Source organism: Lepisosteus platostomus (assembly GCF_059453375.1).
Source record: "Lepisosteus platostomus isolate fLepPlt1 chromosome 5 unlocalized genomic scaffold, fLepPlt1.hap1 SUPER_5_unloc_4, whole genome shotgun sequence".
NCBI lineage: Eukaryota > Metazoa > Chordata > Actinopteri > Semionotiformes > Lepisosteidae > Lepisosteus > Lepisosteus platostomus.
Window position 1 is genome coordinate 101,295 of NW_028291474.1, and position 119,065 is coordinate 220,359.

At 44.7% G+C, this 119,065-nt stretch overlaps 1 protein-coding gene, 1 long non-coding RNA gene, 16 other non-coding genes and 1 pseudogene across 19 annotated transcripts; 4 read left to right on the plus strand and 15 right to left on the minus strand.

Moving 5' to 3' along the window:
* Positions 1-1,686: 1,686 nt before the first annotated feature.
* trnav-cac (transfer RNA valine (anticodon CAC)) lies at positions 1,687-1,759 on the minus strand. The gene has a single exon. It is a non-coding gene; the product is annotated as a tRNA-Val (tRNA).
* A 1,526-nt stretch (positions 1,760-3,285) lies between these two features.
* trnaf-gaa (transfer RNA phenylalanine (anticodon GAA)) lies at positions 3,286-3,358 on the minus strand. Its single transcript has one exon. It is a non-coding gene; the product is annotated as a tRNA-Phe (tRNA).
* A 3,210-nt stretch (positions 3,359-6,568) lies between these two features.
* On the minus strand, positions 6,569-7,647 carry LOC148638033 (uncharacterized). Its single transcript, XR_015931115.1, has 3 exons — positions 7,568-7,647; positions 6,903-6,961; positions 6,569-6,731 (listed from the first exon to the last, which is right to left on the minus strand). It is a non-coding gene; the product is annotated as an uncharacterized LOC148638033 (long non-coding RNA).
* A 1,738-nt stretch (positions 7,648-9,385) lies between these two features.
* Positions 9,386-9,550, plus strand: LOC148638034 (U1 spliceosomal RNA). Its single transcript, XR_015931121.1, has one exon. It is a non-coding gene; the product is annotated as a U1 spliceosomal RNA (small nuclear RNA).
* An 8,007-nt stretch (positions 9,551-17,557) lies between these two features.
* LOC148638035 (5S ribosomal RNA) lies at positions 17,558-17,676 on the plus strand (annotated as a pseudogene).
* A 10,809-nt stretch (positions 17,677-28,485) lies between these two features.
* Positions 28,486-28,557, minus strand: trnap-agg (transfer RNA proline (anticodon AGG)). Its single transcript has one exon. It is a non-coding gene; the product is annotated as a tRNA-Pro (tRNA).
* A 1,770-nt stretch (positions 28,558-30,327) lies between these two features.
* trnap-agg (transfer RNA proline (anticodon AGG)) lies at positions 30,328-30,399 on the minus strand. Its single transcript has one exon. It is a non-coding gene; the product is annotated as a tRNA-Pro (tRNA).
* Positions 30,400-32,169: 1,770 nt separating this feature from the next.
* Positions 32,170-32,241, minus strand: trnap-agg (transfer RNA proline (anticodon AGG)). The gene has a single exon. It is a non-coding gene; the product is annotated as a tRNA-Pro (tRNA).
* Positions 32,242-34,011: 1,770 nt separating this feature from the next.
* On the minus strand, positions 34,012-34,083 carry trnap-agg (transfer RNA proline (anticodon AGG)). The gene has a single exon. It is a non-coding gene; the product is annotated as a tRNA-Pro (tRNA).
* Positions 34,084-37,557: 3,474 nt separating this feature from the next.
* trnaa-agc (transfer RNA alanine (anticodon AGC)) lies at positions 37,558-37,630 on the plus strand. Its single transcript has one exon. It is a non-coding gene; the product is annotated as a tRNA-Ala (tRNA).
* A 2,129-nt stretch (positions 37,631-39,759) lies between these two features.
* trnav-cac (transfer RNA valine (anticodon CAC)) lies at positions 39,760-39,832 on the minus strand. The gene has a single exon. It is a non-coding gene; the product is annotated as a tRNA-Val (tRNA).
* Positions 39,833-53,467: 13,635 nt separating this feature from the next.
* On the minus strand, positions 53,468-53,540 carry trnav-cac (transfer RNA valine (anticodon CAC)). The gene has a single exon. It is a non-coding gene; the product is annotated as a tRNA-Val (tRNA).
* A 445-nt stretch (positions 53,541-53,985) lies between these two features.
* Positions 53,986-54,057, minus strand: trnae-uuc (transfer RNA glutamic acid (anticodon UUC)). The gene has a single exon. It is a non-coding gene; the product is annotated as a tRNA-Glu (tRNA).
* A 6,370-nt stretch (positions 54,058-60,427) lies between these two features.
* Positions 60,428-60,509, minus strand: trnal-aag (transfer RNA leucine (anticodon AAG)). The gene has a single exon. It is a non-coding gene; the product is annotated as a tRNA-Leu (tRNA).
* A 14,032-nt stretch (positions 60,510-74,541) lies between these two features.
* Positions 74,542-74,614, plus strand: trnak-uuu (transfer RNA lysine (anticodon UUU)). Its single transcript has one exon. It is a non-coding gene; the product is annotated as a tRNA-Lys (tRNA).
* Positions 74,615-78,490: 3,876 nt separating this feature from the next.
* On the minus strand, positions 78,491-78,572 carry trnas-gcu (transfer RNA serine (anticodon GCU)). Its single transcript has one exon. It is a non-coding gene; the product is annotated as a tRNA-Ser (tRNA).
* A 2,583-nt stretch (positions 78,573-81,155) lies between these two features.
* Positions 81,156-81,266, minus strand: trnal-caa (transfer RNA leucine (anticodon CAA)). The gene is made up of 2 exons: positions 81,229-81,266; positions 81,156-81,201 (listed from the first exon to the last, which is right to left on the minus strand). It is a non-coding gene; the product is annotated as a tRNA-Leu (tRNA).
* A 3,578-nt stretch (positions 81,267-84,844) lies between these two features.
* Positions 84,845-84,955, minus strand: trnal-caa (transfer RNA leucine (anticodon CAA)). Its single transcript has 2 exons — positions 84,918-84,955; positions 84,845-84,890 (listed from the first exon to the last, which is right to left on the minus strand). It is a non-coding gene; the product is annotated as a tRNA-Leu (tRNA).
* An 8,592-nt stretch (positions 84,956-93,547) lies between these two features.
* Positions 93,548-103,117, minus strand: LOC148638049 (uncharacterized). Of its 2 annotated transcripts, XM_088623398.1 has the most exons (4): positions 102,491-103,115; positions 99,095-99,919; positions 96,428-96,483; positions 93,548-93,832 (listed from the first exon to the last, which is right to left on the minus strand). In XM_088623398.1, exons 1-4 carry the CDS (start codon positions 102,861-102,863, stop codon positions 93,812-93,814), a joined length of 1,275 nt encoding a protein of 424 aa, XP_088479524.1. In that variant the 5' UTR covers positions 102,864-103,115; the 3' UTR covers positions 93,548-93,811. The 2 variants fall into 2 exon arrangements, with proteins under 2 accessions (XP_088479524.1, XP_088479523.1); XM_088623397.1 differs by lacking the exons at positions 93,548-93,832; positions 96,428-96,483 and having other exon boundaries at positions 97,277-99,919; positions 102,491-103,117.
* Between the last annotated feature and the right edge of the window lie 15,948 nt (positions 103,118-119,065).

Sequence of the window (119,065 nt, forward strand, 5' to 3'; positions counted from 1 at the left end):
ACCATATACGTATAATAGACGTCTAAAGTTATCCGTATAATAGACCACTAACCATATACGTATAATAGACGTCTAAAGTTATACGTATAATAGACCTCTAACCATATACGTATAATAGACGTCTAAAGTTATCCGTATAATAGACCTCTAACCATATACGTATAATAGTCCTCTAAAGTTATCCGTATAATAGACCTCTAAAGTTATCCGGAACTCTAACCATATATGTATAATAGTCCTCTAAATTTATCTGTATAATAGAACTCCAACCATTTATGTATAATGAACGTCTAAACATAGACGTATAACTTTAGACGTATATTAGAATTTCATTCTAGACGAATTGTAGACCACATTTAGACGTCTAAGGTATACGTTTGATAGACGTATATTATACGTCTTTTGCCCACTGGGTTCCTCCCAGGAGCTCTTGGACACGACGCACAGACAGGGCGCGGGGAGCCGCCGCCTGCAAACACGGCTCCAGGCGGGACTCCACTCCGCAGGAGCCGCAGAGCAGAGGAGATGAGGGCAGCTTAGCTCCTGTGCAGAGACCTGAGCTGTTGTTGCTGTGGATGCTGTCTTTTCTGCACTCGGGGTAGGAGTGAATGTTGAGTTGCCCTTAGAAATGAAGCAGAGCACTTCAACGGCACGGGTGTGTGTGTGTGTGCGCGCCCTGGTGATTCTGGGAGACAGATCGAACCTGGGCTAAAAGAGAGGGGGCTTAGCCCTCTTCCATTTGCTAGTTCAAAGTTGTACAACCCATTTGTATCTGCTAGGCAGCGCAGTCGTCGTGCACAAAACGCTTTGAAAAGCGTCAAAGGCAAGTCATTCCGAGTTGGTCGTTTGTGTTTTCCGTTCAGACGCGAAATGCGGAAATGATCTCTCGGCTCCTCGGTTGTCATTTCTGCTCCGTAAAGGGATCACAGCACGCGTCGGCTTCCAGCATGCTGGGTCGGGACACGATGCCGGGGGTTAGAGAGAGCGATATCTTCCTCGTTAGTATAGTGGCAAGTGTCCCCGCCTGTCACGCGGGAGACCGGAGTTCGATTCCCCGACGGGGAGTAGCTTTTCTTTCACCTCCTTAGAGAAATGACTGCCTTTCACTTCTCTGTTTTCTTTCACAGCGTCGTGCACCTTTTCATTGCTCTCGCTTTCAGAGCCTCCGCACGGCACACGACTCGACATCAGGAAGCACATTGAAGTGAAAGCAGGAAGCGCTGCGACATGCACTGTGCAGATCCCGCCACACTAAGAGGTGAGTGGGTCTGTTCGATGCACAAAGAACGCTTTGAGAAGCGTCAAAGGCAAGTCATTCCGAGTTGGTCGTTTGTGTTTTCCGATCAGACGCGAAATGCTGAAATGATCTCTCGGCTCCTCGGTTGTCATTTCTGCTCCGTAAAGGAATCACAGCACGCGTCGGCTTCCAGCACGGTGGGTCGGGACACGATGCCGGGGGTCGGAGAGAGCGATGTCTTCCTCGTTAGTATAGGACCTGTCACCTGTCCCCACCTGTCACGCGGGAGACTGGGGTACATCAGGACGCGCCTTGAAGTGAAAGCAGGATGCGCTGTGACATGCACTGTGCAGATCCCGCCACACTAAGAGGTGGGTCCAGTGGGTCTGTTCGATCACAGCGCTAGGCGAATCCCCAATCCCCTTTTGTGCCTGGCGACAAAAGATGTCTGTTTCCGCCCGGTTTCGAACCGGGGACCTTTCGCGTGTGAGGCGAACGTGATAACCACTACACTACAGAAACGGTGGTAAGACGTGCCCAGCGGCCCAGTGCTGAGCTTCGCCAATGCGATTCAGCTGCTTCCAGTGCCTTTATTGGAGTGCGCTGATGGACCGTGCTCTCTCTCCAGAGACCAGCACGCCTGTCATGGACGGAGCAGGAAAGGCGGCGCCACATTCTACAGCCCTCTCCACGCAATCGATGAAATCGGGCTACTGAAGTGGAGAAAATCGCCTCTCCAGAAAGTGCAAATATCATCTTGGAGACTATAAATCCTATTGCCGAAGGTCAGCCCTGTCTACCAAAGTAACCCTCCCACCTGCAGCGATGATCAGCTTGTCTCACACGCGAGAAGTTTCGGCTGGAAACAAGCGCCCCCTCTTCTCGCACGTTTTGCACGTTCGAGTAGTTTTAATGCGGCTCTTTCGTACACGGTGCTGATCTTTTGGAAAGCAGGAGGCAAAACCGAGTCGAACCGCCTGGGTGAAAACCAGGAACCCTAACCGCTAGACTATATGGCAGCGAACAACCATGCTGTTCCCGGCATCATGCAAGCAAACTACATAACTATGAGAAAACACGCAAGAGAGTTGTCACTCAGAGTGTCGAAGGGTCGATGTATACTGGGGCTCAGTTGAAATGCAACGTCAGGACTTTTCCGAATTATGTCACACGAAGAGAGCACAGCCCTTTCCGCCCTGCCGCGTGTGTCTCGGTAACTCGCTGTGATCGTATAGTGGTCAGTACTTTGCGTTGTGGCCGCAACAACCCCGGTTTGAATCCGGGTCACGGCAGAATAGGGGCGTCTGCTTTTACTACTCGCACGAATGAAGGCAAAAAAAAGCCAATCGATGTGAACGAACGGCGCTTTACAGAGGAGTACTGCCTGACTGGATCGTTCATGAACGACAGAGGCCACTCCGACCTCTTCTCGGTTTTCTTCAATGACTTACTAAGGATCTTCTTCACATTCGCCCATGCAGGGGAAGCCAGTTACACCAAACCAAACGCAGGAAAGTGCATTTCAAGCAGAGACCAGGAGGAACTTGTTTACACCGAGAGTGGGCGGAGAATGGAACAATGCGCCCAGCCCTGTTGCTGGAGCCGATTCTTGATGAGCTCTTGGGCTCACTAAGAGGCCCCCGCTGGATGCTAATCTTTCTGTTGTTCTTGCAGGTCCTGCGCTGCTTTTGAGCCGACAGAGCTCGTCCTGGTCTGTCGGCACAGCCCAATTGCAAACGATCGGCTCCGCGTACAGAAGGAACGTGCGTTTGGTACAAGAGTGCACGAAGGCACCGGAAATACATTGGGAACAAATGACCGGTCGCTCAAGACCTCTGTGAAGTACAGGAGCGTGCAAAACAAGGCTGTTTCTGCCCGGTCTCGAACCGGGGACCTTTCGCGTGTTAGGCGAACGTGATAGCCGCTACACTACGGAAACCTGCGGGAACCGCTGCTGGTGTCTCGCTTGCGTTTCGGGCTGAGAAAGGGACGCGTCACTTTAGGAAGGGGGCGCTGGAGAGAGGAACAAAGGGCGCGATGAAACAAAATGCCGAAACCCGGGATCGAACCAGGGACCTTTAGATCTTCAGTCTAACGCTCTCCCAACTGAGCTATTTCGGCGGTGCGCAAAGCCCACAACCACCTGCTCCAGCCTTCCTGTGTTGTGGCATGAGCGCACCAAGAGTAGCGGGAGAGTGTTGCAGGAACGTCACTCAGAAGGAAAGCCACCCAGCTGCGCCCTCTGAGCTCTGTCCAGCGCATCTTCCTCGCATGGACTCCTGCCTGCGGCGGGCAGGAAACAATTAGCAAGAACAGAACGACACCCCATGGGTGTCTCATGACCGCACCTTAGGTTGTGACACGTGCAGGTGTGAGGGGTTGCCGGGCTACTTTGGAGCAGAGCTTGGGCGGAGGGGGGGCGGGAAAGCAGACAAAGAGGTGACACCTCAAGGTCTGCACGATCACAGCAAACTTAATTCTAATCACGACTAATTTCACTAAAAATAATGTAATATAAAACGGATGTTTTTAACTTTATTGTAGTGTTTTAGAAACGAATATGTCTTCAAAAATTGTTATTTTTCACTCCTAGGAATGAAAGCTGTTGTTATATGATGTTTATTTTCAAATTTTGAAAAAAGGATTCTAGCTTTCTCCCCTTGCAGGCATCGGACACAGAGAACCTCATGGTTTTCCTAAAAATCTTTTTTTTATGTTCCCTGGTGTTCCAAACTTAGTTTTAATCAATTTTAATTTGTTATTATGTTAAAAACAAGGTAATAACTTCTTAATTGGACTATAAATAATGTCATATTGTCTGCTATAAAACTGATGTTTTCAACTCTATAGTAGAGATTCAAGAATCAACTAATAGAGAATTGAAATATAAAAAGGGCATAAGAAGACAACAACGACCACAAGATAGAGATATTGTCCAAAGAGGCAAGAAGGGCAAAGCCGCAATAAGGTAAAATCCTTTTTTGAAAGAGATTGCTGTCAGAATGCACATCCGTATCCCAAACAGAATCTCTAGTAAAATATGATCATTTGTGAAACAGACAAATGAGTGTCTGCTACAATATGATTGCAACATATCTGCATTTGTTGGTTTTTAAGGAGTAAGAGTGCAGGGGGTTTAAACCTGCGATCCAGTGTGTTGAAGAATTTCACAACACTAGCTCTAGCACATCTGGAAATAAATCCTCAGGCTGCTTACTGCCCTGGGCATATACCAGGAAATTACAGGAGCACATCTATATATCACTGCGTTGAAGCAGGAGACACACAGTCACTGCAAACACATCCTAAATACAGTGTTTCAGCACTTTTGACCTCATCCAGAACGTATCATTTCTTGAAAGGGATTGCTGTCCGAATGCACATCTGAATCCCAAACAGAATCTCTAGTAAAATACGATCATTTGTGAAACAGACAAATGACTGTCTCAGGGGCCCATTCCTCATTCTCAAGACACATGTATGCAGTACGTACACCATGCATTGAGCAATAGGGACTGAAGACACCACAGGCAAGGTTAGATGTCATGTTCTATGATCATTTCATTCAGCATTAGGGACTAAATATAGTAAACGTATGATGCTAAAATGTTATTTTCACATATATTAATGTAATAACTGATTGCTTATGCTTTATAAACAAATCTAATTAAAATAAAAGCTTATGTTTTGTATTTATCTTGTACCATAGAACATGATTTTCATTGTATTTCAAGCCCACAAAGTGTCCAAATGTTCTATGATTATTTCTTTCAGCATTAGGGACTAAATTTACTAAACGTATGATGCTAAAATCCTGAAAAAAGGATGTGCTCCATCTCGTCAGTAGATTGGATTCCAAAACTGATTTGGGTCAATATACATTACCTTTGAAGATAAGGTACAGTCTACTGTAGGGAACCATCAACTTAGAAAGCATTGGCCTTCCCTGGGGGGCAGGTAGGTGCAAAAGATAAACCTTTATCCTATCTTTATCTTAAGATAAGTGGCCAAGCAGTATTTTTCCAAGTTTCACCAAGCTCATCATGTTGCCATAGTAGACAAAGTTCTATAAAATGTTAAATAACTTTTAAAAAAAGCATCTTGGTCTTTCAGTACTGTACAAGGTGAATTAAACTGTCCCTGGTAATGCAAAGTAATTAGAAGCATCCCAGAAACTTTATCTCTAGAAACATTAGCTGTTTTATATCATGTAATTTAGTGTGATGTTGTCAGAATTCAAGGACATTATCACACACAGAAATTGGTTCAGTTAAATCTAAAAAACACAGCTAAACATGGGTTTAAATGTAAAATAGAAGTCTTACCTATTGTCAAAAGATTTAATTCAAGAAGTGATGTAATAAATGATTGCTTATGCTTTATAAACAAATCTAATTAAAATAAAAGCTTATGTTTTGTATTTATCTTGTAGCATAGAACATGTTTATCTTTGTATTTCAAGCCCACAAAGTGTCCAAATGACGCACTACATGATATAAGGAAGATTATCACATGCATATCGGTATTATCTTTCTTATGAAAATGCATTCCTTTCATTACCGTTTACTTTTTAAAATGAACTCAAATTGTGTATAATGTAATAATTTAAGTAGAATAGATTCAGGTAGAAAATATAGAGTCATGATGTTTATGGCTAACATCATTTCACATGGGTGAATTTTAAGCTAAGAAATAAAAACATTTACAATGAAGATACCATTGCTTAATTTTAAATGCCTTTAAAAAATAAATACCTCCTGAGAATAATTTGCCACTACCAGATCCGTGGTAAGGTACTGTTTGAATCCAATCAGGAGAGGAGCATCCATCTATAGAGTCCAGCTTGGGCCGCTCTCTTCTGGAGAGCCTGCTGATACTTTTTAACTACTCGGGGCCTGTAAGGATATAAAACACCGGTTTAAACATTTTATACCTATAAGACAAATTAGAATTTTAGTAAAAAATAGATCTGAAAATTAAAAAGTCTTACTGCTGATAGAGTTCTTCAGATCTCACATCTTCCCCTTCCTTATCCGCTTCTGCTTCAGTTTCTAGAGCAGCCTCTGGCATCTCTTCCTCCTGGACAGTGGCCTCTTGCTCTGGGCCGCTGGAATGCAGGTAGATTCTTTTCAACATGCTTTTACATAATATGTTGTAACAATGATTTCAAAAAGAAACTACAGAAGCCTTACAGATTAATAATATCTCACCTTGCCAATGTGTCTTCAGGCTTCCCATGTACAAAAAGGCCCAAGGACTCTAGCAGTCTTACAACCGCTATCCTGTTTGCCTCACCAGACACGATCTCTATTCTGTTGTAATCCACGATGACCCGTTCTTCAGGTGATTTATCATGTCCTTCCTCGCCTGTTGAGAGGCCATCCTGATCTCTTCTGCCGTGGCGTGCTTCATACACGCCCTCTTCAAGTGAGCAGGAAGCTGATCAAAAGTATTCAGGCACATCTTGCACACCAGGGGAATCCTCGCGGGTTTCCTTTGAAAATAAATAATACCATCTGTGTATAGAAACAAGCTAAGACTGATTTCTTAAATTATCCTTAATTTTCTCTCTCATAGTTTGAGCATAATGATTTTATTGCATTTATATAAGAAATGCTCATTGCTCCAAAATAAATAATGGTTTCATAAAAAAGTGAACACTTACTTGGTCTCAGTCACAGACTTTCTAATAGGAGCCATTGTGGAGTTCAGCAACTGCAGGTCCTAGAAGTGGGGAAGGAATTTTAAAAGAGAAATTGACTTACAATACAGAAAGAATGGCTGAGGGATCACTAAAATATATATATATACAAATTCCAAAGACTGAGTCCATATAGAAACAACTACCTTTCATATTCAGTATAAGATGGAGAGATGAATTGGCCCTGAAAATCCACTGCAATGAGAAACTGCTCCTGCCATTGTGTAAGAACAAACATACATTCTCATCTATATTAATTTGCAGTTACACTATTGCAATTAATCTGTATCCATTCTGCATTCATATCTACTAGAAAGAGCTCTCAATTAATTAAATGCCCCATTGAACTGGCCCTGATTATACAATGCAAGGAGAAGTCTTCTAAGCCAATACTTGTAACCAGATAGAGGCTGTATTTCAATTATACAATATATAAAACAATACCATTTAACACAAAGATATATTCCACACCTCAGCATGCACATGATGAGATTCTTGATATTAGATTAGTAAAAACAATATCAATGCACTGAGAGATGCTTAAGAATAAAGATGCATCTGCCTGACTGCATATTAGTTTTAAAAGGTTATCAGCAAATGCATTTAAAAGTAAAAATGTCAAGTCTTACCTCTTGATCGTAGTGGTGATTCAATATCCAGGACCTTAGTCAAGTCTCAGAGTTACTGTACCTCCTGTCTCGATTGCAGGTGAAAAGTGAAAGGTATATTGCACTCAGCAGAAAGTTACCCCGAGCAAAGACTCCACCCCTCCCAGAAAACAGCACTTCCCTTTGACAAAGCAGTGGGTGGATGAAGCCTTTGCTACCATTATCAAACACAGAAATCGTTATAATATAATTTTAAAAACATGGCTAAGCATGGCTTTAAAGTATATTCAACAGTGCAGGTGCATTCAAAGAAACAGAGTTTCCCAAGCCCTCGGAAAGAATGACCATTTCTAAAGATGTCTACTTTCAAGCATTAACATCTGAAGTACCTGTCTTAGCTGGGGCAGGACGTTTGCCAAGCCACCTGAAAGAATTACCATTAAGAGTGAGATTTTTTATCAGAACTGGAGGGAGCCAAAAGAAGGACATGATCTAAGGCTGCAAGAGAAGAGAATTAAGGTCCTGGGGGTGTATTTTGGAGAAGAGGTGGGAACAGTAAATTGGCAGAACAAATTGCCAATCTTAAACAAAAAACTGATGCAATGGAAGGACCGAGACCTCACCATGACAGGGAAGGTGCTGGTCATCAAAGCCGAGCTCTTGCCTGTCTTGAATTTTCTGGCTTCTACCTTCCCAATCCCACACCGTGTTGCGGCGGTGCCAAGGAGATTGATGTTTCAATTTCTATGGGGTGGGAAGCAGGAAAGACTCAGAAGGGAAATAATGTACAGGCCGCTACCCTGAGGGGGGAAGTCTGTCCCAGATATTCTTACGAAGCTGCTGTGCATTTTCCTGGCCTCTGTGCTGAGAGGCATTGCAACAGCACTTGCAGCACGTACCTGGACTTATTTTTCCAGGCTCTGGGTAGGTAGGGAGGTGTTCAGAGTGTGGGGTGTCAGACCCAAGCTGGATGTCCCACTCTCTGACACATGCCCTGCAATTTATGGGACAGTTAAAAGTTTTCTAAGATCTCACCCAATTGGCCATATTCCCCTCCGAGATGTCAGCATCCAAAAACTGGAAGATTTCGTTGCAACCCAGAACAATGGGCAGACCCCTGTGGGCATTTTAACATCAGCCCAAACAAGGAAGGTGTGGAAACACACATCCTCTAAGTTTCTGTGCAACATTCACAGAGATTTAGCCTGGAGTGTCGTCCACCAGTGCTTACCGGTACGAACTTTCTTGTACCGTAGGGGCCTCACCCCCAGCCCTCGCTGCGTTAGGGTGGGCTGCGGCGAGGAGGAGACTGTGACCCATCTCCTGTGGTCCTGCTTTTTTGCTAAGGCCTTCTGGGCACAGTTTGAAGATTGGTTGCAAGCTCTCTCGCCCCAATTTACCCTGACCGCTGCTTTTGTCATATACGGCATCTCTCCTGTCAAACTTCCTCCTGACGTGTTTGACATCTGGGCCGTGGTGAACAGTGGGAAAGTTGCCCTGTGGAGAGTGAGGAACATGGGGCTGTTCAAAGGCATCGAGGTCCCAGTCAAGGCAGCAGGTAGCCTGGCCCTGTTCATCACCCGAGAGAACTATTACCTCAGAGAAGGGAGAGAAGGGAGGGAGGAAGCAGAAAATCTGTGGGAAATAGAGAGCATAAGTCAATATCTCAAGAAACTGTGAAAAACATTATCATGTTTAAGTAAAGAATGTGATTTGCACCAGAAAAAAAGAAAATTGTTGCTATGTAACTGGTACCGTGTCAAAATGTAATGAGATGTGATCATATATACTGTTTTAAGTATGTATATTAATGTAAAGCTTTCTAATTTGTGATGTCCTGTATTTTTTGGTGAAAAGAAAATAAAGTTCTTAAAAAATCGGTTCACCCAGGGTGAGGCTCGGCCATTGCACTCCAGCTATGCTGACCCCTGCGAATTCCCCAAATGTGGGAATCTCGACTGCATAATTTCTGGTAGTGGGGGACTGCGTTCGCGCTCTCCCCTGATGTGCTTGGTCCAATATCAGATACAGAAGAGTTACGACACCACGATCTGCGATAGGATCCCAGTTCGAAAGGAGTCGATGCCACTGCTGGTTCCCAGTTTCTTTTAGTTAGAGGTCCGGAGAAGCATTTCAAGCTGGTTACACTACTCCTTCCAGACATTCATTCCCTTTTCAAAGTCAGTCGTTTTGCTGTAGTCTGCATTATTTAGGCTGATTATCGAGGTTAGCCTTTATTTGGTCATGGGGGCCTCAGTACTGTATGCTAATTCTCCAGACAGTTTCACCCGTTTTCTGATTGCTAGGTTCTGTACCAGTGCAGACATGTCAAATAGTGAATGGCTGTACCTCTATTGTATCCGTGCTCAATGAATGAAACCAGTAATAAATGAATATATTTTAGCATTTATAGGTTCTTTTCAGAACAAAAGACCAGTAGAGACGCGATTAACAAACCAAGCGCTAGCTTTATTTGTTAACAACCACACAAAAACACAGAATATACACGCACATGAGGAGACGGAACACGTACACATCTTTATGGTGGTAATTACTTAACAACACGCTATACTCTTATAAGACTACACAGGGCGCTAGAAATACTAGGACATTATTTACACAGGTAGGGTCAGCCGCTTTTCATCGTGCTGACCCTCAGACTCTTCCCGGCTACCACTCCCAGCATGCCCAGCGGTACTACGAGGGCCTAGGGGCCCTTCCTCCTCACCACCAGGCGAGGGTGTTACACTGCCCCCACCTGAAGCGTCTGGCGTCTCGCCGACGTCGAACACCCCCCTCAGGCTGTACTCGTACTCGGCTAACTGCTGCGGAACCCTGCGTGAGCGGCCGCTGCGCCGCGGTGATGGCTGGCGACCCATGGACGCCCCACTATCGGCCGGCTCAAGCCCCGGCTGCTCCTCTAGAGGCTCCCCACACGGCTCCTCCTCCCGGGCCCGGTAGGGGGCCAGGCGGTCTCAGTGCAGGACCACCACTCTACCCCGTGTTCGCAACCGGACACGGTAGCAGACCTCGCCCACCACCCCGAGTACCTCAGCGGGCCCCTCCCACGACGGCGCCATCTTAGGGCTGAGGCCTTTGCGGCGGCGCGGGTTGTACACTCAAACCGAGTCCCCGGGCTGGAAGGCAGGCCCCCTGCAGCGCAGGTCGTAGTACCGCTTCTACCGGACCCCCGCCTGTGTCAGGTGGGTCCGTGCAAAGCTGTGCACCCGCTGCATCCGCTGCCGCAGGTCCCACTCGTAGTCCGGTCCAGCCGGTGGTGCCGACCCGTCTCCGGGCGGCGGGCCGAAGACCAGGTCCACCGGGGTTCGCATTTCCCGGCCCAGCATGAGCGAGGCCGGGTGCACCCGGTGGATTCCTGGACCGCGGTCCTATACGCCCAGAGCGCAAGGGGGAGGTGGCAGTCCCAGTCCCGTTGGTGTAGGGACACCAGGGTGGCCAGCTGGGTGGCGAGCGTCCGATTAAACCGCTCCACCAACCCGTCGCTCTGGGGATGCAGCGGTGTGATCTCCAGGCGCTGGCACACTCTGGCGAAGACCTGGGACTCGAAGTTACGCCCCTGGTCACTGTGTAACTCCTCCGACACCCCCAGCCTGGCAAACATCCCCTCCAGCAGTGCATCGGCAACCGTGGGAGCACTCTGGTCCGGGAGGGCGTAGGCCTCCGGCCACTTCGTAAAATAATCCATGGCCACCAAGACGTAGCGGTTCCCGGCCTCGGTGCGCCGAAACGGGCCCACCCGCTCCATAGGAGCCCCCACCTGGTGTTGTTGGAGGGGGGCCCGAGAGCGCTCGGGGGGACCCTTCTGCGCCACGCACACCGCACACGTTCGGCAGTACCGCTGCACGTCTCTGTGGCAATGGCCTCGGAGACGCTGCAGGGTTTTTTTACCGCCGAAGTGCCCCACGCCCGGCTGGCCGTGCACCGCGGCCTCGCAGGGGCGCCGCGAGAGAGCGAGACCCCGCACGGTGCACGACAGTGAAGTCGTACTCCTGCAGGATATCTATCCATCGCGCCATCTGCCCCTTCGGCTCCTTAAAATGGAGCAGCCAGGTGAGGCAAACATGGTCGGACCTCAGCCGGAACCGGGTCCCGAACAGGTACGGCCTGAAGTGGTGGACCGCCGCCATCACCGCCAGCAGCTCGCGACGGGTCACGCAGTAGTTCCGTTCAGCCCTAGTCAAAGCCCGACTATAGTAGGCCACTACGCGCTCCCCATCCGGTTCCTCCTGCGCCAACACCGCACCCACCCCCGAGTCACTCGCGTCGGTGTCGAGAACATACGGCAACCGCGGGTCGGGTAGGCCAGCACGGGGGCCCCCACCAGAGCTTCACGCAACCGGCCTAAGGCAGTCTCACAGCCCGAGTCCCAGTCGAAACGGCGGCCCTTGTCGGTTAGGCGGTGCAGCGGGGCAGCGATGCTGGCAAAGTCCCGGACGAACCCCAGTACGAGTACGAGGCCAACCCCAGAAAGCTGCGGAGCTCCGTGACGGTGCGTGGAGTCGGCCAGTCCCTCACTGCGGCGACCTTACCTGGGTCCGTAGCCACCCCTCGCGGTCCAACAACATGTCCCAGGAAGCTCACCTCCCACCGCAGGAGCTCGAATTTGCGGGGGTTGAGCCTCAGGCCAGCGCGGCGGATGCAGGCCAGCACCGCCTGGAGGTTCGTCAAGGCCTGGTCTAAGCCCCGGGCATGAAGTATCGGATCGTCCAGATACAGCACACACTGTTTCCGCGGGACAGATGCCAGCACCCTCTCCATCAGCCTCTCGCTGATGGAGAGGGTCGCCGGGGCATTGCACAGGCCAAAAGGCATGACAGTAAACTGCCAGAGGCCCTGGCCGATAGAAAAGGCCGTCTTCGGGCGAGCATCGGGAGCAAGCGGTACCTGCCAGTAGCCGCAGCGGAGGTCCAGGGAGCTGAACCAGGTCGACCCAGTGATGTAGTCTAGGGCATCATCTACCTCGGCAGGGGGTAGGAATCTTTCCGGGTGACCTCATTCAGCTTGCGGTAGTTGACGCAGAACCTCCACGAGCCGTCTTTTTTTTTTACCAGTACAGCTGGCGCCGACCACGGGCTCGCAGAGGGCTCAATCACCCCCGCTGCGGCCATCTCCCGGATCGGGACCGCCGCCGCCACTGCCTCTTTTTCTCCCGGCTCCGGCAAGCCCGCGTCCCTCGGCCTTCGCCGGGCCTGCCCTCCACCAGGTGCAGTCGCTCCCCCTGCCACACCAACTCCTGCCGGCTCAAGTCCAAACTGGCCCCCACTCGCTGCAGTACGTCCAGCCCCAGAATGCAGTCTTCCTGGATGGGTGCGAGGTAGCAGGGGTGGCGCACCGTCGCTCCACCTAGACGGAAGGCAAGCACCTGTTTCCCCCGGACTGCAGCGAGCTGTCCCGTCACAGTCCTTAGGCGCAGGCTGGAGGCCTGCCATCCTGGGGGGTTGGTGCCCTCGGTGTCGGGGAGGACGCCCGGACGGAGTAGGGTTACCGATGAACCGGTGTCGAGTAGGGCCAGGCAGGGTTGGTGCTCGATTTTGCAGTGGAGGTACAGGCCCCGGCTACAGTCGACTCGCCCCACGGTGGCGTGAGGGGCACCGGTCTTAACATCGCTCTCCGGAGCAGGGGTTGAGGTGTTCGAGGGGCGGCTGAGCCGCTGAGCCGCCCCGTTCCCGTTTCCCGACGCCGATCGAGGAGTGCGAGGTTTGGGTGCCCGGCAGAACCGGGCTCGGTGTCCCCTCTTCCCGCAGCGGTTGCAAATCAGCGTGCGGGGCTGTTCCGCGGGGGTCGCTGCCCGGGCTGGCTCCTCTTCCCCCTCGCTGGATCCCTCCGTCGCCGTCTCGGTCAGCCGGCCGGGCGCACTGCGTCTGCTGGCACTTCCAGTCACCTCGAACACGGCCTCAGCCCGTGTAGCAAGGGCCAAGGCCTGCTCCAGCGATGTTGGCGCGGCCAGCTGCACGTGGCGCCGCAGCTCCTCGGGTGAGAGGGCCTTGAGAAAAGCCTGGAGAGCCATCTCCCATGTTGGGGAAATCCCTATTCCTTCACTGCCATCCAAAATTGTGGCATACACCAAATGTATATATATAGTCTATATAAATTGCTACAATTTTCCATTTAGCATATTTACAAGTTTCAATTAAATATTTTAATTCGGTCTGCTAGTTCTACACCAGATTATTCACAGTTTATACAGCCAGGCAGGTAGCCTGCAAAACACATAAACACGGCCCCTTGGCCACCTCATCAAGGGGTCCTGAATAATAATAACCCACCAGACGATGCCTATCTCCATGCTCCTGCACCAGCACAACGGCTCACAACCCATTTCTTTCACTTACAGACAGATTACATACAGATGATCCGTCTGAGGGAATCCAGTCCAGGGCCAGTGTCTGCAAGAAAGCTTGTCTCAAAACATCAAAAACGGTTTCTGCTGCAGGGGTCAAGGCAATTTTGTCTTTAGACTGCACTACCCCCCTTAAACCAATACGTCACTAGACAAGCTCGTTCTGAGAAGGCATTCACCCTGGCTTTATCATGTAGTTGGTTTTATACTCCTTTTTTTCCTCTTTAGATCCAATACTTGGAGTAGCCCGGCCTTATGGATTCCCTCATTAGGTAAAACAATCACAATATCAGATAACTCTATTGAGTTAGTTTACATAAATGCTATTTCATGCAGTAATTCCTTATAAAATGCTGCAGTCTGGGCCTAAAATAGGTCTGGGGTGTCCCCCACCCACATCAGTAGTTGAAACTGTACATATTTTCCCAAGCAGACTGTGACAGCTTATATTTGCTTTAAACACAACCCTTGCACCCCTTCTCCTGTAGCCTCCTGTTACCCGTTAGAAAACTTTATATCACATCTTTATGCTGTTTTAGTCTAAAAACAGGACAGCTGTGCTCCTGTGTGCCCCAGTTACTGCACACTGTAAGATTATTTCACTTTTATTTAAATCCTGAGATAAATTCAGGAAGGCTACAGAGGGGTTTACTAGATTAAAACTGTTAGTTCACGCACGGCTCTTGTTTCAGCTTCTGACATTTCTTTAATTGTGAAATCAAGCCTCTTTCTTTCAATTTCTCCCAAAAACACCTTTTTTTTAGTAACTGCACACCAGCTTATTAGTAGTTTTGTCTTTGGGGTTTTATATCTCGGTATAACATTAAAGTCGCACAATAATTTGGACAAACTGGCGGCACCCTTTTCTCCTCTTTGGGAGTCTTTTTACCTCCCATTTGCAGCGCTCGCACTTCTGCATGCATGCTTCGCGAGTTATTAAATCAAATCTGTCTCCGCTGTCCGTAATATCAGGAAAGCATAGTTGTACATTCTTGGCAACATCATCACTAATTCCCACCCTTCTCCTAGATTCTCTCTTAAGGCGTTTTTTTTCTTCTTTTGCTGTTTCTTTTTCTGCATATATAACTTCGTTTCGTTCAGCCATTGCTTTTAGCTTTTCCATCAGAGATTTTTGCGTCTCATCTATGATATTCTGTTGAATTCTCAAATATTCCTCTAAATATTGTTTTTTTATCCAAATGTTCATACACTTTTCTACATTCCTGTTCAGCCTATATTCCGTCTGACATATTTCTTTTAAGTTTCACTTTGGATTAATCAAACTTTTTTTTTTCTTCACACCAAACCATTTACATGTCTCCCACGCGCCCCGCGGAACCCCCCAGTCGAGACAAACTGACGAACTATCACAATTCGGGAACAGGGACCAGGTTCCAAATCCTGGCTTTAAACACACAGTTGAATCGAGTTACCATTTTCGGCTCTTCTGCGAGTACAGTTCTAGTTACTACCTTCAGCCGTACTGCAGTCGTGTACCAGGATGCAACACCTGGATTGTTTCGCACGGGCAGGGCGAGACGCTATTCCTTTTTTTCTACCCCACCTTCACAATACAGGCATCTAAAATCACATACACCATTAACTCATTTTTCTGTTGTACTTGCTTCAGCACCACAGCAACATGGAGAGGACAAGGGACTTTTTAGAAAAGAGGAGTCCTTACCTCTTTTTAGAAGCGGCCGCCTAACTTTTCCTCTCCATGTCCGTGTGGTTTAATTTAGATGGATACTTCTTCATCATTTGGGTCACGTATCCGCCAATCTGCCTCCTCCTTTTTAGAGGACGTTGTAAACCTTTAGGAACAATATAATCTAGCAACAAGGTTATGTCACTGTAATTAGGCTTAAGACAATCAAGAACAAGGCTTGCCTTTCTTCGAAATTCTTTACGGTCATCAGGCAATTTAGGAAAAGACTTAACTAATGCAAATAATTCACTAGGAGACCAATGTCAATGTACATATGCTGGAGTTCCTTTTGGACCTGTAAAAGTGCACATTAGCATTTCACGAACAAGTGAAAAGGCTTTGGCTCCGGACCGCTTTCTAGTTTCTGTGGAGACTTTTTCTTTTTAGAAGGCATGGCCATGACTTTAGCTGCAGCTTGCTGTTCTTTAGTTTCAAGACTAGTCTTTTTTGAAGCTTCCCATTATTTCTGTGATTCCTCTTTCCATTACATAAGTTTTCCAATTCACTTTCTTTCCTTTCTTCTCCTTCTCTTCTAAGTTTCCCCTTCTTCAGGAAACTTCTTTTTCCTAATTCAACTTTCCTCTGTCCATTCTGATTCACTTACAAAGATCCTTCATAGTTATGGGCCCCTAATTATCATATATAAATGATGTGCAAGTTCCCTTACACCTATTACCCTAGCTTTACAGTTCATGAACATAAAACATTTTTTTTACTCTAACCCAGGCTATAATTGTTTCTCTGCATTTGTCGTACATGTACTTTTGCTGGACTGCTCGGTCCCATTTTCATCTTTGAATTTTAATTTCCCATTTTTACCGATCGGTGCCTTACTTAGAACCTTATCACATCAACTACTCCGCAGAGCAAAAACCACACGTCTGTGTTAAGATAAGTTCTTTATATGAGTCCCAGACTCATCAAACCCGCGTGAGAACACCCCTGTGGCTCGCTTCTCAAACTATTAATTTTTATGGATCACTTACTGGCGTCAGACAGCTGCCAATTCTCCAGACGCGTCTCTGGAAGGATAAACAATTTATCCTCTGAGGTTCGTCCAATTTTGCTAAAATTGTCAGGGTCCGGATGGAGTTTCAGCAGCCGTTCGCGTTCAGGTTTCTGATCCCGGACGAGCCCCCAAATTGTCATGGAACTATCAAGGAAGCCACAAGAGAGAGTTCTCACCTGAGTAAGGTCTTTATTTCAATATTGCAAGCCCTGCTGCCACTTCGCAAAGTGCAACCAGAGACTCAATTTGTTACAAGCAATACAGGGTTTTTAAAAGACGTTGCGCTGTAAAAAAGCTCAGCGCTTTGTCCCTTCTAAAAGTTCCCCTTTCCCTAAGAGAAAACAGATTACATCAAAAAGCGAGAGAAGAAGCACTAGATTTGTTATTCAAAGGTAATCAGTTACTTTCAGCTAATTCTAACGACCCAGACAGCATATATTGTTTTGGTACATTGTCTTCTAAAGTAACCTAAACAGTGTACTTTGTTGATGCACTGTTTTCTAAAATTCTGCACGTACTGTAGCACAGCATTTACATCCTTGAAATATATTATATTAAAGCACCAATATATTTCTTGCAAAGCTCTCTACATTTTAAGAAACAATTTACTTATTAGATTTCCACTTCAAGACTTGTTCGGCTGGCGTTCGGGGAGTCGCGTTTTTCAGAATTGTATTGAAATCGTTTTCCACCGAGCTCAGATGTCAAAGCAGCTCTCCACAGCGATCCTCTATAGCGCCCTTTCTCCCGCAGCTCCGTCCTCATTGGAAGGAAGCAAGAGTGAAAGGCTGAAGTGAAATAGAGCGGGGACGAAGGCAGTGAAGAGAGAGAATGTGGGAAGAAGAGAAAAACGCAAGGGAAAAAAAGCAGCGTCATAAAAGAGGTGACGGAGCTGTCCTCTCAATAAGAAGGGTGCAGGCGAGCCTTGCTCTCGCTTACGGCCACAACCCCTTGAGCACACCTGATCTTGTCTGATCTCGGAAGCTAAACAGGGATGGGCCTGGTTAGTACTTGGATGAGAGACGTCCTTGGAATACCAGGTGCTGTAAGCTTTTAAGCGTAGGAGGCGCCCTATCCCCGCTCGCTCGCTCATTCCCTTGTTCACACGTGCAGTGCGGCTTGTCCGTCTGTTTATTTGTCAGCTTTGGCGAGACACGGGTGCTTGTGTATTAGCGTGAGCATTTTTTATTCTATTCTCAGTGAAGAGAGAGAACGTGGAAGAAGAGAAAAACGCAAGGGAAAAAAAGCAGCGTCGTAAAAGAGGTGACGGAGTTGTCCTCTCTATAAGAAGGAGAAGAAGAAGAGGAACAGAGGATTTGTTTGTCTTAAGTAAGACTTTGATTTTTGTGGTTTTTGGTTGATTTTTGAAGCCCTCCCCTTCAGCCTAGCTCTGTTTGGGGAGGGGAGAGACTTTTGGGGTTTTTTTGTTGCTTTTTTGTTGCTTTCTGAGTCCTGTTTGTGTTTTAATGGAAGGAAAAAACATGGAGGCAGAGAATGTTATTGTAGTGGAGGAGGAGAGTGGTGTAGGAAAGAGAAGGATGAGGAATTCGGACCGACTCCCCCGGCGGGTTTTTGCAAGGGTGCATACTTTTGTGGTGGATGTGAGCAGTGTGGAGAAACCGTGGCGTGGAGATAATAACGGGTGCTATTATCGCAGCGGTGCACGGCGTCTGTGGGGAGGGCTCTCTTTTTGCCTGCCGCCCCCAGACGCCAAAAGAGTTTGAACTGACTCTGGACTCAAAGGAACATGCAGACACGGTGACTGTGGGGCTGGATGTGCAGGCCACACCCTGCTACTGCCGCTGGCTGGAGCGGAAGGAGGTAGTGGTGTCCTTCTTCCACCTCCCGGCATATATCTCAGATTAGACTATCAAGGAGAAGCTGAGTAGCTGAGGGGCGAGAGTGATTTCGGACATCAGGATGCGCCACTACCCCGGGACCACCATTGCTGATGGCACGAGGTTTGTTCGGATTCGCTTTCCCGAGCATGTAGCCTCGTTGCCATACAGCACCCACTTCGCCACGGCAGAGGGGGGGCAGTACTTCAGGGTCCTCCACGACCAGCAACAAAGGGTGTGTCATGTCTGCCTGGACTCGGGGCACATGGCCAAGGACTGCCCTGAGTTCCTCTGCTATGACTGCAGACAGCCCGGCCACCGCGCCAGGAACTGCACCGCTGCCAAGTGCCCGGACTGCCTCCATGAGCTCATGAGCTGCAACTGCGAGCCGGAGCCGGAAGATCCAGCCGGAGCAGGAGCAGCTGCCCGCAACGCTGAAGGGGTTGAAGATGGACTACGGGTGGCCGCTGCAGCTGAGCATGGAGAGTTGCCAGCAGCGGTGCCCCAGGACCCCAGTGAGCCTGCAACGCCCCAGCCGGTGATGGGGGAGAGGCAGAGGGAGGCCCCTCCAATCCTGGGTACAGCGCAGCAGAAAGGAGCCGGGGACCAGCCAGCATCTCCACCAGCAGGGGCGCCCCGTTGCCCTAACAGACCTGCTGCGTCCCACACTGTGCCGCAAGAGAAGCGGAGGAAGGTTTCTCCACAACAGGCGGCAGTGCAGCGTGGTGCAGCTGAGATCCTACGGACACCACCACCACCAGAGGAGCCTGAGGGGAAGCGCCCGGTTGCCCTGCAGCGGCCACAAGACACTGCCCTGCCTGGTGAGGGAGCCTCTTCAATACTCGGTCAGGCACCGTTGGCAGAGACTGTGGAAGGGGAGTTGGATATGGTCGTGGGAGGAGAGGTAGGGGAAGTGGTGGAAGAAGGAATGGAGGATGGGTGTCTGGAGATGGATGGGGCAGGGACAGAGGAGGGGGAATTACAGGGCATGAAGATGGGGGAAGGAGAGGTGGTGGAGATGGATGGGGTGGAGAGGGAGGACAGGGAGGAGGGGGAGAGGAGTGGGCGAGCCGGGGTACAACCGCCTGGGCCCTCGAAGGCCGGGATCCAGTGGCACCACGTCAGGCCTCAGCCCAACCTCAATCCCAGTTCAAGAGTTGTCCGCAGACCCATCCTTGATGTCTCTGCGGTGGCGGAGACAGGAGGTGGGGAGGAAGCAGCAAGTGTTGGCAATGAGAATGTGGCAGAAAGGGCGGGGAAACTGTTGTGCGGGCCGGAGAATTAACTTCACTCTTTCCTGGCCATATACGTGATGGCATCTTTCGCCTCTTTAAATGCCAACGGGCTGAGGGACAGAGCGAAGCTCGGGGCAGTGTTAGCTCTGCTGGGGCGGACGGATGTTGTCTGCCTCCAGGAGACCTTCTGGGACGAGGAGTGTGTCCAAGAGGTGCGAGCACAGTGGGACTGGGAGCTGTTTTACAGCAACGCCTCCAGCCTGTGCAGGAGGGGGGTGGCCGTGCTGGTGAGGAGGGGAGTGTACGAGAGCGTAAGGCTCCTGCACCGCGACACGGACGGCCGGCTCCTGCAGGTCTGTCTCGGGTTTCTGGGACAGTCCGTGCTGCTGAGCAACATCTACGCCCCCAATGGGGAAGCTGAGCGGCTCGCCTTCTTCAAGCAGCCAGGGCTGGTCGTCGGAGATTTTAACTGTGCACTGAGTGCGCTCAATGTCGCGGTTGGGATGACCTTTAAGAGCAGCGCTGCTCGCAGCTTCCTGGAGCACAGTGCGGAGGCTCACGGGTTCGTGGATGCGTGGTGTCAGGCTTATGGTGCGCGGAGGGACTTTTTTCGGCGGCAGGTCGTTGAAGGTGTCTTGAGACAGAGCCGGATCGACCTGTTGCTGGGGCACATGAGTCTCTTCCCGTGCCTGAGCCGTATGCGCTATGTGTTCACGACCCTGAGCGACCATGCTGTGCTTCACTTCTCTGTAGCAGGGGCACAGGAGGACCGGGGCCCCTGCCCCTGGTGCTTTAATAACGCGCTCCTGGGGGAGGCTTCATTCTGTCAGGGCATAGAAGACCTAATCCGGCAGCAGCTGCAGTGTCCCCTGTATAGGTCAGAAAAGCTGGTCAGGTGGGATAATCTCAAGTACGGGATCAAAGAGTTCAGTATCTCGTATGGCCTGTCCCAGGGGCGGGAGAAGGCCAGGCGGGAGAGAGAGCTTCGGGCTCGGATCACCTCAGAGCTCGGGCTCCTGGCAGATCACGGCGGGGGCTGCGAGCTCTTGCTGGAGCTGAGGGGTGAGCTGCAAGCCCTGGAGGAGGAGAAGTGGAGAGGAGCCAGGGTGCGCAGCAGAGCCCAGTATCTGGCTGAGGGCGAGAAGAGCACGAGGTTCTTTTTCGGCCTGGAGCAGGAGAGGCAGCGCAGCTCCTTCATTGAGGAGCTGGTGGGAGAGGACGGTGTGCGGCTCCCTGCCCCCGAGGCCGTTAGGAATGAGGTGTTTTCTTTTTATAGTGCCTTGTTCTGGTCCGAAGGGGTGGATGAGCAGCAGACCCGGGCCATGCTGGCTGAGGTGAGTACCCGCCTGTCACAGAGCGATCGTGAGCTCTGTGACAGTGCACTGAGCTTGGAGGAAGTGCTTGAAGCACTTCGGGGCTCGTCTCCTAACAAGAGCCCTGGGTGGGACGGGCTCTCCTCCAAGCTCTACAGACACTTCCAGCAGTCCCTGGGGCCCCTCCTTCTGGAGTTGTTCCAGGAGATTGCCAGGACCGGCGCTCTGACCCCATCTATGAGAAGGGGGGTGATCTCTCTTGTCTACAAAAAGCAGGGGGATCCCTCCCTTTTGAAAAACTTTCGCCCGATCAGCCTGTTGAACACGGACTATAAGATCCTAACTCGTGTTCTCTCCCTCAGGCTCGGGAAGGTTCTGCCCAGGATCCTGTCGCCTTCGCAGACCTACTGCCTCAAGTGGAGAGACATTGCGGACACGGTGTGCTCCATCAGAGATGTTGTGGACCTTATGCGGGAGCAGCCGAGGGGTGGATACGTCCTGAAACTGGACCAGGAGAAGGCCTTCGACAGGGTGGAGCATTCCTTCCTGTTTGAGGTCTTGAAGAGCTTTGGCTTTGGCGAGGCCTTCATCTCCAGGGTGAGGCTCGTGTACAAGGGGATCGTGAGCTGTGTCAAGGTGAATGGTTCCCTCACGAGCTTCTTTCCAGTGACCTTGCCTGGGGGCACCGGCACCTCGTTGATATACCAATATGCTGACGACACCACACTGACGTTGGCAGAGGTGGCGGAGATCTCAGCCATTTTGGAGGTGGTGCAGGCCTACTGCGCTGCCTCGGGCGCCAAGGTAAACTTGGAGAAGTCTGAGGTCATGCCGGTGGGGAGGGCAGACCTTGCCCCGCTCTTCGGCTACCCTTTCAGGGTTGAGACGGATCACCTGAAGGTCCTTGGCATCTACATTAACGCTGATGAGCAGGCCACTGGGCTTCTCCTGTGGAAGGAGAAGCTCATTAAGATGAGGGCCAATTAAATTGGCAGCTCTACGAGGCTGGCATATCCAAGGTCAAGGATCTTTTTATGAAGTAAAGGACGGATTTCTGTCCCACCCAGGCTATTGTCGACGCTGTGCGAGAGGTCGACGACGAGCTGCCTGTCAGTAAGATCCGTCAGGATTATGAGCAGCTCAAACTCGGTCTCCCGGACAGTTGGCTGGAGAAGCTCCATCTACAAGACGGGGCAGCAGGCCCGGCCTGGCCAGAGCTGAGGGTGAAGTGGGGGGACCATGGGGTGGACCTCCTGGGGTGCACCACCAGCATGTTCTACAGGCTGATGGTGGCGAAACGCTTCAGAGTGCCGGTCTCAGAGGTGTTCTGGGGTAAGATCTTCCCCCAGCTCGAGCCAGGGCGTACTTGACGTATCTGCTGGATGGCCTGTTTCGCTCTGTTCGAGGAGCTGTTCTTGACGGGGTGCCCTGGAAAGAGCTGTTCCTCTTTGGGTACCGCGGGTCTGAGGGTTGGGGTTAACGCCATTTTAGTGAACCTCCTCCTCAGCCTAGCGAGGACAGCTGTCTGGGAGAGGAGGAACCTCATGATGTACAATGGCCTGAAGCCAGACCTTGTCAGGCTGTACATTGCCAGGGTGAAGGACTGCTTTTCTCTCAGCCTGGCCTACTGCAGGGCTGAGAGGCAGATGGCCGACTTTCGCAGGATCTTCTTAAAAAATAACATCTTTGTGGACCTGCGGGAGGAAGGCCTGTACTTCCAGCTCTGAGATGGGGGTGTCTTTGAACAAAAGACACACACGGCTCCACCCTTTTCCACCCCTGAATAGCATTGGCGAGTTGAATAGCATTCAATTCACATCGAATAGCATTGGCCCCTGAATAGCCCCTGAATAGCATTGGCGAAGCTCAGCACTGGGCCACTGGGCACAATTTCCCACCGTTTCCATAGTGTAGTGGTTATCACGTTAGCTTCACACGTGGAATGTCCCCAGTTCAAAACAAAGCAGCTTTTTTTGTTACCACGCACACTGTTTGGGGATTCGCCTAGCGCTGTGATCGAACAGACCCACTCACCTCTTAGTGTGGCGGGATCTGCACAGTGCATGTCGCAGTGCTTTCTGCTTTCACTTCAATGTGCTTCCTGATGTCGAGTCGTGTGCTGTGCAGAGGCTCTGAAAGTGAGAGCAATGAAAAAGTGCACAGCGCTGTGAAAGAAAACACAGAGAAGTGAAAGGCAGTCCTTTCTCTAAGACCGGGGTAAAATTAGCTTGAAGTTCGAAAACGATTTTGGCACGCCTGTAGTGCTTCCGCGAAATTCCGCGAGTTACAAAAACACTTGATTTGTGTATAAAATGCATTGTGAATGCTTTCTCAGCATTCACTTTGTCATTTTTATGACTTTTTTTTACAACGCTCAAATATTGTTTTGTCCATATCTTCACAATGGAAGCACAGAACGTCTTCAAACCAAATGCATTTTAAAGACCACAACTTGTGGAAATTTCCAAATTCTCTACATCAAACTTTCAGTGAGCTAATTTCGTTTTTCATCGATGCGTAATTACGCACTAACTGGAACCCGGGGGACCGCTGTGTGCACATGTTCAAAATGCGACAAATACTGTAAGACATGATGCCAAGAAGCATGAAGCGAGAGGGATTAGCTCAAATGGTAGAGCGCTCGCTTAGCATGCAAGAGGTAGCGGGATCGATGCCCGCATCCTCCAGGTCTGAGTTTGGATCTCCGGAAGCCCGGTGCTCTTGTTTAGCTTCTGCGACTTCTGACAGGTGCTCCTCCGTTGCGGAGAGAATGTCCTTCAGTTGTCAAGCGTTGAAGGGCCACACCTCCTTCCCAACCTCAGTCTGCACTGAGTGCGTCTCCGGCATTTTCTCGTCCAATTTGTCAGCTTAGCAAGTGAAAAGTATATCCGAGTGAAAACAGTGCTGATAATACTCTCACGAATTGTTAGAAGACGTGCTTTTGATCATCGATTGCTTAACAATCACATTCGTTCGACTTGAGCCATCAAGCTCGTAGTTTTCCTTCAAATCTTGAAAGCTCTCAGTGAGAACATCATAGGCTGCAGGACGCCCCGTAACTTGATTACTTCAACAGAAAGAAGAGCAGACAGCTCGACAAATATGTGAGGCGCAGAGAGCGCAAGGCGAGCCGCACACGTTTCGGTGGCTGAGAGAGGGCAGTTTTTGCTTCTGCATTTCCCAAGTAAGGACGCATGACAACAAGCGATCGCGGTGCTCATCTACGACACAGTGGTGATGAGTTTTCAGTACGTGTTCTTTTGAACGAGCAATGAGGTTGCCGCCTTGGACAGCTGACTGCACGCTCTCATTGTGCCACGTGATGAGAATTCACCAGGCTCGTTCAGTCATTAGTCACATTCCATCGTTTGCCATAAGCAGACGCTGCGAAGTGATGTGGATATCAGTTCCCAGTCTTGTGGAAGAGGAGGAAGAGAGCACACGAGGGCTCATCCAGGAGTTGAACCCGGGACCTCTCACACCCTAAGCAAGAATCATACCACTAGACCAACGAGCCACAGCAGCACTTTCCATTTCAATCTGTCAGCGAGCTTGAGGATGGGGAAAGGCGCCATTCGCTCGTCCAGTCAGACCTTCATCAATAAGTCAAGAAAGCTGCAATTACACGACTGCCTTGCAGACGAAGGGCAGTGAACTGTGCCCTGTAAGAGGGGAACAAGCGGCACTAGGTGACGCCGAGGCATAAGTCCCAGCGAGGGGGGTTGGCTTGTATGGTACAGCGCTTGCTTTGCATGTGGGAGATAGCAAGATCAATTCCCGCATCCTCCAGGTGTGTGCTTAGAGCTTGATGTGCCGAAAGGTGTCCTTTAGCCTGTGGTCCCGCCTTACATGGAGAGCATCGTGCAGCTGTCAAGCGTTTCGCAGCCACGCCCCCTTTTCATCTTCTCTCTGGCTTAAGCGTCACTCCGCCCCTCTCTCTTGACATTTCATGTCAGCATGTCAGAAGTCCGAGTGACATTTTTAATGGCTGAGTGAGGGCACGATGCTGAAGCAGAGAGGCCACTTCAGCCACAGAGACTTGTGCTAGGTGAGATCTGAAAGACGGACTCGCAACAGAAACAGACCAAAAATGTATCGGTGAGATCAAAAGGCAAATGCAACATTCAGCAGAGGGCGTCTAAAGATTAGGGAACGGGCGACTGAAATCCATGTGAGGCAAACTTTCCGGTGTGTGTACTGCAGCTGGGCTTGTTGGCGTAATTGGTAGTGCGTCAGTCTCGTCATCTGAAGGGCCTGAGTTTGATCCTCACACGGGGCAGGGCTGCTTCCTCTCTTGCTCTTTTCAAACACTTGCGGCAACTGTTCGCTCATAACCACGTCTGGAATGCGTGACCTTTACACGGGCGAGAAGCAACGCCGCATCCCTTTTCTAAAGAACATTCACATTCAGAAATAAGTCAAGAAATTTGCCATTACTTTCGCTCGCACTGCTGTCAGCCTGCCCATGTTGCCAAAGAAAGATTCACTCGGCGTCAACATGACAGAACAGCGATCACTTGAAAACAATGTTCCACACTCCGTAAGCAAGAACTTCAGTGTTTGCAGTCACCCGATATGCCGATAGTCAAAGGAGCGCAAAACACGAAGCGTCAAAAGACAAGATGAGTTGATGGAAAGAGCGTTGAATTGATGAGCACAAAAGTTCAGCTCGTACAATAGGCAACGAAGGTCTCAGCGTCGTCATCGCACTTGAAAGGGTGCCTTGCAGACCAAGGGCAGTGGGCGGTGCCCGGTAAGAGGGGCAGAGGCGGTAAGACATGATGCCGAGAAGCATGAAGCGAGGGGGATTAGCTCAAATGGTAGAGCGCTCGCTTAGCATGCAAGAGGTAGCGGGATCGATGCCCGCATCCTCCAGGTCTGAGTTTGGATCTCCGGAAGCCCGGTGCTCTTGTTTAGCTTCTGCGACTTCTGACAGGTGCTCCTCCGTTGCGGAGAGAATGTCCTTCAGTTGTCAAGCGTTGAAGGGCCACACCTCCTTCCCAACCTCAGTCTGCACTGAGTGCGTCTCCGGCATTTTCTCGTCCAATTTGTCAGCTTAGCAAGTGAAAAGTATATCCGAGTGAAAACAGTGCTGATAATACTCTCACGAATTGTTAGAAGACGTGCTTTTGATCATCGATTGCTTAACAATCACATTCGTTCGACTTGAGCCATCAAGCTCGTAGTTTTCCTTCAAATCTTGAAAGCTCTCAGTGAGAACATCATAGCCTGCAGGACGCCCCGTAACTTAATTACTTCAACAGAAAGAAGAGCAGACAGCTCGACAAATATGTGAGGCGCAGAGAGCGCAAGGCAAGCCGCACACGTTTCGGTGGCTGAGAGAGGGCAGTTTTTGCTTCTGCATTTCCCAAGTAAGGACGCATGACAACAAGCGATCGCGGTGCTCATCTACGACACAGTGGTGATGAGTTTTCAGTACGTGTTCTTTTGAACGAGCAATGAGGTTGCCGCCTTGGACAGCTGACTGCACGCTCTCATTGTGCCACGTGATGAGAATTCACCAGGCTCGTTCAGTCATTAGTCACATTCCATCGTTTGCCATAAGCAGACGCTGCGAAGTGATGTGGATATCAGTTCCCAGTCTTGTGGAAGAGGAGGAAAAGAGCACACGAGGGCTCGTCCGGGAGTTGAACCCGGGACCTCTCGTACCCTAAGCGAGAATCATACCACTAGACCAACGAGCCACAGCAGCACTTTCCATTTCAATCTGTCAGCGAGCTTGAGGATGGGGAGAGGCGCCATTCGCTCGTCCAGTCAGACCTTCATCAATAAGTCAAGAAAGCTGCAATTACACGACTGCCTTGCAGACGAAGGGCAGTGAACTGTGCCCGGTAAGAGGGGAACAAGCGGCACTAGGTGACGCCGAGGCATAAGTCCCAGCGAGGGGGGTTGGCTTGTATGGTACAGCGCTTGCTTTGCATGTGGGAGATAGCAGGATCAATTCCCGCATCCTCCAGGTGTGTGCTTAGAGCTTGATGTGCCGAAAGGTGTCCTTTAGCCTGTGGTCCCGCCTTACATGGAGAGCATCGTGCAGCTGTCAAGCGTTTCGCAGCCACGCCCCCTTTTCATCTTCTCTCTGGCTTAAGCGTCACTCCGCCCCTCTCTCTTGACATTTCATGTCAGCATGTCAGAAGTCCGAGTGACATTTTTAATGGCTGAGTGAGGGCACGATGCTGAAGCAGAGAGGCCACTTCAGCCACAGAGACTTGTGCTAGGTGAGATCTGAAAGACGGACTCGCAACAGAAACAGACCAAAAATGTATCGGTGAGATCAAAAGGCAAATGCAACATTCAGCAGAGGGCGTCTAAAGATTAGGGAACGGGCGACTGAAATCCATGTGAGGCAAACTTTCCGGTGTGTGTACTGCAGCTGGGCTTGTTGGCGTAATTGGTAGTGCGTCAGTCTCGTCATCTGAAGGGCCTGAGTTTGATCCTCACACGGGGCAGGGCTGCTTCCTCTCTTGCTCTTTTCAAACACTTGCGGCAACTGTTCGCTCATAACCACGTCTGGAATGCGTGACCTTTACACGGGCGAGAAGCAACTCCGCATCCCTTTTCTAAAGAACATTCACATTCAGAAATAAGTCAAGAAATTTGCCATTACTTTCGCTCGCACTGCTGTCAGCCTGCCCATGTTGCCAAAGAAAGATTCACTCGGCATGCAAGAGGTAGCGGGATCGATGCCCGCATCCTCCAGGTCTGAGTTTGGATCTCCGGAAGCCCGGTGCTCTTGTTTAGCTTCTGCGACTTCTGACAGGTGCTCCTCCGTTGCGGAGAGAATGTCCTTCAGTTGTCAAGCGTTGAAGGGCCACACCTCCTTCCCAACCTCAGTCTGCACTGAGTGCGTCTCCGGCATTTTCTCGTCCAATTTGTCAGCTTAGCAAGTGAAAAGTATATCCGAGTGAAAACAGTGCTGATAATACTCTCACGAATTGTTAGAAGACGTGCTTCTGATCATCGATTGCTTAACAATCACATTCGTTCGACTTGAGCCATCAAGCTCGTAGTTTTCCTTCAAATCTTGAAAGCTCTCAGTGAGAACATCATAGCCTGCAGGACGCCCCGTAACTTAATTACTTCAACAGAAAGAAGAGCAGACAGCTCGACAAATATGTGAGGCGCAGAGAGAGCAAGGCGAGCCGCACACGTTTCGGTGGCTGAGAGAGGGCAGTTTTTGCTTCTGCATTTCCCAAGTAAGGACGCATGACAACAAGCGATCGCGGTGCTCATCTACGACACAGTGGTGATGAGTTTTCAGTACGTGTTCTTTTGAACGAGCAATGAGGTTGCCGCCTTGGACAGCTGACTGCACGCTCTCATTGTGCCACGTGATGAGAATTCACCAGGCTCGTTCAGTCATTAGTCACATTCCATCGTTTGCCATAAGCAGACGCTGCGAAGTGATGTGGATATCAGTTCCCAGTCTTGTGGAAGAGGAGGAAAAGAGCACACGAGGGCTCATCCGGGAGTTGAACCCGGGACCTCTCGCACCCTAAGCGAGAATCATACCACTAGACCAACGAGCCACAGCAGCACTTTCCATTTCAATCTGTCAGCGAGCTTGAGGATGGGGAGAGGCGCCATTCGCTCGTCCAGTCAGACCTTCATCAATAAGTCAAGAAAGCTGCAATTACACGACTGCCTTGCAGACGAAGGGCAGTGAACTGTGCCCGGTAAGAGGGGAACAAGCGGCACTAGGTGACGCCGAGGCATAAGTCCCAGCGAGGGGGGTTGGCTTGTATGGTACAGCGCTTGCTTTGCATGTGGGAGATAGCAGGATCAATTCCCGCATCCTCCAGGTGTGTGCTTAGAGCTTGATGTGCCGAAAGGTGTCCTTTAGCCTGTGGTCCCGCCTTACATGGAGAGCATCGTGCAGCTGTCAAGCGTTTCGCAGCCACGCCCCCTTTTCATCTTCTCTCTGGCTTAAGCGTCACTCCGCCCCTCTCTCTTGACATTTCATGTCAGCATGTCAGAAGTCCGAGTGACATTTTTAATGGCTGAGTGAGGGCACGATGCTGAAGCAGAGAGGCCACTTCAGCCACAGAGACTTGTGCTAGGTGAGATCTGAAAGACGGACTCGCAACAGAAACAGACCAAAAATGTATCGGTGAGATCAAAAGGCAAATGCAACATTCAGCAGAGGGCGTCTAAAGATTAGGGAACGGGCGACTGAAATCCATGTGAGGCAAACTTTCCGGTGTGTGTACTGCAGCTGGGCTTGTTGGCGTAATTGGTAGTGCGTCAGTCTCGTCATCTGAAGGGCCTGAGTTTGATCCTCACACGGGGCAGGGCTGCTTCCTCTCTTGCTCTTTTCAAACACTTGCGGCAACTGTTCGCTCATAACCACGTCTGGAATGCGTGACCTTTACACGGGCGAGAAGCAACTCCGCATCCCTTTTCTAAAGAACATTCACATTCAGAAATAAGTCAAGAAATTTGCCATTACTTTCGCTCGCACTGCTGTCAGCCTGCCCATGTTGCCAAAGAAAGATTCACTCGGCATGCAAGAGGTAGCGGGATCGATGCCCGCATCCTCCAGGTCTGAGTTTGGATCTCCGGAAGCCCGGTGCTCTTGTTTAGCTTCTGCGACTTCTGACAGGTGCTCCTCCGTTGCGGAGAGAATGTCCTTCAGTTGTCAAGCGTTGAAGGGCCACACCTCCTTCCCAACCTCAGTCTGCACTGAGTGCGTCTCCGGCATTTTCTCGTCCAATTTGTCAGCTTAGCAAGTGAAAAGTATATCCGAGTGAAAACAGTGCTGATAATACTCTCACGAATTGTTAGAAGACGTGCTTTTGATCATCGATTGCTTAACAATCACATTCGTTCGACTTGAGCCATCAAGCTTGTAGTTTTCCTTCAAATCTTGAAAGCTCTCAGTGAGAACATCATAGCCTGCAGGACGCCCCGTAACTTAATTACTTCAACAGAAAGAAGAGCAGACAGCTCGACAAATATGTGAGGCGCAGAGAGAGCAAGGCGAGCTGCACACGTTTCGGTGGCTGAGAGAGGGCAGTTTTTGCTTCTGCATTTCCCAAGTAAGGACGCATGACAACAAGCGATCGCGGTGCTCATCTACGACACAGTGGTGATGAGTTTTCAGTACGTGTTCTTTTGAACGAGCAATGAGGTTGCCGCCTTGGACAGCTGACTGCACGCTCTCATTGTGCCACGTGATGAGAATTCACCAGGCTCGTTCAGTCATTAGTCACATTCCATCGTTTGCCATAAGCAGACGCTGCGAAGTGATGTGGATATCAGTTCCCAGTCTTGTGGAAGAGGAGGAAAAGAGCACACGAGGGCTCATCCGGGAGTTGAACCCGGGACCTCTCGCACCCTAAGCGAGAATCATACCACTAGACCAACGAGCCACAGCAGCACTTTCCATTTCAATCTGTCAGCGAGCTTGAGGATGGGGAGAGGCGCCATTCGCTCGTCCAGTCAGACCTTCATCAATAAGTCAAGAAAGCTGCAATTACACGACTGCCTTGCAGACGAAGGGCAGTGAACTGTGCCCGGTAAGAGGGGAACAAGCGGCACTAGGTGACGCCGAGGCATAAGTCCCAGCGAGGGGGGTTGGCTTGTATGGTACAGCGCTTGCTTTGCATGTGGGAGATAGCAGGATCAATTCCCGCATCCTCCAGGTGTGTGCTTAGAGCTTGATGTGCCGAAAGGTGTCCTTTAGCCTGTGGTCCCGCCTTACATGGAGAACATCGTGCAGCTGTCAAGCGTTTCGCAGCCACGCCCCCTTTTCATCTTCTCTCTGGCTTAAGCGTCACTCCGCCCCTCTCTCTTGACATTTCATGTCAGCATGTCAGAAGTCCGAGTGACATTTTTAATGGCTGAGTGAGGGCACGATGCTGAAGCAGAGAGGCCACTTCAGCCACAGAGACTTGTGCTAGGTGAGATCTGAAAGACGGACTCGCAACAGAAACAGACCAAAAATGTATCGGTGAGATCAAAAGGCAAATGCAACATTCAGCAGAGGGCGTCTAAAGATTAGGGAACGGGCGACTGAAATCCATGTGAGGCAAACTTTCCGGTGTGTGTACTGCAGCTGGGCTTGTTGGCGTAATTGGTAGTGCGTCAGTCTCGTCATCTGAAGGGCCTGAGTTTGATCCTCACACGGGGCAGGGCTGCTTCCTCTCTTGCTCTTTTCAAACACTTGCGGCAACTGTTCGCTCATAACCACGTCTGGAATGCGTGACCTTTACACGGGCGAGAAGCAACTCCGCATCCCTTTTCTAAAGAACATTCACATTCAGAAATAAGTCAAGAAATTTGCCATTACTTTCGCTCGCACTGCTGTCAGCCTGCCCATGTTGCCAAAGAAAGATTCACTCGGCATGCAAGAGGTAGCGGGATCGATGCCCGCATCCTCCAGGTCTGAGTTTGGATCTCCGGAAGCCCGGTGCTCTTGTTTAGCTTCTGCGACTTCTGACAGGTGCTCCTCCGTTGCGGAGAGAATGTCCTTCAGTTGTCAAGCGTTGAAGGGCCACACCTCCTTCCCAACCTCAGTCTGCACTGAGTGCGTCTCCGGCATTTTCTCGTCCAATTTGTCAGCTTAGCAAGTGAAAAGTATATCCGAGTGAAAACAGTGCTGATAATACTCTCACGAATTGTTAGAAGACGTGCTTTTGATCATCGATTGCTTAACAATCACATTCGTTCGACTTGAGCCATCAAGCTCGTAGTTTTCCTTCAAATCTTGAAAGCTCTCAGTGAGAACATCATAGCCTGCAGGACGCCCCGTAACTTAATTACTTCAACAGAAAGAAGAGCAGACAGCTCGACAAATATGTGAGGCGCAGAGAGAGCAAGGCGAGCCGCACACGTTTCGGTGGCTGAGAGAGGGCAGTTTTTGCTTCTGCATTTCCCAAGTAAGGACGCATGACAACAAGCGATCGCGGTGCTCATCTACGACACAGTGGTGATGAGTTTTCAGTACGTGTTCTTTTGAACGAGCAATGAGGTTGCCGCCTTGGACAGCTGACTGCACGCTCTCATTGTGCCACGTGATGAGAATTCACCAGGCTCGTTCAGTCATTAGTCACATTCCATCGTTTGCCATAAGCAGACGCTGCGAAGTGATGTGGATATCAGTTCCCAGTCTTGTGGAAGAGGAGGAAAAGAGCACACGAGGGCTCATCCGGGAGTTGAACCCGGGACCTCTCGCACCCTAAGCGAGAATCATACCACTAGACCAACGAGCCACAGCAGCACTTTCCATTTCAATCTGTCAGCGAGCTTGAGGATGGGGAGAGGCGCCATTCGCTCGTCCAGTCAGACCTTCATCAATAAGTCAAGAAAGCTGCAATTACACGACTGCCTTGCAGACGAAGGGCAGTGAACTGTGCCCGGTAAGAGGGGAACAAGCGGCACTAGGTGACGCCGAGGCATAAGTCCCAGCGAGGGGGGTTGGCTTGTATGGTACAGCGCTTGCTTTGCATGTGGGAGATAGCAGGATCAATTCCCGCATCCTCCAGGTGTGTGCTTAGAGCTTGATGTGCCGAAAGGTGTCCTTTAGCCTGTGGTCCCGCCTTACATGGAGAGCATCGTGCAGCTGTCAAGCGTTTCGCAGCCACGCCCCCTTTTCATCTTCTCTCTGGCTTAAGCGTCACTCCGCCCCTCTCTCTTGACATTTCATGTCAGCATGTCAGAAGTCCGAGTGACATTTTTAATGGCTGAGTGAGGGCACGATGCTGAAGCAGAGAGGCCACTTCAGCCACAGAGACTTGTGCTAGGTGAGATCTGAAAGACGGACTCGCAACAGAAACAGACCAAAAATGTATCGGTGAGATCAAAAGGCAAATGCAACATTCAGCAGAGGGCGTCTAAAGATTAGGGAACGGGCGACTGAAATCCATGTGAGGCAAACTTTCCGGTGTGTGTACTGCAGCTGGGCTTGTTGGCGTAATTGGTAGTGCGTCAGTCTCGTCATCTGAAGGGCCTGAGTTTGATCCTCACACGGGGCAGGGCTGCTTCCTCTCTTGCTCTTTTCAAACACTTGCGGCAACTGTTCGCTCATAACCACGTCTGGAATGCGTGACCTTTACACGGGCGAGAAGCAACTCCGCATCCCTTTTCTAAAGAACATTCACATTCAGAAATAAGTCAAGAAATTTGCCATTACTTTCGCTCGCACTGCTGTCAGCCTGCCCATGTTGCCAAAGAAAGATTCACTCGGCATGCAAGAGGTAGCGGGATCGATGCCCGCATCCTCCAGGTCTGAGTTTGGATCTCCGGAAGCCCGGTGCTCTTGTTTAGCTTCTGCGACTTCTGACAGGTGCTCCTCCGTTGCGGAGAGAATGTCCTTCAGTTGTCAAGCGTTGAAGGGCCACACCTCCTTCCCAACCTCAGTCTGCACTGAGTGCGTCTCCGGCATTTTCTCGTCCAATTTGTCAGCTTAGCAAGTGAAAAGTATATCCGAGTGAAAACAGTGCTGATAATACTCTCACGAATTGTTAGAAGACGTGCTTTTGATCATCGATTGCTTAACAATCACATTCGTTCGACTTGAGCCATCAAGCTCGTAGTTTTCCTTCAAATCTTGAAAGCTCTCAGTGAGAACATCATAGCCTGCAGGACGCCCCGTAACTTAATTACTTCAACAGAAAGAAGAGCAGACAGCTCGACAAATATGTGAGGCGCAGAGAGAGCAAGGCGAGCCGCACACGTTTCGGTGGCTGAGAGAGGGCAGTTTTTGCTTCTGCATTTCCCAAGTAAGGACGCATGACAACAAGCGATCGCGGTGCTCATCTACGACACAGTGGTGATGAGTTTTCAGTACGTGTTCTTTTGAACGAGCAATGAGGTTGCCGCCTTGGACAGCTGACTGCACGCTCTCATTGTGCCACGTGATGAGAATTCACCAGGCTCGTTCAGTCATTAGTCACATTCCATCGTTTGCCATAAGCAGACGCTGCGAAGTGATGTGGATATCAGTTCCCAGTCTTGTGGAAGAGGAGGAAAAGAGCACACGAGGGCTCATCCGGGAGTTGAACCCGGGACCTCTCGCACCCTAAGCGAGAATCATACCACTAGACCAACGAGCCACAGCAGCACTTTCTATTTCAATCTGTCAGCGAGCTTGAGGATGGGGAGAGGCGCCATTCGCTCGTCCAGTCAGACCTTCATCAATAAGTCAAGAAAGCTGCAATTACACGACTGCCTTGCAGACGAAGGGCAGTGAACTGTGCCCGGTAAGAGGGGAACAAGCGGCACTAGGTGACGCCGAGGCATAAGTCCCAGCGAGGGGGGTTGGCTTGTATGGTACAGCGCTTGCTTTGCATGTGGGAGATAGCAGGATCAATTTCCGCATCCTCCAGGTGTGTGCTTAGAGCTTGATGTGCCGAAAGGTGTCCTTTAGCCTGTGGTCCCGCCTTACATGGAGAGCATCGTGCAGCTGTCAAGCGTTTCGCAGCCACGCCCCCTTTTCATCTTCTCTCTGGCTTAAGCGTCACTCCGCCCCTCTCTCTTGACATTTCATGTCAGCATGTCAGAAGTCCGAGTGACATTTTTAATGGCTGAGTGAGGGCACGATGCTGAAGCAGAGAGGCCACTTCAGCCACAGAGACTTGTGCTAGGTGAGATCTGAAAGACGGACTCGCAACAGAAACAGACCAAAAATGTATCGGTGAGATCAAAAGGCAAATGCAACATTCAGCAGAGGGCGTCTAAAGATTAGGGAACGGGCGACTGAAATCCATGTGAGGCAAACTTTCCGGTGTGTGTACTGCAGCTGGGCTTGTTGGCGTAATTGGTAGTGCGTCAGTCTCGTCATCTGAAGGGTCTGAGTTTGATCCTCACACGGGGCAGGGCCGCTTCCTCTCTTGCTCTTTTCAAACACTTGCGGCAACTGTTCGCTCATAACCACGTCTGGAATGCGTGACCTTTACACGGGCGAGAAGCAACGCCGCATCCCTTTTCTAAAGAACATTCACATTCAGAAATAAGTCAAGAAATTTGCCATTACTTTCGCTCGCACTGCTGTCAGCCTGCCCATGTTGCCAAAGAAAGATTCACTCGGCGTCAACATGACAGAACAGCGATCACTTGAAAACAATGTTCCACACTCCGTAAGCAAGAACTTCAGTGTTTGCAGTCACCCGATATGCCGATAGTCAAAGGAGCGCAAAACACGAAGCGTCAAAAGACAAGATGAGTTGATGGAAAGAGCGTTGAATTGATGAGCACAAAAGTTCAGCTCGTACAATAGGCAACGAAGGTCTCAGCGTCGTCATCGCACTTGAAAGGGTGCCTTGCAGACCAAGGGCAGTGGGCGGTGCCCGGTAAGAGGGGCAGAGGCGGTAAGACATGATGCCGAGAAGCATGAAGCGAGGGGGATTAGCTCAAATGGTAGAGCGCTCGCTTAGCATGCAAGAGGTAGCGGGATCGATGCCCGCATCCTCCAGGTCTGAGTTTGGATCTCCGGAAGCCCGGTGCTCTTGTTTAGCTTCTGCGACTTCTGACAGGTGCTCCTCCGTTGCGGAGAGAATGTCCTTCAGTTGTCAAGCGTTGAAGGGCCACACCTCCTTCCCAACCTCAGTCTGCACTGAGTGCGTCTCCGGCATTTTCTCGTCCAATTTGTCAGCTTAGCAAGTGAAAAGTATATCCGAGTGAAAACAGTGCTGATAATACTCTCACGAATTGTTAGAAGACGTGCTTTTGATCATCGATTGCTTAACAATCACATTCGTTCGACTTGAGCCATCAAGCTCGTAGTTTTCCTTCAAATCTTGAAAGCTCTCAGTGAGAACATCATAGGCTGCAGGACGCCCTGTAACTTGATTACTTCAACAGAAAGAAGAGCAGACAGCTCGACAAATATGTGAGGCGCAGAGAGCGCAAGGCGAGCCGCACACGTTTCGGTGGCTGAGAGAGGGCAGTTTTTGCTTCTGCATTTCCCAAGTAAGGACGCATGACAACAAGCGATCGCGGTGCTCATCTCTGACACAGTGGTGATGAGTTTTCAGTACGTGTTCTTTTGAACGAGCAATGAGGTTGCCGCCTTGGACAGCTGACTGCACGCTCTCATTGTGCCACGTGATGAGAATTCACCAGGCTCGTTCAGTCATTAGTCACATTCCATCGTTTGCCATAAGCAGACGCTGCGAAGTGATGTGGATATCAGTTCCCAGTCTTGTGGAAGAGGAGGAAAAGAGCACACGAGGGCTCATCCGGGAGTTGAACCTGGGACCTCTCACACCCTAAGCGAGAATCATACCACTAGACCAACGAGCCACAGCAGCACTTTTCATTTCAATCTGTCAGCGAGCTTGAGGATGGGGAGAGGCGCCATTCGCTCGTCCAGTCAGACCTTCATCAATAAGTCAAGAAAGCTGCAATTACACGACTGCCTTGCAGACGAAGGGCAGTGAACTGTGCCCGGTAAGAGGGGAACAAGCGGCACTAGGTGACGCCGAGGCATAAGTCCCAGCGAGGGGGGTTGGCTTGTATGGTACAGCGCTTGCTTTGCATGTGGGAGAAAGCAGGATCAATTCCCGCATCCTCCAGGTGTGTGCTTAGAGCTTGATGTGCCGAAAGGTGTCCTTTAGCCTGTGGTCCCGCCTTACATGGAGAGCATCGTGCAGCTGTCAAGCGTTTCGCAGCCACGCCCCCTTTTCATCTTCTCTCTGGCTTAAGCGTCACTCCGCCCCTCTCTCTTGACATTTCATGTCAGCATGTCAGAAGTCCGAGTGACATTTTTAATGGCTGAGTGAGGGCACGATGCTGAAGCAGAGAGGCCACTTCAGCCACAGAGACTTGTGCTAGGTGAGATCTGAAAGACGGACTCGCAACAGAAACAGACCAAAAATGTATCGGTGAGATCAAAAGGCAAATGCAACATTCAGCAGAGGGCGTCTAAAGATTAGGGAACGAGCGACTGACATCCATGTGAGGCAATCTTTCCGGTGTGTGTTCTGCAGCTGGGCTTGTTGGCGTAATTGGTAGTGCGTCAGTCTCGTCATCTGAAGGGCCTGAGTTTGATCCTCACACGGGGCAGGGCTGCTTCCTCTCTTGCTCTTTTCAAACACTTGCGGCAACTGTTCGCTCATAACCACGTCTGGAATGCGTGACCTTTACACGGGCGAGAAGCAACGCCGCATCCCTTTTCTAAAGAACATTCACATTCAGAAATAAGTCAAGAAATTTGCCATTACTTTCGCTCGCACTGCTGTCAGCCTGCCCATGTTGCCAAAGAAAGATTCACTCGGCGTCAACATGACAGAACAGCGATCACTTGAAAACAATGTTCCACACTCCGTAAGCAAGAACTTCAGTGTTTGCAGTCACCCGATATGCCGATAGTCAAAGGAGCGCAAAACACGAAGCGTCAAAAGACAAGATGAGTTGATGGAAAGAGCGTTGAATTGATGAGCACAAAAGTTCAGCTCGTACAATAGGCAACGAAGGTCTCAGCGTCGTCATCGCACTTGAAAGGACTGCCTTGCAGACCAAGGGCAGTGGGCGGTGCCCGGTAAGAGGGGCAGAGGCGGTAAGACATGATGCCGAAAAGCATGAAGCGAGGGGGATTAGCTCAAATGGTAGAGCGCTTGCTTAGCATGCAAGAGGTAGCGGGATCGATGCCCGCATCCTCCAGGTCTGAGTTTGGATCTCCGGAAGCCCGGTGCTCTTGTTTAGCTTCTGCGACTTCTGACAGGTGCTCCTCCGTTGCGGAGAGAATGTCCTTCAGTTGTCAAGCGTTGAAGGGCCACACCTTCTTCCCAACCTCAGTCTGCACTGAGTGCGTCTCCGGCATTTTCTGTTCGCTCATAACCACGTCTGGAATGCGTGACCTTTACACGGGCGAGAAGCAACGCCGCATCCCTTTTCTAAAGAACATTCACATTCAGAAATAAGTCAAGAAATTTGCCATTACTTTCGCTCGCACTGCTGTCAGCCTGCCCATGTTGCCAAAGAAAGATTCACTCGGCGTCAACATGACAGAACAGCGATCACTTGAAAACAATGTTCCACACTCCGTAAGCAAGAACTTCAGTGTTTGCAGTCACCCGATATGCCGATAGTCAAAGGAGCGCAAAACACGAAGCGTCAAAAGACAAGATGAGTTGATGGAAAGAGCGTTGAATTGATGAGCACAAAAGTTCAGCTCGTACAATAGGCAACGAAGGTCTCAGCGTCGTCATCGCACTTGAATGGACTGCCTTGCAGACCAAGGGCAGTGGGCGGTGCCCGGTAAGAGGGGCAGAGGCGGTAAGACATGATGCCGAAAAGCATGAAGCGAGGGGGATTAGCTCAAATGGTAGAGCGCTTGCTTAGCATGCAAGAGGTAGCGGCATCGATGCCCGCATTCTCCAGGTCTGAGTTTGGATCTCCGGAAGCCCGGTGCTCTTGTTTAGCTTCTGCGACTTCTGACAGGTGCTCCTCCGTTGCGGAGAGAATGTCCTTCAGTTGTCAAGCGTTGAAGGGCCACACCTCCTTCCCAACCTCAGTCTGCACTGAGTGCGTCTCTGGCATTTTCTCGTCCAATTTGTCAGCTTAGCAAGTGAAAAGTATATCCGAGTGAAAACAGTGCTGATAATACTCTCACGAATTGTTAGAAGACGTGCTTTTGATCATCGATTGCTTAACAATCACATTCGTTCGACTTGAGCCATCAAGCTCGTAGTTTTCCTTCAAGTCTTGAAAGCTCTCAGTGAGAACATCATAGGCTGCAGGACGCCCCGTAACTTGATTACTTCAACAGAAAGAAGAGCAGACAGCTCGACAAATATGTGAGGCGCAGAGAGAGCAAGGCGAGCCGCACACGTTTCGGTGGCTGAGAGAGGGCAGTTTTTGCTTCTGCATTTCCCAAGTAAGGACGCATGACAACAAGCGATCGCGGTGCTCATCTACGACACAGTGGTGATGAGTTTTCAGTACGTGTTCTTTTGAACGAGCAATGAGGTTGCCGCCTTGGACAGCTGACTGCACGCTCTCATTGTGCCACGTGATGAGAATTCACCAGGCTCGTTCAGTCATTAGTCACATTCCATCGTTTGCCATAAGCAGACGCTGCGAAGTGATGTGGATATCAGTTCCCAGTCTTGTGGAAGAGGAGGAAAAGAGCACACAAGGGCTCATCCGGGAGTTGAACCTGGGACCTCTCACACCCTAAGCGAGAATCATACCACTAGACCAACGAGCCACAGCAGCACTTTTCATTTCAATCTGTCAGCGAGCTTGAGGATGGGGAGAGGCGCCATTCGCTCGTCCAGTCAGACCTTCATCAATAAGTCAAGAAAGCTGCAATTACACGACTGCCTTGCAGACGAAGGGCAGTGAACTGTGCCCGGTAAGAGGGGAACAAGCGGCACTAGGTGACGCCGAGGCATAAGTCCCAGCGAGGGGCGTCAAAGGCAAGTCATTCCAAGTTGGTCGTTTGTGTTTTCAGTTCTGACGCGAAATGCTGAAATGATCTCTCGGCTCCTCGGTTGTCATTTCTGCTCCGTAAAGGAATCACAGCACGCGTCGGCTTCCAGCACGGTGGGTCGGGACACGATGCTGGGGGTCGGAGAGAGCGATGTCTTCCTCGTTAGGACCTGTCACCTGTCCCCACCTGTCACGCGGGAGACTGGGGTACATCAGGACGCGCATTGAAGTGAAAGCAGGATGCGCTGTGACATGCACTGTGCAGATCTCGCCACACTAAGAGGTGAGTGGGTCTGTTCGATCACAGCGCTAGACGAATCCCCAATCCCCTTTTGTGCCTGGCGACAAAAGATGTCTGTTTCCGCCCGGTTTCGAACCGGGGACCTTTCGCGTGTGAGGCAAACGTGATAACCACTACACTACGGAAACAGTGGTAAGACATGACCAGAGGCCCAGCGCTGAGCTTCGCCAATGCGATTCAGCTGCTTCCAGTGCCTTTATTGGAGTGCGCTGATGGACCGTGCTCTCTCTCCAGAGACCAGCACGCCTGTCATGGACGGAGCAGGAAAGGCGGCGCCACATTCTACAGCCCTCTCCACGCAATCGACGAAATCGGGCTACTGAAGTGGAGAAAATCGCCTCTCCAGAAAGTGCAAATATCATCTTGGAGACTATAAATCCTATTGCCGAAGGTCAGCCCTGTCTACCAGAGTAACCCTCCCACAGCGATGATCAGCTCGTCTCACACGCGAGACGTTTCGGTTGGAAACAAGCGCCCCCTCTTCTCGCACGTTTTGCACGTTCGAGTAGTTTTAATGCGGCTCTTTTGTACACGGTGCTGATCTTTTGGAAAGCAGGAGGCAAAACCGAGTCGAACCCGGGCCGCCTGGGTAAAAACCAGGAACCCTAACCGCTAGACCATATGGCAGCGAACAGCCATGCTGTTCCCGGCATCATCCGAGCAAACTACGTAAATATGAGTAAACACGCAAGAGAGTTGTCACTCAGAGTGTCGAAGGGTCGATGTATACTGGGGCTCAGTTGAAATGCAACGTCAGGACTTTTCCAAATTATGTCACACGAAGAGAGCACAGCCTTTTCCACCCTGCCATGCGTGTATCGGTAACTCCCCGTGATCGTATAGTGGTCAGTACTTTGCGTTGTGGCCGCAACAACCCCGGTTCGAATCCAGGTCACGGCAGAATAGGGGCGTCTGCTTTTACTACTTGCACGAATGAAGGCAAAAAAAAGCCAATCGATGTGAACGAACGGCGCTTTACAGAGGAGTACTGCCTGACTGGATCGTTGATGAGCGACAGAGGCCACTCCGACCCCTTCTTGGTTTTCTTCAATGACTTACTAAGGATCTTCTTCACATTCGCCCATGCAGGGGAAGCCAGTTACACCAAAGCAAACGCAAGTGCATTTCAAGCAGAGACCAGGAGGGACTTGTTTACACTGAGAGTGGGTGGAGAATGGAACAATGCGCCCAGCCCTGTTGCTGGAGCCGATTCTTGATGAGATCTTGGGCTCACTAAGAGGCCCCCTTTGAATGCTATTCTTTCTGTTGTTCTTGCAGGTCCTGCGCTGCTTTTGAGCCGACAGAGCTCGTCCTGGTCTGTCGGCACAGCCCAATTGCAAATGATCAGCTCCGCATACAGAAGGAACGTGCATTTGGTACAAGAGTGCATGAAGGCACCGGAAATACATTGGGAACAAATGACCGGTCGCTCAAGACCTCTGTGAAGTACAGGAGCTTGCAAGAAGCAGCTGTTTCCGCCAGGTCTCGAACTGGGGACCATTCGCATGTGAGGCGAACGTGATAACCACTACACTACGGAAACGGTTGTAAACCGTGCCCAGCGGCCCAGTGCTGAGCTTCGCCAATGCGATTCAGCTGCTTCCATTGCCTTTATTGGAGTGCGCTGATGGACCGTGCTCTCTCTCCAGAGACCAGTACGCCTGTACCGGGGTAAAGTTAGCTTGAAGTTCGAAAACGATTTTGGCATGCCTGTAGCGCTTTCGCGAAATCTCTTAGAGTTACAAAAACACATGCTTTGTGTATAAAATACATTGTGAATGCTTTCTCAGCCTTCACTTTGTCATTTTTATGACATTTTTTTGACCATGCTCACATTTTCTCTTGTCCATATCTTTGCAATAGAAGCACAGAACGGCTTCAAACCAAATGCATTTTAAAGACCACAACTTGTGGATATTTCAACAGCCTCTACACCAAACTATCAGTGAGCTAATCATCTTTTTTAAAACCTCCAGTTTTTCATCGATGCGTAATTACACACTAACTGGAACCCGGGGACTGCTGTGTGCACACGTTCACAACGCGAGAAATACTGTTCAATACGGCTTCGTGCGAAAAACCCATATATGACCATAGGAAGCAGAACAGCGCAGTCTCCAATTAGCCAGACTGTAAGCACGGGAATAAAGCTTTGTTTGATTTCTGAAACCCTTCCTTTACGTTCTATTTTCATTCAGGTGTGGTTCAACTATATTGACAATACTACTGACAGCAGGAAGTTTAAAATATTCTTTTCTCAGCAGCTTATTAAAAACAGCTCCCATGATGTTCAAACCGACTTTTTACACAGAACACTGACACAGCTTTGTGTTCTGAATCTTTTTTTCTCGTGCTTTTATTTAATGTGGCACAATGAACTGGTATAGGGGTATTTTGTTAACAAACAAACAAACTACTGCAATGCTCTGCTCCCTGGGGTATCTAAATCTACTCTGAACAAGCTGCAGTATGTCCAAAATTCAGCAGCCAGAATCCTGACCAGATCTAGTGCAAGTGTTCACATTACTCCTATCCTGGAGTCCTTGCACTGGCTTCCGGTCAAATTCCGCGTAGACTTTAAAATCCTCATGCTCACCTACAAGGCTTTACATGGCTTGGCACCTCAATACCTGTCTGAACGTTTATCGCCCTACTCCCCACCTCGCAACCTCCGCTCTTCAAATTCTGCCCTCCTTACTGTCCCCCAAGCCCGTCTACATTGTATGGGCGACAGGGCCTTCTCCTGCTATGCCCCCAAGCTCTGGAACTCCTTGCCCAAGGATATTAGAGAGTCACCTTCTCTAAACTCCTTCAAATCCAGACTCAAAACCCTCCTTTTCAGAAAAGCCTTTACTTAACTGGTTCCATTCTTCACCCCTCTGCTCTTCTTAATACCATCTTCCACGGTCTCCTCTATTGTTATTGTTGTATTGTTGTAATTATAATTGTGTCCTGTCTTGTGAAATTTTCTTATTTATTGTTGTAGTCTTCTTATTTATTGTTATTGTCATCCTGTAAAGCGCTTTGAGAAGCCACCTTTAAAGGCGCTATATAAAATAAAGTTTATTATTATTATTATTATAAACCAATAGCATTTAAACCACAGCACCCACAATGCTGCAAGTAAGTGTTTTGCACACTAAGCAGGTCCTCTGACTTTTCCCAGCTTTGTTTTGTTTTTTTTAAGATAACAGTACAGGTAAGACACTGGGATAGGGGGGTCGTCTTCATGGCTCAATAGCATTTCAAATACAACAGCCACACTGCTGAAACCAAGTGTTTTACACACCAGTCTAGCCCCCTAACCTTATACAACCTTGCTGTGGCTGTGGCACCTTTCTTTATTTTTTTATGATTTTTTGAAGATAACACTACAGGTAATACACTGGGACAGGTGGGTCGTCTTCATGGCTCAATAGAATTTGAAATACAACAGCCACACTGCTGAAACTAAGTGTTTTACACACCACACAGGCCCCCTAACCTTATGCAACCTTGCTGTGGCTGTGGCCCCTTTCTTTATTTTTTTATGAAGTTTTCAATATGGCACCATTAGACAAGCGGTACATGGGGATAGGGGGGTGCTATTCACGAGTCAATAGCTCTTCAAGCACAACAGCCACAGTGCTGCAACCAGGTGTTTTACACCAGACATTTCACCTAACCTTATACAACCTCGCTTTGAGTTGTAGAACATTTCTTTATTTTTTTTTACTGTAATCAAGTGTTGTGCTCACTAGTCAGGCCTCCTGACCTTTCACAGTCATGCTTTGTTGTGTGCAACTTTAATTATCTTTTTAGGATTTTTTGAACATGGCAACTTCCACCGAGATGGGTGGGGGGTGTTGGGGTGCTCTTCAATAGCTTTTTCATCTATACACACAAATGGATGTAACCAAGACACTCAGAACCTGTCACGCAGGGGCTGACTGCTGAGGATAGGGATCCAATGCGGTGCCCTTGGTAGGGTTGGCGTGAGACACAGGCATAATCGGAGTAAACAGGCAGGGGTCCGAGTCCGGGAAGGCGTAGTACAGGCATAGGCACAGAATCGACAGGCGAAGGCGTAGTCGAGGTACTGGCAGGGGTCGGAGTCCGGGAAGGCGTAGAAGTTGCGTCGGTAGACAGAGGTGTAAACGAAGAGACAGGCTTGGGTCAGGATCCGAGAAAGCTAAAACAGGCGAAGGTACAAAATCGAGTGGCTAAATCGGTAGTCGGAAAAGCGGGGTCGAGGTCCAGGGGAGAAGTCGTAGTAAGTCAAAGGTGTAGTTAGTACATAAGCTCCGGGAGAGAATCTCAATCGTGAGCAATGACCGGGGGACAGATGAGGGTTTAAGTAGAGGACTGATTGACGCATGGACGTTTGGTACGGAGAGAGCTCGAGGGAATGCGGGAGCGCTTGCCTGCGTGAGGGAGATTCGTGGCAAAACCAACAGAATCAACCTGAACTCACAGAAAAACAAGAATGCCCCCGAGACACCTGCACCCCCCCCGGACCACTCTGGTATCAACACTCCAAAACCCATCCATACCAGCTAACAAGACTCAGAATCGGTGCAACCCTCCAACCTGGACCAAGAGCAGGATGGGACAAGTACCTGCACCACACTACGCACCCCTCATCCAGACCAGCAGGACAGCCATACCACAGACAGCACCATCATGTAACCCCCCTGTTCATTCCAACAGAAAAGCCGAACTGACCCCCACCAGCATGGCGACGCTGCAGCTCTGGTTACACCAGCAGGCCCAATGGGCTCAGAGCTGGGGGACATACAGATGCAGCCATTCAAAATGCGTGGGCGATACCGCATTATTTTCCGGTACGCTGTACGCAGTCTACCGCAAGTTACCATTAAATACCGCGAGTTACTGGTAAATACCTCTAGTTACCGTAAATTCTCCTATAATATGACAAGCAAAATAATAGTATCCGGAATTTCGGCAAGGTGGAGCTAATAAACTCAACCTCTCATGTTTGAGCTGTGGCCATCAAAGTCTTTAACGAAGGTATTACTAAAAGTATTAATAATGAATGACCTTGGACAAGCTGTAAGTGTAAACTCAAAGTATTGCCCTGGTCAACATTCTTTTTTTCATTGACCGTCTTTGTAAAAGTAACACCACAGCATTTCGCAATCACGCATTTGTTTCCAATCATGCAAAGTACAGTAATTTTTGAGAATCGATTCACCATGCCTTTCACATGCTCATAAAAGAGATTGATTTAGGAACATAAACATATTACTGTATGAAAACTGTACTGTATACAGTATGTATATGTATATTTAATGTCTTAACTGTGCCCGTTTAAGTATTGAATATTCATATCTAATTTTACCACTGAAGGGAAATCTTAGTAGCTGAGCATAAAAAGAATAGGAGCATACTGCAACGCGTGTGAAGGCCATAAACGATATTAATTTTGGAACATAAACATACAGTATATGGCTGGTCTCGGTACTTTAAAGAAAACATACACGAAAGATGGTTTCATTATGACCAGAATCGGTCTTGAGATATTTTTAACTTGATTTACAGTATTTGAGAGGTATGTCTTAACACCGATTCTACAGTACGTAAATACTGCTCACGTATGTTTCTAGGTTTATATTATGCATTTCATACGGTCAAATTACTTTTGAGAAACTAATAAGAAGCGCGAAACGGTATGCCCAGGGCGTTTTAGTTTATTTTTACTGGAACTCTGCTTTAACAATGTCGCCGTGGATTGATTAGAGATATCAAGTACATACAAGTAATTTTTTAAATGTTGTAGTTCGTCTTGAAAAAATGTTACGAGTACATCATCTATCAACAATTACACAGGTTCTGTTTCCATATTGCGGATTTTGGTTACGTAATATGATTTTCTAAATTTCACGTTGTGAATATATGATTTGGGCAAACAGAGCCGCAAAGAAGTACATTATGGGTTGTTGTTTTTTTTTTGCAGTTTTATCTAGAACAAGCTATGCTTAAACCTTTGTCTGATTCTTGTGAAACTATCCACACGACAGTAACAGTACCTAGGAGTTGACTTCAGTGATGTCACTGATGGGATGTTTCTAAAAATCCTTCCTCTGTAAAACGTCTTCTCTAGTTGTCCTGCATATGTATTCAGTAATGAAGCTGTGTGTTCTGTCATGGAAATATAACTATCAAGGAAGACACAAAAGAGAGTTCTCACCTGAGTAAGGTCTTTATTTCAATATTGCAATATTGGGAGCCCTGTGGAGACATCACTCCTGCTCTTTGCTCAGTTCGTTTGTGACCTTTTTACAGTGGGAAGCATGAATTCAGGACACCTGGCACCCCCTCCACCTGAGCGAACACCACCTCTTTTTCCTGTCTTTCACCAGAATCCAGTCTCCTTATTCATGCATTAGTTCCTACAGCACAGGTAAATCCCTGTGGGCTGGAGCCCAGCATTTTTCTTAGGGTTTTTTTACAAGATTGGTCAACAGCTGGGTCACCTAAACAGCTGTCTATCACCCTAATAGAGAATGGCCTAAAACTGTGATTATAGCGAGGAGCATACAGTTATTTCCATTCTAATACATCTGAGTTACACTCAGACTGAAAGCAGGGCTATTTACCCATGCCAATAAACCTAAATAATCACCTCTATCAAAGGGGATTACTCCCATGAGCATCTTTTATAGCATTACAATCCCAACATGAGCTCTGGTTATTATTTGTGGCTGACTGATAAAGTATTGATTCCATATCCCCATTTTATGTAAAGTAAAGCTCCTTACACTTAACAGGTACACTGTCGCCCCCCCTCAGGAAGCTCAACAAACACAGAAACAGTGACAATATAATAATTAATGTTCACTCAGTCTCTGGTGCAGTGGTTCAGTGTCGGCGCAATGCGTAGATCCAGCGATCTCATCCTGTCACTCAGATGGCAGAGTCGGTAGTCAGTTGCACTTGATATGGTCCTTCCCAGCAGGGTTGCAACATCTGGCAGGGTATATCTCCCTCACCACACCCACTCGCCAGGTATCAGGTCGTGTCTTCCCTCTACTGGAGGTCTCCAAGTGTCCAGCACCTGTTCACCAGCCCCGTGCACCACTTCAATTAACAACCTACAATACTACAATAGAGAATTAGCAAATTCAACAATCCATTAGCCAAATTCATCCCTCCAGGAAGTTTCGTTGATTGGCCTGTGATGATATCAAACAGGCTCTATTACACAGTTCTGTTTGATCCAGCCCGCATCCCATGGCGCTCCTTCAGTCTGATGTCTAGTCGATCTTTTAGAGTTCTGTTCCTTCATTCCACTGTTCCAGCAGACTGAGGGTGATCTCAGTCCATCTCACCCCGAATAATCCAGCCACAGCCTGTCCCTTGATCATAATACAAGCGGTAGGTCAGTGCCCACCGAGGGCTTATCTCCATCATCAAGTGTTTGGTAGACACAGAGGCAGTGACAGCAACCCACTGGGAAAACAGATTATAAGAGCCAAGGTTTCCCTTTACAAATGTAAATTGTAAACATTTGCTACTGCATGAAAGGTTTCTCAGGAGCAGGCCGTTTGAGCTGTAGCACCTGCACCTGAACTGTAATTGAGTTCCTTTGATAAGCATCACATTGAGATACCACATAAGTGGCTACTGCTTCAAACACGGTCCCCACCCAGGTTTGGGTAACCAGCACACCATTTGACTCGCACCCAGGTGTCCAACTGAGTGCATTTGTCGAGCTACAAAGGGCATTAGGCTGTGAGGGCATGCAGGGCGTCCAGTGTGCTGGCAGCACCACACACTTTTCTAACCATGTCCTTTTCTCTGCTTTAGAGGCCTCAGCCTGAATATCCTGTAGCTGTCCCCTTTTCACCAACAGAGGTCTCACAGGGGTCTCAGACTCCTGTTCTACCAGGACTGCGCACCTGACAGCTACATCTGCAAAGTTGTTCCCTCGAGTTACTGGAAACATTTCTTTATTATGTGATTTACACTTTACCACAGCTACTTCAGTCAGCAGCTGCAAAGCTTCTAACAGTTCAGAGACAAACCCAGCATTCTTAACTGGAGTCCCTGCCATGTTGGGGAAATCCCTATTCCTTCACTGCCATCCAAAATTGTGGCATACACCAAATGTATATATACAGTCTATATAAATTGCTACAGTTTTCCATTTAGCATATTTACAAGTTTCAATTAAATCTTTTCATTCGGTCTGCTAGTTCTACACCAGATTATTCACAGTTTATACAGCCAGGCAGGTAGCCTGCACAACACATAAACACGGCCCCTTGGCCACCGCATCAAGGGGTCCTGAATAATAATAACCCACTAGACGATGCCTATCTCCATGCTCCTGCACCAGCACAACGGCTCACAACCCATTTCTTTCACTTACATACAGATTACATACAGATGATCAGTCTGAGGGAATCCAGTCCAGGGCCAGTGCCTGCAAGAAAGCTTGTTTCAAAACATCAAAAACGGTTTCTGCTGCAGGGGTCAAGGCAATTTTGTCTTTAGACTGCACTACCCCCCTTAAACCAATACGTCACTAGACAAGCTTGTTCTGAGAAGGCAATCACCCTGGCTTTATCATGTAGTTGGTTTTATACTCCTTTTTCTTCCTCTCAAGATCCAATACTTGGAGTAGCCCGGCCTTATGGATTCCCTCATTAGGTAAAACAATCACAATATCACATAACTCTATTGAGTTAGTTTACATAAATGCTATTTCATGCAGTAATTCCTTATAAAATGCTGCAGTCTGGGCCTAAAATAGGTCTGGGGTGTCCCCCACCCACATCAGTAGTTGAAACTGTACATATTTTCCCAAGCAGACTGTGACAGCTTATATTTGCTTTAAACACAACCCTTGCACCCCTTCTCCTGTAGCCTCCTGTTACCCGTTAGAAAACTTTATATCACATCTTTATGCTGTTTTAGTCTAAAAACAGGACAGCTGTGCTCCTGTGTCCCCCAGTTACTGCACACTGTAAGATTATTTCAATCCTGAGATAAATTTAGGAAGGCTACAGAGGTGTTTACTAGATTAAAACTGTTAGTTCACACACGGCTCTCGTTTCAGCTTCTGACATGGTCTTTAATTGTGAAATCAAGCCTCTTTCTTCCAATTTCTCCAAAAAACACATTTTTTTTTAGTAACTGCACACCAGCTTATTAGTAGTTTTGTCTTTGAGGTTTTATATCTCGGTATAACATTAAAGTCACACAATAATTTCTAAAAACTGGCGGCTCCCTTTTCTCCTCCTTGGGTGTCTTTTTACCTCCCATTTGCAGCGCTCGCACTTCTGCATGCATGCTTCGCGAGTTATTAAATCAAATCTGTCTCCTCTGTCCGTAATATCAGGAAAGCATAGTTGTACATTCTTGGCAACATCAGGTTTTAACCCACTCAAGTAAATTTGTTTTATTACTGTGGAAGTATCTTCATTCACTTCCTTTTCAACGGCTAACCCCGAGTATACTATCCATAAAGCTAAAAACCTTTCTGTAAAATCTGAAAACATCCTCACTTCCTTCTGCTGACATGCTGTTACTTTTCTCTAATCAGTTTTCGGTGGGTAATGCTCTTTCAAAAATCTCCACACTAATTCCCACCCTTCTCCCAGATTCTCTCTCAAGGCGTTCTATTTCTTCTTTTGCTTTTTCTTTTTCTACATATACAACTTCGTTTCGTTCAGCCATTGCTTTTAGCTTTTCCATCAGGGATTTTTCCGTCTCATCTATGATATTCTGTTGAATTCTCAAATATTCCTCTAAATATTTTTATCCAAAGGTTCATACACTTTTCTACATTCCTGTTCAGCCTAAATTCCGTCTGACAGTCAATATTTCTTTTAAATTTCACTTTGGATTAATCAAACTTTTTTTTTCCCTTCACACCTAACCATTTTCACGTCTCCCACGCGCCCCGCGGAATCCCCCAGTCAAGACAAACTGACAAACTATCACAATACGGGAACACGGACCAGGTTCCAAATCCTGGCTTTAAACACACAGTTGAATCGAGTTACCATTTTCGGCTCTTCTGCAAGTACAGTTCTAGTTACTACCTTCAGCCGTACTGCAGTCGTGTACCAGGATGCAACACCTGGATTTTTTCGCACGGGCAGGGCGAGATGCTATTCCTTCAGCAATCCCTCCTTTTCTACCCCACCTTCACAAAACAGGCATCTAAGACACATACACCATTAACTCATTTTTCTGTTGTACTCGCTTCAGCTTCAGGAAAACCCTGAACCCACCACAGCAACATGGAGAGGACAAGGGACTTTTTAGAAAAGAGGAGTCCTTACCTCTTTTTAGAAGCGGCCGCCTAACTTTTCCTCTCCATGTCCGTGTGGTTTAATTTAGATGGATACTTCTTCATCATTTGGGTCACGTATCCGCCAATCTGCCTCCTCCTTTTTAGAGGACGTTGTAAGCCTTTAGGAACAATATGATCTAGCAACAAGGTTATGTCACTGTAGTTAGGCTTAAGACAATCAAGAACAAGGCGCTTGCCTTTCTTCTAAATTCTTTACGATCATCAGGCAATTAAGGAAAAGACTTAACTAATGCAAATAATTCACTAGGAGACCAATGTCAATGTACTGTACATATGCTGGAGTTCCTTCTGGACCTGGAAAAATGCACATTGGTATTTCACAAACAAGTGGCTCCGGACCGCTTTCTAATTTCGGTGGAGACTTTTTCTTTTTAGTACGCATGGCCATGACTTTAGCTGCAGCTTGCTGTTCTTTAGTTTCAAGACTAGTCTTTTTTTTTAAGCTTCCCATTATTTCTGTGATTCCTCTTTCCATTAAATAAGTTTTCCAATTCATTTTCTTTCATTTCTTCTCCTTCTCTTCTAAGTTTCCCCTTCTTCAGGAAACTTCTTTTTCCTAATTCAACTTTCCTCTGTCCATTCTGATTCACTTACAAAGATCCTTCATAGTTATGGGCCCCTAATTATCATATATAAATTATGTGCAAGTTCCCTTACACCTATTACCCTAGCTTTACAGTTCATGAACATAATTTTTTTCCCTAACCCAGGCTATAATTGTTTCTCCGAATTTGTCGTACATGTACTTTTGCTGGACTGCTCGGTCCCATTTTCGTCTTTGAATTTTAATTTCCCATTTTTACCGATCGGTGCCTTACTTAGAACCTTATCACATTAACTACTCCGCAGAGCAAAAACCACACGTCTGTGTTAAGATAAGTTCTTTATATGAGTCCCAGACTCATCAAACCCGCGTGAGAACACCCCTGTGGCTCGCTTCTCAAACTATTAATTTTAAAGGATCACTTACTGACGTCAGACAGCTGCCAATTCTCCAGACGCGTCTCTGGAAGGATAAACAGTTTATCCTCCGAGGTTCGTCCAATTTGCTAAAATTGTCCGGCTCCGGATGGAGTTTCAGCAGCCGTTCGCGTTCAGGTTTGTGATCCCGGACGAGCCCCCAAACTGTCATGGAAATATAACTGTCAAGGAAGCCACAAGAGAGAGTTCTCACCTGAGTAAGGTCTTTATTTCAATATTGCAATATTGGGAGCCCTGCTGCCACTTCGCCAAGTGCATCAGAGACTCAATTTGTTACAAGCAGTACAGGGTTTTTATAAGACGTTGCGCTGTAAAAAAGTTCAGCACTTGGTCCCTTCTAAAACTTCCCCTTTCTCTAAGAGAAAACAGATTACATCATAGAGCGAGAGAAGAAAAACTAGATTTGTTATTCAAAGCTTATCAGTTACTTTCAGCTAATTCTAATGACCCAGACAGCATATATTGTTTTGGTACATTGTCTTCTAAACTAACCTGTTTCCGCCCGGTCTCGAACCGGGGACCTTTCGCGTGTTAGGCAAACGTGATAGCCGCTACACTACGGAAACCTGCAGGGGCTGCTGCTGGTGTCTCGCTTGCGTTTCGGGCTGAGAAAGGGACGCGTCACTTTAGGCAGGGGGCGCTGGAGAGAGGAACAAAGGGCGCGATGAAACAAAATGCCAAAATCCGGGATCGAACCAGGGACCTTTAAATCTTCAGTCTAACGCTCTCCCAACTGAGCTATTTCGGCGGTGTGCAAAGTCCACAGCCACCTGCTCCAGCCTTCCTGTGTTGTGGCATGAGCGCACCAAGAGTAGCGGGAGAGTGTTGCAGGAACGTCACTCAGAAAGAAAGCCACCCAGCTGCGCCCTCTGAGCTCTGTCCAGCGCATCTTCCTCGCATGGACTCCTGCCTGCGACGGGCAGGAAACAATTAGCAAGAACAGAACGACACCCCATGGGTGTCTCATGACCGCACCTTAGGTTGTGACATGTGCAGGTGTGAGGGGTTGCCGGGCTACTTTGGAGCAGAGCTTGGGCGGAGGGGGGGCGGGAAAGCAGACAAAGAGGTGACACCTCAAGGTCTGCACGATCACAGCTCTCCGCCGCCCCAGGCTTCCGCTCGATAAGCTACTGGACACACCCGCCCCTCCTCACACAGACCGTGGAATAGCCCCCGAGTGGGAGGGCTCTCTCTTCCTCCCAGGAGCTCTTGGACACGACGCACAGACAGGGCGCGGGGAGCCGCAGCCTGCAAACACGGCTCCAGGCAGGACTCCACTCCGCAGGAGCCGCAGAGCAGAGGAGATGAGGGCAGCTTAGCTCCTGTGCAGAGACCTGAGCTGTTGTTGCTGTGGATGCTGTCTTTTCTGCACTCGGGGTAGGAGTGAATGTTGAGTTGCCCTTAGAAATGAAGCAGAGCACTTCAACGGCACGGGTGTGTGTGTGTCTGCGCCCTGGTGATTCTGGGAGACAGATCGAACCTGGGCTAAAAGAGAGGGGGCTTAGCCCTCTTCCATTTGCTAGTTCAAAGTTGTACAACCCATTTGTATCTGCTAGGCGGCGCAGTCGTCGTGCACAAAGAACGCTTTGAAAAGCGTCAAAGGCAAGTCATTCCGAGTTGGTCGTTTGTGTTTTCCGTTCAGACGCGAAATGCTGAAATGATCTCTCGGCTCCTCGGTTGTCATTTCTGCTCCGTAAAGGGATCACAGCACGCGTCGGCTTCCAGCATGCTGGGTCGGAACACGATGCCGGGGGTTGGAGAGAGCGTTGTTTTCCTCGTTAGTATAGTGGCAAGTATCCCCGCCTGTCACGTGGGAGACCGGGGTTCGATTCCCTGACGGGGAGTAGCTTTTCTTTCACCTCCTTAGAGAAATGACTGCCTTTCACTTCTCTGTTTTCTTTCACAGCGTCGTGCACCTTTTCATTGCTCTCGCTTTCAGAGCCTCCGCACGGCACACGACTCGACATCAGGAAGCACATTGAAGTGAAAGCAGGAAGCGCTGCGACATGCACTGTGCAGATCCCGCCACACTAAGAGGTGAGTGGGTCTGTTCGATGCACAAAGAACGCTTTGAGAAGCGTCAAAGGCAAGTCATTCCGAGTTGGTCGTTTGTGTTTTCAGTTCAGACGCGAAATGCTGAAATGATCTCTCGGCTCCTCGGTTGTCATTTCTGCTCCGTAAAGGAATCACAGCACGCGTCGGCTTCCAGCACGGTGGGTCGGGACACGATGCTGGGGGTCGGAGAGAGCGATGTCTTCCTCGTTAGGACCTGTCACCTGTCCCCACCTGTCACGCGGGAGACTGGGGTACATCAGGACGCGCATTGAAGTGAAAGCAGGATGCGCTGTGACATGCACTGTGCAGATCTCGCCACACTAAGAGGTGAGTGGGTCTGTTCGATCACAGCGCTAGACGAATCCCCAATCCCCTTTTGTGCCTGGCGACAAAAGATGTCTGTTTCCGCCCGGTTTCGAACCGGGGACCTTTCGCGTGTGAGGCAAACGTGATAACCACTACACTACGGAAACAGTGGTAAGACATGCCCAGCGGCCCAGCGCTGAGCTTCGCCAATGCGATTCAGCTGCTTCCAGTGCCTTTATTGGAGTGCGCTGATGGACCGTGCTCTCTCTCCAGAGACCAGCATGCCTGTCATGGACGGAGCAGGAAAGGCGGCGCCACATTCTACAGCCCTCTCCACGCAATCGACGAAATCGGGCTACTGAAGTGGAGAAAATCGCCTCTCCAGAAAGTGCAAATATCATCTTGGAGACTATAAATCCTATTGCCGAAGTTCAGCCCTGTCTACCAGAGTAACCCTCCCACAGCGATGATCAGCTCGTCTCACACGCGAGAAGTTTCGGCTGTAAACAAGCTCCCCCTTTTCTCGCACGTTTTGCACGTTCGAGTAGTTTTAATGCGGCTCCTTCGTACAAGGTGCTGATCTTTTGGAAAGCAGGTGGCAAAACTGACACGTTCCCATACCGGGAGTCGAACCCGGGCTGCCTGGGTGAAAACCAGGAATCCTAACCACTAAACCATATGGGAGCACACAACCCTGCTGTTCCGGGCATCATGCAAGCAAACTACATAAATATGAGAACACGCAAGAGAGTTGTCACTCAGAGTGTCGAAGGGTCGATGTATACTGGGGCTCAGTTGAAATGCAACGTCAGGACTTTTCCGAATTATGTCTGTTGTACTTGCAGGTCCTGCGCTGCTTTTGAGCCGACAGAGCTCGTCCTGGTCTGTCGGCACAGCCCAATTGCAAATGATCGGCTCCTGTTACAGAAGAAACGTGCATTTGGTACTGTTGTAACAGAAGGAATAAGGTTCTTGATCCCAAGATGAAGTAAAACAGATGAGTTTATTGCATGCAAGGAACAATAAAGCCGAAGTCTTGTTTCCCGCAAGAAACAACAAAACCGAAGTATTGTTCGATGTGCCGGTACAAACTTTTAGGTTATATAGTCCTTGCTTGCTGCTTCAGACGTCATTCAATGTTATGGTAAGGGGGGGGGTCATGGTATTTGGCCAGTTAAGAGGCCCAAATGGTCAGTTTAAGATTATGCCCCCAGGGGGTTCCTTGTTCGCATCTGGAATCCTTATCAGTTAACCCCCTTTCGTGCCATAAACCCCTGTTGCTTAGAAGTCTAATTTTCAGGCAGAACTGACTTAAGTTAACCCTTTTTACATCTTATCTCTTACTTCATTCCCCCCTTATAAAATATGGCATACGTCAGGACTGCCTATTTTTACACATACAATGTCAGGGCAGATCTTTCCTTTTTAAAATGTACAGGCATGCATTACCATGACATTGTGTGTTCCACAGTTACAACAAGATGTTATTGATGTTTTTGTACAAGTGATAGTTACAATTATACATATAAAACAACCCTAATCCTACAAATACATAAAGTCCTACTCCAGGACCCAAACGCAGACCTCAGCCATGTGGAGATCTATCGTCAGGATCTTGGAACAGCAATACTGACCCAACTCCGATTATAATTTTTTGGCTTATAGATATGCCAACACCCGGAATGTATTGATACCATATCCCCAGAAATGCTCCTCAGGCCTAACAAGCACACTGTTGGTCTTAGGAAACATCAGACACAGAAACGGTAACAACATCCTTCTTTCTGTTCACTCAGTCTCTGGTGCCGTGGGTCGGTGAAAGTGCGATACACGGATCCAGCGATCTCATCCTGTCACTCAGATGGCACAGTCAGTAGTTGGTGGCACTTGATATGGTCCCTCCCAGCAGGATTGCAACGTCTGGCAGGGTATCTCTTCTTCACCTACACCCACTCGCCAGGTATCCGGTCGTGTCTCCCCTCTACTGGAGGTCCCCAAGCGTCCGGCACCTGTTCACGAGCCCTGTGCACTGCTTCAGTTAACAAACCTAAAATACTTTAATAGAGAGTTAGTTAATTCATCAGTGCGTTAGCCAAACTTGGCCTCCAGGGAGTTTCTTTGGCTGCCCGTGATGATCTCAAATGGGCTCAGTCTCACAGTTCTGTTTGCTCCAGCCCGCAAACCGCACAGGACTGCAGGTAGAGCATCTACCCACGGTGTTCCTTCAGTTGATATTTCCTTAGTTGGTCTTTCAGACTGTGGGTGATGGGGGCAATGTGACTTCTAACTTACCCCTAGTGAGGCAATTACAGCCTGGCACACCTTCCCAGTGTAGTATGCCCCTAGATCAGTATCCAAGGGGAAGGGCAGTCCGTACCACGGGATCATCTTTGTCATACACTTGGGTATGTGCCAGCCCACATCCCATCATTATACAACCCCACATTTTTACACATTTGTTCTAACCACTATTAAACATCTATTAAAGCCCTCAACCTGAATTCTCCCCTTTCCCCAATAGAGGTTTCACAGGGGTCTCAGACTCCCGCTCTCCCAGTGCCGCTCGTCTGGCATCTGCATCTGCATGGTTGTTACCTTGAGTTACTGGAATTCTTTATTAATTGTGTTATTTACACCTTACTCAAGCTGCTTCTGTCGGCAGCTGTAAAACTACAAATCAGTTCAGAGACAAGCCCAGTATTCTTAACTGGAGTCCCTGCAGTTGTGAGAGAATCCTATTTCTCCATAGCCATCCAGAATTGTGGCCTACATGCAACAAATACATACATTATATACATATACAGTAACCCTTTGTCCACACTTACATATAAAGGAATGGTTGATCCATCTGAGGAAACCCCAGTCTCAGCACCTGTAAGAGAGCTTGTTTCAAATTATTACAGGCGGCTTTTGCTGCTGGAACCAAGGCAATCTTGTCCTTGTACTGCACTCCCCCCTTAAGCAGATCTGTTAAAAGTTGTGCTCACCCCGTAAAAACATTGCACCCTGGCCCTGTTAAAATTCCACAATGCTCGACACAAAAGGGCCTTATTATAACTGCTTAATATTAGACACTCTAAAGCTGAAGCAACTCAGACTTGTGGGTTTCTTCGTCAGGGGAAGAACTCAGAATAAGTAAACAGATCTTCTCACAAGACGTTATTCTCTCCAGTCTTGATTCTAAACCTACAGCGTTTCAGCATGTCTGGTTTCGAGACATTCGAAAAAATCCAAATTGTTTCCACTATTGCAACTAATTGTATAAAAATACAAACACTGTTTATCTAACTACTTTTACGTCCACCTGTACTGTACTTATACGTTTCAGACGCTCTTATATTTTCCAATCTCCTTACAGATGCAGCCATTCAAAGTGCGCGGTACAGACACGTACCGGAGGTAATTGGCTACGGCGTCGTGCATCGTGACGCGCGATGACGCAAAATACCGCGGTATGTGATTGGTTGACCGACAGGGGCACTCGTGGTCCGTTGGTCTGTCATAGAAAGACTTACTGTAAACGTCTTTACTGTGCCCGTTGTAGATATTGAATTTTACCACTGAAGGGAAATCTGAGTAGCTGAGCATAAAAAGAATAGGAGCATACTGTAATGCGTGTGAAGGCCATAAACGATATTAATTTTGGAACATAAACATACAGTATATAGCTGGTCTTGGTACTTTAAAGAAAAAAATACACACCAGTATTCCATTTCTCCCTAAACATTGTAAACTTCGAAGTCTTTAACTAACGTGATACCGGAGTCAACAAGCATACTTTTAGAATTTGATTAAAAGGGAATATAATATGGAATCGCGTATCTCAAGAATTTAATAACGGTATGATTATATCCATGTACTGCGACAGGGCTCTGTAGGGCTGTTTCGCCTATGTATTCATGTGAGCTCTCTTTTAGCCCACTGGTCTAGGTGCGTGACTACCAACTGGCAGGTTGTGTGTTCGAATCCAGCTGGTGCTGGACTTTTCATTTTTATTTATTAATTTTTTAATCACGTAACATAAACATATTACCGTATGCAAACTGTATACAGTATGAATATGTATATTTAATGTCTTAACTGTGCCCATTTAAGTATTGAATATTCATATCTAATTTTACCACTGAAGGGAAATATTATTACATGGGGATTCAGTTGTCTGAAAAAACGCGTTTATTTCGGGCTGAAAAACACGTTTTGAAAAGTGTGCTGTTACTGCCCCATAACTTACATGGGGTTGACCAAACTTGCAGAAACGTTTATTTCTGCTGAGAAACACGTTTTGACCCTTTCTGCACACTGGGGTTAAGAGCTGAGTGTGTGGGCTCTTCTGAGCATAAAAAGAATAGGAGCATACTGTAACGCGTGTGAAGGCCATAAACGATATTAATTTTGGAACATAAACATACAGTATATGGCTGGTCTCGGTACTTTAAAGAAAAAAATACACACCAGTATTTCATTTCTTCATAAACATTGTAAGCTTCGAAGTCTTTAACTAACGCGATACCGGAGTCAACAAGCATACTTTTAGAATTTGATTAAAAGGGAATATAATATGGAATCGCGTATCTCAAGAAATTAATAACGATATAATTATATTCATGTTGCAAAAGAACTGCAACGGACATAAAAACTCCCTTGCTTTTAACAGAGCGTTCCATAATTTCTAACTACGAAAATGCCAGGTGAAAGGATTTGTAAACATATTTTGTTAAAGCAAGTCAGTTTTTTCCGCAACACATAAAATACATTTTTCCAAGAAAGTTTAGCCTTTGTCACTAATGAAACCACTAAATAAAGACATAAATATAGAAATCTTAAGATTTGTTTTATTTAATGTTGGTAGCAGGATGAACTGTCAGAGTGTATATTTTGTCGCAGAGTTGCTACAAGATGTTAACAGTGAAAAAGGTATTTAGAAATGAGTTATTTCAAGATGAAAAAGAAAACATACACGAAACATGGTTTCATTATGACCAGAATCGGTCTTGAGATATTTTTAACTTGATTTACAGTATTTGAAAGGTATGGCTTAACACCGATACTACAGTGCTTAAGTACTGCTCATGTATATGTTTCTAGGTTTATATTATGCATTTCATATGGTCAAATTACTTTTTGAGCAACTAATAAGAAGCGCGAAACGGTATCTGTTTTAGTTTCGTTTTGTGCTGGGACCCGTGGATTGATTAGAGATATCAAGTACATACAAGTCATTTTTTAAATGTTGTAGTTCGTCTTGAAAAAATGTTACGAGTACATCATCTATCAACAATTACACAGGTTCTGTTTCCATATTGCGGATTTTGGTTACGTAATATTATTTTCTAGATTTCACGTTGTGAATATATGATTTGGGCAAACAGAGCCGCAAAGAAGTACATTATTGGTTGTTGTTTTTTTTTTGCAGTTTTATCTAGAACAAGCGATGCTTAAACCTTTGTCTGATTCTTGTGAAACTATCCACACGACAGTTACAGTACCTAGGAGTTGACTTCAGTGATGTCACTGATGGGATGTTTCTAAAAATCCATCCTCTGTAAAACGTCTTCTCTGGTTGTCCTGCATATGTATTCGCTAATGAAGCTGTGTGTTCTGAGCCTGGATCTCTACATTTCTGTATGAACCAGCTTAGAGGGCTAAAGACAGCTTGTGTTTAAATTGAGTGTAAGGCAATTTATGCTTCTAAAGTCATGGTCAGCATTTATTTTTGTACTGTGCTGTAAACTTGTTCTGTTAAAGTCACATTATTTTATAGCGTTTTTATAGCGTTATCAAATCCAGTGGCACTGTGTGTTAGTTTCCTGACTCCCATGTCACATGGTCTGTGATTGAAACCTGTAAAACCGGTTTAATTCGCCACAGCCAGCACTCTTCAGGTGTGAGGGTCTTCTGCTCAGAATGAAACGCTAAAATGTTTGTGTATATTCTAATGGTAGTGGGGGCAGGGTGTGTGGGAACAGGTTTGGTTGAAATTGCATTGGAGATCTATGTTCTTCACACCTGAAACATTTTCTCTGAAAGCATTTTCTTCACAGTTTAACCGATCTTGTTACAGCATGTTACAGTTTACTATTATTAACCATATTAATTTTAAGTGCTTAATGTAAAATCTTGTAAAAATATATTTTCATTGTTCAAATATACACTAAGTCTGACTATCATATAATAAGTTAAATATAAAACTAAAGAAAAAATAGGGTTAAATATAATTCAAAATATTTTGCTAACAATGTTAACTGTTGATGAATAATAAAATTTATTAACTAAGGAGTAGGATGGCACAGTTGTTAGTATGTTTTTTGTTTTGTTTCTTTTTCATAAATACAACAGTAGTACCTGATGTCTCAGTGGCTTTCAAAATTAAATTATGCATGCAAACCTGTGAACTAGAAAGATAACTAAGATATCCATCCATTATATTCCATAATATCCATGAAATATATGGCGCTGAAATATGTGTGACGCAGTGGTGGCCTGACACGGTGAGGTGCCCTGGCAGCTGTATGATGCAGTGGTGGCCTGGCACGGTGAGGTGCGCTTGCAGCTATGTGGCACGGTGAGGTGCGCTGGCAGCTGTGTGATGCAGTGGTGGTCAGGTATGTAGAGGTGTCGAGCGAGGCATGCTTTTTGCACGCATGAAGTAAATCCCACGATCGCTTTTGAACTTGGACAAAGTCCTTCCAAAGGAGCGCTATGCGCAAAGATTTAACAAGCTCAACCCCCGCCGACGATTTGGTGTGAAGAAGCAGAACATTCAAGTTTCACAGACAGAAGCAGCACGCCAGCACAGCCAACATTAAAACGGAGGGCACACTACGATTTGCATTGACACAAAAGTGATCTGGGCAGACGTCGTTCCCTGCATAACGCAAAAAGTGGCAAGGCGCTTTTGGGTTGAGAGGACGCAAGAAGGTTTTTGTTTTGTGCCTTGATGTCAAGCTGAGAAAGTATCTTTAAACACTTTGCTTAGTTTCTCGAGAGACTGCCAAAAAGCAGTTCCCTCCCTTTCGTCTGAAGCCAGCTGAAAGGGGGTCTTGACAGAAGCACCTGGCAGCGGTGGGATTCGAACCCACGCCCCCGAAGAGACTGGAGCCTTAATCCAGCGCCTTAGACCACTCGGCCACGCTACCCGCTGTGTGTTGTCTCTTTGTCTCATTACTTGCCTGGAGGAAGCCGGGTGGGTTTTGCTCTTGTCGCCCGACTTAGTGGCGTTATGACCGTGGAACCGACTGCACCTGCTTTTTCTGAGATGCTTCCCCTCTCATGGTGAGATCTCGACTTCTTTAACACCTCTGGATAAAGATCTTCTGTGGAGCAGGTTTCAGACCTCTGCGTACAGCACCCTTGATGTCATTTTATTTTTACAGCAGCCGCATCCGGAAAGTTGTGTCTTTTACGTTTTATTTGAACAACAAAACTACATACAATACAAACAAGAGCACATATAACGTATCAAGAAAATCGTCAGGGGCACATGCTATAATACAATTACACTTTATGAAAAACGATTACACAAGGTAAATAAAGATAAGGTCCGCACAGCTTGTTCTTACATTTCGAAAGAGTCTGTAAATACCCCTTTACGTCTATTTTGAACTGTTCAAACGTAGGACTCTTCCCAGACCATTTCACTTTATACCACATTCCTAAACGAGGATGCTTCTCCTGTTTTAGAACTATTTTGGGCGGTATGGCTTATACAGCACACCCACAGTATTCTAATGGTGGACTGCAGATCTGTGCTATAGTTCAGTCGAATTCAAAGGATCCAGCAATCGTACTGGATTTGACTGGGATTCTGAAATGTCTCTTGCAAAAGTATTCGGGTTTGCTTGAACCTTTGATACAAAAAGTGATCTGATCTGAAACTAGCCAGCTTACAATCTCTGAGGTAGTTGTCACTAAACTCGGACGTGATGTGGCACACATGTGCCGTGTGCCTTTACTTTTGTAAAAAACTGGTACTGGGAAAAGTTTCTTAATATTTCTTTTGATTAGCATGCAAGAAAATGTGATTTTACCTATGGAATTTCCCGCCAGTGTGGAGCTTGAATTCACAACCTTGAGACTCAGTGTTCAAGAGTCACAGAAGAGGTCAGCCTGGTCTTCAGTTTGCCAACGATAAGCTCCGGCAGTGCTCCTCTGTAAAGCAGATTGTTCGGATCGGTTATGTAGGACGGTACTTCGATACTAAGATCGTTTGCAGCACACGCATGGTTTCCCCCTTCACGCAAAAAACTTAGACGAAGGAAGCTCTATTGTCTTGGGCTGCTGACTCCCGGATTTAAAGCGCTCTGGGTGCCAGCTAAGTCTCTAACAAGCACACTATAAAGACAGGAATTACACTTTGCTCACGTCACGCATGGAATCGCGAGGCTTCTTGATCCAATATTATCTAGTCTTACCTCATATGGTGCCGATTCCTGGTTTTCATTTAAGAAAGAGCACTGCAAACACCGTAAACAGTGCAAAACGTGTGATGAAAGAAGTCTTTTCCCCCCTTTGTCTAAAGCAGAACACAGCGGAGTCATGCCGAGGGTTGTGAGATCAAGATTTCAGTGGAGCACTGTCGTCTACGTCTTTAGCTACATGAGTTGGACATCCTCTTGTACACGGAAAGCAGATTGAGATCCTCTGACATGAAAAGTGCCAGATAAAAGCCATTTCTCATCCTTTCTCTAAGTGGTGGAGCTATCGCATGTAAATGAGGCAACTTGCAAGGCGAGCAGGCTCGGTGCACACCGAACGCAGATGTCTCAGAGCAGTTGAGACGTGTCCAAGTGGCTGTCAAAGGACAGCACTTTGCCGGCACCGTGGCTTAGTTGGCTAAAGCGCCTGTCTAGTAAACAGGAGATCCTGGGTCCGAATCCCAGCAGTGCCTTTCTTCCTGTCTTACTGTACAGAATTTATCCTTATGGGCAAATCCCATACCTTTTAATTCAGGTGAATGCAAGTGTCCGTTTCCTTTCTGGAACAACTTGTTTTGAAAGAAATCTATACAGCTTGAGAAAGATGAAACACAAATCTTGCTTATCAGTGAAGAAGAGGTGCTCCCAGCAGGCCAGCTAATACCAGCAAGTTTTTTTTCACCCTGACCCAGAGAATGGAGAAAAGTGAGGCGCCTGTGGCTCTGCAGTGTAATCAGTTCGGGAGTTCGGCGGTTAGCTGAAAGAGTGGTAAATGGAGCTCGCCCCAGCCCGTCCTTATTCTTTTAAAGAGGATAAAAAATTAACTTCGCCGCCACTACTACCGGTTTTTAAAGACTGCCATGGGCACGGAAAAAAACACACCACAGATGACTTTTCTGGAACCGAAGCAGAGATTCCTTTACGAACCAACTGATAAAGCTCAGCCAGTGAATACTGTTAACAGAATGTGAAAGCACGATCAACTTTGTAACTGCAACCATAGGAAAAACAGCAAGAAGCAGGCTCCATTCCCCATTTAAATCTGTCGTGCGAAGCATGCTTTTTGCACGCATGAAGTAAATCCCACGATCGCTTTTGAACGTGGACAAAGTACTTCCAAAGGAGCGCTATGCGCAAAGATTTAACAAGCTCAACCCCCGCCGATGATTTGGTGTGAAGAAGCAGAACATTCAAGTTTCACAGACAGAAGCAGCACGCCAGCACAGCCAACATTAAAACGGAGGGCACACTACGATTTGCATTGACACAAAAGTGATCTGGGCAGACGTCGTTCCCTGCATAATGCAAAAAGTGGCAAAGCGCTTTTGGGTTGAGAGGACGCAAGAAGGTTTTTGTTTTGTGCCTTGATGTCAAGCTGAGAAAGTATCTTTAAACACTTTGCTTAGTTTCTCGAGAGACTGCCAAAAAGCAGTTCCCTTCGTCTGAAGCCAGCTGAAAGGGGGTCTCGACAGAAGCACCTGGCAGCAGTATTTGAACCCACGCCCCCGAAGAGACTGGAGCCTTAATCCAGCGCCTTAGACCGCTCGGCCACGCTACCTCCGATGTACTTTGACAACTTAACTTCTGGATTTAGAGACATTTACCTTAGTGTCGGTATACTAAGATGTTTTGGTAACGAGGAAGGAGGGACAAAGCAAATTGGCAGAATGTGTGCTATTTTTAGTCCTCACATGCCAGAGGGTCAATATTAAAAAAAATGTAACAGTATAATCTCTTGTACTTCACAATTTAATAGTGTCTGTTACATTGTGTCTCACACCTCAGTGTCAGAATTGTGAGACGAGTTTGTAATCAGGAGGGAGGGCCATAGCAATTCAGCAGAAATTGCATTCATCTTTTCCCAATGCATTCTCACATGGCATTTTCTCACATGCCATGTTCAGAGGGTCATATTTTTAAAATGGTACCGTAAAATGTCCTGAAGTTCAGGATTTTGACAGTCTGTTATATTGTGTCTCACACCTTGATGTCAGAAATATGAGACGATTTTAAAATCAGGAGGGAGAGCCCTAGCAATATAGCAAACAGTGCATTTACCATTTGCCAATGTATTCTCTCATGCCATGTTCAGAGGGTCGTATTTAAAAAAACAGTACAGTAAAATGTCCTGAAGTTCAGGATTTTGATAGTCTTTTCCATTGTCTCTCACACATCTGTGTCAGAATTTTTAGACGTTTTTATAACTAGGAGGTAGGTTCACAGCAATAAGCAGAAAGTGCGATGACGCCCTGCTCATCCTCAGTTAACCATATATTCTCATATGCCATGTTCTAAATGTCCCATTTAAAACTGCTATATTAAAATTTCTTGCAAAAAGCAAGAGTTTGAGACTTTTTATGATCAGAAGGCAAGGTCGTGGAAAATATGCAGAAAGTTCCAGTGAATTTACGTTTTGCCTTTGTCTTATTTACTCGTGGTATAACATGCCAGTTTGTTTTATTGTGAGTTGTGTTTCTGAAATGTGTTTCATACAAAAATGCAATTTGGACAGTCTCTACTTACATATTCCATTGTACTGAGGATATGTACAGTAATACATCTGGATAAGTATTTTTAAAAATGACTGTAGAGAGCCATCTACAGGCGAAAGATGACATAACATCACAGCAGCAGCATTTAAAATGGAATGAGAAACGCGAAGCAGCAGCTGGTGAATAAGAAGCCAACTTCAGCCTCGTTAATGCAATAGCATTAGGTGAGGTGGAAAAATATTTCTTGCTCTGAATCTTAACATTTTTATAGGAGGTGTTCTAGGACTTCTTGCCTCAGAAAAAAAAAACTGCCAGTACATCACTTATTTTTACTCCATCAATAGCAGCAGTGTTATCAGTACTGAGCCCTAAATGTAGGTCCTGTCATCATATAAAAAGTCGAAAGTATCGACTGCATTCAACTGATAAAATGTATCTTCTATGAGAGTTACATCTTTATCCAAAATACATCGGAAACAAATTTGCACATTTTTTTGGGGATCCTGAAGACTGAGAATCAAAACATTTTTTTCCCTTCTTTCCAGGACGAAGGATTATTCAGATGCAAACATTGTCCCAAAATCAATGTACTTTCCTATCGCTGTTGCTTCTTCAAATCCTTCATCTGAACGTCGATATTGAAATATGATATCGTACAAATTGTGGTTTTCTTTTTAAAGCAAATTTTATGCTTCAAATTAAATAAATGTTATTTATTATGAATATGCCAGAACTTTTTCAGTACTTAAGAGGGTTCTGCCATTTTAGATGTTATGCTGTTCCTGTCTGATTTATCAAATGTGTCATTTAAATCTCCCGTCATTTCTATATCAGTCTGAAGGCCTTGAAGTAAAGATTGCAATTCATCCAAAAATGCAATTCATCCAAAAAAAGTTTCCCACTGGTGATACATACAAGGAAATGAATGTACATTTTCCCCCCAAATCAACAAATTTAAAATCAAATACCTCCTTCATCTGCAGGTGGAGAGAATAATGTCAGAATAAATACAGGATTAAAAGTCAGGAGCATTGATAGTCCTATTTTAAAATGACACTAAAATGCTCACAATATATTAAAAAGCTCTGTAAAATAATAAAAAAATTAAAACAAGGTAAAAAGAAATAATACACAGTTATAAAGCTCAGGAATTATCAATGGGAACATACAATGGGTTGATATGATTTAAAAAATAAAATATTTGAAAAAATCCACTTACAATATGCTAAAAATGGCAAGAATACTTAAAACAGGTTTTAAAATTAAAAAAAAAATAAAACAAGTTAAAAATAAATACTAAATGGGTTTAAAATTCAGGAATGTGATTGGTCAGATGCTTACAATGAGTGTTGCTGGTGTTTCGTGTGATTTACTGAAATGAAAAAAAATTCAATTTAAAAACGGCAAGAGCTCATATGAAAAAAAAGTTCTTAAGTATCTTTGTTGTAAGAGCTGCACCAGAACTAGTGTATTCATATACATCAGAAAAGTAGCTGAACTTGACTGGTTTATATTCAGTTATATGCATTGGGGACGAAAAGGAGACTTACATGGATTTTATTAGGTTTTAGGAATCAGAAAATTTATTTTTACACATTTATGCCTACGAGCAGAAATAACTTCCTGCTTTCAGCGCTTTTATTGTTTCTGCTTGTAACCTCGAACAGAGAAACCTAGTACTGACTCACAGAAACGCCCCGGAGTTTCTGTGTTTCTGGGATTTAAGAGGGATGTACTGTATGAAGACAGTAAAGGGAGTTTTTTTTTCCCGCTGTAGAGTATGAAGGCGGTTTGATGAGTCTGGAGGGAGGAGACGAGCATTCCGCACGGGGAGCGCAGAACAACGAGTTTCACCTGCAGCTCGCCGAGTCCTGTCCTATATAACCGCTGAGCCTGGGACACACTGAGTCTCTAACCAGTGTTGGAGATGTAAAGGGTTAAACCCAGAAGTCAAGAGTGGAGTTTTTGTATAAGTGTAAGATTAAGGGAATAGGGCTTTGGTGGGTTTGGTGCACAGAAGAGGTTTCGGTTTAGGTTTAGTTTGCTTTTGACACATTTGTAACGGCCATGGCGGCCTGTAGAGTCGGCATGCGCCGTTACTTTTGCTCACGTTTGGTGTATAAGGGTGGTGAGGGTTCGGCTCACTCTGGTGATATTTCACGGTTGGACTTTTCAAGGAAGGTGTTACAGAAAGGATTAAGGCATTAGATGTCAAATGCTTAATCACTTTGCTGAAGGGAATTGGTTTTGACATTAGTTTCAATCGGCGAAGTTACTGGAAGATTTTTGGATGAAAATAGAGGAGAAAAAAAGATGTGGGCCTGATTAGAATGTTTGAATGGCAGAAGCTGATGGATCTTTCTAATGTGGTGTGAGCCTGATCAGTACCTGGATGGGAGACCTCCTGGGAAAAACCAAGGTTGCTGCTGGAAGAGGTGTTAGTGGGGCCAGCAGGGGGCCCTCACCCTGTGGTCTGTGTGGGTCCTAATGCCCCAGTATAGTGACGGGGACACTATACTGTAAACAGGCGCCGTCCTTCGGATGAGATGTAAAACCGAGGTCTTGACTCTCTGTGGTCATTAAAAATCCCAGGGCGTTTCTCGAAAAGAGTAGGGGTGTAACCCCAGCATCCTGACCAAATTTCCCATTGGCCCTTACCAATCATGGCCTCCTAATAATCCCCCTCTATGAATTGGCTACATTACTCTGCTCTCCTCCCCACTGATAGCTGATGTGTGGTGAGCGTTCTGGTGCACTATGGCTGCCGTCGCATCATCCAGGTGGATGCTGCACATTGTTGGTGGTGGTGGAGGGGAGTCCCCATTACCTGTAAAGCGCTTTGAGTGGAGTGTCCAGAAAAGTGCTATATAAGTGTAAGCAATTATTATTAATTCATAGAACTGTGATTGTTCGCATGTTTAATGAGATGGTGATGAAGGAAGATGTTGTGACATGGTTGTCTAAGTATTGTTTAGTGAAAGGTGAGCTTCAGAAAGTCTTGGATGATGATGGCATCTGGAACTGTGCATGGAGAGTACCTGTTTCATTGCATGAAGACAAAAAATGGTTATGGTGGATTTAAACATATTCCTTCTTTGATTGGATTAGGTGAAAATAGAGGCCTTGTGTTCTACCAAGGGCAGCCAAAACTGTGCAGGAGATGTGGGGAGCTGGGTCACTTTGTGGATGCCTGTACAAAGGTGGTGTGTGGTAAGTGCAAGGAAATTGGACATGCATATACTGAATGTACAAGCGTGAGGAAATGTAATCTCTGTGAGTGTGAAGGTCATGTGTTTAAAGACTGTCCAAATTCCTTTGCAAATAGAACAAAACTGGGAAGACCAATGCTCTTCCAATAGCCTGCCACCTGTGGAGACTGAAAGTGCTCAAATGAAATGTACAGAACACAGGGTGCAGTCTAAAAGAGACATTAGATTTAGAAAATGATTTACCTCTGAGCAGAAGAGTGAGGGAAGATCATTTTCCGAGTCCTCAGGTAGGTTTTCCCATGGGTTTAGATGTCTCCAATATATGTGATCTTACTGACCAAGCTTTAGAACCAGAGACTCAAGGAGGGCAGGTGGAGGTATATCCTATGGATTGTGGGGGTGGTGGAGGAGGAGACAATTAAAGCAAAAGGGGGGGGAGGCCTGTTGGGTAGGTGTCACCTACTGAATGATTGTAGCCAGAGCTTTAAGTCTCCCCTGGTCCTACTTTAAGTATGGCTCTTAATATTGTGTCCATAAATGTGAGAAGCATTCGCTCCAAGTTAAGGGCAAGGAATATACTATCATTTGTGAGGAAGGTAAATGCTGATATTGTGTTGTTACAGGAGTGTGGGTTACCCTTTAAAAACTGCCATAAGGATATGGAAGAACTGGGGACATTGGGCCCATCAATCTGGAGTGGGTCCAAAGAAAATAAATCTGATGGTATAGCTGTTCTAATTAAAAATAAGATGGTAGAGGTACGTCAGCACCTTGTAGTGAAACCAGGGAGAGCACTGGTGGTGTATCTGGGTTTCATGAATGTCTAATTTAAACTCTTAAATATATATTGTCTGAGTTGCTCACATGACAGATATGTCCTAATTCAGGAACTGAGTATATTGACTGGGATGGGATTTTAATTCTCTTTTAGAAAGAGAAGGCATGAATGAGAATGAGGGGCGAGAGACGGGTCCAATTTGATAAATCATCAATATTATTGCAAACATTATGTAAAGATTTTAAACTGAAAGATGGCTTCAAACTTCATAGTCAGGGGAGGGCAGGTTTCACATGGCACTAGTCTAATGGGACCCAAGCCTCACGCATTTTGTTCTGATACGTGATTTTACTTGCACGACCGCAGGCCTAACCCCTGTTTTTTTTTTCTCTGACCATTGTCTGCTGTCATGTACAATTTCTATTCCAACAGCTGTTACTGTGGGGAAGGGTGTGTGGAAGCTCGATATTTTGCTTCTGGAAGGTGAGGAAGTGACGCACAGGTTCAGGGAAAGATATAAGGAATGGCGGTCTTTGTATGACCTGTTTGGCACAAGAGCACAGCGGCCGACCCTGCGCTCTGACCCCCAGGTTCTCTCCCTGTCTGTGTGTCTCATGGAGTTAGAAAGACTACAAGCTGTGCAAACTTCCAAATCTTTAACATCATTTCAAGGGTGTATGATAGATCATTCACAAGATCAAATGGCTGTTTATTATTGTAAGAACTGTAGTTCACTACTTTTCTTTTTACTCTTTTGCTTGCATTATACAGCCGTTAAGTGCATTTAGAACCTAAGAGATATCCAACTGATTAACCTGTCTGATGAATGTTAAATGGGTTGTGACATTTGGCAAAGTTTTTTGCAACATTATTTGTTTCATGAATACCATTCATCTCTATAACAACTTTCCTGTACCCTGAACATATGTTTTAAATTGCTTGATCCCATTTGGTGCAACCTTTCCGTTGTACTCGTAATGTGTTGTTTGCATTAGGAGTGTGTTAAATAAGCAGAAAAGAAGCCCATTTCTTCTACTGCTTCTGATCTTATACAGTGGTCAGAATCTCTCATCCAAAAGCTGATGAGTGGGAGTGGGGGAAATTAGTGTGTAAAAAAACATTAAAGAGCATAAGGGTTTTCATCACATGGACTTGTTTGACTGTTTAGGATTAATGTTTTGGTGCCAGATCAATTAAAGGACAACAACCAGAAACACTGGTTCTCACACTGAACATATTCTCCTTCAATAATCTTTTTTACCAACAGGTGAGTGGAGTTGCCATGGGCACCAGAATGGGACCCAGCTATGCCAATATCTTTGTTGGCTGGGTAGAAGAACTCTTCTTCGCTTCCTACACTGGCTATGTCCCTGACCTCTACAAGCGATATATTGATGACTGCGACAGTGCCGCCACATGCTCCAACGATCAGCTTAAGTGTTTCCTGCACCATTTCACCAACTTCCACCTGTCCCTCAAATATATGGTTAACATATCTTCCACTACTCTTCCGTTTCTGGACATCAACTTCTCCATCAACTACCCCAGACTCTCCACTTCTGTTTATTACAAACCCACGGATTCACACAGCTATCTCTTGTTTTCACCCCAAACATACTAAAAATTCTCTCCCTTTTTCACAGTTCCTTCGGCTACAACAAATATGCAGCAACGACATCGACTTCCAGAATCAAACCCTCAAAATCTACTCCTTTTTCATCAACAGAGGATACCCCAGCAGTGTTATTGACAGGGCCCTTGCCCGAGCCAAAAACACCCCTCGGACCATCAACCCAATCAGGAACTCCCACCATAACAACCGCATTCCTTTGGTGCTTCCCTAACACACTTCCTATCCCCAGGACTGTTAACGACAACTTTTCCATCCTACAGGATGATCCCTCCATTGGGGCCCTCTTTTCTGACCACCCTATCATCTCATATCGCCAATCACCTAATCTGTGCAACCTTCGTGTTCACAGCTCCCTTGACCGCTCTCAGCAACCATCCACACCAGGTACTTTCCCCTGCAACAGAGCTCGCTGTATCGCCTGCAAGTACACATCCAACACCACACTCATTCAAGGCCCCTCAGGACAATTCTGGATCACCCAGATGGCATCTTGTACCTCCAGCAACCTTATTTACTGTATCTCTTGCAGTAAGCGCCCAGTTTCTCTCTATATTGGAGAAACAGGAAGGAGACTTGGAGACCGCTTCAGAGAACATGTCAGGGCTGTGAAGATTGAAGATCTCTCCAAAAACCACTGTTTCTCATTTCACCTCTGATGGCCATGACCACTCTAATCTCTCCATCTGTGTTCTCAAAGATGGTTTTCTGAACTCATACATTAGAAAGACTACCGAAACCAAACTTATCCTGCAGCTAGGATCACACCTTCCCCCTTCTCTAAACAACAGACTACTATTCTACTAAATTTTCTCCATTCATTGGAAGTTGTATTTCACACATCTCAACACCTATTCTGACTTCACACCTCTTGATTGCCCTCTCTTTCTGTCCCCTGCTCCCATCTCTCACTCCTCCTCCCTCCCAGCCTTTGTTCTCCCACTACATTACCTTTCCCTACTGCCTTTTCTCTCTCACACCTGAAGAAGGCTCCACAGCCGAAACATTGTTTTCTCTCTTCTTTTTTTTTCAGCCTGGAATAAACCTATTACTTGTTCCTTAACAACCGGAAACAATATCTTCGGTCTTTCCAGAGCTGTAAGTAGTCATTCCAAGTTTATTAACTTGTCTCTGTGCTTGTATGTACTCTTCAATAGCCACTGATGTTATTTACAGCAACTATTTTTAAAAATAAATTAGCATTTTTTTGGACTTCCTTTAAAGAATTGGCACATTTGGCAGAGCGGTGGCTCTGTGGCTAAGGATCTGCACCTGTGGCTGGAAGGTTGCTGGTTTACATCCCACGGTCGGCAGAGGAATCCTACTGTCACGGACGTCCAAAGGGACTCACCGTGGGGAGCAGGAGAGCGGAAAAAGACCCATATGTGTAGCGGCAAGACGGGAAAAAGGCCCGGGCTCATTAGTGCAAAGAGTTCAGGAATGCCGTATAGAAACCTATGCCCTCAGGGAGCGGACGTGGGGCGCCCTGGTGCTAGGCGGGTCTCAGGACATCCGAACGTCAATGCTGAGTGAGGACAGAGTGCAAGACCCGGAAATATATAGCCCAAGGGAAAGAGAAAGACCGGAAGGACAGCAGACCGGAAACTAGGGACAGGACAGAGAAGGAGCGCCCTCTGGCTGCAGAGGGCGTGACACCTACTCCATTGGGCTCCTGAACAAGGCCCTTAACCCCAACTGCTCCAGGGGTGCCATATAAATGGCTGACCCTGTGCTCTGACCCCCAGCTTCTCTCCCTGTATGTGTGTCTCAAGGAGAGCAAGCTGTGGTATGCAAAATAGGAATTCCTAATGCAAGAAATTGTATATGGTCAATACAGTGATCATATCTTATTGGCACATGGTAATCTCCAAGGAACAAGTAATAGGTTTATTCCATGCTGAAAAGAGAAGAAGAAAACACAATGTTTTGACCATGGAGCCTTCTTCAGTTATGATTTGATTTTTTACAATCATACCCACACAAACTTTGCAATTTTTAAAAATCTTGCAAACACAACCCAGATATGTTGACTTTAAAAAAAACAAAAACAATTTGGGGGGTATTTTTTTTTAAGAAACACATACTTCTTTTCTAGTTTTTTATGTGGCTGTGACTGTCAGAAATCCTCAGTGAAAAGGTATGCAGATCCTGTGCAGATGTAAGTAGTTATTGAGACAGGCGAACAATCCAGAACGTCAGGCGAGGTCCAAGGTCGAGAGGCAAAAGAGAGTCCATAACCAGTAAGCGAGATTCAGAGTAAACGCGAGGTAGAGCTCTCAAAGAGAAGACTCAATACCGAGTAGCGGGAAGTGGGTTTGAATGGTTAAAACAGTGCTGCTTGCCGCACAGTAGAGCATGTGGTGGTGGATTAACACATGTTGATCTCCACCAGTTGGCTGGTGGTCGTGACATTGACAGAATGCTGTTTTGTGATTGATGCTATATCAAAATATAGGGTCCCTCAAAAATTAAACACAGAAATAAAAACATTGAATGGATTTGTACATCTGTTGCACTCCTACACTATTAACATCCACTGGGAGTTGAATTTCAATTATGTTTCCACTTCATTCAGATGTGTTCCCTATTTTTCAGATTGTTGGCAATGCCACATGTTAAAGGAGGACAGAGAAGTAGGAGGCCAGACCTGTGGCTGGTGGAGTAGGGAATGAGATCAAAGAATTTCTGAAGTTTTTTAAGCTAGAAAAAAAAATTAAGTGGCATGACAATATGTGGTCAACACTGTCAAACAGAGTCCTTGGAGAGGATTGCTCCAGCAACAGGAAATGGTTATCAGTGATTTGGCATGAAGATAGAAAAAAAGTAAGAATCCAAGTGCTTAGGGCGCAGAAGGAGGTGAGTATTGGTAAGGATTCAAAACCAGATGACAGTATACAATCTATAGTCCATATTTCAAGTCAAAGTGAGAGACATAGTTTGGAAGGCAACACAGAGCTCAGAAGTTCATCAGGAGATACAGAAGATGCATGGGCTGCACACGGCAGCACAGACAGTGGTGACATGTTTGAAGGAGAAAAAATCTGTGTAGATTCAGAAAAAAATCCTGAAGAGCACAGTGAATATTCCCAGGGGGCAAGCTCGTCTGGGACGTCTCCTCAGGATAAAAGGGGATTAAGAAAGATTATGTCTGTGCCTAAAACTTTCCAAGTATGTCTGAAGGCTGAACAATGGAGAATAATACCACCTTTAAAAGGTACATCTAAACTAAGATGATCATGGACCCATATCTTATATAGAGAGTTCAGGAAGATAAATCCTTGCTGCCCAATAGCCTTCAAATACATCAGGAAAGAGAACAGCAGAAAAAAAACTTTCTTATAATTAAAGCAGTCTGTACTTTCAGTTCCTACCTTCAGTACCTTCAGTTCAGTACTTTCAGTTCCTGTAATGTAAAATACACAATGACAACAAGACAAACCAATGGGCAATGATGACAACACAATTGATGTTGTACTAGTAGGGCAAATACAACACAGTGAAAGGGAAACACAATTTCGACAGGCACGTCAGCCTTATCGTTGAAAGATTGCCCGTGCCCTCACAAAAGGAATCAGCAATGTGTACTACAGGCAGCTGAGCAGAACTCCGCTTGCTGAAATTGCAGCAGCCAATTTATCTAGGGCTCACAAGCAAGTATTAAACTTGCTTGGCAAGTTCGGCATTTAATTTATTCTGCGGAAACATCGTATCGGAATGAACTGCCCGAGATAAAAGAGTAATTGCGGCTTCAGATCGTTTTTACAGAGCATTGCGTTGTTCTCTTCATGCTGACTACACGCTTTAGATTTGTCATTTACTGCAAGCGTTGCTTTTCCAGGTTTTTCTGAAATTCCTCGCATTTGAGCCAGCACTAAATATTTCATTCCCGTCGCTGAATACATCGTGGAAACGGTATTTGCAACGGAATGCTGTCACACATGAAACCTCTTTGTTATTCGGTTCTGAAGTTTGAAAATGAAAATAAAACGGGGGTCACTTCATAGGCTTGAAAGAAGTCCAAGCAGCATAAAAACCCGCGAATTCTCACAAATTGCATTGTGCTGCACCTTTCTTCTGCTGCTGTTATAAATCAGCCTTAAACACCTGAATGCATACCTTACTGCTGCTAATCACATTCACGTATTTACGAAGCTTTTTTCTGTCTGTTATGTTTTTGCTAAGCAGTTTCTCCGTTTCCCTCGTACTGTGATTGTCAGTGAGCACAACAAGACTGAAACCGTGTAAAGGCAGGTAAAAAAGACAGGGTAAAACGCCTGACTGTCGGGAGTGGGATTTGAACCCGTGCCTCTATTTGGAGAGTGAAACACAAAGCTTAAAAGACACGAAGCTGTGAATTTGCTGTTTTAAACCGCTCGACTATCCTGAAAAAATGGATGCTGATTGCACCAGTCGCATTTTAATGTTGTTGATTAAAAGATTTTATTAAATGAGAAAAAAATCTGAATGTGAAAAAAGGTCAAAATGCTATTGAAAAAAATCAGTAATGTGAGGAAAGATGGATTGTGGGAGCCCCTTAACTACCCATGTCATGCTGTATTTCTCACTCATTCTACTGGGAGTGGTGCCGTCGCTTCTGGATAAAGTCTGTCAGTGGTCATCCCGACAGTGTTGACCTTCTTTCAGAGCCCGGATAGCTCAGTCGGTAGAGCATCAGACTTTTAATCTGAGGGCCCAGGGTTCAAGTCCCTGTTCGGGCGGTTGTGCTGTTCTTATTGTGTCTATTGTGAATGTCATCCTAAATAGTCTTTTATCTTTCACTCTTCTAGCTGTACTGTGGTTATTTTAAATGTCCATTACTTGTATTTACAGTAGTGTATTTAGTGTTTCATTTCACAAACCGAAAATGTTCAAGTAGTTCTTGTCACTCTACTCCACGTAATCATCTAAATTAAATCACAGTAGAGTACAGAACACGCAGTGAGGAGCTCACACAGTGAGTACTCTTGAATACGACAAGAGGAAAGGCACACTGCAACTCTGCAGAACATCACGTCCGAGTTTACAGTGAGAGCAGAGGTTGGAAGCGACGTAGTTTTTTAATACTCGCTCGCTGAACGATCTCTCAAGAAACCTCGGTGGAGATTTAACGGGTGTCTAATAATCACGTTCAAAAAGATGACGATAAGTTTTTTTTTTAACTAGGTAGCCTTAATGGCAACACGGTGTGAGTAGATCTTAAAGCAGCTGCAGAGTACCCGTAATGGCAACACACTGCTTTGAGTTCGGCTTTTCTTATTTCTTCTGCAGAACCAGTGGTATCGGAATATACTGATCCGCATAAGAAGCGCTTTCGGTTTTTGATCATTTTTATTGAGCACTGCTCTAAGTGCCACAGGCCAGATGGCTGGTGGTCTAAGGCGTTACGTTCAGGTCGCAGTTAACCCTGGAGACGTTTGTTAAAATCTCACTTCTAATAAAGAGGTCTTTCTCGTTAGAGTAGAAACGATAGAAGCCCTAAGCGGGAAAAAAATCACAACATCTCGCATTTCACGTGTTTAATGTTAACTGTCTCAGTGGTTGCCTCGGTGATTGATGGCTCTTCTCCCTCGCAGGGTGACTGCAAACTTCTTCAGAGAGGGAGTCTCCCATGCACGGCTTTTCTTTATCAAGAGCTGAGACAACAGAAACAGACTTCCAACTGACATTAATTACTTCTTGAGCGTTTAGTTTAAAAGCTGAAAGCAGGTGAAAAAGTATTTGGAAATGAGGAAATGACTGCTGACAGTAAACAGAGCTGACGCTCAGCTGCAGACAAGCGCTCCTCTTTAGTATAGTGCTGAGTACCTCCGCTTGTTGCGCGGGAGACTGGGGTGCGTTTCTGTGACAGGGCGCTGGTTTAATTTTTTAACAACCTGAGTTCACTTAAAAAGTGTGTACTGTGTACTACGTTTCGGATTAGTTACGGCGGTAGAATATGGAGATCATCTCTAGCTTTGAGCTCAACTGCAACAAGAAGTCATGCTAAATGTAGTTTAGTGAGTAGACATCGCGAGACAACAGAACGAGAGAGTAGAAGGCGGGAATATACAGTATGGTGTAAGGGCGTGATCTGTGTAGTTAATAAAATAGTTAAAATAATATGAAAACGTCTCCTTATTAAGATACACAACATTTATGGCGACGAGAGATGAGTGGTTAACGGACTCAAAGCGAGCGGAACACTGCTGATTTTAGTTCTCTTGCTGGTAGAAACGAACTTCTGAATTTTCGGACTTTTCGTTTAGCTTTCGCCATGGAAGATATGGTAGCCGCGCCGAGAAGCTTTGCTTATGCTCAGCTTTTTCCACCATTTCTACTGAACCTCGGACCTCCGTATTTGTATACGGAATACAAGATATGGATGGAGTCGTACAGATTTTTTTAAATAGCCAGTGGATCTACAGAAGCTCAGGATGCCGTGAGACGGGCTACATTACTGCACTGTATCGGGGCTCCCGTGCAGCGGATTTTCGCCAACCTCCCTGGAGAAAAAGGTACATATGAACAGACTGTAGCTGCCTTAGACGCTTACTTTACACCGCGGAGAAAAGTGGTTTTGGAACGGCATAAATTTAGGCAGAGAACTCAGTCTCAGGACGAATCTGTTGTTGCTTTTGTGACTGCACTAAGAGAACTGGCTAAATCTTGTGACTTTGGAGTATTGGAAACTGACATGTTAAGATATCAACTTGTGGAAAAATGTGCACATAAGAGACTATAAATTGCTGCAGGAGGAAGGGCTGACTTTGGAAAGAGCTCTTACAGTCGCTAGAATTCATGAAGCAGCTCAAGCAGAATCAAGAATGCTTTCTGACCACAGTGACAAAGTGACACTGAACGGGGCGCTCGCTCAAACTTTACAAACAAAAGCCGAGCAGCCGGACGCAGTCATGCTAGAGATATAGAAGAACAGGGGACGGCTGACATTACATGTTACAGGTGCGGACTAACAATGCACAAAGCAGATGAATGCGGAGCGTGAACAGCAAAATGTCTACACTGTAAGAAAACAGGACATTATGCACACGTCTGCAGAACTTCACGTCCGAGTTTAAGGACAGCAACATCAGAGATTGGAAGTTAGGGAGTTTCAGGTCTGTTTTTTTTATTATAGGTTCAAGAAAGTCTGAATACCTTTGCAAGAAGTATTTCAGAATCCCACTCAAATCCAGTACGAATGCCGCATAAATCTGCATTGTACAATTAGTATACTGTTTGTCCGTTGAATCAAACACGCCTTATGAAGCATTTCTAAAACAGGAGAGTTCGTTAGGGAATGCGTCTTCCTGTAAAAATAAAATGACTTCAAGGGCACTAAAAGCAGAGGTGTGAAAGCCTGCTCTACAGAAGAACTATAGCCAGAGATGCCAAAGAGGTCGAGATTTCACCACGTGAGAGAAAGCATCTCAGAAAACGAAGCTGCGGTCAATTCCACGCGTTATAAAAACACTAGGTCAAACAACAACTCTGTTGAGAGTAACGTGGCCGAGTGCTCTAAGGAGCTGGCTTAAACCTCCAGCCTCTTCAGGAGAATCTGTTGGAGTCGCACTGCTACAGCGTATCTCCTTGTTAAGTATCCCTTTTATTGTTGTTGCTGCCTCCAGGCGATGTAAACCAGATTCAGAAAAAAATAATTTGGACAACATTATTCCCATATTTCCTCGAAGGTGCGGTGGCCAAGTGGTAAGGCGTCGGTTTTGTAAACCGAAGATCGTGGGTTCACCGTGCCCGTGCCCGTTTCATTTGTCTCCACTTTCCTTTAGTTTCAAAGTCTTCAAAAAAACTCGCAATGTAGGAGTCTCAATAGTAAGAGAGCATAACTGTCGCCAGTGATTAGTATTCTTGCATATCCTGCCTTGTTTTTTAGTCGACAAAGCTTGTCTATCTTCACACCCATCTTCCGAATGATCGCCTCAGCATTGGGAAGGAACGTGCGCTTGGTACAGCCCCCGACTCCATGGTCGGATCACAAACAGATCGGGTGAGCTGTCAGTCCAGGTTTTTTAAGTAACGTTCGGAAGCACTAAAAATCTGACTTAGGAACAAGAAGTGAAATAAAGTCCACAGTGTACATTTCTAAATACCACAAAGTTACAACATATGGAATAGCATTTATTTTAAAATGTATTTTAAAATTTGCATTTATTTAGAGCTATATTTAGAGCTTAGTAAAGATAGCATTGCTAATATTGATGGAGTAGAAATGTAAGATGAATTGATAGCTTTTTCTGAACTAAAAAAGTCCTACAACGCCTCCTGTAACAGGTAAGGACTCATAGCAAGACATTGCTATTGCATTGCGCATTTTGCAGATACGACCAGTTTCTGCTTCTGGTGAGTGCATCTTTTCCAAACTGAAATTAACAAGAACATTTTCAAGATGCGCCATGTCCCTAAATCGTTCATCAGGACTACTATTAATATCAGGTGAAAGCAGTACAAAGCATAAATTTAACCTAAATATTAAGAGACTATATCTGTCAGCTACTGCTGTACGCCATGTTCAGGCAACGCTAGAAATATTACTGCTCTACTACAGTAGCTAAAGAAAGCAAGTCCGACTTAGAAACGGATCACAAGTCGAAAACATAAACCGACGAGAACGGGATTGGAACCCACGCGTGCAAAGCACAATGGATTAGCAGTCCATCGCCTTAACCACTCGGCCACCTCGTCACGAGAGCCACCCCCCTTGGGCATGATTTTGCTCGGCGACCAGGCTCAGCGCACATCGACCTCAGATGTCTCAGAGCGGTGTGTCCAAGAGGCTGTAAAGAATAGGTAATACGTTTATTCCATGCTGAAAAAAAGAAGAACGAGAACACAACGTTTCGCCCGTGGAGCCTTCTTCAGGTGTGAGAGAGACAGGGCAGTAGGCAAAGGTAAAATAGCGAGAGAACAAAGGTTTGAGGGTGGGTACCCACCTGTATAAGAATAGTATTCTGCCAGTGCTGTGGTAAAGCTGGTTAAAAGACCTGTTTCATAAAGAGGAAATCCTGGGTCCGAATTCCAGCGGTACCTTTTTTTTTCCTGTCTTGTTTTACAGAACATGTAATTTGGGACACTCAAAGAGGTCTTGATTTGGTTTAATGCGTTTATTCATTTCCTTTGCAGAACAACTTGTTTTTTTTTAAATCATACAGCTTGCGAAAGATGAAATGCGAGCGAATTTTTTTGTTCACCAAAAGTATGTAAATGAAAAAAAGCAAGGTGTAAGCATTTCTGTGGTGCAATCGGTTAGCGTTTTCGGTTATTAATCCCCAGGTGGGTTTTTTGATCCCACCCAGGGACGCACTTCTTCCTATAGTAAACATCATCACCGCAAAAATTTAATTGTTCCGCAAAACCTGAACTATTTTGATATTTACTCAAACAATTGAGTACCAGAGTCAACATTACCGGGAATTTCCAATAATTACCGACATTGGCAACTTGCAAGCAGTTAGTATTCACCCATAGAATTATATGTTTCAGTGAGTGAGGGAGAATTCACTTATGCTCCCGTTGCATCTTCAGCTAAAGTAATTTAAAAAACAATGCAAAACTGTTCGAGAACTTGTCAAGCAAAAACAACAGATCGCCGGAGTTCTATTTTAATATTTTCGTATATTTACCTTAATTTGAATATAAATGTTAACATAAACGCTGTTCAATATAATGTAATGTTGTTGTACTTTTAAAATATTTTAGCTGAGGGTGAGAGGGGGGATATAACGCCTTGCCAAACATCTAAAATAACTGTAAAAGGGGATGGCATTTTAATAAAACTGGCAATCAAAAGAAAGTTACAATTTGTATGGTATTATGCTCAATATCCCTCGATATTGAAGGTCAGATGAGGAATTTGAAGAAATTATCAAAGAAACAACGGCAATAGCAGAGGGTGTTGATTTTGAACCAGTGTTTGCACCTCAATAATCCATCAGTCTTCGCTTGACAGGCTTCCTCAAGATATTCGGTGTTCTATACAAAAAATCGACAATTAAGCACAAATGTGACAAGAGGCAAAGACTGCGGCAGAGGAGGAATAAACTCCACACGATGACTGTATGTATACGTCTGTCTAATATTCGGCCCCTGCAGGGGCATCATATTCGCTGAACTGCCTGCCAGCGTGTGTACGGTCTTATAATTCAAGAATATCAATGGTCAGACGCTTACAACGGGTGTTTGTGTTTGTATTATTTAGAGAATTGAAAAAACATTTTCAAAACTACAGCTCGAATGAAATTTAAAAAAGTTTATTTGTCTCTTTGCTGTAACAACTGTGCCAAAACTATTCAGATACATCAAAATAGCATCAGAATGTAACTAGATTTTATTGGATTTTAGGAAATGTATTTTTGCGCATTTCTCTATACGATCAGAATACCTTCCTGTTTTCACCGTGTTTATTGTTTCTGCCCATGATCTCGGAAAGAAAGATCCAGTATCTGTTCACCGAAATATTCCAGGAGTTTGATATGGTTTGAGAGGAGTGTATGAAGGTAATGAAGGATGGAGGACACGCGCATTCCGCACGGGGAGCGCAGAGCAATGAGCGGCGCCTGCAGCTCTCCGAGTCTTTTCTTATACAACCTCTGAGTCCGGACACACAGCGTCTCCAGCCAGAGATTTACAGTTCAGAAAACGTCTGTCTCGAGCAGAAACTGATCTTCCTGCTTTAGTTAAGGTTTGGTTATTGTGGGGGTTTAGCGCTTGTATCTCTCTTCTCTTACTAAACACTATCTACTGTAAAGTATATAAATAGAAGCTAAAATGCAGCTAAAATACTTCAGTAAGGCCGAGCAGATAGGAAAGTTTAATAAAAATGTTCTATGATCTATGTTCTAGTTGCCCATATTTTTTTAACTCTCGGTTCGAGCTCTGATTTAATCCTCTCGGCTCCTGCCGCTGTCACCGGGAGAGTGGCTGCATTCCGTAGGGCTACAGGCTGATTTCACAATGCCACATTTAATGAAATACAGGGGAAACCGCAAGGAAAACAATATGTTTTAATACATCTTCTTCTGGATTTATATTTCGGTCTTTCACCTTTGAATGCATACCTTGACCGTAAATCTTTACTCGATTACAGGCACCCCAAACAGTTCCTAAGGGAGAAATCGAAGCCTATTTGACTTTCTGCTAATCACATTGAAGTGTTCACGAAGCATTTCCCTGCCCATCATGTGCCCGCAAGCCTGTTTCTCCGTTTTCTTCTTTCTGTCGTTGTCAGCGAGCACAAGAAGACAGGAAAAATGCAAGAGAGGGAAAAGCTGTCAGGAGTGGGATTTGAACCCACGCCTCTATTCAGAGACAAGAACACCCAAGCAATGGAAAGACAGGAGTCCTTGAGTCTGGCGCCTTAGACCACTCGGCCATCCTGACGAGTTGCGTAAGTTGGTGTGTTAAAAGCACCAGTAGTTCACAAAACTGAGAAATGCTTTGCTGGAGAAGCGCCACGTTGCCTAATGTTGCCTAAACGGATCGCGGAAATCAAATATTCGGATCGATTTAGAGTGTGCTTTACAGCCTTTGTGTAATATTTTAAATTGTTTTTAAAAAGTGTGTACTGTGTACTACGTTTAGGACTAGTTAGTGTGGTAGAATATGGAGATCATCTCCAGCTCTGAGCTCAACTGCAACAACAAGTCGTGCTGAACAAAGTCAGAGTTCAGCTGAACCTTTGCTCAGTGTGGTGCTCAGGACTCAGGAGTATTGTTGTGGTTCTAATTAGCATGAACTGCAGGGGCTCTGAATCAGAACATTTCAATTTATCTGTTCAGTAAGTTAAAATGCAGGACATGTTAAAATCAGATTATCACTGTGTCTGTCCCGTTTGTATATAACCGAATGTTTAAAAGATACCAGTAAGGACACACAACTACTAATGCGGTACTTATTGGAAATAGTCCCAAAACAAGTACGTCCGGCAGCTGGTAGACCCCTGTAATAATTTTGCAGTGACACTTTGAAGATTTACGCTCTATTTAAATATTAATTTACTAAATTTCAGTTCTCTTTTCTCACACTCCCTGGCATAACTGAACTCTCACTCTCGCATACTAAAGGCTTTACATTCATTAGCTGTAATACAGATTCTAATAAAGACAGAATGAAACTGTTTGTTTTGTGTCTCATGGTGATCCTCTTCTCGATCCAAATGAAATGTTTAATATGATCCCTCGAGAAAGAAAAGGAGTCAATTTCCGCCTGGAAAGATTGATGCTCCATCAAACATTTTGTAATATCTCCGGAAGTTTATACAGTAGAATCCTGGTATGTGGCTTAAATTCAAGGTAAACAAGACTAAGGAAACGAGTTGGAAACGATGTCGATCTGGGATTTAAATCATCCGGAACATTTCACTACATCGGACAGTATATGCCAGAGAGCATCTTCTGACATCTGTTGGTAGCTCAGTTGGTAGAGCGGAGGACTGTAGTGGAAACAAGAGGGAATCCTTAGGTTGCTGGTTTGACACTGGGTCGAAGGAAGGTGCCCTTTGTGTATTTCATTCAAACAGTTAAAATAGCCGATCTTTTTCCACTCAGACTTTGATCACAAGCTCAATAAACGACGAAGCAGAGGCTCTTGTTCTGAATTCAGCTCACGTCTGATTGTCTTGTTTTGGCCAAGATCTGATCTTTGAATTCAGGGAATACTCTGTCTGCTTTGTACAGTAATTCAAAAGTAGATACAAATGTCACTTTTTTATTGTAGATATAAAGGTGTTCTCTGTTTTCAAAGGATAGGTACTTAATTGGCTTTATGATTTGGTTTTGATTTTGTATCGTTGTATTATTAAGTTTGTGCTTTTTGTGTTTTTAACATATTGTGAACTTATTTTTGAAACAAATGCTTACAAAAGCAGACATGGCACACATCTGTTTATACCAGCGGTGAATTGTATATTTTATTAAGTAGAAGCTGCTGCGCACTTCTGGGAGTATAACAGGTTCGATATAAAGTGGCAAAAATATAAAAGGGGAAAATACCCCAGACTGGGTGTAAAGGCCTCGTTGTGACTGTTGTTTTATTGTTGAATACGGCATACTGTGCACGAAATGTTGCAGAAACACAATCTGATAGTTAAATAATTAGTATGAGGCCACGGATCCAAATATTAATTGCTGATTTTTTTAAGTGATATCTTCCTATCCTCTGGTAGAAGTAACACGATGTGAGCAATTGTTTTTTGTTCTTTTTTTTCACGTTGCGATCCAAAAAGCCTCAGATGCACAGTCTGACAGCAACCAAACCAGAATGGATTCTGCTGGGAGCCGGACTGAGCTCATTCTTGCTCCCTGTGCTGAAAACAGAATTAGCTCTTCCTCGAACATCGTCTACAGCTGCTGGATGGTGCTCTACGTCCTGCTGCTCCAGCAATTATTTGGACGAAAGACAGATCACTTGTGCGCTTTTAACCTTCTCGCAGCTACAGGCGAGACTGAAGCTGGCGATATAAAGGCACGCGCTGGTACACCTTCTCGAACTTTCACAATCGCGATAAACATTTTCTTAAGACCTTTGAAAAACTAGATATAGATATAGATAAAACTAGATAAAAAAACATGAGCTTTATCGGTTTTTACATTAATCGATTTTGAATCAAATTTGATCTTTTTACATTGCATTTTACGTTGAAATGTAGCATGCATACCTAATCCACCAACGGACAGAGCAATATTTTACGTTGCCTTCCAGAGCTTCCAACGTTTGATGGATTTGTATGGGTGTCTTTATGATACCACTACAGCACTGGCGTAGGTGCAAAATCCACTTTCACAAGACTTTTTCAGTGTCTTCTCTCTCAAATGGACCGAAGCACAGGAGCCAATATAAGAGAAAACGACAGATGTTTAAACAGAGTATGTCCCAATGTCTGCGACAACGCATTGTGATTTTGTATAAACGCAAATGGTTTATCATTTAAAAGCCAACATCATTCTTTTTATCCCTGGCGCTAATACGCTACCATACATGCGAGCTGTTGTGTGAAAGAAAATTCATATGTGCGTAGGAAGGCAGAATAAAATCCAGAACTGTGTTGGTGACATCGATAAACAGGGCTCATGTTCACAACAAAACTTTACTGTATAAAAGGTTAATATTCGTAAATATATATATTTTTTTAATTATGCAAGGTGTCTGTTAAACCATTCATGAAGGATTTTTAGACAAAAAAACACACCATTATATGAGAACATATATTTACTATATCTGCATTTAACTCACTTTTTAACAATATCAATTTCAAGGCCGATATAAATTGCTGCCCTGCTTTTTTGTCATAAATACACAAGCTTGTTATGTCTTGTGTCAGAAATAAACTGCATGAAATTTGCTAAAGCAACAGATCTTCCTGCTTTAGTTAAGGTTTGGTTATAGTGGGGGTTTAGCGCTTGTATCTCTCTTCTCTTACTAAACACTATCTACTGTAAAGTATATAAATAGAAGCTAAAATGCAGCTAAAATACTTCAGTAAGGCCGAGCAGATAGGAAAGTTTAATAAAAATGTTCTATGATCTATGTTCTAGTTGCCCATATTTTTTTAACTCTCTGTTCGAGCTCTGATTTAATCCTCTCGGCTCCTGCCGCTGTCACCGGGAGAGTGGCTGCATTCCGTAGGGCTACAGGCTGATTTCACAATGCCACATTTAATGAAATACAGGGGAAACCGCAAGGAAAACAATATGTTTTAATACATCTGCTTCTGGATTTATATTTCGGTCTTTCACCTTTGAATGCATACCTTGACCGTGAATCTTTACTCGATTACAGGCACCCCAAACAGTTCCTAAGGGAGAAATCGAAGCCTATTTGACTTTCTGCTAATCACATTGAAGTGTTCACGAAGCATTTCCCTGCCCATCATGTGCCTGCAAGCCTGTTTCTCCGTTTTCTTCTTTCTGTCGTTGTCAGCGAGCACAAGAAGACAGGAAAAATGCAAGAGAGGGAAAAGCTGTCAGGAGTGGGATTTGAACCCACGCCTCTATTCAGAGACCAGAACACCCAAGCAATGGAAAGACAGGAGTCCTTGAGTCTGGCGCCTTAGACCACTCGGCCATCCTGACGAGTTGCGTAAGTTGGTGTGTTAAAAGCACCAGTAGTTCACAAAACTGAGAAATGCTTTGCTGGAGAAGCGCCACGTTGCCTAATGTTGCCTAAACGGATCGCGGAAATCAAATATTCGGATCGATTTAGAGTGTGCTTTACAGCCTTTGTGTAATATTTTAAATTGTTTTTAAAAAGTGTGTACTACGTTTAGGACTAGTTAGTGTGGTAGAATATGGAGATCATCTCCAGCTCTGAGCTCAACTGCAACAACAAGTTGTGCTGAACAAAGTCAGAGTTCAGCTGAACCTTTGCTCAGTGTGGTGGTCAGGACTCAGGAGTATTGTTGTGGTTCTAATTAGCACGAACTGCAGGGGCTCTGAATCAGAACATTTCAATTTATCTGTTCAGTAAGTTAAAATGCAGGACACGTTAAAATCGGATTATTACTGTGTCTCTGTCCCGTTTGTATATAACTGAATGTTTAAAAGATACCAGTAAGGACACACAACTACTAATGCGGTACTTATTGGAAATAGTCCCAAAACAAGTACGTCCGGCAGCTGGTAGACCCCTGTAATAATTTTGCAGTGACACTTTGAAGATTTACACTCTATTTAAATATTAATTTACTAAATTTCAGTTCTCTTTTCTCACACTCCCTGGCATAACTGAACACTCACTCTCGCATACTAAAGGCTTTACATGCATTAGCTGTGATACAGATTCTAATAAAGACAGAATGAAACTGTTTGTTTTGTGTCTCATGGTGATCCTCTTCTCGATCCAAATTAAATGTTTAATATGATCCCTCGAGAAAGAAAAAGGAGTCAATTTCCGCCTGGAATGATTGATGCTCCATCAAACATTTTGTAATATCTCCGGAAGTTTATACAGTAGAATCCTGGTTTGTGGCTTAAATTCAAGGTAAACAAGACTAAGGAAACGAGTTGGAAACGATGTCAATCTGGGATTTAAATCATCCGGAACATTTCACTACATTGGGCAGTATGTGCCAGAGAGCAGCTCCTGACATCTGTTGATAACTCAGTTGGTAGAGTGGAGGACTGTAGTTGAAACAAGAGGGAATCCTTAGGTCACCAGTTTGACTCCGGCTTGAAGGAAGGTGCCCTTTGCGTATTTTGTTAAAATAGCTGATCTTTTTTCACTCAGACTTTGATCAAAAGCTCAATAAACGACGAAGCAGAGGCTCTTGTTCCGAATTCAGCTCATGTCTGATTGTCTTGTTTTGGCCAAGATCTGATCTTTGAATTCAGGGAATACTCTGTCTGCTTTGTACAGTAATTCAAAAGTAGATACAAATGTCACTTTTTTATTGTAGATATAAAGGTGTTCTCTGTTTTCAAAGGATAGGTACTTAATTGGCTTTATGATTTGGATTTGATTTTGTATCGTTGTATTATTAAGTTTGTGCTTTTTGTGTTTTTAACATATTGTGAACTTATTTTTTAAACAAATGCTTACAAAGGCAGACATGGCACACATCTGTTTATACCAGCGTTGAATTGTATATTTGTATTAAGTATAAGCTACTGCGCACTTCTGGGAGTATAACAGGTTCGATATAAAGTGGCAAAAATATAAAAGGGGAAAATACCCCAGACTGGGTGTAAAGGCCTCGTTGTGACTGTTGTTTTATTGTTGAATACGGCATACTGTGCACGAAATGTTGCAGAAACACAATCTGATAGTTAAATAATTAGTATGAGGCCACGGATCCAAATATTAATTGCTGATTTTTTTAAGTGATATCTTCCTATCCTCTGGTAGAAGTAACACGATGTGAGCAATTGTTTTTTGTTCTTTTTTTTCACGTTGCGATCCAAAAAGCCTCAGATGCACAGTCTGACAGCAACCAAACCAGAATGGATTCTGCTGGGAGCCGGACTGAGCTCATTCTTGCTCCCTGTGCTGAAAACAGAATTAGCGCTTACCCGAGCACCATCTACAGCTGCTGGATGGTACTCTACGTCCTGCTGCTCCAGCAATTATTTTGACGAAAGACAGATCACTTGTACGCTTTTAACCTTCTCGCAGCTACAGGCGAGACTGAAGCTGGCGATATAAAGGCACGCGCTGGTACACCTTCTCTAACTTTCACAATTGCGATAAACATTTTTTTAAGACCTTTGAAAAACTAGATATAGATATAGATATAGATAAAACTAGATAAAAAACATGAGCTTTATCGGTTTTTACATTAATCGACTTTGAAACAAATTTGATCTTTTTACATTGCATTTTACGTTGAAATGTAGCATGCATACCTAATCCACCAACGGACAGAGCAATATTTTACGTTGCCTTCCAGAGCTTCCAACGTGTGATGGATTTGTATGGGTGTCTGTATGATACCACTACAGCACTGGCGCAGGTGCAAAATCCACTTTCACAAGACTTTTTCAGTGTCTTCTCTCTCAAATGGACCGAAGCACAGGAGCCAATATAAGAGAAAACGACAGATGTTTAAACAGAGTATGTCCCAATGTCTGCGACAACGCATTGTGATTTTGTATAAACGCAAATGGTTTATCATTTAAAAGCCAACATCATTCTTTTTATCCCTGGCGCTAATACGCTACCATACATGCGAGCTGTTGTGTGAAAGAAAATTCCAATGTCCATAGGAAGGCAGAATAAAATCCAGAACTGTGTTGGTGACATCGATAAACAGGGCTCATGTTCACAACAAAACTTTACTGTATAAAAAGTTAAAATTCGTAAATATATATTTTTTTAATTATGCAAGGTGTCTGTTAAACCATTCATGAAGGATTTTTAGACAAAAAAACACACCATTATATGAGAACATATATTTACTATATCTGCATTTAACTCACTTTTTAACAATATCAATTTCAAGGCCGATATAAATTGCTGCCCTGCTTTTTTGTCATAAATACACAAGCTTGTTATGTCTTGTGTCAGAAATAAACTGCATGAAATTTGCTAAAGCAACAAAAAGTAAGCGCCACAAAGAAGACAGACATTTGCGTTTATAGTGCAATGTTATCTCGAGCCTTTAAAATTACTTTAAATGCAATTTGTTTTTCTCTGTGGCTCTAAGGCTTTGTCATTTACTGTAGTTATTCAGGAGAACATTATGTTAATCGTATGGATGAAACGTTTAATATATTCAGGTGGGTAGCTACGTCAGCATGCGTATCTGCAAAGGAACAAGTACTACTGTAGGTTTATTCCATGCTGAAAAGAGAAGAGAGAAAACAAACCTGAAGAAGGTTCTACAGCTGAAACGTTGTGTTTTCTCTCTTCTCTTTTCAGCATGGAATAAACCTATTACTTGTTCCTTTAATATATTGTTCGGTTTGACTCAAAATGCTTTACTACTACAAGAGAGAATTATAGTATGGAGGATGAGACAAATTTATGATTTCTTGGAAGAAAATGTTTTTTCTTTGCATTCGAAATGAATCGAAACTTTAGCGCGACACACAAACCCTTTGTCTTTTTTAAAGATATAATATTTTTAAACAGACAGTATAGAAAATGTTTTTTTTTACTAAGCAATTTTGGCCGGGGGCGATGTATTACTAGTAGTGGCGCTGAGGTCACTATGGTGCAGTTGAGCACCGTAAGATTAGGGCCAGTGACGTAATGTATAACGCATCTGACTTTGAAACAGAAGATTGTAGGTTTGACTCCTGCCTGGCTCATGTTGCTTTTTTAACACGGTACTGTCTGAAGATCAGCTCCTGCTCTGAGCTCAATAGCAATGCAAAACTGTGCGTAACAAAGCTGGCGAGCAGCTGAACTTGTGCTCAGTAGTCAGTACGGTGCTGAGGGTTCAGTACTGGCGTTGTTCTAATTAGCACGAACTGCAATGGCTCTGAATCTGACCATTTCTATGGAAGCCCGTTTCCGCCAGGGAGTAAAAATAAAAACGTGCTATGGTATCTCAGAATTCCGACTTAGTAACTGAGAATTGCGACTTAAAAACTCAGAACTTTCCGACTTTATATCTCACATTTGGGACTTCGAATTAACCCATATTTCATTGTCTGTCCTTTTGTCATTGTAACGGATTCGGGTTCCAGGCCTTGTGCCCTCACCGCTCCCACCCTAGTTCGTGCCTCACTGCATTGGCTCGAACCCAGGCCTTGCCAGCTGAGCTAAAGAAGAGTTTTTTTTTAAAGTAAAAAAGGACATACAATGGAAATATTTAAAAAGTTTCAGCTTTTATAATTGTGAATTCTCCTGGATGTGAAGTGTCTATTTATGTATCTTATTTCATATTGTCTTCGTTTTTGTATTTCTGATGATTAAATAAAAAAAAAATTAAAAGCCCACCGTCCACTATTCCATCCGTGTACTATGGAAGCCTCACTACTGGAAATGGAATTCCATAAAAATTAATGTAATTAATTTGATTTTTATCAGGTCACTGTACAAGACAAGTCTTCAGGCTTATAGATCCTATGATTTTGTACGATTCATCAATATAGTGTAACAGAACGGCCAACATACAATTTGTAATTCAGGTGGGTAGCTGCGTCAGCATGCGTAGGCTGCAAAGGAACAAGTAATAGGTTTATTCCATCCTGAAAAAAAGAAGAAAGAAAATATGTTTTGGCCGAAATGTACCAGTAAACGTTACATTAATAATACCAGCCAACGATACATTATCATTTCACACCGGTTCTACAGGAATCTACAGCAGAGCCCTGAGTTGACTCCCGGAGTCCCACTGAGCCCATAGAATTCCACATCACCCATCACTCCTGCGCACAGTCCGCTGAGAGCGCCTGTCCATAAACTACTGGATTGAGAACGGGATCAGATAATTCCCCATTTTCTTAATTCTACATCAAAGGACTGTTAAAGGTCTATTTGAAGGCATCGATTCGTATTCTTAAACCAGATGAACGCCTGGAATAAGTTAATATTACTTATAAATAGTCGTGCTACAATACTCCAGTTGAAGGCACGCTTCTAGCTTTGTGGTACTCTGGTGCGTCACAAATTTATGTTTGAATTTCTGTGGATGAACTACTATACAGTAGATGTACCCTCTCTCACTTACTTTAGCGACAGTCATTGCTCTTCATCTGAGTGATGTATTTGCCTGTTTTTCAGTTCACTTCCCTGCAAGGAATATTTACCTCAGAGCTCTCTTTCACAGACTGCAGGCGCTATGTTTGTTAACAGGTGTTATAGTGATGACATCTTTCTGTATGATCAGGACAGGAGCTGCAAGTCCACTGTGTTGTGGCTGCAGTACAATTTTAGCTTATTATTATAATACTTTTTAACAGCGACAGATTCCTAAGATCACGAGGTGTTTATGATATTATTTCAGTATTAAGATGCTACTACATTCGGAACTGTCCCATAGGATTCAGTGTTCCATCAGTTTGGCACTAAACTGCTTAGTCTATTGCAGAAATTGTACTTAGTCCTGTCCTGTAGTGTCCTCTAGAGAGCAGCAGCTGTTTCCTTGGGCTCATTGCAATTGGGAACATTGTGATTACTGAGCAGGGGACTAAAGTCAGCAGACGAGCGAGTTGCAAATCGGTATTAATCTGGCGTACAGAGCTGCATGTTAATCTCTGGATCATCTCCAGTTAATGTGATGCTGTTCTTACCTTGCAATTGACCCAATCTACTGGCACCAACAACCCTGTTATTACAAATAAACTTCTTGTGTACCTACCGTGATACATAAGTTTGGTGGAGAGGTTTGGCAGCCCATATTCAGTCAAAGGTGTGTGTGCAGATCACTGCGATATACAGGCATCAACAAACTGACATACAATATTAAATGTTTAACTGATAAAACCCAAATGAACCAAACCTGTATAAATTAGTGGTGGAAAGGTCTCTGAGCCTTTGGTAAGAACGATGGGTATATAACCCATTGTCCTCAATATTTGGAAATGAATCCTTGAGCACTGCTGTTGTACCAACGGTCCTCAAAAGTGCTGCCATTACCCCCGTCCCATAAAAGCCTAACATTACCCTTTCTTGCATAAACTGTAGAACTTGCCTTCACATTTCAGTTGCAGTTTAATCTATTATCACCCTACTCCCCACTTCATAACCTTCACTCTTCTAATTCTGGTCTCCTGTCCCCCAAGCCCGTCTACACTGTATGGGTGACAGGGCATTCTGCTGTTATGCCCCCAAGCTCTGGAACTCTCTCCCCAAGGATACCAGAGTCACCTTCCCTAAACTCCTTCAAATTCAGACTCAACACCTTGTTCTGTAGAAGAGCCTTTACTGAACTGGTTCCATTCTTTACCCCTCTGCTTCTACTTTCCTTAGTACCACCATCCATGGTCTCCTCTGTCTATTGGAATTGTTTTATCCTGTGAATTCTTACTGTAATTATGTCAAGTGCTTTGAGAAGCCACCTTTGGAACCATTATATAAAATAGTTTATCCTAAATCCTTGAAGCTTTAATAGGGCAGTGCAGTAGGGCTAATAATTGACAGTGTTAGTGGGCCAGCAGGATTTGTGCAAATTATAGGTAGTCACAAAGGAAGACTAGGATTCACTTGAAAATCATGACATGGGACACTGAAACAGGGGAGAGGCTTTGTGTAGTAAGGGTTCAGTCTCAATCTACGCAGTCTGTGCTGCTGGTAAAAGTGGTTGTGAACACCTGTCTTCCCAGTCAAGTACTGGGATATCCAGTCTCAATCCTAATACTTCTCATGACTGTCCACTACCACTGCTGTAAAACCAACACCCATAAGACAAGACCTCCAAGATTCTAACTGTACCATTATTCATTGATGTTCACGCACCAGTATTATTCCTCTGCCAAGGAAGGGAAGGCCTACTTTACACCAAGCCCCTGTTGACAATCCCTTCCTTGTGTTTCTTTTAGTCAGTTTGTGCAGCCTAGAATAGGAAACCAGATCTCACTCTTACTGGGCACTACAGTAGCAACTCACACTCCATAAGCACTACCCCTCTCGGAAACAGGAGGATTTCCAGTATATTGAACACCTCTGTCTCTCCCACAGTAAAAAAAAGTCACACTGCCCTGCCCAAGGAATAGTGCGGCCATCTTCCCCCAGTACAACGCTTTATTACTCCAGCCATTTTCAGTCCTCATTGGCAGCAATACGGGAAGCATTCTTGAAAGGGAACCCCCACAAATACTTCCCTTGAATTCCTCCACCCCATTCAAACCTATAAACCATAAAGAAACAAGGGTAGGCAGAAGGGTCTTTCACAGCTTTATTGAGATGTTGCCATTACAAGGCAAGTGGAGGCAGGAGAGTCACAAGGGCCAGGCTGGAGCCTTCATTCAGGCACCTGGGGAGGAAGAAGGAGAACAATCCAGCTGAACTGCAGGACACGCACCCCTACAGGAGCTCCTCCTGCCAGACCCTACCTGTCCACTGGCCAACATCTCCAAAGTCCTCTGCTCCCTCCACATCCTCACTGGTGCTCTCAGCATCTTCACTGGAGCTCTGCTGTAGGTGCAGGACTTGGTCCCTGGTGTTGCTTTAGCAGGAGCCACAGCCATGACACAGTGCATGTACAGCTCAGTCACTTCATGCTGCAAGAGGGAAGGTCACAGCATTAAGGGATCAAGGCCAATAGAGGGACAGAGAAGGACCTTCTGCCATCAGTGAAGGCAAGCTGGCAGCTCTAGGCACTACAGCTGCCACAGTCTAGTTCACATCTAGATCATGAATGAAAAAGCAGACAATGGATCAGTAGAGCAAGAAGGCTGAGCAGCCTTTGAGAGCAGCACCTTCCTGGACAGCTTCTTCTGGAAGAGGAAGGCATCAATCGTGAAGCGGAGCACATCCTTCTGCTTGGAGGGGACAAACCTGGACAGGCAGCCATCTGCCTTGCTGTCCACCATGCACCTGGGGACAAGGACAAGGATGAACCCCTGCAGGCTCTCAGGGCCCCTGCCCACCTCCCCTCCCAGAAGGAGCCGTACCCCAAGTTGTCGATCACAGGGAAACGGGGCTGGGAGTGCTGGTCCGGTTTCTCTGTTACGTAACACGAGTGGATGTACAGCCTCTGCTCCACTGTGGCAAAGTAGGCAGTGGCCTGGAAGTACATGGGCTGACCCAGGAAGTACTCATCCTTAGGAGAGAGCCGGACCCAGTGGGCTGGAGAGAGAGAGGCAGCATTACACCTGTACACAGCACCCCCTGCAGGCAGGAGGAGCCACTCACTCAAGGAGCTTACAGTTGGTGGTGAGCAGCACAAAGCTGTGCTTGTTCTTCAGGTCCTTGAAGAAGGTCCTTCTCCTGGCCCACGTGGGGACATAGCCAACCTTGTAGGAGTAGTGGAACCTGCAGGACAGAGGGGATGAGGGGCTTCTGGACACTTTCCCAGCGGCTTCTCAGCAGCAGCAGAGCCCTGCCTACCTGTTGTAGGAGCACTTGACCGGCACAGAGAAGGGAATGAAGCGATGCACAGGTGCACTGGAGGAGGGCGGGGCATAGCGGAGAGTGTTGGAGTACACCAGGCGGCCCTGGACAACCTGCAAGGTCACAGAGGAAGGGGTATTCCCAGGAAAGGCAACCCTGACACTAGCCCTACAGCTCACATCGATACACTGCCTGTAGATGAAGACCCGCTTACCGATTGCTCGGTACCGCACTCGTGAAGCCCGTAGATGAAGTAGAAGTAACGGCCTGTGGTTCGGCTGACGCTGCAGTTGCCCAAGGTCACCTCCGATGGCCGACAGCTGAAGCCGAACAGGAGCCGACTGACCCTCACGTACATCCTGCTGGAGTCGCACCACACGGCCACTCCTCGGGTGCCCCCGATGGCCGGGCGAGCCGGCTGCCGCCCTCGCTGGGGAGGAAACAGGACGCTCTTGATGCCCGAGAGTCCCAGCCAGCCGGCCCGGCGGAGATCAGTGCGGGGAGCCCGGCCCCTGCGCACAGGCACAGCACAAAGAGAAACGAGCGCATCGCCAAATTAACGTCCCGCTAAATTGCTACAGGAGTAAAATAAGTAAACCACCAAACTGTGTTGAAGCAAGAAAGCATAAAGTGTGAACGCGGTGACTAGGTTTTTATACTGGCAGGACCTTCTACCACACACCTGGTCACACTACCGCTCAATCAACACAATCAATTACACACAGAGACTCTTGTTCTCAGCGTCTAATTAGAACCTGCTTCCAGTCTGAGGCGGGACTCCGGGAAGCCGCCTGAACACTTTCCCGTGTGTATCCGACCTCAGCGGAGGAGTTCCACGCAATTTAGACAGAATTAAATCACCCACACGTGTAGATTTGGCTCAGATGAATTTATTGTTCAATTAGTTTCTAATTTACGAGGACAGTGTGTTAAACTCACTGTCAGACAGAGTACGGAACATGCGACACGTCCGTCCACACTTTACTTTATCAAGGGGGCTGTTCTATCAACATGTAACGCAATTAAAATAAGTTTACTATTTTTCATTTTTGCATGTCATATTAAAATGTGTAATACAAGCATTTCTTTGCTTCCCAGTAAAGAAATACTGATCAGCTTTTGACATGATCTGATAATAATTTGTCTGATTTTTCAGATTGCTTTTGCTTCGCAGCACTGAGAACCTATGGAAGCCCGTTTCCGCCAGGGAGTAAAAAATAAAACTATGGTATCTCAGAATTGCGACTTAGCAACTCAGAATTCCGAATTTATATCTCGTAATTGCGACTTAAACACTCAGAATTCTGACTTTATATCTCACATTTGCGACTTCGAAATAGCCCATATTTCATTGTCTGTCCTTTTATTATTGTAATGGATTCAGGTTCTAGGGCTTGTGCCCTCGCCGCTTCTGTATCTTATTTCATATTCTGTGTCCGTTTTTGTATTTCTGGTGTTTAAATTTTTTTTTTAAAAGCCGCTATTCCATCCGGGTTTTTATCAAGTCTTCAGGCCTATAGATCCTATGATCGTTGTGTTTTCTTTCTTTTTTTTCAGCATTGAATAAACCTATTACTTGTTCCTTTGTAACATACAATTTGTACGATCTGGTTGCAGTGTGGTGATGGCACCGCCCTCCCCTGCGCATAACAGGGATGCTGGCCGCCGGGGCTAAAGAAAGTGTTCTTAAGCTCAGCTGGCAAGACCTGGGTTCGAGCCAATGCAGTGAGGCACGAACTAGGGTGGGAGTGGCGAGGGCACAAGCCCTTAGAACCTGAATCCATTACAATAACGAAAGGACAGACAATGAAATATGGGCTATTTCGAAATCGCGAATGTGAGATATAAAGTCAAAATTACGAGATATAAAGTCGCAATTCTGAGTTTTTAATTTGCAATTCTGAGATATAAAGTTGGAATTCTGAGTTACTAAGTCGGAATCCTGAGAAACCATAGCGCGTTTTATTTTTACTCCCTGGCGGAAACGGGCATCCATACATTTCAATTAGTCTGATCAGTGTAGGACAAGTTAATGTAGAATTATTACTTTGTCTCTTGTTCGTATATAAATGAATGTCTCTGACAACTTAATGTTAGTTTTTAATTTAGTTTTAGTTTTATGATGTAGGTCAAACGTTGACATATGCATGAGTATAGGAAATGTCTCCCTCCTGATTCAGCTCATGCTCCAGAGGAGAGAAGTGATTCCTCCTGCTTCTCGTACAACTATATCAGAACAGAAGCCCGTGTCACCCAGCTCTGATTCAAGAGCGACTCATATCTTTAGCCCCTTTTTTTATTCGTGATCCTAATTTTCTTTAGTTATGATCAATATTGAACTTTTTCTAAATAAAATGACAAAAATCAAACATGCAGGCAGACATTTTAAAAAGTATAAGGAGTTGACAGGGTGCCCCTTTGGAATAGTTGTCAGAAAATGTGAGAAAAGGAAACTTACATTACAAGCTCTCACACACAGCATTAGAGATTGGAATCTGATTGTAAAAAAAAAAACTACCCGTCTCCCCAGCATTTAACGGTGCTGTTGTTTTTATTTTACATATTGTTAGCATTTTAATAAATTGTTAAAAGCGGAGCTGCCAGCACACTTACAAGTATCCTTGTGAAGCAGTCAGTGAATATGAGTCTGGTGTTAGCGTACAGGGCCAACTCCTCAGTTAACACTCAGTTCAGCAGTCACTGGTGATTAAACTGCTAGCACAACTGGTCTATACTTATATTGTTAATAATATAATCTTAATAATATTATTAACCTTAGGGGTGCCTGTCTGGACTCAGAGGGAATCTTGCTGGCACAATATCGTCGCTTAGCTCACCTTGTTCCGTTTAGGGACTTTGCCTCGCCCCAGGGGGAAAGCTCCCTGGTTTAGAGACCCGCCCAGAGCTCAGAGGAACCACGTCTTGTCTTGGTTTCAAAACCAAGCTCAGAGGAATCATGTCTTGTCTCGGTTAAGGGATTTTTACCCTGAATCTCAGAGGCGTGTCCTTACTCTTTTCCCTATAAATGATTCTTTATATTCTCTGTATGTTTCCAGTCCTTCCTTTTCGGTAACCTAATTGTGTGGTAACATAAAAAATATACTCACCCTGTGTGCTGTCTGGGAATTACCGAAGACTTGGAGAATCCTGTCGACTACGCCAACTGTTGTGGGAAATTCTTCATCAGAGGAGCAGGACACGGTCTTGTGCAGATTCAGTTTTATTGAGCTCAATAAGTCTGACAATGCGTGCTGGGTCTGCCCCACAAAACAGACAAACCGCAAGGGTTTCCCAATTCTTATATACAGTCAGAAGAAAGTTTGTTTCATCACCTGAGTGCTTGTCCTGTTCTTTGATATGTAATTACTTCTTGTCCTACTCTGTCTTGCTCTAGGTTCTGTCCTTTGATATGCAGCAGACATTGGTCTGATTTATCCTGTTTGTGGGTGTTGTTCCTGTTTTTTTATTATGTAGCATTAAGCCACTGGGGCTGCTAAAGCAGGTCAGCTTTATGGCATCTTAGTTTAACTTATGTTTGAGGCTAGATTAACAGACCCCATCAACACCTCTCACAGTGTGCTTAAGTGGTGATACTGTGATGCTGGATAAGTGAGATATATACACATGTCCCACTTCAGTTACAATGGACTTCACTGGGCTCCTAGGAAGATTCAAAGCTTTGCCAATCTTTTTATAACCTTCTCCAGCTTTTCTCCTCCTAACAACTTTATCTCAAAGCTCCACAGGCAGCTCCTTGGTCCTCATGACAGCAGGACTGATCTGATCTGCTGTTTTAGTTGTGAGACCTCACAGTCAGTGATATTTATTGTGCAATTTATCGAGCCGGTGAACTTGAAAGGAACACAGGTGTACCTTGTTAACATAATTTAGTATGACCTCTCAAGATAATTGACCCAAATTAGGTTGTTAAAACAAAGGGAGTGAATACTTATCAATTAAGTAATTTTCCATTTTTATTTAATAGATGACTTCAGAACTATAAATATTTAATTTCATTTTAACATTATAAACAATGGGGCATGAATACTTTCTGAAGGCACTGTATATATTGCTTGTCTTGTTTAAAAAATAGTTGCATTGAAAAAATGACTATTATAGAATTATTGCTAATTCATACGATATCTTGTTCTTTATTATTTACCCTTTATTGTATAAATATTTCTTGTATTTGATATATATCCTCTCTGGGGAAAATACACTTTAGATTGTGCAACAAAGACTTTGAGCTTTTGTTTGTAGAATTTAATCAGATGTGTGACTTTTTTTCCTTAAGAGTGACAGTTAAGGATCTTAATCTGTTTTATACACATTCTGTGTATAACATGGTAAGTTAAAAGCTGTTACACAATTACAAGCTTATCCAATGAGAACAGTCTTAATTGGAAAATTAAACAGGACTAAAATTAACATTCCAAGACTATAAGGAATCCAATTCAATTGACAATGAAATTTATTCAATTTAGACCTCATTCATTTTAAAATTGAATAAAACTAAAAACATTTTATTATACACATAAATTAAACTCTGTGACAGGAGCTATTTCTATTTTAGTCAATCGTAAATAAGAGTATAGTCATAATTTAATTGACCAGATGAACTCAAAAGTGGGTGAGTACAAAGTGACTGTGACTAATAGATATTTTATTAAAGTAAAGGTTTGTTCCATGCTGAAAAGAGAAGAAAATAAATGTTTCGGCTGTGGAGCCTTCTTCGGATGTCACATGCCTACTTGCACTGAAAGACATTTTAGTTTACTTGACTGACAACTGACCTGCTGACTAGATTGGTGTTTTTAAGTCACCTGACTGGAAAAAAACCCACTCTTAACTGCAGCGGAATGGTCTCTCTCCTGTGTGAATGCGCTGGTGCATTTTTAAGTCATGTGACTGAATAAAACTCTTCCCACACTGACTGCACCTGAATGGTTACTCTCCTATGTGAATGTGCTGGTGTGATTGCAAGTGGCTTATCTGACTAAAACTCTTCCCTCGCTGACTTCAGCTGAATGGTCTCTCTCCTGTGTGAATGCGCTGGTGGGCTATTAAGCTACTTGACTGTCTAAAACTCTTCCCACACTGACTGCAGCTGAATGGTTTCTCTCCTGTGTGAATGCGCTGGTGGGTTTTTAAGTCACAAGACCGAATAAAACTCTTCCCACACTGACTGCAGCTGAATGGTCTCTCTCCTGTGTGAATGCGCTGGTGGGCTATTAAGCTACTTGACTGACTTAAATTCTTCCCACACTGACTGCAGCTGAATGGTCTCTCTCCTGTGTGAATGCGCTGGTGGGGTTTTAAATCACCTGACCGAATAAAACTCTTCCCACACTGACTGCAGCTGAATGGTCTCTCTCCTGTGTGAATGCGCTGGTGGGCTATTAAGCTACTTGACCGACTAAAACTCTTCCCACACTGACTGCAGCTGAATGGTCTCTCTCCTGTGTGAATGCGCTGGTGCCTTTTTAAGTCATATGATTGAATAAAACTCTTCCCACACTGACTGCAGCTGAAAGGTCTCTCTCCCGTGTGAATGCGCTGGTGGTTTATTAAGTTACGTGACCGACTAAAACTCTTCCCACACTGACTGCAGCTGAAAGGTCTCTCTCCTGTGTGAAGGTGCTGGTAGGGTTTTGAAATGCTAGACTGACAGAAACGCTGCTCCTCCCTGTGCCATAATGGCAGTTTGTCCACTCCATCTGAGCAAGGCCTTGACTGATCTTTCCTCATCCTCTGATTGTGCTGGGGTCTCTTACTCTGAAAATGCTCCATGGAATGATCTTGCTCTGTGTGCTGAAACTGAGATTTGTTTTCTCCACCTTGTCCCTCAGTGTGCTGCTCAGCAGTGTGAATCATCTGGGGCTCCTTCTCCAGCTCTCTGAGACTAAAACCATCCAGTTCATTCAGTTGTTCCTCTCTTTGCCGAAGAACAGACATACTCTCCAGTTCATTAAAACTTTCAACAATTTTCTCAGTAACCAGATCATTAAACCTGTGTGTAAAGTCATCAGATACTAAGGGATCATATGGTTGTTTGAGACTCTGCAATGACAGTCTCTCCACTTGAACAGAACAAGGTCTAATGATTATCAAGCCCTGTAGGAGCTGCTGTTGCTCCTCCCTGTACTGACTCTTCTCAGTGTGCTGTGACTCAGTATTGTTCTCTTCACCAGGTACATCAGTCGTCTGCTCTGCAGGGTCAATCAACTGGGGATCCATGTCCTGCTCTGTAAGATTAAACTCACACAGTTCTTCTTTGTGCTCTTGTACAGAGAAACAGCCTAGTTCATTACAAACCTGCGTAATATTGTTTGAGTACAGATTATTCATCTTATCTGTAAAATCATCACATACTAAGAGTCCAGGTGTCCCACTCTCAGACTCCATCTTCATCATGGGCACAGAGTTCAGAACCTCAACAATCTGTCTGCTCTCTGTGTGCTGCTCACTGAGAGTCTTTTTCCCTTCTGGAGCAGTGAGCTCTGTCTCCTGCATCAGACTGGAGCCCCACTCCTCCGCACTATGCTTCTGTTCAAGAGCAGCCCTTTCCCCAGCCTCAAAGAGAGCACTGGCCTCTGAGCCTGTAAACACAGAACAAGATAAAATCTTTATAATAATAATAAAAAACTTTATTTTATATAGCACCTTTAAAGGTGGCTTCTCAAAGCATTTTACAGAATGCCAACAACAAAAAATACACAAAATAAGCACGATTAGAACACACAGTTAGAGGAGACACTAGATGCTGGTACTAAATACAGTAGGAGCAGAGGGGTAAAGAACAGTTCAATGAAGGGCCTTCTAAAGAAGAAGGTTTTGAATCTGGATTTGAAGGAGTTTAGAGAAGGTGACTCTCTGATATCCTTGGGGAGTTCCAGAGCTTGGGGGCATAACAGGAGAAGGCCATGTCACCCATTGATTATAGACAGACTGGGGGACAGATAGGAGAACACAATTAGAAGAGTGAAGGTTGTGACGTGGGGAGTAGGGTGATAAACCAGACAGGTACTGAGGTGCCAAGCCATGGAGAGCCTTATAGGTGAGCAGGAGGATTGTTAAGTCGACATGCAACTTGACAGGAAGCCAGTGCAAGGACTCAGGATAGGAATAATGTGAACACTTCTTCTAGACCTGGTCAGGATTCTGGCTGCTGAATTATGGACATACTGGAGTTTGTTCAATGTGGATTTAGAATCCCCAGAGAGTACAGCATTACAGTAGTCGATTCAAGATTAGACAACACTTTTCAGCCACAGTTAGTGATAACATAGGGCGTAGTGGAGCAATATTTTTGCTGCACATATGGGTCAAACGTCAAATAGCATCCCTAAGTTTTTCAATATAGACTGAAGCTCAAGTATAAGATTATCTACAGATAGAGTTACAGCATTGGTTTTACAAAGTTGATGGGTGGTGCCAATAAGCATGACTTCAGTCTTGTCACAGTTAAGATGAAGGACATTTTGAGTCATCCAAGATTTTATATGGGAGATGCAACTAAATAGAATAGAGACAGACACATCAGCGTCAGGTTTGGTATGGATGTATATTTGAGTATCATCAGCATAGTAGTGATAGCTGAGGCCATGTGATCTAAAAAGCTTTAAACTACACACATGCGTACTAGTACACTGACAATCAATTTGGGTTGTTTAAACATAGCGGAATAAATGGGTATAAGGGGGTGTTCTGATTTAGCTTTGTCAAAAACCTAACTACCATCTAAAAAGAAAGTCTACTGTAATAATATCACAATCACGTTACATTTACTTTAACAGTGCACTGAGAGAGAGAGGGGTTAATACAGACACATTGACTGGACACTACAGTACATTAACACTACAGTGAGAGAGAGGGCTTTATACAGACACGGACAAACTGGAAATAAAAGCATATTAACACTGCATTGACAGAGGGGGGTAAATACAGACACTGGACATAACAGTACATTAACAATGCACTGAGAGAGAGAGGTGGGTTAACAGACAAATTGACTGCACACTACAGTACATTAACACCACACTGAGACAGAGGGGTAAATACAGACAATGATTGGACATAACAGTACATTAACACTGCACTGAGAGAGAGGTGTTAATAGATACATACTGACTGGACACTGCAGCATATCAGCACTGCACTGAAAGGGGTTTATACAGACATGCTGACTGGACAGTACAGTACATTAACACTACACTGAGACAGAGGCATTTATACAGACCGTACATTAACAGTGCTCAGAGAGAGGGGGGTAAATGCAGACAGACTGACTGGACACTATAGTACATTAACATTGTACTGAGAGAGATAGAGGGATAAATACAAACACACTGACTTGACACTACAGGACATTAACACTGCATTGAGAAAGAGAGGAATTAATACAGACACACTGACCACACATTACAGTAGTTTAAAACTGCACAGAGAGAGGCAGGTTAATACATACATACAGACTTAACACTACAATGCATTAACACTGCACTGAGAGAGGGGTGAACACAGATACATTGACTGGACACTACAGCATATAAACACTGCACTGAGAGAGAGAGGGGTTGATTCACACACACTTACTGCACAGTACAGTACATAAACAATGCACTTAGAGAGAGAGAGGTTAATACAGACACACCGGATTAATATTCCAGAGGAGTTAATACAGACAGACCCTGGAGGACGGTAATATCTAAACCAATCAAAATAATTTTTATTTACACAATCATTAGTATAAATAAAAAAATCTAGACCGATACAACGTGAATACAATATTTATAAATGGTGTCTCCTAATGACGTCGGATTACAAATTGATTCAGTGGAACAATTGTTGAATGTGAACGAGGGGTTTTCAGCACCGTAACCGGACAAAACAGTTCAGTTTCCAGTAAAGAATCCCGTTGCTACATCACACATGTCTTTCCCACGTCACTCTGCATCTCTCAAAGTTTATTTGATGACAGTTTGATACCTTGTTACTTTGTTAGATACTTTGTTAGAATGCGTACTGAGAATGAGAATGAGAATGTTCACTATTGTGAGATGTTTTCTTTAAAATAAAGTTTGTTATTTAAAAAATCTCACCAGTGAGTTAGTTATATACAGTGGTTTTTAACACACACACTCTGACTTCATACAAGTCACCACACTGACCTGACAACATTTCTTCTTTTATTTCTGCAGTGACTTCACAGGGAAGCGTCTGGGTACCCTGATCTGTCCGACCCTGATCTCCTCTTGCTCCCGAATCCTTCTCCCACAGCTGAAATCTCCACTTCAGGCATTCGTTTTCCTTCTTTAGCTGCGCCATTTCACTCCCGACACTGTCCTCCACACACTGCGTGATTTTAAACACGGCCCGTCTCACCAGAATCTGGGAGACGCTGAGGAGTTTGTCTTGAAACTCGTCCTCAGAGTCAGAAATTCTGTTTCGGAAAACTTCTGAAACTTCATACACGATCGATTTGAGCAAAACCTGCATGAAAGAGTCAAGCTGGGTTTGCAGATTTAACAAGCACTCCGCCATCCTTCTTCAGAGTCGGTCAGAAACAAAGGCTCACTTCCGAAGTTTAAACAGAATAGCTTCTTTATTTTTATTCTTCACAGATCCTGCTCTGTTCAAGCATAAACACAGCCGACGAGACGTTACGTATTCAGAACCTGAAGTCATTTAAAAAATAATAATGAATAATGATAAGAAAATGATTCAGTCACCCACACGTTGGTGAAATACACGCAGTGTCGCGCAGTATGATGACGTCATTCTTTAGCGCGGATGCGGCTTCAAGACAACCGAGAAGCGGAGCTGAGAAAGAGGAGTTCCTGCAGCCGGATATAAACTTCACTGCACCTCCTAGCGCCACCTAGTCAAGAGGAGTGAATCGCCTGCGACCTTCGCCGTTCGTAACGGAACAGATACATTTTTTTGCCCTTTCACATCCCTCCTCCCCAGCGAAAACGTCTCAAGCGGATTTTTGTTCTACATCTCCCTATGCAGGTTTTTGGTTAAAGAAAAAAAATGCTGTCGTTTTCTTGCCAACTGGCAGTATTTCTCCTGCACCGATAAGCAAGATTTCTATTTCATATTTCACAAATTGTTTGAATTTCTCGAAAAACAAGTGGTTCCAAGATAGGAAATAAATACTGTACTTGCATTTAACAAAATCAAGCCCTATGTGATTGTCCTTAATGATACATTCTGTATGACAAGACAGGAAAAAAGGCACCTCAGGATTTTGGACACAGGATCTCATTTACTTTTTAACAGTTTCAATAAGACCGATGAAAATTGTTGCCCTGCTTTTTGTCGTAAATACACAAGCTCTTTACGTCATGGGTCAGAAATAAACTGCATGAAATTAGCTAAAGCAACAAAAAGCAAGCGCCACAAAGAGGACAAACATTTGAGTTTATGGTGCAATATTACCTCGTCTTTAAAATAACTTTAAACGCATTTTTTTTCCCTCTGTGGCTCTAAGGCTTTCTTATTTAGCTGTACTGTTTTCTTTTACATATTGTAAAAAAGTCGCTAAATCATACGAACCATAAAAATTCCAATTGTAAACAAATTACAAATTTGAAATTATTAATATTCCTGAATTTTAAACCCATGGAGTATTCATACCTTGTCTTAGTATTTGTGAATTTTACAGAGCTCCTTTTCAAAAACTGTCTGCAGTCTTGTTAACGTTTTTTTTTTACATTTTGTTACATATTATTAGCATTTTAATGTCTTTTTAAATTATTTGTAATCTCTAAACCGCCGTCACCCAGGCGGACTGGGTTCGACTTCGGGTATAGGAGCGCGTCTGTTGCCTTTTGGATTTCAAAGGAGCAGCTCAGCGCAGAAGAGAGCCCTGTAAAACAGCATGCGGAGTGCAAAAACGTGTAATAATAGTTATCGCTTTGGTGTGTTAACAGAGATACATTGCGCGAGGAGGGGAGGAGTGACTGGCAGAGAGTGCTGACCTTCAAAAAAAGGACTCGTCTCGGTAAATATATTTCCATATCTTGAAGAGGAGGTTATCCCCATTTCTCTAGTCGGAACTCCTCTATTGCTAGAGAGCTGTAGAATATGGAGTCTCCAATCCTGCTCTGGGAGTGGGGTGTACTGTCGTTTCCATAGCGCGGTGGTTATTACGTTCACCTCGTTTCTTTGGCCTTCTGACAGGCATGTTTTTTTTAAAGAAACTACTGTATAAAAAATAGAGAGGAACTAAGCTACCAATAATGGTTGCAATAATGAATAATGTTTTGCTCAAGCAATTTCATACTATAATTTGGCACGTATTAACTGCGTTTATCTGTCCTAGTGTCTGGTTAAAATACATTGAGAGCAGAGTCCTTGATTCATCTACTAAAGCAAGGAAAGAGATTTGCTTCTTGCTAATCTTTAGCTGGACCAAATACATGCATTGCTATTTAGTGCTAGGAAGTAACGTGCAAAAATAATAAAACGGTAAATATTTTTGTACAACATACTTTTAAATACTGTAGGTGTAACTGAATATCAATGGTGTAGCGAAAGATTTAAAGCACACTTGATAAAAAGTGATATACTAACAGTATGTAAAAAAACTCAACATAATTAAATACAGTAAAAAAGTTTAAAATGAACGATCAATAATTAATTTCTTATCATGGGTGTTGTTTGTGTTTCATGCAATTTATATTAAAAACAATCATTTAGAAATACATTCAAAAGACAACAATATTTTTATAAAAATATATATTTTTAAAAAGTCAGCAGAATGCACAAAACAATGAAGTGATGTAACAGAAAATGCTCACACAATTTGTAAAAACATTTTTTTAAAGCTCTAATATTCACAAATACTAAAACAAAGTATAAATATTCTGGCAGTTTAAAATTCAGGATTATGAATGCTCAATTGCTTACAATGGGTGTTTGTGTTCTATACCTGAACCGATAGAAACACCTATTTCTCTACAAGACATAGAAATAATGACTTAGTAAAACAGAGCACTTTTGCTGGAACATCATTTAATCATAGGATTTGATCGCTTGAAGATGGGCACACAACATGTCTTTTTCCAAGGCTTGTCACACTGTCATTCCATGAACCCATTCCAGCTTCTCATAGCAAAACGTCTACTTTTTACTACTATAAGAACAGTGATGCACAAGAAATATTTAGTTATATAAAATATTGTAATAACAACAGGGAGCTATTGGCCTGACACAGTATATCCAGGTGGATGCTGCACATTGGTGGTGGTGGAGGGGATCCCCATTACTTGTAAAGCGCTTTGAGTGGAGTGTCCAGAAAAAGCGCTATATAAGTGTAAGCAATTATTATTATTATTATTATTATTATTATTATTATTATTATTATTATTATTATTATAAACAACACAAACCTTCTGCCTTACTGTATGCACTTCTCCAGGACCAATTTCAGCACACGATGATCCTCGGTCAAATGAGAACTTTAATTTATATCACATTGGCTTCTGGAAAAGCAGTTGATTTGACATCACATTTGCCGCAACACACTTCCTCCTCACTTTGAGTGTAATCTTGGGATTTGAGCACAGAAGTGAGACACACCCCACCCCATATAGGACTTGAGACCCAAATTCCTGCCTTAAAAGACTAATAAACATCCACTCTGACACAATTTTAATATCTAAGTTCTCTAATTGGCCATCTTCACCTAGGTAATGAGCCAATCATCTGGTCCTGAGACTTAATAGGCTGGATTTGAGCGTCTTTACGAAAAAATTATTTGAAAGCCTCATTTTTTGCAAATAGCGACACTCTATCTGTTCTTCACATACCAGATTTTAAATATTTGAGCACTTTCCTCTTCACACTCATTTATCTATAGTTAGTGGTATCTTTGCATCATATTTCACCATGGAAAGAAAGATCAAAGGGTTTTGGCAGAAGAGAAGGAGCTCTCCTGGCCCGTATAGGAACAAGCAATCTTGGTGTTATTAGCACCACACTCTAACCAACTGAGCAAACCGGCCATACAGAAGAAAGTGCTCTCTGTGTAGCATAAAATTTCATTTAGAGATTTTTTTTCCTACACTGAATTGAAACTCTCCCAATTAAGTGTGTGGACTCTCTGGAAGTGGACAAAATGGTCATTGATTTTCTATCCCAGTCCTCCTTGGAAGAGGGAAGGATTGCTCACTGTGCAACATAGACTGTGTTTTAGAGCTTCTTTTACTAAGAATTGAAACTCTTGCAAATACGTGTCCTTACTTCCTGGAAGTGGATACACGTGGTCTGAGTTGCTTTCCTGTGAAGTTACTGGAATAATAAAAGAAGAAATGCACACGAAACTGGAGCTGTCAGGTCAGTGGGGTGACTTGTATGAAGTCAGTGTGTTTAAAAACACTGTGTTTAACTTCCTCACTGGTGAGAATATAGTGGAGAGATGCAGATTGAAGTGGGAAAGACTTTCTGTGATGTAGCGCCAGGATTCTTTACTTGAAACTGAACTGTTATTGTCTGGTTTTGGTGCTAAAAACATCTGGAAATAACAGTAACAAGACTGAAAATACCTTTTCAAATACAATTACTGTGTCAGTATTATAGAACTCAAATCATTAAATAATATTTTGCATATTTTATTATAGTGTTGATATGTAGAAATATATTCTGTTAATAATTGCTAATTTCATTTAATTTGGAAAATTCCCTTTCCTCCCAAAACCAGGCAACCTAACATTTTCTGCAGACAAAAGGTTAAATACATTGTTAAAGATCCAGACTGAAAGTATATAGAATATAGTTTTACACAATCCCTTAGTGTTTCACAAATTATATTTATTTTACAGGTGGCACCGTGGTTAACATTGCTACCATGTAGTGCTGGAGCCCTGTATTTCATTCCTGACCTGTGTGCTATCTGTGCGGAGTCTGTATGTTGTCCCCCATGTTTGCATAAGTTTCCTCCAGGCGCTCCAGTTTCCTCCTAAACTAAAACATTCTGATATTATTTTAGGAAGTGAGCTTAAAAGGCTCATTCTTTCAGGATCATGAGTTTTGTAATGTCAGTTTGTCACACTTGTCAAAGTGTGTATTGTTTGAGCATACTTTAAACTCTCCTGTGTTCCTGTCATTTGAATCCAGATGCTTTAGGAGATGTCTGTAGTTATAACATTTCTGAAGTTTTAAAATTTGGGATTCTGTGCCTTCTTGTAGGGAAATTTCAATACCAGGTTGTCTCATGTTGTGTCTGGTTTTGTCTACAGTGTCCTTTGTGTAGATCAATTTATATGACTAAGTTGATAAACATTTAAATCTCCTTTTCCTGTGGGGTGAAGATTATCATTGTGATTGGCCAAGGGCTCCTTAATTTTTTATTGATACTTTTAATATCAAACATTAGAAATAACACGCAGATAACAAAAATAGTTTTAAAAAGTTTATTGCAAAACATCTTTTTAATAACATTTATAAAAATTGTTACCATCAAAAGTGGTACATTCAGAACTGTACATCAATGAATGGTTTTATTTCTAATTTCTAAAACATCAAAACATAAAAAGAAGAAAGACTGAGCAGAAATGGGATCTTCAAGCCTCCCTTTTCTAAAACACAAGCTGCAGGTACTGTAGACACAGACACTGAGGATAGTATGGAAACAGAGGAGTGAAGTGGACTCAGGTCACAGACAGTATCAGTGTGGAAACAGTGGAGTGAAGTGGACTCAGGTCACAGACAGTATCAGTGTGCAAACAGTGGAGTGAAGTGGACTCAGGTCACAGACAGTATCAGTGTGCAAACAGTGGAGTGAAGTGGACTCAGGTCACAGACAGTGTCAGTGTGGAAACCGTGGAGTGAAGTGGACTCAGGCCACAGACAATGTCAGACAGTCTCAGTGCTCAGAGTTGTTCTAAGACTGTGTGACTCTGTTGTTGAAGCTCTTCTGTGTCTAGACCTGCAGGAGGAGCTTCTCCCAGACAGCCCTGTCAGTCTCACAGCACCCATCCTCTCCCTGAGACTCGTCCCCAACATCATCGTAGTCAGTCCTGTGAGGGGTAGGGGCTCCTTCTTCAGAGGGCATTGTGGGCAGGACCCTGTCCACTCCAGGGCAAGTGTGGGGGACACCTGACAGAGAGACACAGCCTAAGAGACAGGCAGTGGACAGCTGATGGAAAGGGACGACACTCTAAGCTGATATTTTTGGTTAAGCAGGTCATTAAAATTGGACCCATCAATTTTTAATCATGGGTACAGTATGCATTTTTTTAATTGTATATGTGCGATTTTAAAATCTATAGGAATTAATTGCCTATAAACAATGCTAGAAATAGATAGTATCACAAAATAAATACTTGAAATTCGGTTTGTCAAATGAGTCAGGTATTGAAATAATATTACAAATTACAAATAGGGGTTATGAAAATGGTGAATATCAGAAATGACAGAGTAGATAAATTAATAATTTAAAAAATCATAGCCCCCACCTTGTAAAAATTGTTAAAAATTTGCTAAGAATATACCCAAGCTTTTGGTATAGTTAAAGGCAGATGCGTTCTTTGTTCTTTGGTACAGCTTTAGGAAAACAAGTAATATTTCAGACACAATGAGTTAAATATTTGTTAACAATGACAATACTCACACTAAACAACACACAGAATAAACATACAGCACACATGCATTGTACAAATTAACTAACAAGGTGTTTTAGGCAACTACTTCCTAACCACCCAGAGAAACCACAAAGTGTCACCAAGTATTTAACTTTTACAGAACACCTACACAGGCCAAAAGAAGAGATATACAGTAGCCGCTTTTTTAAAAATCAAATAGAATACGACCTACACTTAAATCTCTCTCTTTATGAACCTGGATGCTACAAAATCAATATACAGAACAGTTGTTACAATCATTTAGTCAAAAGCCTTGAATAGGAAATTTTTTAAATCAAATTGTATTTTTTAGGAAGAGTTGATGGTTCAGTGCAGATTTCACTTATGCTTATGAAGCTCCAGTGCTCTAAAACCACAGTGAAGAAATACTTTGACCGTATTTTCTGGACTAATTCTCTCTGCAGTCAGAGAACAGAATTCCTAGTCTTGGGGAATCCAGAGCTGTGCTCTGCCCAGACCTCACTCTCTCATAATAGATCAGCAGCTGATCAACCTCAAACATCTGATTGGCTGGATATGTCAGTATTTGGGTTTCAATGAGACTTGTCACGTCCTCTGCAGCCAGAGGGCGCTCCTTCTCTGTCCTGTCCCTGGTTTCCGGTCTGTTGTCCTTCCGGTTCCTCTCTTTCCCTTGGGCTATATATTTCCGGGTCTTGTACTCTGTCCTCGCTCAGCATTGACGTTCGGATGTCCTGAGACCCGCCTAGCACCAGGGCGCCCCACGTCCGCTCCCTGAGGGCATAGGTTTCTAAACAGCATTCCTGAACTCTTTGCACTAATGAGCCCGGGCCTTTTTCCCGTCTCGCCGCTACGCATATGGGTCTTTTTCTGCTCTCCTGCTCCCCACGGTTAGTCCCTTTGGACGTCCGTGACACTATCGTGTAAATTTCGCTTTGTTGCTGATAGGTTAAGCTTTCGAAACTCTGCCCCAAAGTCATGTGACTGATTTTTCGCCCTGTTTCGTTGGTTAAACGCAATGATCACAAGCACCACCATGGTAACTGGGATGTGTAGTTTTTAATTTGAATTTGTTTGAATTATAACTGTACGTACTGTCTTCATATTTAGCCAGAGCTTTAAAGAGAAGGCGCGCCAAAAAATTTCGGTGCCATCATATCCGCTTTAAAGGTACCCCCGTGCTGGAAGAATTTGACTTTGGAACGTTTGCCCAGCGTAGTTATAGTGGACATAAAAACAAGAGTTCGCTGGCATTATATCCTAGAAGACACAGACCGGCGCCAGACTGGTAAATGCTTGATGAACTAGGGATTGGATAGTTTCCAAGTGCTTGTACAATCGATGGAAATGTTCAAATAAATGTGCAAAAGAAATAAACAAAATAATCATTTTGTTTCTTTAAATTATTTCTTTATCATATTGGCTAGCTAATGTCCTCTCTTGTCCTCTCTAATGTCCTAGTTAGTGGCTGTGTTTCTGCGTTGGGTAGCAACGGGTGACTGTTCTCAGGCGGAAGATGTAAACAGCTTAATTTTCGTGTTAAATAATTTTTAAAAATTAAAATTCATTCTATACAGCAATCACATATTTGGGTACCGTTTCATAAAACTTTCATGCTTAAAATGTTTAGGGAGAAATGGAAAACTGGTGTGTATTTTTTCTTTAAACTATCAAGACCAGCCATACACAGTACAGTTTATGTACAGTGCCTTGCGAAAGTATTCGGCCCCCTTGAACTTTTCAACCTTTTGCCACATTTCAGGCTTCGAACATAAAGATATAAATTTTTTATTTTATGTGAAGAATCACCAACAAGTGGGACACAATTGTGAAGTGGAACGAAATCTATTGGATTTTTGAAACTTTTTTAACTAATAAAAAAATGAAAAGTGGGGCGTGCAAAATTATTCGGCCCCTTTACTTTCAGTGCAGCAAACTCACTCCAGAAGTTCAGTGAGGATCTCTGAATGATCCAATGTTGTCCTAAATGACTGATGGTGATAAATAGAATCCACCTGTGTGTAATCAAGTCTCTGTATAAATGCACCTGCTCTGTGATAGTCTCAAGGTTCTGTTGAAAGCGCAGAGAGCATCATGAAGACCAAGGAACACACCAGGCAGGTCCGTAATACTGTTGTGGAAAAGTTTAAAGCCGGATTTGGATACATAAAGATTTCCCAAGCTTCAAACATCCCAAGGAGCACTGTGCAAGCGATCATCTTGAAATGGAAGGAGTATCAGACCACTGCAAATCTACCAAGACCTGGCCGTCCCTCTAAACTTTCAGCTCAGACAAGGAGAAGACTGATCAGAGATGCAGCCAAGAGGCCCATGATCACTCTGGATGAACTGCAGAGAACTACAGCTGAGGTGGGAGAGTCTGTCCATAGGACAACAATCAGTCTTACACTGCACAAATCTGGCCTTTATGGAAGAGTGGCAAGAAGAAAGCCATTTCTCAAAGATATCCATAAAAAGTCTCGTCTAAAGTTTGCCACAAGCCACCTGGGAGACACCCCAAACATGTGGAAGAAGGTGCTCTGGTCAGATGAAACCAAAATCGAACTTTTTGGCCACAATGCAAAACGATATGTTTGGCGTAGAAGCAACACAGCTCATCACCCTCAACACACCATCCCCACTGTCAAACATGGTGGTGGCAGCATCATGGTTTGGGCCTGCTTTTCTTCAGCAGGGACAGGGAAGATGGTTAAAATTGAGGGGAAGATGGATGCAGCCAAATACAGGACCATTCTGGATGAAAACCTGTTGGAGTCTGCAAAAGACCTGAAACTGGGACGGAGATTTATCTTCCAACAAGACAATGATCCCAAACATACAGCAAAATCTACAAAGGAATGGTTCACAAATAAACGTATCCAGGTGTTTGAATGGCCAAGTCAAAGTCCAGACCTGAATCCAATCGAGAATCTGTGGAAAGAGCTGAAAACTGCTGTTCACAAACGCTCTCCATCCAACCTCACCGAGCTCGAGCTGTTTTGCAAGGAAGAATGGGCAAGAATTTCAGTCTCTCGATGTGCAAAACTGATAGAGACATACCCCAAGCGACTTGCAGCTGTAATCGCAGCAAAAGGTGGCTCTACAAAGTATTAACGCAAGGGGGCCGAATAATTTTGCACGCCCCACTTTTCATTTTTTTATTAGTTAAAAAAGTTTCAAAAATCCAATAGATTTCGTTCCACTTCACAATTGTGTCCCACTTGTTGGTGATTCTTCACATAAAATAAAAAATTTATATCTTTATGTTTGAAGCCTGAAATGTGGCAAAAGGTTGAAAAGTTCAAGGGGGCCGAATACTTTCGCAAGGCACTGTACATACAGTAATGTTTATGTTCCTAAATTAATATAGTTTATGACCTTCAGATGCATTATGCTCCTCTTCTTTTTATGCTCAGCTACTAAAATTTCCCTTTAGTGGTAAAATTCCATATAAATATTCAAAACTAAGCGGATTGAAACGTGCACAGTAAAGACATTAAATGATTAAATCTTTTCACTACCAACCAATGCACCACGAGTGCCCCTGTCGGTCACTTTGGCTAGCCAATCACTTACCGCGGTGCCCTACGGTGCCCTGCGGGTTGGTTACTGAACCGCGGGTTTTTAACGCTCATTTTGAATGGCTGCATCTGTATTTCACTTCAGCCTTTCACTCTTGCTTCCTTCCAATGAGGACGAAGCTGCGGGAGAAAGGGCGCTATAGACGATCGCTGTGGAGAGCTGCTGCTGTGCTTTGACATCTGAGCTCTGTGGAAAACGATCTCAATACAATTCTGAAAAACGCAACTCCCAGAACGCCAGCCGAACAAGTCTTGAAGTGGAAATCTAATAAGTAAATTGATTCTTAAAATGTAGAAAGCTTTGCAAAAAATATATTGGTGCTTTAAGATAATATATTTCAAGGATGTACAGTGCCTTGCGAAAGTATTCGGCCCCCTTGAACTTTTCAACCTTTTGCCACATGTCAGGCTTCAAACATAAAGATATAATTTTTTTATTTTATGTGAAGAATCACCAACAAGTGGGACACAATTGTGAAGTGGAACGAAATCTATTGGATTTTTGAAACTTTTTTAACTAATAAAAAAATGAAAAGTGGGGCGTGCAAAATTATTCGGCCCCTTTACTTTCAGTGCAGCAAACTCACTCCAGAAGTTCAGCGAGGATCTCTGAATGATCCAATGTTGTCCTAAATGACTGATGGTGATAAATAGAATCCACCTGTGTGTAATCAAGTCTCTGTATAAATGCACCTGCTCTGTGATAGTCTCAAGGTTCTGTTGAAAGCGCAGAGAGCATCATGAAGACCAAGGAACACACCAGGCAGGTCCGTAATACTGTTGTGGAAAAGTTTAAAGCCGGATTTGGATACAAAAAGATTTCCCAAGCTTCAAACATCCCAAGGAGCACTGTGCAAGCGATCATCTTGAAATGGAAGGAGTATCAGACCACTGCAAATCTACCAAGACCTGGCCGTCCCTCTAAACTTTCAGCTCAGACAAGGAGAAGACTGATCAGAGATGCAACCAAGAGGCCCATGATCACTCTGGATGAACTGCAGAGAACTACAGCTGAGGTGAGAGAGTCTGTCCATAGGACAACAATCAGTCTTACACTGCACAAATCTGGCCTTTATGGAAGAGTGGCAAGAAGAAAGCCATTTCTCAAAGATATCCATAAAAAGTCTCGTCTAAAGTTTGCCACAAGCCACCTGGGAGACACCCCAAACATGTGGAAGAAGGTGCTCTGGTCAGATGAAACCAAAATCGAACTTTTTGACCACAATGCAAAACGATATGTTTGGCGTAAAAGCAACACAGCTCATCACCCTCACTGTCAAACATGGTGGTGGCAGCATCATGGTTTGGGCCTGCTTTTCTTCAGCAGGGACAGGGAAGATGGTTAAAATTGAGGGGAAGATGGATGCAGCCAAATACAGGACCATTCTGGATGAAAACCTGTTGGAGTCTGCAAAAGACCTGAAACTGGGACGGAGATTTATCTTCCAACAAGACAATGATCCCAAACATACAGCAAAATCTACAAAGGAATGGTTCACAAATAAACGTATCCAGGTGTTTGAATGGCCAAGTCAAAGTCCAGACCTGAATCCAATCGAGAATCTGTGGAAAGAGCTGAAAACTGCTGTTCACAAACGCTCTCCATCCAACCTCACTGAGCTCGAGCTGTTTTGCAAGGAAGAATGGGCAAGAATTTCAGTCTCTCGATGTGCAAAACTGATAGAGACATACCCCAAGCGACTTGCAGCTGTAATCGCAGCAAAAGGTGGCTCTACAAAGTATTAACGCAAGGGGGCCGAATAATTTTGCACGCCCCACTTTTCATTTTTTTATTAGTTAAAAAAGTTTCAAAAATCCAATAGATTTTGTTCCACTTCACAATTGTGTCCCACTTGTTGGTGATTCTTCACATAAAATAAAAAATTTATATCTTTATGTTTGAAGCCTGAAATGTGGCAAAAGGTTGAAAAGTTCAAGGGGGCCGAATACTTTCGCAAGGCACTGTAAATGCTGTGCTACAGTACGTGCAGAATTTTAGAAAACAGTGCATCAACAAAGTATACTGTTTAGGTTACTTTAGAAGACAAGGTACCAAAACAATATATGCTGTCTGGGTTGTTAGAATTAGTTGAAAGTAACTGATAAGCTTTGAATAACAAAATATAGTGCTTCTTCTCTCGCTTTTTGATGTAATCTGTTTTCTCTTAGGGAAAGGGGAACTTTTAGAAGGGACAAAGCGCTGAGCTTTTTTACAGCGCAACATCTTTTAAAAACCCTGTACTGCTTGTAACAAATTGAGTCTCTGGTTGCACTTTGCGAAGTGGCAGCAGGGCTTGCAATATTGAAATAAAGACCTTACTCAGGTGAGAACTCTCTCTTGTGGCTTCCTTGAGAGTTCCATGACAATTTGAGGCTGCTAAAACTCCATCCGGACCCTGACAATTTTAGCAAAATTGGACGAACCTCGGAGGATAAATTGTTTATCCTTCCAGAGACGCGTCTGGAAAATTGGCAGCTGTCTGACGCCAGTAAGTGATCCTTAAAAATTAATAGTTTGAGAAGCGAGCCACAGGGGTGTTCTCACGCGGGTTTGATGAATCTGGGACTCATATAAAGAACTTATCTTAACACAGACGTGTGGTTTTTGCTCTGCGGAGTAGTTGATGTGATAAGGTTCTAAGTAAGGCACCGATCAGTAAAAATGGGAAATTAAAATTAAAAGATGAAAATGGGACCGAGCAGTCCAGCAAAAGTACATGTACGACAAATTCAGAGAAACAATTATAGCCTGGGTTAGAGTAAAAAAAATGTTTTATGTTCATGAACTGTAAAGCTAGGGTAATAGGTGTAAGGGAACTTGCACATAATTTATATATGATAATTAGGGGCCCATAACTATGAAGGATCTTTGTAAGTGAATCAGAATGGACAGAGGAAAGTTGAATTGGGAAAAAGAAGTTTCCTGAAGAAGGGGAAACTTAGAAGAGAAGGAGAAGAAAGGAAAGAAAGTGAATTGGAAAACTTATGTAATGGAAAGAGGAATCACAGAAATAATGGGAAGCTTCAAAAAAGACTAGTCTTGGAACTAAAGAACAGCAAGCTGCAGCTAAAGTCATGGCCATGCCTTCTAAAAAGAAAAAGTCTCCACCGAAACTAGAAAGCGGTCCGGAGCCATAGCCTTTTCACTTGTTCGTGAAATGCCAATGTGCACTTTAACAGGTCCAGAAGGAACTCCAGCATATGTACATTGACATTGGTCTCCTAGTGAATTATTTGCATTAGTTGAGTCTTTTCCTAAATTGCCTGATGACCGTAAAGAATTTAGAAGAAAGGAAAGCCTTGTTCTTGATTGTCTTAAGCCTAATTACAGTGACATAACCTTGTTGCTAGATTATATTGTTCCTAAAGGTTTACAACGTCCTCTAAAAAGGAGGAGGCAGATTGGCGGATACATGACCCAAATGATGAAGAAGTATCCATCTAAATTAAACCACACGGACATGGAGAGGAAAAGTTAGGCGGCCGCTTCTATAAAGAGGTAAGGACTCCTCTTTTCTAAAAAGTCCCTTGTCCTCTCCATGTTGCTGTGGTGCTGAAGCAAGTACAACAGAAAAATGAGTCAATGGTGTATGTGTTTTTAGATGCCTGTTTTGTGAAGGTGGTGTAGAAAAAAAGGGATTGCTGAAGGAATAGCGTCTCGCCCTGCCCGTGCGAAACAATCCAGGTGTTGCATCCTGGTACACAACTGCAGTACGGCTGAAGGTAGTAACTAGAACTGTACTCGCAGAAGAGCCGAAAATGGTAACTCGATTCAACTGTGTGTTTAAAGCCAGGATTTGGAACCTGGTCCGTGTTCCCGAATTGTGATAGTTCGTCAGTTTGTCTCGACTGGGGGGTTCCGCGGGGCGGGTGGGAGACGTGAAAATGGTTTGGTGTGAAGAAAAAAAAAAGTTTGATTAATCCAAAGTGAAACTTAAAAGAAATATGTCAGACGGAATTTAGGCTGAACAAGAATGTAGAAAAGTGTATGAACATTTGGATAAAAATAAACAATATTTAGAGGAATATTTGAGAATTCAAGAGAATATCATAGATGAGACGCACAAATCTCTGATGGAAAAGCTAAAAGCAATGGCTGAACGAAACAAAGTTATATATGCAGAAAAAGAAACAGCAAAAGAAGAAATAGAACGCCTTAAGAGAGAATCTAGGAGAAGGGTGGGAATTAGTGTGGAGATTTTTGAAAGAGCATTACCCACCGAAAACTGATTAGACAGCATGTCAGCAGAAGGAAGTGAGGATGTTTCAGATTTTACAGAAAGGTTTATAGCTTTATGGATAGTATACTCGGGGTTAGCCGATGAGAAGGAAGTGAATGAAGATACTTCCACAGTAATAAAACAAATTTACTTGAGTGGGTTAAAACCTGATGTTGCCAAGAATGTACAACTATGCTTTCCTGATATTACGGACAGCAGAGACAGATTTGATTTAATAACTCGCGAAGCATGCATGCAGAAGTGCGAGCGCTGCAAATGGGAGGTAAAAAGACTCCCAAGGAGGAGAAAAGGGAGCCGCCAGTTTGTCGAAATTATCGTGCGACTTTAATGTTATACCGAGATATAAAACCCCAAAGACAAAACTACTAATAAGCTGGTGTGCAGTTACTAAAAAAAAGGTGTTTTTTGGAGAAATTGTAAGAAAGAGGCTTGATTTCACAATTAAAGAACATGTCAGAAGCTGAAACGAGAGCCGTGCGTGAACTAACAGTTTTAATCTAGTAAACCCCTCTGTAGCCTTCCTAAATTTATCTCAGGATTTAAATAAAAGTGAAAAAATCTTACAGTGTGCAGTAACTGGGGGACACAGGAGCACAGCTGTCCTGTTTTTAGACTAAAACAGCATAAAGATGTGATATAAAGTTTTCTAACGGGTAACAGGAGGCTACAGGAGAAGGGGTGCAATGGTTGTGTTTAAAGCAAATACAAGCTGTCACAGTCTGCTTGGGAAAAGATGTACAGTTTCAACTACTGATGTGGGTGGGGGACACCCCAGACCTATTTTAGGCCCAGACTGCAGCATTTTATAAGGAATTACTGCATGAAATAGCATTTATGTAAACTAACTCAATAGAGTTATGTGATATTGTGATTGTTTTACCTAATGAGGGAATCCATTAGGCCGGGCTACTCCAAGTATTGGATCTTGAGAGGAAAAAAAGGAGTATAAAACCAACTACATGATAAAGCCAGGGTGAATGCCTTCTCAGAACGAGCTTGTCCAGTGACGTATTGGTTTAAGGGGGGTAGTGCAGTCTAAAGACAAAATTGCCTTGACCCCTGCAGCAGAAACCGTTTTTGATGTTTTGAAACAAGCTTTCTTGCAGACACTGGCTCTGGACTGTATTCCCTCAGACTGATCATCTGTATGTAATCTGTCTGTAAGTGAAAGAAATGGGTTGTGAGCCGTTGTGCTGGTGCAGGAGCATGGAGATAGGCATCGTCTGGTGGGTTATTATTATTCAGGACCCCTTGATGCGGTGGCCAAGGGGCCGTGTTTATGTGTTGTGCAGGCTACCTGCCTGGCTGTATAAACTGTGAATAATCTGGTGTAGAACTAGCAGACCGAATGAAAATATTTAATTGAAACTTGTAAATATGCTAAATGGAAAATTGTAGCAATTTATATAGACTGTATATATACATTTGGTGTATGCCACAATTTTGGATGGCAGTGAAGGAATAGGGATTTCCCCAACATGGAAGGGACTCCAATCAAGAATGCTGGGTTTGTCTCTGAACTGTTAGAAGCTTTGCAGCTACTGACTGAAGTAGCTGTGGTAAAGTATAAATCACATAATAAAGAAATGTTTCCAGTAACTCGAGGGAACAACTTTGCAGATGTAGCTGTCAGGTGCACAGTCCTGGTAGAACAGGAGTCTGAGACCCCTGTGAGACCTCTGTTGGTGAAAAGGGGACAGCTACAGGATATTCAGGCTGAGGCCTCTAAAGCAGAGAAAAGGACATGGTTAGAAAAGAGTGTGGTGCTGCCAGCACACTGGACGCTCTGCATGCCCTCACAGCCTAATGCCCTTTGTAGCTCGACTAATGCACTGTGTCGGACACCTGGGTGTGAGTCAAATGGTGTGCCGGTTACCCAAACCTGGGTGGGGACCGTGTTTGAAGCACTTATGTGGCATCTCAATGTGATGCTAATCAAAGGAACTCAACTACAGTTCAGGTTCAGGTGCTACAGCTCAAAAGGCCTGCTCCTGAGAAACCTTTCATGCAGTAGCAAATGTTTGCAACCTTGGCTCTTATAATCTGTTTTCCCAGTGGGTTGCTGTCACTGCCTCTGTGTCTACCAAACACTTGATGATGGAGATAAGCCCTTGGTGGGCACTGCCCTACCGCATGTATTATGATCAAGGGACAGGCTGTGGCTGGATTATTCAGGGTGAGATGGACTGAGATCACCCTCAGTCTGCTAGAACAGTGGAATGAAGGAACAGAAAAGATTGACTAGACATCAGACTGAAGGAACACCATGGGATGCGGGCTGGATCAAACAGAACTGTGTAATAGAGCCTGTTTGA

What these genes read in the sequence shown, in the direction of transcription:
- LOC148638049 (XM_088623397.1), bottom strand. Translation starts at nt 102,863, where the DNA reads ATGGCGGAGTGCTTGTTAAATCTGCAAACCCAGCTTGACTCTTTCATG. An exon ending in AAAAGAAGAAATGTTGTCAG is followed by an intron (nt 99,920 to 102,490) that starts GTCAGTGTGGTG and finishes CTGTGTTTACAG; the next exon opens with GCTCAGAGGCCAGTGCTCTC.